The 132,600-nt window shown below is 38.0% G+C and overlaps 1 protein-coding gene across 8 annotated transcripts; it reads left to right on the top strand.

Annotated features, from left to right (window-relative positions):
• Positions 1–30,042: 30,042 nt before the first annotated feature.
• fat1a (FAT atypical cadherin 1a) lies at positions 30,043–122,792 on the top strand. Of its 8 annotated transcripts, none has more exons than XR_013818746.1 (30): positions 31,737–31,859; positions 33,544–36,827; positions 54,902–55,216; positions 72,064–72,125; positions 79,142–79,471; positions 80,031–80,241; positions 80,646–80,714; positions 81,822–81,961; positions 92,115–92,390; positions 92,625–92,835; positions 93,509–97,579; positions 98,287–98,483; positions 98,929–99,082; positions 102,601–102,834; positions 105,262–105,651; positions 105,874–106,088; positions 106,511–106,648; positions 106,739–106,882; positions 109,586–109,783; positions 111,036–111,858; positions 111,951–112,082; positions 112,587–112,744; positions 113,507–113,963; positions 114,049–114,202; positions 115,089–115,199; positions 115,425–116,068; positions 116,177–116,314; positions 117,322–117,382; positions 120,235–120,294; positions 121,895–121,913. XR_013818746.1 is itself a non-coding variant. In XM_079846838.1 (29 exons), the coding sequence occupies exons 2-29, from the start codon at positions 33,569–33,571 to the stop codon at positions 122,578–122,580; spliced, it is 13,953 nt and encodes a 4,650-aa protein (XP_079702964.1). In that variant the 5' UTR covers positions 30,043–30,305; positions 33,544–33,568; the 3' UTR covers positions 122,581–122,792. The 8 variants fall into 8 exon arrangements, 6 of the variants coding, with proteins under 6 accessions (XP_079702964.1, XP_079702963.1, XP_079702968.1 ...); XR_013818747.1 differs by lacking the exon at positions 121,895–121,913 and adding an exon at positions 120,733–120,753; XM_079846838.1 differs by lacking the exons at positions 31,737–31,859; positions 117,322–117,382; positions 120,235–120,294 and adding exons at positions 30,043–30,305; positions 120,733–120,768 and having other exon boundaries at positions 121,895–122,792.
• Positions 122,793–132,600: the final 9,808 nt, after the last annotated feature.

The raw sequence follows: 132,600 nt of genomic DNA, 5'->3' as shown, positions 1-132,600 counted from the left end.
CATGCGAGATTAAATCCTACTGTTTTTATACTGGTGGAGTTTTTGTTTTATTAGAAAGACACTTGCTGACTGTAATTAGCTAACCTACACCTTTAGTTCAACCATCTGTTTGTTGATAGGGCTGACAATAAAAAAAATTGATATTTTTGAGTGATGTAACCTAATGTTAGAAAGGATTTATAGATTGATCTCAGTGAAAGCAAGTGAAACTAGCCTAATTTCCCATTGTTATTTGGCATGTCACATGTTAATCAGTTTTTAACTGTCTTAAAAGATGCTATTTAATGTCTCTAGTAATTCTGTGACTGATGCATCGTTAAATCAAGCATTAACTTTTTCATTAGTGGGTGATTAATAGCGAGCTCTATTAATTGTCCTTTAAAGGTCTATATCCCATGGCATGAAATTTCCCCTAGCCTGCCAATGGTCCCCCAGTGGCTAGAAATGGAGATAGGTGTAAACCAAGCCCTGGGTATCCTGCTCCGCCTTTGAGAAAATAAAAGCTCAGATGGGCCAATCTGGAATCTTCCCTATATGCCGTCTTACGGGGAAAGGTTACCCCCCCTTTCTCTGCTTTACCCACCCAGAGAATTTGGCCCGCCCATGAGAAAATGAGCTACGACCGTGCAAGCGCGAAATTGTTTTTTCCTCGAGAGACATATACGTGGACATGGAGAACTTTGTCATTAAAAAATTAGCCAGAGTAGTCTTCTCTAAACTACAAAGATTACTGATATAGATGCTAATACAGCTTTAGAACGATAGCAAATCAGAGCAACATGAAAAGCCAACAACGTAGGCTAGCGTTAGCTACATGATAATAACTGTCACAGCATACATAAACCAACTAAAGTACCGTATCCAGACACAAAATTTTAAACTAACCATTCGGAGACGTCCTGCTGTAGCCGCTGAGTTGCAACTTTTTCAGGAGCTTCTCCATCCGGATCAGATTCTGGGTCAACCTGGAAAGCTTTAATAAACATTAGCGCATGGTACCATGTCCGCAAGCTGGTCAAGGCCACACCCCCACCCTCCACCTTGCCCCGCCTCTCTCCTCCTCATTAGCATTTAAAGCTACAGACACAGAAATGGCACATCCTAAGGAAAGCTCATTGTGGGACTGGCTCGTAGTGGCTGTAATTCTGCACCCAGGCTGAATTTCAGGAAAGAGACTTCAGATACAGTATTAGGGGACCACTAAGCCCTATATAAAAGCATCCAAAAAGCAGCATGTCATAGGACCTTTAAATTAGAGGCAATTAGAATGGGCTTTAGAGTTTTAACATTAAAGAAAATCCATCAGCAGGAAGAGCACAATCATGTAATGTGAAAATATGTACTATTAGTGACAGTAATACATTTGATTTAATAATCAGTGAATTCATCAAATTTATTTAATATTCACTCAAAATGTAGGCCTATATAAGCATCTAAATTGCACATAAGGAAGTAATCAACTTTTTAATGATATAATTATGTTTCTACTCTAATTTGTTGCTGAAATATAAACATTTTAACAGTGGCTGTAATAAAACTTGTTCTCATGACAGCTTTATTTAAACATATTAAATAATAAAGACATGTTTTTCTTTCAAAATACCTTCTGATGCTCATTCATGTTTACTTTGTGCTCCGCACTGCCACTTGAACTGAGGAGGCTACAGCAAAAAAAGATTTAGAATTTTGTTATATAATTGACAAAATGTGATATATCAGACATTGTTTTATAATATAGATATGATGTAAGATGAACCCAGGCCTAGAATCCACACAGCTGACATGTTAACCTGTTGTAACATATCCACATTATGTGCAGGAAATGGGTTTGGGTTATGGACACTGACACAGTCGAAATGCACTATGGGAGAAGCACTAATTAAATGTCACAATTAAGGGCAGTACAACGAAAAGGCTACGTTCAAACTGTCAGTCCAAATCCGATTTTTGTGCATATCCGATTGAAATCCGATAGAATTTAGCTACATTCATAAGTGGTTTGAAATCCTATTCAAATTGTAATTCTGTAAATCCGTTTCAGTCTGACTGCTCTGATCGGATTTCGAGTGGTTTATGTGACTTTCTCACGCCACGTAAAAGTCAGATGTTGTTGTTATAGGAAATATGCTGAAAGTCGCTGCAGAAATAACGTTGTGTTGTTGCAAAGTGTCGGACAAGCAGAAAATGACAATATAACGGAGACATGTTTTGAAACCTGTGGAGACAACACCACGGAATAAAGCCACGCATACCAGCCTCCTACGTTTCTGCTGCTGCCTCAGAAGACGCTGTAGTTCTGCGAGGCGGCTACATTGTAATGTTGTAAATAAAATAACATCTGTATTGCAAACCCTTCCATGTTGCGGTTGTTGTTGTAGTTGTTTTTGGCGAATAACTGCGCAAAGTCATTGCCATAGAATCCAATGCAGATATTCCAGAAAACAGAAGAGCTGCATGTACACTCAAATCAGATCTGAACAGTTGGGATACACAGTGTGGACATCAATCATTTTAGATCAGATTCCAATCGGATACACAAATAATAGGATTTGGACTGACAGTCTGAACGTAGCCTTAATTCGATTTTTTTGTTTGGCTGTTCACATTATTTTTAAAAAGTGGCCAATATCAGATTCAAGAGTTAACAGACAAGGATCCTGAACTGACCCACATGAGCAAAAGAACAAAGGCTACGTTCAGACTGCAGGCAAATGTGGCCCAAATCCAATATGTGACTCAGATCTGTTTTTCTCATGACAATGTGAACAGCACAAACCACATGGAATCTGATCTTTTCAACTCCAATTTGGGCCACTTCCATATGTGGTCCTAAATCAGATACAGGTCAGATGTTTTGCAATGTGACCTCAGTCTGAACAGTCAAGTCGAAATTCATGTGAACTTTTCGTCACTCAAGATTAATATTCATCAAGATTCTGCGCTCATGGGAGTCAGATTTTACATACCCGAAATGATCAAGACATTTGCAAAAGGTAGTCAGTGGAAGGACAGTGATGTGTCAGAACTCATAAGTAGGCTATTACAGTGACAGCTCTACAAGCAAAACACAAGGCCTCGTACATACATTTTTAAAAACTCTGCTTTCTTTTTTGACATTCTTGACTTTGTTTTTTACATTGCCTGTGCGACCGGTCTTCGTTTAACTCTGCGTTGTGTTGGTAGATGAACAAGACCGGGCAACATTAATTACTCAGGCCAGATTTTATTCTGCATGAATGAAAAGAAAGATCAGAACAAGCTCAAGTCTGTGGCCTTCTCTCACAATTCAGCCTCTCTTCTTCAGTCGCATTTACCGCGAACTGCAACACATTTTACACTTTTGACATCTTTATAAACATGTAATTCAGTTTCTCATATAATCAAATTGTGTTTGTTCAACAGATTTCATAAAAAAATAAAGCATTTTACATAAACTCAAAACAATATTAACAGAAGCATGAAAGAGAACATACCTGCATTAATAAAAAGAAAGATCAGAACAAGCTCGAGTCTGTGGCCTTCTCTTACAATTCAGCCTGTCAGTGAAAGGCATTATTTTAGCCAACAGAGCTTGCACACTCATGCTTAATGAATTCTCTCCGAAATGTTATATCATTCACACAAACTTCATACATGTTTCTTATAAGATTAAAGTGCATTTTAGAACAAAATGACATGTTGTATTACAATAAACAAAACTCATATCAAACAGAGCATCAGTACAACTCACCTCTGGTTCAGTCGCATTGCGAGCTGAAGGAGAGCAACCGGAACCGGAACATGAGTCTTAAAGGAGCCAGGCACCGTATTTAACAATACTGCAAAATGACCATGTAACCATTTAATTATGACATCTCAATTAATAGAAATCAATATTAGAAGAATAAATTAAATGAAATGTTAAAAGAATAATTCCAGAATACAAAATAATGAAATAAATATAACAAATGATAATAACAAAGGGAGAAATTTTGAGTGAAATTAATAAGCACTCAAGGCTTTGCAGCAAAAGAAAAACAAAATCATTGGAGTGACTTCCATCAGTGCATAATTGTGAAGAATGTTGATTGAGTGACATTTAAGTCGCATGAATTCTGTTATGACTGTTTAGACTGAGTTCGCATTTCAAAATATCATATCTGTATCTGATTCAGAACCACTGTATCTGGAAGTGGACCAAATCAGAATAGAAAAGATCAGATTCCATGTGGTTTGTGCTGTTCACAAAACAACAGAACCAAATTATGAGCAAAAAAATAATAATAATTCGAATTTGGGCCACTTGCAGTCTGAACGTAACCTAAGACACTGGAAGTAAATAAGCATTTGTACAACCACACACTCAAGTTAATTAATTTAAATGTTTATTTACAGTAGCCGGGTGAGAATAAACAGAAAGATCCCCCAGTCTTGTTTGTTCATCATCACAGATGACACATCAGTGCTTTAGAGTCCAAATGAGGTCAGTGCACTGAAGTCCAGTGACCCTCCTTTACATTCACATGCTGTGAACCACAACAGGCTGCTGAGGAAAGTGAATGTTGAATAGTTTTTCAAACATCATCCATTCTTTCAAAATTACAAAAAGAACTGTTGATGGAATCCTTAAGGGATCGTTATGTGGAACGAGAAACAGAATGGATACATTCCGATTCCTATTGCTACTGACAGAGTGCTAATTAAGGGGTATTTGGTATGGTCTGTCCCCCTACTCATGGCTTAAACACCCCCTGCGGGGAGGTTCTTAAAAAGTATATTTTCAATTTACATTTACATGTACAAATTCATACTTCAACAGTGTTTTCTTATTTTTCCAATTATAAAATTACAGGGTGTGTGCTAACTTCTAATCGATGAATTTACTGATCTACTTTTATATGATCTACTTTAATATGTTCAGTAGAGGAAACTCGTAGAAAAACAGAAACGGACCCAAATGTATTCAAGGGTCTCTTTATGAACTCTTGACCTTCTCACCCCTGTGTGCTGTTTGTCATCCTGTGGTCAGCTGTGTGAGAGTAAGGTCACTCCAGCGGTCATTGACTGTTTGTTCTAGAGCAGGAAGTGAGGTCAGATTGCACCTGTTTGCATAAACTCAATAATGTCAATATATTCTAAAGAGTTAAAGTCTGGTGTGCAGAGCTAGAGCATATTTCCCTCTGTAGCTGAATTACATTATTGACTGAAATATGTGCACAGGTTTTGAGTACAAACGCTGATTGATTGTCACATTGTGCATCTTTCCTGTGAGTCTATTAAATCAAATGCTGCATGCCCAAATCGTCCAGATACACATTACTAAAGTAAAGCCTGATGTGAACCTAGAAGCAGATCACGTCAATTTAAAAACAGCATCATTCATGCCAAAAAAAAAAAAAAAATAGACCACTTGTCATTACTCAATACAAGAAACTAACCCCCGGTTTCACAAACAAGGTTTAAGCCTAGTCTCAGACTAAAATGCATGTTTGAGTAGTTTCAACCGAAAGCAACTCGCACTGATATATCTTAAAATATGTCAATGCCATTGCTTTGTCTCAAGATGCACACCAGTAATGTTTTTTTCAAAGGCAAGTTTATAAAAGCTACTTAAATGCCCTAATTGAACTAAGGCCTAATCCTGGCTTAATCTAAACCCTGTCTGTGAAACCGGGCCTTAGTGTCTGAATCATGTAGCTTTAGCTATTGGTCAAGTTATTTAAAAAATGCATAATTATTTATATTTATTTTTTACTATTTTTAATCTGAGAACCACTGTTCATTTTATGTATGGAAGCCATCCTCCTTATCGTAAAATGGTCTTAATAACAATAACAATTTTAAAAATAAATACAATTAAAAATATATATATATATATATAGTTAATAAAAATGTATACTTCTATTGTTTGCGTTATTTTGTGGACATCAATTCTTATTAATATTTTTAATCATTTGTCTATGAAGTTGGCTACAAATCTGTTGTATTAATATATTTGATCTTTATAGTGCAGCTCCTGAGCCATTTTCTCAATGTTGATTCAATCCAACAGCACTTTATCTTAGCAACACTTATTGGATGATTAGCCTAACCTTTCTCGTCTACATGTTTACAGTAAAGGAACCTTCTCTCTCACGTTTGTTCTGCAGTTCAACCTCTGTATTGGTAACATGAAGATTCTGTGTAATAAACACAAGACGAGAAAGACAATAGTGAGATTTATTTTTCAGTCCACTGCTATGTTTTTTTCATGTTTATCTTATCAGCCGAGGGAGGATTTGTGAGCACTTGTGAGACAGGTTGTAGCTATGTGTGATGAGGAGGAGTCTCTATCCCCTGGACATGTTGAATTGTCTTCAACCCAGCATGCAGTGGCAAAGTCAAACGCTTTATCTCCTGGCAAAACCACCCCCTACCTACTGGTTGACCCCCTACCCTCCTTCTGCCCGGGGCATTAGCAGATGACCTTCTGGCCCAGCACTTTAGCCAGTCAGAACTCAGATGGCAGACAAAACTCTCATAAAGGGTGCTCCTAATTTTTCAATTATAAATAGATTAAAATAAAACAAATTTTTTAATCATAATTAAATTAAAAGAACTTCAATTAAATTACATTTTAAAATAGGTAATAACATCCTGTTCTTTCAGTCATTTTGGCATATTCTTGCTAAAAGTTTGCTGAGAGATTAGCAGTGATTTCAAAATGGGAAAATAAAATTGCATTTTCCGAAGTTGTAATTCAGTGCACCTGCTCCCCTGTTTAATATAAAAATACCCAGAAATGATAACTGCTTACCAAATGTGGTCGAATAATAAGCATGCTAATCAGTTATACCTAAATTCAGCTGTTGGTATAAATAAATGTTTGTAACCATAGTAACACGGTTGCGTATTAAATGATGTCCCAGTGATGTTTGCTCTGCACTGCAGAGCCATAAAGTCTTTTCTACAGGGGTCTGACACATCTGTAATGCCCTGTTCTCCTCTCCTGTCCTCATTCCCTGTCTTCTAACCTGTGTCAGCTGGCGTTATCATTCTACTTAATGGCTCTACTAAAATTCACCCAAAAATAGAAATTCATATTTTGCTCACCCTCATGTCGTTCCACACCCGACTTACTTTCTTCCATGAAACAAAAAAGATATTTTGCAGAATGTTGCTCAATTGCATATATGATTGAAATTTTATAATTTTGACATATACACATATTGTAATGGTTCTGTTCTGTATAGTTCTGTTTTATTGTTATTGTGTTCTGTTTTGCCAGTTCTTGTTTGCCTGTTATTGTTAATTGACATAGTTTCCTGGTATGTGCCAGTTTGTTTGTATAGTAACTGATTACTTTCACCTGCGTTTCATTTAGCTCCCATTGTTTACCTGTGTATAGTCCTCAGTTTACTTTGTTCAGTTGTCCGTGTTGTCAGTGTTATTGTGGTTGTTATGCTGATACTAATGTTTATGATCTCCTGCGTTTTCCTAGTATTGATTTATGATTAAAGACTGTCTTTTGAATTCTACTAATTCGTCATGCGATATAATACACACACAAACACACAAATATTAAAATATTAGTTAATGCCTATGTCATTTTAGAGGGGAAAAATCAGCAGATGTTGGCTTAAAATTTTATTTAAAAAAAATGTTTAGACTTGTGAGCTTTGTGAAGTAAAACTATTTACTTTGTATGGATAAGAGCAGCTAAGACATCATGCAAAATAACTCCTTTGCACTCCTTGGAAAAAAGAAAACCACGCAGGTTTGGAATGGCATAAGTCTAAATGATGACAGAATATTTTATTTTTTGGTGTGTGATCTTTGCCCATAATACGAATCCTATGTAAATCGTAAAAAAAAAAAAAAAAAAAAACCTTAATATGTTTCTGTATGGATTAAAGTGTTCTCTATTGGTAAATTACCACTGCATTTTCTTTAAGGACCATTGAGTCATCATCGAAGTGGTGGATTGTGGGTAAATGTGAGTGAGTTTGATTGATCACTGTCCTGGTGGTATTTTAAAGCTGTTCCTCAGAGACCAGCTATGGGATTACTGCCCTGCAGCTGTGGGACTATCAAATCACCTACATGCGCACACACACACACACATACACACAGAATTTATGATAGTTACTTCTGACCTCTGCGCTGTCTTCTCTCAGCCTGAGGTGGCGGAAGTGCCATGCTTATTTACCCTGAGACAGATCACTCACGCTAACTGATGATGCATCACGTGTGTGTGTGTGTGTGTGTGTGTGTGTGTGTTTGTGTATGTTCACCAGAGATACTTTTAAAGTAAGAGCAAGAGGAAGGCCAACTGGGTGGTCTACCACATCAATCTGACTGCAGCGCATTTGAACCTTTTCTACATTTAAACACAGACTAACAAATGAAGGCCATGACAGTTGCATCTCTCTTTATCTCTGTCCCCTGAATGTAATAAAATGGTCTGGTGTCTCTTGACTTCTCATGCTGATTCAGTTGTGTAGGACATAGTGACTTTTAGATTACAAAATATTTACGGAGGAGGAAGGTCGGGTCAAGTGCGGATCATCGAAGCTCAGGTATGTCTTAGACTAGTGAGCACAGCTGCAGGCCTGCGAGTATTCAATGTGTATTTGGAAATAATAGCGACTTGCTAACAGTGATTCAATGAATCATCATAAGCTAAGGAGATGATATGGTTTATGATACCATTCCAACTTCTCTGTGATCAGCTACACCCATTATAGGTACATAAAATCAAGCAATGCAATCTCTTTAGGCAAACATTTTTACTAGAATGGAGTGTGCCAAAAGAGCTCAGTGATTTTTAGTGTGGCAATAGAGGACTTCAAAATGATGTACTGAGTCTGGGGTGGAAGAACAGCCTAAACTCATTAGTATGTGTACGTTAATCTTACAGTACACAAATACATTTGGATATAAGCTGAAACATACACCTAAAACATAAAAGCATTTGCAAAAATATAGGCTAATAGGAAGATAAATGTACAGCAAGAATACATTTTTTACAGTATAAATAACTCCATGTTTGCAAGTTATTTAAAATCGTGGCTATTTTTATGCAGATTCCACAGTTTCCATATTGTCACAATTATATTCAGTTTAGTTTGGTTTTCTGTCATTGTGTTCATCTCCTGCATATTTTATGTTTTGCTATGGTTTATGATTTAATTGGATTATCCTGTTCACTTCGTTAACTTGTGTATTTAAGTTCCTGTGTTTGAATCTTCATTTGTCCAGTATCGTCAGAGTTACATGGTCGTACTACTTTGCCTTCCTGCGTTTATCTGAGTTTGTTCTTTGAATCTTTAAAGACTAATTAGTATGTTGATATTTATCATCGTGCTTTGGACTTCCATGAGTGTGACACATATACTATTTAATTGAAATATTACAAAATTAATATTAATGGGAACCATGGTCTGAATCTTGTTAAATAATTAGAAAGTAGTATGCCCTTTAATCTGAGTTAATTGAAAGATTAAAATTTTGATGCCATTAATTTAATATGCTTTGCCCTTTCTTATCAATATTTAGGTTCAATAAAACAAGGGAGAAAATTCCTTAATCAAACAATAATCCTCATGTGAGGGTGAAGTGCTTTGCCCCCGGACCCTCTTTGTACGCAAATGTTTGTGGAATTACTGTAGGAAATAAAATACAAAAAAGACTTAAGCTTTCCCTGTCACCCATGTCAATAAACTCTTATAAGATTCAGTTTTTGACCCGCATGGTATAAATAATAATTTTGTACATATGATTATAATACATATGATTTTATGTTTTTGAAAGAAATGTCTTATGCTTGCCAAGGCTGCATATATGTGATAAAGAATACGCAGTAACATTCTGAAATATTATTACAATTTAAAATAACGTTTATATTTTAATACTTTAATTTCAAAATGTAATTTATTTATTTATGTAATTTATTGCATGAGAACTGTGACTTGCTTAATAATGTGGAACAACATCTTTAGGTTTTCCATTTTCCTAAGAAGACCTGGCAAACTATTTAACAAACCTGTCTGAGATTGATACTAAATCAATATTAGATTACAAAATATTATCTAAAAAGGATATGAGAAATAAAACAAACAAACACTTTCTTTGAAAGTGAAAAACTAAGATCTGAATGTGTATTAGATTAAAATCCTAGTGAAATGCACCTTGCATAATTCTTTGGAACACAGTGTACAGTATATGCAGTCTAAAAAATGCTGGGTTTGAAACAATTGGGCAAAAAATCTAACCGTTGTTGAAAAGATGTGAAAAGTTGAATTTTCAGCAGCCATTACAGTTTTCTGTCATCACATTTTCTTCAGGATTCTTTGATAAAAAGAAAGTTCAAAAGAAATATTTTGTAACAATGTAAAAGTATTTAGTTTTAATCATTTAAATTGCTGAATAAAAGTATTAATTTCTTTCTTTCTTTCAAAAAAAAAAAAATCTTACTGAAACCAAACTTTCAACCTGTCAAAACTTAAGTTACACAATACTAACTTCTTGTTTATTAAACTGTTGAATAAAAGCAGTATCACACTCACAGGAGTGATGTTCTATTGAATATCTGTGATTATGCAGTACAATCTTGTTTGTGTGTTATGATACTACTTAATTACCCCAAAAATTGCTCAGTAATAGATAAATCTTTGAATAAAAAAAAAAAAAACCTATATGTGCTAGGCAGAGAGGATGAGACCAGACAAGGCTGCATCAGAATTATACTGGTATTTCTCAATTATTGTTCAATACCAGGCAAAGTTAGCGCATACGTCTCTCTGATGGTGCAATTGTTTAGAGGTGCTGGCAGCCAATTCCAATTGTAATCTCTGGGAGTAGACTGTGGAGGAAAGACCAGTTCTGAGAAGGCGGTAGTTTTAATTCCAGATTGTTATCAGTTCTGCTGGAACTGGATCATAATAGCCTGCTTTCTCTCGCACACAGAAGACAAAGTGGCCTGAACGTTTAAGGGACGTAATCTAGATTGACCTTGCCCTGTAAATGGATGACCGGCAACAGCGGCAAATGAAGCTGTTTGTAGATGATGGGCCCAGAATGACTGGTCCATTTAGTATAGCAGTACAAAGCTTCATATCTATGTTTGATTTATTAGCTTCTTCATTTGTCTTCATGGGGTCAATGGTAATTATTGAAGACAAGACTACAGCAACCTTAATCATTTCCTGCCCCTGATATGCTGCACACACTGTATGTCAATGATAGAATATTCTGATCCTCAGATGGCACATATCATTACAATCCATATTGTACACAAAACTGGAAGGCATTTTCACAATCTGGCAAACTGTGATCTGATTGGCTGGCACTTGTTTATTACATTATATATTGTGGTGTTTATATATATATATATATATATATATATATATATATATATATATATATATATGCTGTGGGTAACACTTTATTTTACAGTGTCCTTGTTACATATGTTACATGCACTTACCATAGTAATAACAGTAAATTATGCATAATTACATGCAACAAACCCTCAACCAAACCCTGATCCTACCCTTACCCTATAGTAAGTACATGTAGTTAATTAATATTACTCAGTACTTAAATATATAATTACACTGTAACAATGACACCTTAAAATAAAGTGTAACCATGCTGTGTTATATGTCCAAATTATTATGCAAGTGACATTTCAGTTGAATTTAGTTCAATAAACAATCAGTTATTAGTTTTTCAAAGAAAGTGTTTGTTTGTTTGTTTTATTTCTCATATCTTTTTAGAAAACCGGTGTCAATCTCAGACAGGTTTGTTAAATAGTATGCCAGGTCTTCTTTGGGAAATGGAAAACCTACTTAAAGAGGTTGTTCCGCATTATTTAAGCAAGTCACAGTTCTCATGCAATATGTGGAGGAAGAAAGATCTTTCTGAAGATAAAAAAGCATGAAATGGTGCAATATCTTGCAAACGACATGAAAACAACTAATATTTAGCAAAAACTGAATAAAGAATATTGAACAGATTTGTGAGTGATTTAAAACACAGAAGAACCCAGTCAGATAAAGGCTTATTAAGGAAAGTTTCGGTAACACTTTATTTTGATGGTCCCTTGAAATGTTCTGTTGACTATAAGTTACTTTGCAACTACATCAACTAACTCTCATTAAAGGATTAGACTGTCTGCTTAATATCTGCAAACTCTTTATTGTGATGCCCCCCAACAGACACTCTACTGACACAGCCAATTTCTCACACAGCGCGATGATCCCGGCAAATTGCCGGGAAATTGCCAGAACGCCTTCTGTGTGAACGCAAACACGACCCGGGATTGATGCCGAGATCGATGCCGGTTTGGGGACCTAGTAACATTGCCGTGTTCAGTCCCGGTGTTGTGCCGAATTTCGACCCCCGCCAAATTATTAGCCCCTTAGCATAGGTTTAGGATTGGGGGAGGGGTTAGGATTAGGGGTGGAGTTAGGATTAGGCAATCAGCTACTGACTTCAACGAGGGGGGTAATAATTTGGCAGGGGGTCGAAATTCAGCACAACACCGGAACACGCGTTGTGTGAACAAAATCCGTAATAATACCGTGTCGTAGTGATGACGCTGAAGCCGGGATCGTTCGCCAGCTAGTGAAACGGTAAGTAATGCGCAAGTTTATGATCGAATCAGAGAAAAAAATGTACAAGCGTGGTTTCTCGAGAGAGAAATCGCAGCTCATAAGCAAACTTAAGACGCTGCTGAGACATTACAAGTCACATCGATGTCACGTGTCTTTACGGGATTTTTACAGGTTGTGTGTGAACGCACTCTCTGATTCCGGAAAATCATTGGCAGTGTGAATGAATCAAAATCAAACGAACCCGGGTCAAATCCCGGGTCACTTTATCCGTGTATTTTCCGGAATCTCTGTGTGAAAGGGGCACTTTCACAAGTAACTTTGGAAGTACATTATTCTAACCTGACCCAACCAGTCTACTAATAGGCTACATGAGGCACAAGACATGTAGGTGCAAGGTATAGTTAACAGAATGTTTGAAAGGAACTATCAGAATAAAGTGATACCAAAGCTTCAGTCAAGCAAATTAATTACATTAAAGGGGCAGCTAGAAAAAAAAGCCACAGTTGAGCAGCAATCAGGTATTTAAAGCCGTTGGTGTCTCTGGAGTCCCATGATGCAGGCTGGCAGTTGAGCATAAAGTTGCATATCAGCCACACCTAACCAAAGCTCAAACAGAGAAACGTTTAGAGTGGGTTCAATGATCTTTATTCAGATTTTGCAAAATATGAGTTGTTTTTATGCCTCTTGCAAGACATTGCACCATTTCATGCTTTTCATCTTCAGAAGGATCTTTCTTCCTCTCCATGTTGCATGAGAACTGTGACTGCTTAATAATGTGGAACAACCTCTTTAGGTTTTACATTTCCCTAAGAAGACCTGGCAAACTACAAACCTGTCTGAGATTGATGCCAGTTATCTAAAAAAGATATGAGAAATAAAACAAACAAACACTTTCTTTGAAAGTGAAAAACTAAGATCCGAATGTTTATTGGATTAAAATCCTAGTGAAATGTACCTGGCATAATACTTTGGAACACACTGTACAGTATATATGCAGTCTAAAAAATGCTGGGTTGTTTCAATTGGGTCAAAAAATCTAACCGTTGGGTTTAAATTTGAATTTAATAATTTAAACCAATGGTTGGGTTTGTCTATATGTGACACAAACATGGGTTGAAACAACCCAGCATTTTTTAGAGTGAGTGATACGTGATGTGTGGCTGTAATTTGATTGGCTGGCTCTGGTTTATTACATTATAAAACAACCTTCTAACTGACACTTATAATTTGTACATTGTTGTTGTAACTTTTTGAATATAGTACAGTCTATTCACAGTGTAGCCAAGAATCCTTCTCTAAATCTTACATTGTGGCATGGCATCCTGGGAAAAAATGCTTTTTACCCAATACTGATCTCTGACACACATCAGCAGTCAGAGTGACAGGTACAAGGAAGAGAGGAGAGCAGCAGGTCCACTGACCTGCAGTCTGGGGTCATGGAATCCTATTACTATCACATAGAGCTAAAGTGAGTATCAGAGCAATGCTGTAGAGGCACATCTTGCCAGTCAAAGTATTGTGATGTCACCTACAACACAACATAAGAGCTATGTTTGGTATCTAACTGCTCTTTTTAATAGTTCAGCCAAAAATAGAAATTAATTCATTCACAGTCATGTCATTCCAAACCAAGATCATTTAATTTCCTCTGTGGAACACAAAAGATGATACTGGTCTTTTCCGTATAACTCAAGCATACATCACCAGGGCCTGTCAAGAACAAATCACCATAAAAGTAGTCCTCCATACGGCTTGTGTGCTATATTCCAAGTCCTCTAGAGAAACAAAAGTTCTAGTAATCTCATTTACACATGCAAATATTCTAACTTGGCCTGTGAAGACAGCCAGGTTTGACATGCCTGTGAAGACATGTCAAGCCAGGTTTGACATCAGTCAAACCATGCAATCCTGTGTGCATGTTCAAAGGACAATGGAGAAATATGAATTTAAAATATTAATTTGTGGTTTCGGTAACATTTTCATCACTGGAATCAAGTTAACTCCTTGTTAGAACAAACATGTTTTTTTATTCATTAGATCAAGAAATTACATGAAACACTAACAAAAATGTACTAAACATATTATAATGGTTTTGTAACATGGTATTACCATGGTATTTTTTAAGTACCCTGGAGTAAGATGTTAATACATTATACAGCAATAGGGGAATCATTTCACACTTATTAAATTAAATATATTTATGTATGTTTTTATTTACATTTACATTTGTTTAAATTTTTGTCTGCCATCATTATTTTGTGGTATCTTAGGAGGCAGCATAACTGTGCAGTATCATGGTACAGTGAGGGCATCAAATGGAATTACTGTACTTTGATATAGAAACAGCTCAATATAATTAAAAAATATATATTTTGTCCAATATTTTACTTATTTTAAAATATTATGGCTACTTACCCTGTATTTGTGTATGTGCCCAGCAAGCAATAGCCGTCATTTCATCGTCTAGGTTAACTATAACCCTAAATAGTCTGGCTATGAGTAACCCACTTGAATTTGTTCAATAATTCAATAACCTTGAATTTGGTTACATGTCGTTTTTGCCAAAATAACTTGCGAGATGTATGATATACCATTATGTAAGCAAAGTGTTTACAAGTTATTTGGTTTAATTTTCTTCACTCATATCCTACATCTGGTCAACTGACAGTAACAGTGACAGTTCTGATGATTTCAGAGTAAGAATCTACATGTTTTGCTACAGCGCATCTCCAGAAAACAGTAACATCAGCAGAGATTCTGCTGAGACACAGTGACTTTCTCCTCTGCTTCTACAAGGATATTTACAACTGCACTGTCATTTACTACTTTCTCGCTCTGACTTTCTGAGAGACTCCTGTAAATACACCGTTCCGTGCTGCTTTGGTCTGGGTTTTATGCCCCTCTTTTTGGCATTTCGTTTCTTTTAGGAAGCGCTCAAAGTTACACCTGAGAGAAAAGGACACAGACACTAGATTCATCGCTGTTATCTGCTGCTGCCTGGAAGAGAAAAACATAGAGGCGTTTTGTCACAGGAACAGAAAAGACTGCATACACATCTCTTTATGTCTGTGTGTATGTCTCACAGCATCTTATTGTGTACAGCGTGCAGTGCAGAACGGATTTATTCTCAAAAATACAGGGATGAGATGCAAAGCTGAGAGATATGAAAGTAAAAGAACTGCACTTGCTAATCTGTTTAGAAAAAAAATACAGGGCTTGACAATAAGGACTGCTTGATGGCCTGGGGTCAGCGTGAAAGACGCACAGGACAGTTGATGGAATTGCACTTGACACTTTATCGATCGGAAGATAACTGTTTTTGTTCACTGTTGTTTTGTTTTTTTAATGTTACAAATTTTAATGTTTCCAAACTTTTGACAGGTGCTGTGTGGTTTCAGGAAATGTCAAATCTTTAAACGGTTGGTAACAACGTAACTTGCAACCATATTTGGTTAACGATGCTTTTGGGAAAAAGGCCAGTGCTGCATTGTCATGAAAGTTTACCATTTGCATGTGTTTTTAATTCTTGCCAATCTAAACATTCAAGTGATTTTATTTATCCAAGTGCAAGAAGATGTGAAAAAACTCAATTTGGTGCTTGCACACTGTCTGATAGACTGTGCACACACACTTAAAGTACACACACAGAACGGTTTCTTTCTTGTCTTATCCCAGTTGAATGAACAGATACACATACAATTCCTTGGTGAGAATTGACCTAAACAATGAACATGGATGGAACAGCATTCCAATAAGATTTGAGGGACAAGTTACAGTTTATGTCAAGTTTAGGCTTACAACCAGAGTTAGATGCTTCTACGTCTACATAGGACTATTGTAACTCCTTGTTTAGTGGCCTTCCAGCTAAAGTCCTGGTACAAACCTCTGCTGCTTATACCCTTTCATTTTACAAAAAATCTGCTCACATCACTCCAATCCTTCACCCTATTGCCTATTGCCCATTCAGTTCAAACTACTTGTCTTAGTTTATAGGGCCTGTCATGGTTTAGCACCTTTATATCTAGCAGAGTTAATTCAGCTTTACCTTCCTGCCCACACTCTTAGATCTTGCTCAGACAACCTGCTTGTTTTACTCAAATTCAAACTGTCTACTGCTGGTAGGATGTTCAGTATTATGGGCCCTAAGCTCTGGAATTAGTTTCCCCAGAAACTCTGTACTGTCTCATCACTACATACCTTTAAGACAGAACTTAAAACTAATTTATTCACATTATTTTGAAACTGATTGGTTCCCCTTTCTGCTATGTCAATACTTGTTCAGTTATTATCTCCCATGCTATATGTTTCCTTGAAAGGCGCTATATAACTTATTATTATTAGTATTATTAGTATTATTATTACTAAATAGCCGGTGATGATGTAAGAGCATGAGAGGGCAGATATAGGCCTGGAAGGAGAAGATGGATAACTGGAAACCATGGTGAGAAGTCCATCGTGAGACATTGTACTCATTCATGCATGTCTAATAATACTGATTTGATCACTCATATATTAAGTAATGGACATCACATAGTTCTTTATATTTTGAAAGAGCGTGAAGTTGCGAAAATGAGCATATTCAGACACTTCTACTCGCAGACAATATTGCACACTTTGCATGACAATATATGCGTGCCATGTGCAGAGTAAGAAACAAAGCTAAGCAAAGCCTTTCCAAACTGTCCTGGTATGATTACAAAAGGTTTAAATCATCTTTATTGCACTTTCCCACATATCTGTGCCAAGTGATAAATACTTCACGTTCATTACTTTCATCTCTCCATCTCTTCAATGGCTGTTGCTGTTTTCCTTCTCTGTTTTGGACACATTCTCAGTAAAACTACAGCTAAGAGGAATTTTGCTTTGTAGAGACATGTTTGAACTCACTCCTGTCCTCTACAGGTCTTTGAATTCATGCAAGCAAGGGACTTTGAACTCCCATTGGTTTAACACAGCAAAGGCAAAGCAGGCTTATGGCCATTTGAGCTCCGGTATTAGAATGATGTATACAAACAGGTCTTTGTGGATTTAAAGGTTTATCTAATGGCATTAGAAGAACGGGTGTAGTCTACTATTTTCACAACCTAGTACTGAGAACCAGCCTGCAAGATGAGAACTGTAGCAACCATTTATATTAGTGAACTGGGCACTAAAACAATGGTGAGAGTGTGCAAATAAATGCTGCTATTACAATGGTGCTGTTTAAAGAAATGAATACTATTATTCAGCAAGGATGCATTATAACAAAATGTAACATAAACGTTATTAAAATTTTAATATTTCATAGATAAGGGATGCAAGAGGTTCATCTCAGCTTACATGGGAGACAATCCTTTTGAAATCACTTATGGTCAAGTGTTAAGTGTTTGAGGATACAATAGTGACTCTATGATCACATTATGCAGGGTTTAAACCACTGACCATTTGCTTACACTGGATTTTTAACAAATATGCTCCTAGTTCTTCTTAAGAGAATGTTCCTAAAGTCAATTTCCATCAGTGCTCAATGCATTATTTCTAACTGCGTAACAGTAGGCTTGTTCGACTTCATGCAGCTCTGCGCAGACCGATCGGCGGCTGACTTGAAGCAGTGCATGCCGGTTAGAAATTTTGTCCGACTTGATAAAGCACCGACTCCACGTGACTGTGACGTATGCCATCAAAGTACCGCGAGAGCGATTCGAGAGTAGCCGGAGAACTCAGTCAGCGCAGCTTCTGCACGAGCTCCGATGACGACACAGCTGTTCCACGATTGGCCGGATTCACCGCATGACAACGATCACGTGTGTTTCGTGTTTATTCAAACACCTTTAGTTCCTCTAAAGCTCACAAATCAGTTTTTTATAACAATAAACACTCTTTTCATGTATTGCGATGTTATATTGTGTCATGTTTATCAAATTAAAACTGATTAAAAAACGTAGACTCCACTTCATTGATGGTAGCTTATGTTGAACTTTATTCTTGTTCAAACAGACGCTGTATGAAGCAGTACAAGTATTGAATGAAAATGTCTCTGAAACATCTGTGTATTATTTGGCAAACATTGCATTTATTTCACTTCAGCTGTGGTAAAGTATGCGAACACCACGTGAGCGGTCACTACGGGAACCAGAAAGTGTCCGACTTCATGTTTCCGTTTGCAGCTCCTCCTCCATCGGCTACTCTCGCCGATCGGTTACATCCAGCCGCAGCTGAAATTGCCCCAATCCCCTCAATTGGGCGTTAATTGAAGGGACAGTCATTTCTAGTGGGGTTTGAAACCATAGTGGACTTTACTGAGTGCACTTATTCAATCCTACATTGCATTGCAATAACGAGTGTACAACCGATGTATGCTCAACGGCTGTCCGAATTCACTCACTCGTTTTCATTCACTCCTTCAGGTGAGCTGTATTAGTAGACTAACATAGGGAATAGTGAATGAGGGTTTAGGGGGGTGATTTCGGATTCAGCCTTTGTCTAGTCTTGTCTAGAGCTCAGACCACCTCCTGTTGGTTTACCTCTTACCTGAAGATATACTAACCTCATTCTTTCCTCTCCTCATTCCTGTTCCTGGTTCCAGTTCCTTGTCTCCCTCCCTCCAGGAGCAACTCACCTTTCATCAGTCGTCGTCTGCTTCTCTCATCTGTTTTATTGCCTTATCAGTTTGTTCAAATAAAGCATTTTGAAACTTACTCTGTTTAGTGTGTGGCTCCCTGACAGATAGCTGTGCATGAAGATTTCAAATGGCAGAATTCCTTATGACAGTTATATTGATTCTCATTTTTAATATCAATGTGTACTTTTGAACCTGTCCTTTTGTGACTTGTGCAGTCTGAGTGACCTTATAAACGTGTAAGTGATGGTCCATCATAAAGCAGACAGCAGTTTGTTACGTTGTTGTGATGGAGCGATATTGATTGAGCTCATATGAAAAGGGCACAGCACCAGGAGACTGGAAACATTATAAAACCACTGAAGAGGATAGGTAGGATATTTTAATTTCACTCAGTCCATCTCTCTCTTTCTCCCCACTCACTCGTTCTCAATCACTCTTTTCTTATTGGTACCTTGATCGCTATCCTTGTGTCTTGGAGGCAGCTCAATGTCAGAAATAACAGACCTCCTAACGCTCTTTGTGTGTTTGTTCTTTATTCAAGCGAATAGCTTTTCTGTTCAGCTGTCAGTCAAACTGTCATGAAGATCCTGAGTGGACACACCATTTAAGTGTATCAAAACAGAGACATATATAGAAATACAGAGCGAAAGAAAGAGTGCTGCTTGGGCGTTTTTCTTGTTTGCAGTCCTAAAGATTGCAATCTATCTCCTGAAATACAGAGTCAGAAACAAACACTGCAGTTCCTCGAAAATATAAAATGAGCAAAGCCTATTTTTTTTTTTTCATCTTTGTTAGGTTTATATAGAGCACAAAATTCATTTTGAACTATGACTGTATGTGATTTAGGTTAAAAAACAAAACATGTCTTTAATTAATGTTAACCACACACCTTATGTACTCATAAATCGAAAACCACTATTTTAAAAACATATTCCAGAGGGAGAACATATGGTAAATTACTCTTCTAGGTTGGCCTACAATTTGACATCATGACTGAACTGCTCTATTGCTCCAATGGTAGGAAAATGCCTTCCTACAGAAATAACACACGGTTAAAGAGGCATGATTAACTGTTTGTTTGTTTTTTCCTTTCTAAAATTTTGATTCAAATATTTAAAAAAATTTGATTAATTAATTAATCACTGACAAGTGGAATTAGTGGAAATCCCTTAATATATCAAACCTATACAGTTTTGTAACTAGCGATTTTTTTTATCAGCCACAAAAAAATGATTGCCTATCACAAGCTTCGAAGTAGAAAAATGAACTACATAGTGAAGTATTGTAAGCATTTTATCCATACACTTATTTTAAAGTGCCGCTATTATGCCATTTCAAAGGTTCCTTCCTAACTTGTTTTGGAGGTCTCTAACAAAAGGATTTACATGCATCCAAGATTTAAAAAACCATGGATACATGTTAATATTCTCATAATATACATTGCACATCACCTCATTTCTCAAAGATTCTGAAAACAGTTTGTTCAAAGATTTAGTCTCTCTAAACACCTCCTTTCGGCAAGCCTACTCTGCTCTGATTGGCCAGATGGCCCAATCTGTTGTGATTGGTCGAACGCTTACACCGCGTGTTGGAAACCAAACACCTATTACCATATCTGCATTTCAGCTCCAGAGGCTTCCTCAGCGCTTGATACACATTGATAAAAACGATGGCGTCAATTTTTTCCATCTCAATTCAAGCACCAATTCTCATCCTTTTAAAATGCATGTAAAGTGGATTCACAGCGCTGAAAACACATCTTCACGATGTGTCGACAACACAAACCAAATACTGGGCCTGAGCTACAACTACAGTGTTTGAGGGCGGGTCAAAGTAGACGTTGTTGGAGGCAGCCAATGAAGACCACAAGCTGGCATTATGCAAATTTGTTACATCGTTACGTAGGTATGTAGCAGGAAGTGAGACTGGAATTGTTGACGACTCATTTCAGCAGTTCAGAATCGGTTCTTTCTTTTATATAATAATGTCATGCACTTTGATCTGGAAAACTTTGCAGACCTTTTACATACACAAACAGCTAATACATGCTGCATGAAAGGTAATATTGGGAAAAGCATAAATGGGGCACTTTAATATGCAGAAATGCTGAAAAACAGTCACAGACAGTACTCACCTCAATCGCAGCTTGTTTAAACTAGATAGAAAAATGACAGACTAACAAGAACAACAAAAGTAAATGTGACATTTAACAGGTTTGTGTAAAGTTTATTATAAACATTTGCCTGCAAGTTTGCTTTTTAATTGTTAATAAATTACAAATTAATAAAAACAGAAGTCTGACCATTCGCACTTATAAATGTTAAAAAATGTTGTGACTTTTAAATGATTTTATGGCTATAATTCTACCTCTTATGCTTTGAAGTCACAAAAAATTCCATTCAGGTGGTATTGGCCATGGTATCAGATTGAAAGGAAAATAAGTGGCATTACTCATTCCAACATACTCAATGGGTAAAGTGATATATAATACTGAAATGGAGAATCTCGGGACATTGAGGAACAGGCATTTTATGAAAGAAAAAGAGTGTGCTGCATTTAATGTTGAGCATATAGTCTTTTGATTAGCCATAGCAACTGACTGGCTCTAATTGGCTCTGTGCTCTGACATGCTAATGGCTGTTCATTCAAGCTCATCTTCGCTGCTCCCTGAAACGTCCACAGCAGGAATACTCACATTATGCTGCTCCAGGGCACTTTTAGAAAACGCGGGGTGACCGGGGGCTAGTGAATGAAATGACCTGGTCATACTGGTAATTATTTTAATTCTGCTTTTAATCTGCAGTGGCCACACTGTGGCTTAAAACAGTTATGAGTTCCTATCAGTTTTTAAAAGACCCTTTTCATTTTCCAGAGCAATGCAGTGAAACAAATGCATTCTTGAAATTCTTTATACTTCTATATGAACACTTCAGATGCAAAAGCCTCTAAGTGCCATCTAAAATTTCCTTCTAAAATTAGCATTTTTATCAAGCTCGTATATTTAAGTTCAGTAATTTCACTATAATGACAATTAATAGGTAATTTTCATTGCCTTTAAAGTGAAATAACTGAACATAAACATGCAAGCTTGATACAAATGATCATTCTAGAAGAACATTTCAGATGGAACTTAGAGGCTTCTGCATCTGAAGTCTTCATATGTTACCTTTTCAACTATTTTCCCCATGCATACGGCACCACGGTGTGACATTTTAGTGGTGCAGAGTAAAAGTCACTATAGAGTGACGTTTGCTTGAGAGTGTGTGTGTATGCGTCAGAAGGACAGAAGCCGTGCTGTGTTGTGTTGAAAGATTTGAGGCCCAGTGGACACTGCTAGAATAGCTGAGAACCATTTTGTCTAAACAGATAAAAACTTTGGTCTCTTAAGTGTCCCTGTGTTTTTGTCCCTGAAGGTTAGCAAACAAGATTGTAAGAGGCAGAGTCAGAGGAAGGGGTCAAAAGTGAGACACATTAAGAAAATTTGACATTAAAAAAGTAAAAGTGGTGGACATTGAGGATTGTTTCTATTCTTTGTCACAAAAATACAACTAGTTGAGAGGAATGCAAATGAGAGTGGTGTCGATGTGCATTTTCTTCTGAATGTTAACAGGAACCTCAATGTCAAACACTTAAAAGCGTTTTCTTGGTCCTCCACTGGGAAGCTGAGTCATCCTACTCTTACTTTTGATCTGTATGATCACACATACATTAGCTGAATAGCTAACAAGATTTTATGCTTTATGATTTTGTCCTCAAACAGTGTTTGTTCTATTTGCTGGTTTTGTTTTAATAGTTTGTACTGATGGCAGATAATGACGCATTCAAGAATAATACCAACCTACAGTGATGCCATATTTAAAGATGTTTAAATGCGTGCAAAGCTAAAACATTAATTTAGTTTTATATTAATGTAGTTTAGTAACGGTATAATTAATAATAACTGTACAGACAAATGAGAATTGTCATTGAATTAAAGTCAGTGTATAAGCATAGCAGTTTTCACAATACATTTTGTTTCAAATTAGCTTTACAGAAAATAGCCTTTTTAATCCAATAATCAAACCAAATATTAAATTATAATGTTGATTAATTTATAATGTTGATTACTCTTTTTTTATATTAATTTGATTTGTTCTATCATTTTAAATTGTTATTTCAATATTGTGTCCTTATTTTATGACTGATATTACTTATTATGAATATTACTATTACTATTACTCAGCCATTGTGCCCCTTTACCTCTTCCATTTCAAGGGAAACCCCCAACACCCACTCCCAGACTGGAATATCAACTGAGGGGGACCCGAATCCCGATTTCACCCATACACACCCCTTTCAGACCGCGATTACATTACAGACAAATAATTAAATAACACACAAAGTTATACGACTTTGGCAGACATGGAATATAGTGCGCTCCATGGACTATGATATATTTGTAAGCTTTTTGGAGCATCATCAAGCCACTGGTCACCATCTGGTTTTGACAGAGTCAATAGCAGAGACATAAGGATAGTATAAATGTACTATTTCCATATATCTGAAATGTAGCATCTACCAGTTCTTTAAACATGTCTTAGCAAGCTTTCATTTGCATTCTAAATGATGGCAAGTTGTTCTACAGAGATCTGGGTAAGATATCGTTGAGCCTTTATTACCATAAATTGGATAGAAAAGTTTCAGACTGTGTTTTAAGTTCTATCTAAATTAGCATGAAGAGAATAACTCAGCTCACTTGAGTGTAGATGTGCTCAGTGTAGCTCTGGAGAGTGGAGCTTATTTCAGTCAAAAGGCGGTATCAATGCTCAGAGATGGGGGATTAGAAACATGCAACCCCAGGGCATTCTGTAAGCCTGATAAATCTCATAGAATATATGATCTTCTTACACAGGCCAAGGGTGCACACATGTGAGTATTTTTGTGTGCGTGATTTTTGGCTCTGTATATTTGTACAGATACTTTTTGTTAGTGGCCCCGGTCCAAACTAAAATATATAATATATATATAAATGTTGTTGCATTATATGACAAAATACCAAGTGACATTTACTTTGTGGGTGAAAGGGATAGTTCCCAGAACTAATAATTATCCCTTTCATTTTTTGTTTTTCTTTCTTTAAAGTAGCCTATTTGGACACTTTCTGATTGTCAAATGTTAGTAGTGAACCTGTGAGGGCACTCGTGTTAAGGAGTTCAGTCGTCCATGGTTAAAAGAAAAGGTGGGATACACATGGGATCCATAATACAACTAATTAAATACCAAATTAAATAACCAAACAGAGAAGTGTGGTATTGTAGTGTGTAGCAGACAGTGGACGTCCATGCATCAAAGGCTATGCCACACTTTCCGCTTTGTTCAGTGATTCAAAGTCTTGAAGTATGTTGTCATTGTAGAGTGGATAATTGCTGTCTTGAGCTGAATTAAGCTATTATCAGCATCTTTAACATCAAATGAGCGTTCAAGTTTTCCACGATAGTGTAGGGGCGCAAAATGTCCCACGCAGTTAAAATTAAACTCTGAATGGATTCTTCTGATTGACTCAGAATCGTTCAAAAAGACTCTTGATACATCTGCAGATTTCCCCCAGCTCTTACTGATTTTATGAAAAGGTAGATTTAGGCTTTAATGCACATATCAACCATATCTTCTGATTGGTGAAAAGAAACACATTTTATCTTAAGGGAAATTTAAAATTTCAACTCACATTTAATTCAATTTTAAATAGCAAATTCTGGTCAACAGAACATTTATAAAGAATGTGTAATTTGATGGTAATAAATGTATGGGCCTATTACATTCCAGCTACTTAAGTAAAATGAATGAATATATAGGCCTACATACTGTTCTTAGTTATCTTATAACCTTAGGTGGCCATACTGGCAACATTGTGAGTCGATAAAATAATTGTTTTGAAATTACAGGCACATGGGGTTGCAGTTAAATTGCAAAACAATTCTTGAAATTACCAAAATATTACGAATAACTATAGTATGTAACTGGAATGTTCTTGGTTATCTTATCTGGTTATCTTATTTGATGCTAATGAAATTATGAGCATGCAACATCGTAGTTACATTGTATACCACATTTCTATTTTATAACAGTGACCTTGGCTCAAATTTACAACAATGACTCTGAGACTTTGACAACACCTTGAATGATTACCATATGTTTGTAGGTCATACATGTGGTCTTCATACAACAATGCTTTGGTGAAACTCAACTCAGATGGGTATGTAAAAAAATCCAGAGAGGTCACATGGACGATGAGATCAATCATGACTTCAATCTCTAAAATTCAGACTGGGTATGTTCCCCTCTGATGCTGATCCATTTCCTGTTTGCTATAAAAGCTTTGAGATCATTCCTTGACAGAAACACGTGGGGAAATCAGCTGTTTGAGAATGCATCAGAGAAAACAACAGCTACACACTTAAGGATAATTCAGAGCATAAATTCAGAGTGTCAGACAGAAAGACAGGATTGGTTTACAAAAGATCTACATATGGTTCTAATGTGCGTGTGCGGAATATGCCTCAAGTACATGACTGTACTAATCCAAGCATGCAAATCCATGTAGGAAATGCTTATTTTTTCTGTAATCTAACACTATTTCCATGAGATTATGACTGAAGGGCAATGTGACTGATGGGGAATAGACAACATAAGAGTTAAAACCAGCATGACAAGGCCTTTCAAAATAAGACTCTGACTCAGACACCCTTCAGAGGACTTAACCCATAAAAAAAAGTGCACCAGTTCAGATGCACACACATATTTAATACTGTAGAGGGATTTGGTGCAGGGTTTTTCAAACTGGGGACCCACAATGTGTGATTGGGGATACAGTATGTGCATAATTTAAGACTTCACAATTTTTCTCACTTACAACATGAGGGTGAATGATGACATTACACAATTTAAAATTTGTTGTGAACTATCCCAAACTAACTTTATAACTATATTTTGTATTTGATGACAGTGTTTCAGAACATCTTTGGAATTTTATACCCATATACCTAGTTTGCACAGTCTTCTTTTCTTTGCATAATTGTTACTTATTGTATTGTATCCCGACCATATGTTTTTCCCTGACTATGTTCCTGACTATGTTCCTCCTGGGTGAACGTGATTTCACCAAGTACCGCATGTTCCTGGATAAACATCTTTGAAATTATGTTGTCATTTTTCATCAGAAATGCTTTCATGCTTATAAATAATTGTAAGGTTTTTATTTTTTACTTAATTTTTCTTTAAAATTCAACTAATAGATGACTGTTTACACCCAGCTGTGTGTATAATACATGACATTGATTTTAAAGATCATAGTTATTGTTCCTGTCTTAAACAGCAAGACGGAAATTACAATTCTGAGACATTCAACCAGGAAAACATGTCATTTTTGAATATGACATAATTACAATCATAATTACAGCCTGTCAGATGTGGAGACAGACTTGTGGGGCAGTGAAAACCACTGAGATCTAATGATAAATAAAAAAAATCCCCACTCTCATGTTAAAGGCTTGATAGAGTTGATGTTACAAGGTATTACATCAGTCTCGGACAGGGCGTTCACTCACAAAAAAAAACAGAGAATAGATTAACAATCCCTTTTGTCTGTTTTATACCACCTAAAATGATCCTTGTTTTCGTAATCCCATACCTTGAAAATTTATTCTAGATAGTCTGAACAACGTCTAATGTAGTGTTCAATTAGACATTCAGAATGACAGTGCGTTCTGTGTTGTCTTGAAGTTTGTATCTTCCCTCTGCAACATTTATATGTTTTGACATGGTCTATTGTCTCACTTTTCTTGCAGTACTTCCTAAAAGCCTCTCGCACCATTACCCCTTCTCCACCAACAGGGTGCCAATGCTCTCAAACCGGGAACTGCGACCATGAGTGGCTGGAAGAATGGGATAATGCAAGTAAATTTTTCAGAACAACAACAGCTCAAAACAAAACTAGATTGTTTCAGTTTATCAACTACACTGCAAGTGCCTGATGTGGCACATTTAGTTGGACTACCCTTTTTGTTTTGTCACGCTACAAAGCTCCAAAGCTGTCTGTCATAGAATCATTTACAAATGTTTATTTACATATTTCACCTCAGTCAATAGATTTACTCTTCTCAACCCATGCTACTAATATTACAGTGATATACTTTGACATATTCACGAGTGGCATTTATTTCATAGGAAAAATGCAAAATCAGAATGGAATATAACTGTGATGCGCCATGTTTGAGGGTAGGTAGTAACCAAGGACAAATGCCTCAAATGAGCTCATGGACGAACTAGCTCTGTAAGCTCTCGAAAGTAAGATGATAGTATTTCATGCTGTATACCACTGAGAATACTAGCACCCTGCAGCAATATATTAGAGATATATTGTACTGCCATCCATTGCTAAAAAGTGCTTCTAACACTTGAATGAGGAAAAAGCTCACTATTTCTGTAGAATACCATCTTGTGCCATGCTTAGTTGGATGGGAATGCAGCAAATAAAACCAAGTGTTTTAGAGATCACCCATATTCAATTTTTAATTTTCAATGATGTACTAGTGAAACAGATATTAAGTATGGGGTGTGATACTGGTAAGTGGCAATTATTCTGAGACTTTTAGCTTGAAGGATTTATAGAGATAATCTGCAGTTCTCCAGAGAAATGAAAAAGAGAGTGCTGTGACATCCATGTTCCACATTCTCTAAATATGGTAATATTGGTGATGCCTCTTATTTTCTTTTGAAGATATTTGTGGGCACAGAGCTTGTTCTTTACCACATGACATTGCATAATGGCGCTTTTGATTAAAAAAATGTCTGGCAGTCACTTTTATCTAAAACAACTTTGCTTTCACATAAACACTTGGGAAGTGTTACTGCATGTGTCCACTTGTCTTTCAAGAGGAACTTCAATTAGACTGAGTTTTTTTAATGATCATATATGGCTGTGATCATATTTTCTTCAACCTTACGGAAACAAGACACTGAAATAAAGAAACCGGTGCAAGTCAGTGTCATGCTCAACATCTTTAAAGGAGAACTCCGGTCAATTTTAACATTGAGCTCATTTTTTTGTACATTTGGAGTGCTGTCAATACAGAGAACAACGACAAAAATCGGTGTTGCCTACACCGTGTTATCCTCTTTTTAAAATTTGCACCCTGTTGACTTCAATGGGGCAATATTTAAACCTGCTTTTAGCCTCTTAACATCCTTGATGTGTCATTACAAGTGCACAGGTCATGTGAGTGATTCCTTTGGAGTGAACGCGGGTCAATCTGACTGCAGTAGATGTGAAAGATATGAATAAAAATTATATTTATTTAGCCAGCGCTCATACCTGTATTTACATCCTGTTTTCGGTCAAAGTCCATAGTAATCGATTGTCGAGTTCACGCGCATTGGTTTAGTACCTATGATCATGCGCGTGAACTCGCCTTGCCCCATTGAAGTCAACAGGGTGCAAATTTTAAAAAGAGGATAACACGGTGTAGGCAACACCGATTTTTGTCGTTGTTCTCTGTATTGACAGCACTCCAAATGTACAAAAAAATGAGCTCAATGTTAAAATTGACCGGAGTTCTCCTTTAAAGGGATAGTTCACCTAAAATTTTAATTCTGTCAAAATGTACTCTTGTCATTCCAAGCATGTATGACTTTCTTTTTTTCTGCTGAACACAATAGTATTTTGAACAATGGAAACCAAACAGTTTCAGTTTGTATTGACTTCTATTGTATTTTTAGTCCATATATACAGTGGAAGTTGTTGTGAAATAAAACTGTTTAGTTACCAATATCTTTTATATTCAACAAAGAAAGTCAAACAGGTGTGGAATGAAATTAGGATGAGTAAATAATGACAAAATTAAAAAAAATGTTGGATGGCCTATTTATGCCCTTTAAATCATTGTCATTTTTATTGAGAAAACTACTCCAGAAACCTATTATATCTGTCCCAAAAACTGAACATAAACAACCTTTATGGCCACTATGTTAAGGTAAAAAGCCCATGCTGAGACATCCAGCAATTCTGAAGCTCTCATTCCTGCACACACACACACACACACACACACACACTTGAATGCACCTCCTCCATGCCGGCTGTTCCGTTTTAGGGCCGGCACTCCACAAACTCCAGACCAGCAACGGAATGTCTCAGCACTGGCAGGATCAAAAGCACCGGCCGGCTCCCTCACGTCACCTGACCGGAATCCAATTAAACCTTTATGGAGGGGGGGTGGTGGATCAGAGTGAAACTGTGTGTCTGTGTGAGTGCGTAAGGACCTGCCATGGTGGGGTGACCGAATGATCTTGCTTTTCGATAAATGGTCAGAGGGGGAGTGTGGGGCACACAAATACACTCACACACAGACACACACACAGACACACAGGGACCTGATGCCTCTCATTCACATGCAGAGCCCCCAGGGCAAATGCTGTGTAAACTTAATGAACATCAGGTGCTCTTATTTAAGCAACATGCCACAGTCCAGCTATTATAAAAATTCAAACCCAAAGGTCAGTAAACTCACTTTATACAATCAAGATGTTTCACAGTCTCAAATTAGCCAAATAACTTAACTATTAAACTGAATAACCAGTCTATTTGAGAGGCAGAACGCTCTGTTTTATTGATCCAAATGTAATGGATCACCACAGACAGCTGAAGTCTTACAAAGTTCAGTTAGGCTGATAATTCAATAAACAGCCTTCAATGTCAGTGCGAAACGTCAAAGCGTTAGCCTACGGTAGAGGTGAGATCACTGAATCAAATGATCGACTCCCCCGGGAGAGCAGTGACGTCACAGCGGCGGAAAGCCAGCCAGGCATCCCGGAGGATCCGCGCGCCTCCTCCACTGCCTGAGCGCACGAGCTCTGAGTGAGTATTGTAGCTATAGTCTGTGCATAGTCTCTGCACGCGTGGTTGCGTGGAATCCTGCTCACGAGGATTTCGGATGCGTGAGGAAATGTAGGGGCTACAACACCACGACCCGGATTTATTACGAGTTTTGACTGAATCTCCATGCGAAGAAATGCTCACATACTCTTTTTGGCAAAACGTCCTGGAGATCATTTAGACGCAACTTTGGAGCGGCGGCTTTTGCCCGCTGAATCTGGTGAGCCTCTTTCACAATAGCTTTTCAACTTTGCCAAATGCAACTTCTTGTTTTAAAAAAAAAAAAAAAATACATTAGGCTACAGAAAAAAGGCAAATCAGTAGCTATTACTACTGTTACTACAACCATTAGGCTACTCGTTTATGTGTGCTACTTAACCCGCAATAAATATAATAGTTATTAACATTATGTCTTACGCTTAGTAATAAATGGTCATGCAGAGGCAGTGGACACACGCAACTCGATGTAAGCATTATAAAGTGAGTTGCACAGATTGAGTAGCCTATAGAGCGCACAGCCTCGTGGATCGCTCGCGCTCTGGCACAGCAGTGAGACAGCGCCATCATTCGCGAGCAACAGAGTGCATATGCCGTGCTAGAGCCATGCCGCTTTAGAAAGATTTTCCGTCTGTCACTGCAACTTTTCCCCAGTTTCCATATGGCATGGAACGTTGCTTTTCATTTTGAGAGTTTCTGTTTATTAAATTCACCTAAACATGTAAAGAATGTCCGTATTCGTCACGATTTCAGTCGATATAGCAATACCATGGAAATTCGAATTCGATTCGAGACACCACAGCAAAGATAAACAATAACTTCTTAATTAAGCAAGCTTTTGCTTCAAGATTGCATAAGTCTATTAAAGACAAGTAATCAGTAAAAAAAAGAAAGAAAGAAAAATGACAAACAGTAGGCTAGCTCAAATAAAGACAATAGAACAAAGATTAATTGTTTTAAATTGTTCAGATGATCAATTATCTGTTGGCCTAGTTGAAAAAAAATCAAATGTTAAAAGAAAATAGCTGTATAGTCCTCCTCACTATACGAAGTATAGTTAATATAGTTAATATATGATTATTAAATCATAATACATAGGCTAATAGCCGTTGCGCGTGGTTAATTTGAACGACTATAGATATTCCATATCTGATATTTTGACACATTCGATCCTCTTTCCCCGCAATTCTGTGTACATTAATAATTATCAAAACGAGCTTATGGTGTGCTGATAGGTCAAAAACGTTCTATTGAGAATGTTTTTCATGGAGCACGCGCGCAAAGCAGTCGCATATGTGAGTTAGAAAACGTAACTGTTGAAACATTGGCATCATATATTTTTAATTTGACTATCAACTTAGTAGGCTACAGGTAATGTAGGTACCTTGTGCGTGGGGCTTTTATTATAACCAATATCTCAAATGCTGACATCCATGGAGATAATTCCATTGCTTTGTTCCAAAAAGCGTATGACGCGGCATATTTCTTCATTAGAGACTAGGTTTAGCACATAAAATGAAACATCAAAGACTTCTCCCGTCCCACTGTGAGGGGAAAGCAACGGCCGTTTCATCTTCATGCCAATAGGAAGTAGATCCGTGCGCTGAGCAAGGAGCGCGGAGAAATACTAAGAGCACTTTGTGTGTGTGTGTGTGTGGATCGGATAATTCAGTGAGCAGAGAGAGTCGCTGAGAGTGAGCGTCGGTACAATGCAGATACTTGAAACTTACAAACTTCATGAAAAGCCACCAAACAAAGGACGTTAGTACTGGAATAGGTATGTACGACTTGGGAAGTTTTAACTTTGAGGGAGGACTTCATGGACTTATTCAGGCTTTGTGCTATTTTCAGAAATGCTTAAAAGTTTCAGTCAGCTCGCGGTGTAAAGTTGCCGTTGGGAGTCCCCCACTGCTCTCCGTTGTGGAAATAGGGCAGCTTTGAAGTTGACCGTTGCTTGGCAAAGCTGTTTGAATACTCAATGTGTTCAAATGGAGTTTAATTATTAAAGATAAGCAGTCCAGGATGATCAGATAATTGTTTTTTAATGGAAACAGTTCATACATCTGGCCAGCGCATGAAGGCACCAGTGTGGCGACGTGAAATGAATAGGAACTGTCGGACTGGGGGGGATGGTGATATTCTTTAACAACGGAGCAGAAGCCTGTCTTTTGTTACTTTGGTATTTTGTTTCCATTCCAAAGGCTAACTGCCTTACGTATTTTGAGGAGAGTTAGCCTACCACTATTTTCCTGTGAAAACATTCAAATGTTGTTTAGTGTGCTAACAGCAAAGGAATATGGTTATTTAATGTCGCTGATAAAGTTCGGTCAGATACATTTCATTTCTGAATCAAACGTCACGTTAACGGCTGTGAGTCTCTTGCTGTTGTATGCGCTCGAGGGCACCAATAGTCGCAAGGACACCTGAAAATCTCGAACAAACGCAAGAAGTCCTCTGTTGTTTGCTTTACACACACACACACACACACACACACACACACACACACACACACACAGAGAGAGAGAGAGAAAAAAAACACTTATTTAAGGTTAAATGTTGTAGTTATGTCCGACATTTCTACATTGCTCGGTATTTCGGCGGATCTAATGTGCTTGGCAAGGTAATCTGAATAGCCTACTTATTAGCAGCAAATTTAATGCGAGCAGAAACGAACGCTGCAACTTTATTTATTTATTAGAAATTTGTTAAATTGTTAGAGCATACTTTGCTGATGTGCAGCATATCAGAAAAATACATTAAACAATATTACGAATAGCCTACCTCTAACCACCATAATAATGATGCTTATTCTTACCACTTAATAGGCTACATGTTATGATTAGATAAATAGCAAGCACTTCTTTATAGTGTATCATGAGGTTATGCAGATCACGGTGATGATTTTGAATCTATGCAGTTTTTCATATTCATCCACATAATTGTTTGTTTTTCTTCCTATTAACATCATTGAATGCATCTCTCTTTAAACACATTGTGGTGTTCTTAGCTGAAGAAGATATATGGTAGGAGGCAGTGAGAATAATGTGTAATTTATTCAGAAAGTAGTGGAATGTGACGTTGTATATATACACAAAAGACACTTCCATGCTCACAACAATTCATCATTTGGCCTATCTGCTGTCATGGTGTCTATGGTGAAGTTAGAAATATAGACAAATAGTCAGTGCCTGTCTCTAAGGATGCTGATGCACTAATCATATTTGTTTTAAGTGATGTGCCATAAACAGCTAAAAGTTGTCTGTCAGTTTCTTATGTGCTGTGTGTAAACTATATCTGCTGCAACCCATGAATGAATAACTTCTTAATGATAATTTAAGAGGTCTTTAGATTTGAAATCTTCAGATGAAAGACCAAACCATGTGAATGTGCCCGAAATGTACTAAATCGATTAAAAGTGAAACTGTATTATCTCTTAACTTTTTCTCTTTTATTCTCCACAGTTTCAGTGAGGAGTGCGCTGCAAACATGCAGAATCACGTGACTTTACTGCTGGTGGTTCTGCTGCTCCTGTGCGGCTGCACTGGGAACCAAAGCCTCGACACTGCGCCCGTTCCTCTGTTTACCCAGTCTGTTTACAATGCTACCATTTATGAGAACTCTGCTGCTAAGACCTATGTGGAAAATCCTGTCAAAATGGGAATCTACATCACAGACCCTACCTGGGAAATACGGTACAAAATCGTGTCAGGAGACAACGAGAACCTGTTCAAAGCTGAGGACTATCAATTGGGAGACTTTAGTTTTTTGCGAATAAGGACCAAAGGAGGTAGCAGTTCCATTCTTAACCGGGAGGTTAGAGACCACTATATTCTCACAGTCAAAGCCATGGAAAAGAATTCAAATGCTGAGGCTCGAACCCGAGTCAGTATTCAGGTACTAGACACAAATGACCTTCGGCCACTGTTCTCCCCGACTGCTTATAGCATATCTTTACCCGAAAACACCGCTGTTCGCTCAAGCGTAGCCAAGGTGATGGCGACGGATGCAGATATCGGTACAAACGGAGAGTACTACTACAGTTTCAGAGAATGGACAGACATGTTTTCAGTCCATCCCACGAGCGGCGTAGTTACGCTAACAGGAAAGCTGGACTACTCTGAGACAAAGCAGTATGAATTAGAGATTTTAGCAGTGGACAGAGGCATGAAGCTGTATGGTAGCAGTGGATTTAGCAGCATGGCTAAGTTAATGGTACAAGTGGAGCAGGCCAACGAGCATGCACCGGTCATCACTGCTGTAACCCTAGCACCCTCAGACACCGACAAGGATCCTACTTATGCTGTTGTGACTGTTGAAGACAATGACCAAGGTGCTAACGGTGAGATTGCATCTCTCAGTGTGGTTGCAGGCGACCCTCTTCAGCAGTTTAAAGCCATGAGGACAAGTCCAGGCAGTAAGGAATATAAAATCAAAGCAGTTAAGCAGGTTGACTGGGATAGTCAGCCCTATGGATACAACCTAACACTGCAAGCCAAAGACAAAGGAAGTCCACCCCAATTTTCATCTGCAAAGGTCATCCATGTCATGTCTCCCCACTTTAAAGTAGGGCCTCCTAAATTCAATCAAGCTATTTACAGAGTCAATGTGAGTGAATTTGCACCACTGCACACACCTGTTGTAATGGTAACAGCTGTGCCAAAGTATCCTCAACTTAAGTATGCATTTAGACACAAATTGGATAAAAATCATTTTACCATTAATGCAGATTCTGGCTTGATCACAACAGCTGGGCCCCTTCATGCAGACTCCTTGAAAAAGTATGAATTAGAAGTTGTGACCAGCGAGAAAAAGGCAGTCACAAAAGTCATTATTGATGTGATCGACGTGAACAACAATGCCCCAGAATTCAAACAGACGTCTTACAAAGCAAGTGTTGATGAAAATATGCCCATAGGTACTAGTGTGCTAACAGTGAAAGCCACTGATTTAGACACTGGGGAGAATGGATATGTCACTTACAGCATTGCCAATGTGAATCCCCAGCCATTTGTCATTGACTACTTCTCTGGTGTCATCAGTAGTTCAGAGATTTTGGATTATGAACTGATGCCGAGGATTTATACTTTGAAAGTGCGGGCGTCAGACTGGGGTTCCCCTTTTCGACGTGAGGTGGAAACCCAGGTAACAGTCACGCTTAACAACTTAAATGACAACAAGCCACTTTTTGAGAGTGTGGATTGTGACATAACTGTGCCGAGAGACCATGGTGTTGGTGAGCAGATCACAACGGTGTCCGCTATTGATGCTGATGAGTTGCAGTTGGTGAGGTACAGAATAAAAGCTGGGAATGACTTGAATTATTTTGATATTAATCCAAACTCTGGCGTACTGTCTTTGAAGCAACCTTTGAATGAGGGTGAGGCAGCAAAAGTGTCCTATCACAGCTTGCAGATCATAGCCAGTGATGGAGAACATGAAACTCAGCCCATGTTTTTGAACATTACGGTTGTTACGGCACGTAAACCGGTCCAAGTGAAATGTGTTGATACTGGAGTTGCCAGCATGCTGGCAGAAAAGCTCCTGCAAGGAAGCAAGATCCACAGCCAAATTGAACCCGAAGACAACTTCCAGGACTTTCACTCTGTGAACCGCCTTGTGCCCCAGTTTGCTGAGACTTTTCCCAGTGTGATTGAGGTCAAAGAAGACTTGCCTGTTGGGGCCAGAATTGTCCATCTTAGTGCCTCGGATTCTGACAGTGGTTTTAATGGGAAGCTGGTTTACGTTATCTCTGGGGGTGACGCTGAGAGTCGTTTCATCATTGACATGGACAGTGGATGGCTCAAAGTATATGCTTCTCTTGATAGAGAAACAACTGATCACTATACATTGAATATTACCGTGTATGACCTTGGGATTCCCCAGAAGTCATCTTCACGTCTGCTGGATGTAAAGATCCTGGATGCTAATGACAACAGCCCACAGTTTTTACAGGACACCTACTCCGTGGATATCAGTGAGAGCACTGCGGTCGGCACAGAGATCATTCAAGTTGAAGCAAAAGATAAAGATCTTGGGGATAATGGCGTGGTCAGATACTCTATATTGGCAGACACAGATCAATTTGCTATTGATACGGAAACCGGGATCATTACGGTGAAAAAGCCTCTAGACCGTGAGGTGCAACCCAGTTTTGTACTCAAGATAGCAGCTCGTGACCAGGCCGCTGATGAACCTCAACTTGTCTCAACTGTATTGCTTAAAATCACACTGGAGGATGTAAATGACAACCCTCCAAAATTTATTCCCCCAAACTATCAGGTGAGAGTACGTGAGGATCTACCCATCGGTACTGTTATAATGTGGCTGGAGGCTCACGACCCTGATGTTGGGCCGTCTAGCCAGGTTCGATACAGCCTCATTGACAATGGGGACGGAAAGTTTGAAGTAGACAAATTGAGTGGTGCCGTACGAATCGTACAGAATCTGGATTACGAGAAAAAGCAAGTGTACAGTCTCACAGCAAGGGCGAAGGACAAAGGCAAGCCGATATCTTTGTCCTCGAGTTGTCACATTGAGGTAGAGGTTGTGGATGTGAACGAGAATCTGTACAGGCCATTGTTCCCATCATTTGTGGATAAGGGATTTATCAAAGAGGATGTGCCCATTGGAACATCGGTGATGAAAATCACAGCTCAGGACGAGGATAAAGAAAGAGATGGAGAAATCCGTTACTCCATTCGGGATGGGTCGGGTCTGGGGATCTTTACCATTGACGAAGAAACTGGTAAGTTATCTTCCTTTCCCTTTTATCCATTCATGACTGGGGTGGGGTAACGGGGGATGTTTTGTCAGGTCATGAATTATTCAAGAAACAAATCTCCTATGCATTAAATTAGCCGGTGATATGAACGGTGCAAATGTGAAAGGACTTGCTGTATTAAGTTTTTTTTTAGGGGTGTATAGAAGGAGGGATTCATATTATTTTGAGTGGCATCAGTTGGATACTTGCACAGGTTGGTGGTAGCAGTTGGATGACTTTGAGAGAGCTGATGAAGAGCATCCTGACTCTTTTCATTTTTCCACCGGAGGAGAGAGAATTGATGGCAGGAACAGATGGAGCAGCTGTCTCTTGGACCTGCTGTAGACATTCCACACTAGTTGCCGTGGTATTAAGAGGATTGCTCTCCCTCCCCGCCCCCTACTTCCGTGCACACATTTTTTTTTTTTTTTTTTTACTTGATTCTTTCTCTCTGTCTATTTTTCTTTTTAAATAAGCAAATCAAGCACCGGCTATTTCTCATTTATAGATTATTTTGTTATGTAGGCCATAGGATACTTAACGTGTATTAATGTGAGCCGATGAGTGTTAGAGAATGGTGCTTTCTGAAGCAAGCACATTTCCCTGGGCAAAAGTCAACATCTGGCCTCATTATCTTTATACAAAGAATGTATTAATACCTCTCTCAGCTGTCCTGACCACTCAAAGCACCTGTGCCAAAAGCTTAAAATAAGCAGTCTGGAATTCCAACGGTCTTTGACACTGAGCAACTAATGGCCACCCAGTAAAAATGAAGGCCTAAAATACACAAAACTTACAGGACTCAAGACGAGTGTTTTTTTCTTTGATTAATGGATTTGTATGCTGAGCTAAATGATTAATGTACTAAATAGACCAGTGAAACATCATGATGTTTTGTGTATGCATCCAATCGAAATGTGGAATTAGAAATAAATGTATTTAGTCAAGGTGAAAACATATTAATAGTTGTAATTTATATCAAGGTATTTCTGTCAAGCATATCTGCCTAAAGGGCCTTTCACGCTGAGTGCGAATAAGCGACGCAAATGTATTATGCAATGACTCTCTTGAATGGAAACAATAGATACCTATGGAGCTATTCACACTGGACGCGATCAATCGCGGCGCTACAAAGCGAAAAAAACTTTCTTCCAGTGTGTCTTCCAGTTTTTTTTCTTCATTGCCCTGCATTAAAACAGGCCTTCCAATTATATTTGAGCTTCAGATCATGTCCCTGGAGCCACTGATCTTGCACAAAATGGTGAGATTGGTGGAAAAGAAAAGTATTCTGGAAGAGAGAAAAGAATGGATGTTGATTTCTTGTTATTATTGGTGTCTGCAAACAGAGAAATGCATACATTCAATTGCGTCTGCTCCTGTTTATTTGAGTTCACATGGCATCACTTTTAAGCTTCCATTAGTGATATTAGTTGAAAAGTGTGCACATTTGGAGAAATATTAATATATTTTCACATGTTTACTAAATATTTCTTTTTACAGAATATCATTTTAATTCATTTCCATTTCCATTACATTTCATTTTATGATATCTGAAGAACTTGTGTGTTAGCGGTGTTTTTTTGGGGGGGGTGCATGTGTCAGAGAGTCGGAGAGCGCTTATTCGGTCTAGATCGAAAACGAAATTGTGATATGTTGCTTGATGTTAATTATAGCTCTAATGCACCTGTTACTTAGCTGCGATTATATTGTATGGTGTATTTGGTCAATTCTCGTAAGGTCTCGTAAACATAATTTGTGTTTATGGTGTAGTGCTAAATTAATAAATAAATAATAATGACTATGAGCACAATAATAAGACATGCATAAGGAAAAATGCATTCTCAGTCAGCGCCATCTATCGTGCAGGCGTGAATTAGCAGAAGCTGATCAATCGTTTCGCATTTGTTGTGAAAGCATCGTTCGGTGATTCGCTTTAACGCGTTGTGCTCTGTGTGAAAGGGCCTTAAGAAAGTAAATTACCAGTATCTCTTTTAAATGCCTTTTGATAAATCTTGCTTTCTTGGGTGGTAAATTTAGCATGACAGGATGTGCTGGCATAGGTTCCCCCCCTCCCCCCACAACAAGACCATCTGTTGCCCATTGTGCCTGCCCAGTCTTATGGAGATTGGGTTTTGCTGCAGTTCCAATGGATGGAAGCTTATTTGAAGGTTTTTCCAAATTGATTTGGGTAGAGAACATAAATGGTGTCTTGAGGGGTGAATCAGAAAAAAAAGTCTAGGAAGAACCTGTAATGAGTTTGTCACCATCACAGTCAACACACAAAAAAAAATTCATTCTTGTTTCTTGGGTGCAGAATAATCTCCATATCAAAGTTCTAATCTAATAATCACCATAATGTTTCGTGCTAGTGAATATTGTCAATTGAGAGTCCACTTAGCACCACACCTAACTAGAGATGCGGGTCAGCAGGAGTCTCTGACCTTCTCCCCCACTCTCTGACCCTCAAATTGATGCTATGGCAGCCATGCAATTGTCTTTTTCAGAGTACCATTGTTAAGGATCATAGTCAGGATTGGTAGCAAAGCAAGTATGCCTGAGGTAATAGCAGCTCTCATGGGAATGGAAAGATTAGAAGAGGGATGGGTAGGAGGTGTTCAGATTTGAGGTCACTACATGTGGGATGAATATCATGTTTCAAGCAAGGAATCAATCTTTAAACTTAGGCCGGAGAGTAGTAATAAAGAGTCTTTTGTTGTTTTGCACTAAATGGATATTTTGAGAACATGGGGTCACCGTCGCTGGAGGCTATGGGTGCACCTTTAGTCATGTTTTATGAGAATGAACACCAAAAGAAAGACTGAGTCACATCTGGGCCAGATTTGGAGCTCTGGACTATATTTTCCATGTGTTTGTGTTGTTTACCCATTTTAATCTCTACTTCTGTAGACCCCACAGGGGGCGAGGAATGTGCAAATGAAATGTTTTGTCGTTCATTTCTACCCCCAATTTTGTTCGCCTCAGCCCTGCATGTTTGACTCCAGTAGTTTCGCCTCGTAGGAATTTGAGGCTTCCATCATTTATATCCTGTCTTCCCATAAATGTATTTTTGTTTTGTCTGAGTAGAGCGAAAGCTCCTCTTAAAAAACCTCAGTTCTGAGAAACATAGTTTAAATTAAACTAGTACTGACACAATGAAACTGATTTACAACCCGATTAGTTTGCTTTAAAACAGAATGGTTACTAGAGATTGTCTTTTTTAACCAATAATAAAGCTAGATCTGTAGCTGCAGGAGGTTCTACTGTCTGCAGAACCTCCTGCAGTGTTTACATATGTGATTCTCACAAACATGTCAAGAGCAGAGGGCTACATTGGGTCCTGGTGAGACCTCAGTTAACCAGGCTATTTCTGCGGCCAAGATGACACACACACACAAGCGCCGATGCACGAGTCATTGAGGTATGCTGCTAAATTGATTGAAGTCACCAGAGCTTCACAAAGAATCCAGTGCCTTTATTTAATAAACCCCCCGTGGTAAATGGGAATGAATAAAATTGGAGAGCAAACTCATGGGTCAAGGATATTTGACTTCGATATAAAATGAAATGCTAAGAACAAAGTCTTAGAAATAGAAGGTTGTTGATGCAGAGCTTTCTCTAGGGACACACCTATTGTCCTTGATAGACAGCATGTAGTCAACTGTCAATAATGGTTGGATAAGCAGTAGGGCTGGGTATTGACACAAATTTCACAATTCGATTTGATTTCGATTCACAAGCTTGCAATTCGATTCAATTTTGATTCCGATTCGATTCAGTAATGATTATTTTGGATATCAGGTAGGCCTACAACATGGCAAATTGTCTCAAAGAAAACAAATCTCTTAACTAATGCTGTAAACTATGGGAGTCAGTTGTAGCCTACTAGGCTTCATTAGCCTACTATAATTTTGAAGGTAAAAATGAACTGATTTGTATACAAACACTTAAATTACACTTATTTATTTTTATAATAATAAAGTTATATGAAATATAAACATTTAAATGGTGGCTGTCATAAACACTTGCCAGATTTATTCAAACATGCATTAAATATTGAAGAACATTAAACATTATAATGAATATGTAATATGCTGCATATATTTAGCAAAATGCTCCTCTCTAGAGTTAATTTTTCTAGATGACTAACGAGTTTATGGTCACTGGATATGGTTTTTCTGAGGTAAATGTGACGTTACATGACATTGTTTACAAGCTGTTTTACTGACGTCTTTCCACGGTTGAAACACTGATTGAGCGATTCCATGTGACATGATACGGATTTTGATAATTTGTACTCTATCTTTTAACACACTTGCAGATGCCCATTCATGTTTATTTCGCACTGTAACTGGTATTATTAATGCGGAAGAGAAGATCATGTGCGCTCCTCGCTGCTGCTGCTGTAGAGTTGAGCTGCGCCAGAGCGATCTCACGCCACAGCGCCAAAACGGTATTTATGCTTTTGAATTTCATAAGAAAATGGACGTAATTTGAAATCTGAGACTTTGTTTCATATCAATAGTAACAAAGCACAAAGATTATTGTGATTTATTGGATGGGATGCACGCTACAATGTTACATTCATTCATCAACTGAAAACAGGATGACTAATCGATTCTTGGGATTTAAGAATCAATATCGGTTCGTAAAAATGAGAATCGATTCAAATCGAGAAATCGATATTTTTTACCCAGCCCTAATAAGCAGTGTGTCCATATTTTCATATCATTTGTCAGATGAGTATATATTTTTAATTTATTTAATGAACTTATCAATTAGGGCTGGTCCGAATACCATTTTTTGAGCTTCGTGTCTGTCTGTCTGTTTGCATTTTGATTATTTCGAGAACCGTTCATCCAATCGACTTCACAAGGGAGTGCAGTGTCGCATTTGGTGCAATATAGATGGACACGCAAGACGCGACACATTCAGAATTAATAAACTTTTAGTAAACTACAGAACAGCGCGAGCGGGAAGCGGCGCGCCTCACGCAGACAAGGCTTATATGCTCCGAGAACAGACACTGCACTAGTGATATAAAACATACACTGCATGAAAAGAGGTGTATCCGGACCAGTATACTCCTGTATACACTGCTGAAATTCGGAAGAATCCAGGAGTATACTGGCCGGATAGCTCAAATTCCATGGGTCTGTATATATCCGTATACATCCGAAATGATACCAAATCGGATGTATGTTGTGGACGTATACTTCCGTGCTACAGCCATTTGTTGCCATGGCAAGTAATCCCTCAAAGGTTTTTTCAAGAGAACATTTTCACACCTTTGTGCACCTTTTGGCCTTCCCCCCTATTGGTCCTTTTCTTTTAAAACCACTCCCATTACCCAGACCACTATTGGAGGACAGGACACATTGAAAACCCAGGAAAGTGATTTGATTGGTTACTTTTAGAACATAGACCACCCTAGGCCTTATCGCACAGTGATTTGATTGGTTATAGGCCAGCTATGCAGATATTGCTCAGTATACACTAAACCCCCCTTACCCCAATTTTAATACATTCAAATATAATTTTAAAAACACACAAAGAACAATGAGAAAGTCTGACACGGATTTGAGTCTTTTCATGCAGTGATACACACACAGGTCTGTTAACTTAAGCAATACTTTTAAGGTAGTCTAATATTTTTCTTACTAACAAATTACTGACACAGTAAAGGGTAGATTTAAATAAAGAAAAATGAAATTTAAATAAAGAAAAACAAAATTTAAATAAAGAAAAAATGAAATTTAAATAAAGAAAAATTAAATTTAAATAAAGAAAAAATGAAATTTAAATAAAGAAAAATGAAATTTAAATAAAGAAAAACGAAATTAAGTTAAATTAAAAACAAGATAAATTTAGATTGATAATAATGGGTAAAAAGGCTAATAGATTTTGTTTCTATTATTCTATTTTCCACAATGTCAAAGCAACGCAGCTTAACCCAAAATACAAGCTCAGGCATGCACTTCTGTCCATACAAACTCCGCTGTTCTGCGCTCTAGCCAGAGAATACTCCCGTTGCAGGAACACTTTAGTAGGCCAAGAAGAAGCAAATATATTTATTAAGTATAACAAGGTTGGGTTCCTTCAACTGTCCATCCTATTAAAATGGCTAGGCTATATAAGATAATTGTAAAAAAAGAGTATTGTATTTCACCAGATTTTATAGTGTAGGCTATATTTTTATAGTGTATATTTTTATAGTATTCAAGCGGGAATGAGAACCGTTTTGTGGGGGATGCCAGGTGTGCAAAAAAAAGAAAAAAAAGAAGAATATTCAAATGTCAAATTTTCAAATCGAATACCAACCCACCAAATGAATATTCGGGCCCAGCCCTATTATCAATGTGATGGATATGCAGATGTACTTGCAGTTGTATTGGCATTCTTTCACTTTGGTGTAGAACACTTGATTATCCAATAAAAATAGTTAAAAAAAATGCATTAAAATTAGGATTAAAAACGAATTAACTGGTAAAAACAACCTATAATAGATTTGCATTGAAGGGGGTGAGAATAATATCATCGGGACCTGGCCAGTAGGCTACCTACCAAAACATCCTAGCTCAGAACATAAAAATCTAGTTTAAAAATGTGTTGTATCTTGAAGTGAGAAGTCTTGCTTTACTATCTTTAATGGGATCAATTGAAAAAAATCTTTTAAGAAGCAACTCATTAAAGCTGGTGCAAAGGAGCTTGGATTTTAAGGAGCTGTAACCCTAATTCTGAGGCCAATGACATTGTATGCTCAGTTAGGTTTAACTTTTCATTTTAATCCCCTATATCATTTTATTGAACCATGTGTACCAGGCAGTTTTCTCACTTATGTCCTGCGAATAGTACATTTCTGCTTTATTTTCAGCTCTGATTCAGCTCTGATGGTGTGATAAAGCAGTTTACACCTCTTGTGAAATGTAGGGGGTCGCCAACATTTTGAGATACTGAGTAGTCGCACATTTCAGATCATTAAATTTAAGAAAAATGAAATGACACTGTACTTAATTTGATACCAATACTTCCCTCTAAGTGTATGTAATTTGTTTCAGTGTTACAAATTTTAATTTTCAGAAGTACCCCAATGATGTAGCCTACTTTTAACCATTAAAACAATTTGATAGCCTATACTTTTTGCTAAAGCCAACAAAGATCACAATTTGTCAACTATGTGAAAAAAAGTTGTATGTTTGATGAAAAGCTCACTACACACTGATGCCATGGTCACTAATTAGTTGTGTTCTAAATTACATACTGTACTTGTTTGTTTGTTTGTTTCGGTTATAAAAGTGTATCATTCAGGTATTTGAAGTGAACTTCTTGTTGAAATTTTCACTGTGAACAGACTACTCACACTGTTTCTATAAAATGGCATAGAATAGTGCATACGTTTGTGAATTGGGACGCAGCTACTCAGTCATCGAGATACAGACATACCTGCTTGAGCCAGACACCATTAGGTCAGAGAGTGGCCCATAATGCTGAGCATGCATCCATGTCTAATCCCCCTGACTCGCTGCTCAAAAATATCTGTTTTTTTCCCCCATTGCTGTTGCTCATGTGATTGATGATCAGAAAATGTAGACTGACTAATGATATAACAATACTTTCATAAGAAACAACATTTACAACTTCTGGTTAAGATATTTCAGAGATTGATTACTCACTAGGCAAGGCCAAAAGCTTCAAACTCTGGCTCTAAATGTGTTTTAATTTATGTACTTGGTCCTTGATTTTATTAACATATCTGTTAACATCTTTCACTTATTTTAGTCCAAATGCTGTGGCAAGAATTCTATTTGAAGACTCCCAACCCTTGCCATCTTTTTAGTTTGTTTCAAAATTAATTTTTGTAGTAGCCAATGCAGCATTTTTAAAATGCTCAATCCACTATACTGGCCGACACAAAAAAGGACTCCCTATTCCCTGTTCAATTAATGTTTCTTTTAGCACTTTTGAAAAAGAAATATTTGGAGAAAAGTAATGCACTTCTACTAGCTCATAAGTGTTGTGTCATCATTGGTCGGGAATCGTACTGCAGTGGCTAAGCCATATGTTTTTGATTTTCTAAAAAAGTAATGGTAACATTCATTGATTCTTAATCAGACTACACCGGTCATGCTGTCTGTTTTTGATTATTTCAAAGGAACTGGATCATAAATCATTGTTCTGTGACTTGTACCTTACTGGCACGTATAATAGATTCAGTAGCGGTTTCGTGGCACCACTGAAAAGTAGTACATAAAAGACTATCAGTATAGTTTGGTTCTAGAATTTTCAAAATAGTTCTTGGTTCCCAACCTCTATTAAAAGGTCTTTCCTCTTGCTTTGCAACAGGTATTGGCTGTTGTTTCTCCGACTAGTGAAATGGCACTTGTGAATCAGTTTGATGTACAAAGCACTAGTATGAGAATGTGCATGTGTTACTCTTTGTGCCGTATCCCCTATATGCCCTTCCTGTGGGGAGAAAGGTTGGCTGATTCTTTCTGATGCCAGATAACAGAGGAATGTGCTGGTGGCTTTGTGTTCTCATGTTTGGCTACCTATGAGTTGGCCCAGGCAGGGAGAAGGGGAAGGGGGTCATCTAAAAGAAAGGGGTCATGAGCAAGTTTTCTCTCCTATCATGATTCTCTTTGCATACCTGGCACATTTTACTCTGGCTTTCTCTTTCACTCTTGTACATTTCCCACTAAGTGTCAAAATATTGAGCCTGTTGTGTGACTACTGTTTTTTTCCTATGTCCATCTTGCCATATCATTGTCTTTTCTCATCTCTCAGGAGTGTGACTACTACTTTTCCACTTTTTTACTGAGGGTATATGACTGACTGACTCCGTGTAGTCTCTGCTTGAGCCGTGTTGCTGGGGCAACCAGTTTCTGGAATGCAGGATCAGGAGTTGATTGTAGGGTGCTAAATGAAAAGCACACTTTCCCTTGTTAAAGTCGACTGCTGTCTCCAACTATCAGGTCCCATTTTTGGGAACCCGTTCTGATGTTAACTCTTGTTATTTCAATGTTCCCTAAATAAAAGTCAGTTGAGCGAAAGAAGATCGTCTATGCCAAGAACAAACCAGCAATTGAATGGTTTTAGACTTCTGTGCTACAGGATTGATGGTTTGACGATAAGCCCAATATTTCATACTCAAATTCCATATGCCCACGGTCCAGCTCTCAGCTATACCAATTCCCAATACGGTGGGTGATGTTGTTGCACTCACTGTTTCCCTGTGATGTCACAGATTTTTATAATGAGAATCGAAGGCGAGTGACAGCAGATGTAAACACGGCGCTGGTGGATGCAGAGTGTGAAACCAGAGACGCTAACCACCGACGCGAGACAAACTGTGTGATGCATCTGCTACCAAACTGTATCTGACTGTGCGTCAAAGTTAACTGGCATTTTAGAATTGCACATCCTGGGACTATGAATGTCACACCCACGGCTTTTCCACTCAGAGGTCAGAGATGAGAAATGAAGATGAATGCTTTTTATTTCACTGTTGGGCTTCTGCGCTCAACAGATAATCATAACAGCTTGCTACAAAAGCTCAACAAATCATTGCATCATGGAGTGTTTAGCGACACTACATTGTTTTTGCTCAAAACCTGTTTTTGAAAACCGCTACCTCCATTTTAGATAAATTTGTTTTGTTTGCATTTTGAACAAATGGACAATAAATCATTGCATTGTCAAATTATATGCAAAGCATTACTCTGGCTTGATGGAATTCATTTGCTTGATATTTAAGGCAAATATAATAATAATAATAATAATAATAGTAATAATAACTTGTTTTACAATACAATTATTTTTTAAACGTTAAACAATCAAGCTTTTGTTTTGGTGGAAACCACAGGCAGGGAGCCCTTAATGCTTTTATATTGCTGACAACAACCGTTTTTTAAGCGCATCTCATTGCATGTTGTGTTTCCAAATGCATATTATAATCAACCAAAACTCAGAGCACATATGAGTTTGTGGGCAGCAGCATTTACTGAGAACCGAGTCGCTCTGAAACACCAGAACATAAGCTGTTTGTATTTAAAAGAACACAGTGCCATGCTTCGCTCTGAAACACAGTGCTCATTTTTTATTTTTTATTAAACAACAGTTTTTGCAATATGATAATTGCAGTAAGCACTATCACTGTTGCGATTTTATATCGATTAGCTAATCATGCAACCCTACTTGTGGTGTTAAACTTTAAAAACATCAGTAATGGTGATGTACATTGTCTTTTTTCATGTTGGCTTTGCACATTTTCAGATTTATACTGTCCTAGTAAACTCACTGCGAAACAACTAAAGTAACACATATCTTCATTTAGACTGGTTCATTTGATTTGAACACTCTTATGCATGCAAACCGATATTACAGTGTCTGTGTTTGTTTTAGAATGTCAGTTGCGCAGCTTTGCCCCTACATAATAGTTATGTATAAATTCACGTTCGTAATGATATGTAAAGGTGTAATTAGGAGCCTAGTTAAGAGTCAAACATCTGGGGTTTGAACCAAATGACTTTTCTATTCCCTGTTTTACTGCCTCACCAGACTCCTCCCTTCAATATTTTAAACGCCTTTGATCCTCACCACACAGAAACACTCCAAGGAGCACAAGTATATAAATAGAAAAGTGAGAGGAAAAAAAGAAGTGAGGCTTTCAAAATGTCAAGACAGCACCCTGTATGAAACACACTCTCACTTCATAGTCTTATCAGCCTCCCCAAAAGAGGAGAGAAAAGCTCTCCGGCATGAACTAATGTGCCGGCCTAGTGATAATGCCAGTGCCGACTATGTCACTGGGCAGCTATTTCATGCTTCAAAAAAATGTTGTTATAACGGAGGACAGACGCTCGTTATCAGGAAGGGCTCAGAGATTGGAGTCAATTCAGGGGGGAAAGAGCATGCTTAAAGTACAAACATGATATTTAAACAAACAGGCCGCGTTCACTACCAGGCCTCTGCAAAAACACAAGGTCTTCTGGACAATAGGATCTGTCTGGGCAAGTGTCAAAAGAAGCTCTCAGCTAGAATTAATAGGCTAAAGCAGGCAGAAAAAAAGAAACTCTCATTCGTTCATTCATTGACAAACTTCCCTTTTATGCTCCCTTTTCATGTTCCGGTTTTGAATCTTTCTATTTCTGGAGCTTGCAGTATACATGTTTATAACTTACCTGTTGTTGTTTTGCAAATGTTGTGATTTCCACACGCTCTCTGGTTTTAAGATGAGATTAGTGTGATATGTAGAGCGAGACAGGGCACTATATTAAGCTGGTCAAATCATTCTGCTCCTCCTAAGTATGATTTTTCCCTCCAGCCAGATGTTACAAGCTGTTTTTTAGTGCGAGTTAGGTTGGTAGTTGCTTTGTTAGCCGGGGAGATATAGTGAAAACGCAATGATGCGTAACGTGGAAATAGTGGGTTGACTCAAGAGGCTTCACAAGCCCGTAATCACTTGTCCAGGATGCCCTGTAGATAAGATGGCTATTGTGTGCCACAGTGTTTGTTAAAGTCATCAAGCACTCGTTCTTTAATTGCTTCCTCAATCCGCTATTAGAGGCTGATAACCTTGGCAGTGGCAGTCCCTTTTTCTAAACTAGAATTGTGTTTGTCTCCAAGAGAATTTTGTTCTGGAATGCATCTTTTCCCACACTTGCATTTATAGATTTTTTTTTCAAAGTGATAAAGTTCATATAACATTAAGGCTGGCCTAAATGCATTTTAATGCCTTGTAAACTTAAATATTTGGTTTTCTTTATTTGGTTATGAATTTGTCTGCTAGGTAAAACAAAACATATCATTTCAAAAAAGAAACTATAATTAATTTGTTGGAGCCAGTGAACATTTTGGGAGGACAACTATGTGAATTCTATGATTCCACAAAAGTCAGCTAAAAATTATTTTCTTTTTATGAGTTATCATATTTGTTACACTTTTTATTATTATTATTATATGTAGTCTAAAAAAATAAGTGCAAAAATGAAAATAAATGTTGTCAAGGTCAAGGCAAATATTGGCAGGACAAGTAGAAATCTATAATAGTGGCCTAGTCGGGTAAACAGCAAGACATACAGCTGTTGAGCCCTGATAATATTCATGGTTAATGAAGTAATATTGAGTTCATTTGTAGTACACAAGTATTCCTCAAGGCTTGTGCCGCCCTTGCATCCCTAAAGTGAAGTGGGGTAGAGCCCTTTTAAAGCCCCTGAAGAAACTCTGGGAACCGAGAGCATTGATATGATTAAAGTCGGGAAAGGGGGGTGGTGATGGGAGCTTAGCTGAGGGTTCCCTTATAATACTCTTGGTTCTGACACTGGAATCTCAAATATTTCTCTGGAGTCTCGGGAAAGAAAAAGAGTGAAACGGGAGGTGGAGAGAAAAATCGCTGAGAAAGTTTATGTAAGCATGTGAGCAGGAGGCCTAAGAAGGTTGAGGAATGCAGGAGCCCGGCAAACAGAATTAACCAAGCCAGTTCAAAGAGAAACGGATGGCTTTTTAAAGTGCAGACCAGGGGAATACAAGTCCTAAGCTGCCCTAACCTATCCCTCTGCTTCCACCACCTCCACTACATATGTGAAAGCCTTGTAGAGTCACTCTCTGAAGGTCAGAGAATTGCTCAGAGTTAGGCTTCGCTTTGATGATATTCACAGCAGTTCTGTGAACGTCAAGTGCGCTTACAGGAGCTGATGGCTGAGGCTTATTACGCATCCTTAAAAAAAATTATGATATTGACAGTTTTTTGAAGGCAACTTGTCTCTTTCTGAAAATAAGGACTAGGGATAAACAGGGTTTAACATTTCATAATCCTTTATTTGACAACCTCGGTAATCTTTTTCTGGCTTTCCTATTTGGTGCAATTGCCAGCTCTTCATATGCTTGCAATTTGCAATTTCTCAAATAAGGGATGTGATGGTGAGGAAATTTTCCCACTGGTTAATCGACACGTGACAACACCGGCAATACTGGTATCACCGAGGGGGTGGGTGGGGGTGGGAAGGACGTTGTAGTTTTTCCCTGTTTTCCACCTCGCTTTTAAATCGCTTATGAATGCAAGTGCATCCGTGCGCATTTTAGTGGCATCAGCATTAATTAGTGGCAATTTGGGGATGGCATTTGCTTGAATGGTGGGTTCATTATTATTCTTAAAGAAAAACACAACAACAAAACAGTACAATCACAAACTCGCTTATATTAAACAGAACTTTTATTAACAAAATTAATAAGCGCTGCATATACTATTCTTATTAATGAAATTTGACTCCTGCTGCTGATCTGTGCTGCGACTCTCGTTGGGCTCATGCTGAATTTGAGCAGATGTGTTCAGTTTTTAATTGTAGTCTGTTTTCTAACTGAAATAAATTATTTTTATTACTATAAAAAATTCTAAACAATGGTGGGTGGTGGTGCCGTCGCAGTGGTCAGGTGATGTAATCAGTGTGCGGCTGAACACCGTGTAGCACCTCACCTGTAACACTGACTATCGCAGCAGGCCTATCTCAAACTGAAGATTTGCCATGTGTTTTTTACGTGTGTAGATCAAAGAAAAGAGGGGTTTTGTTGATGCATAGGACTGTTTCGTCAGCTATCATGGGCACTTTTAGCCCTGTAGACTTTTAGAAAGTAAACTTTTAAAACACACTTTTCACATTATCTCTTTTTTAGTTTGTCCACCAATAGTTACATCGCATTTTAAAATAAATCAAAATTGAGTTGTTTTAAATTGTAGTAACATTTCACAATATTACTGCTTTTACTGTATTTTTTCTTCAAATTCAGCTTTGTTGAGCATAACCTCTTTCAAAAACAATAAAAATTGTATTCAAAATAATGAATATTTTTATGATGGATGTTCATATGTTATGATTTCAAGTGACAGACTGTAGAAAATATGGAAAAGATCTGGAATGGACCCAAGCTGGATTCGGTCGCATGGCCACCAGCACACAGCATGCCAGAGAACTCAATCTACCTCTGACGAGACCTTCTCACTGACCCACATTTTGGGAAAGTTGAGAAACATTAGAAAAGGGAAGGGAGCATGGAGGCTTTGCTATTCCCCAATCCACTTAACATTCCCATCTTTATGGCTCTTAATACTCTCAACCAGGTCTGAACTTTAACATGTCAAGTCAAGATCAAAAACTGTCCATGTTTGTTAACTCAGAAAGTGTAGTCATAGCCGAATCATGATCTAATCAGTCACTGGGGATTTCGACCCAGTCTGAGAATGAAATTTGCTTCCTCTCTGTCTCTCTTTGTACACACAAATATCCACACACACCTATGTGCAAGGTCAGCCATGTTGAGTCAGTGCGAGCGGTTCTCATTGTTCATTGAGGCGCTCAGGTAGCTGTGAAATGCCTCGCTTGAGGGTGAAGAAATGAACAAAGAAGCCAGAAAGAAAGACCTGCTTTAATTCTGTCATCATATTATATCGCTTCAGGGCTTGTTTCACAACTTCCTCAACCACAGTTGATTCAAAGGTGTGGCAGAATACCTATGAAACAACTTTAATGCACCGAATGAATCATTACAATAAAAGACAGTACAGAGTGTGTTTTAAAACTTCTTGTTGCTCTCATGTGCTGAGGATTATACCATTACTTAAGTGTGAGCTCTAACACTGAAGAATGCCTGAAGCTTCTTTACAACAATAGCTTCTTCTCAGTCAGGGTTGGTTAGTATTGTAAAGGGCTCGTGTTTATGAATCAGAGTCCTGATTATTGTTAGGTAAATGTTCTTCCATGTCAATTTGGTCCGGATCAACTTAGCCAGGCTTCTAGAAGACAATTGATTGTGGGCAGTTCAGCTTTTAAATCCATGCTGTTGGATTTAAAGCTTATTCAGACCAAGTCAAAGTTTCAGTATTTTATGAATTTTATAATAAACTTTGAAAGTTTTTAAAACCTAAAAAAAGATGAGGTGAAAAGTTTTGTGTGCAATAATGTTTGTCAACTGTAATTTTGCTGTGCATCATTTAGTGGCATCAGACAACCAAGACTAAAAGTCCTGAGCATTAAAATGGATCTGTTGGACATATCTAGTAAATTGGTATGCATTCGAATCTGGCTTGCAAACTTAGTTGCCTCTCTAAATTAGTCTCAGAAATGTCAAAAGTATAGAGGCTTTAGTGGGGAGTGTGCTTGTTGGTGGAGTCATCATCCTAGTGACTGCTTTTACAGCAGCGGCCTTTTGAGCTTGAAGGAGCAGCTTTCTTTTGTGTGTATCCTCTGGTCATCCAAATGAGCACTCAAGCATGGGCAGTTGTTTGGCAGAGACAAAGCTCATTCTCTGTCTCGCCCTTTCTCTCTTCTCCTACCATCTCTTTCTCATCCACATCTATCGTTCAGCTCCTCTGACTCTGTTTGACATGTTCTTATACCCTGCTAGCCGCTTACACACACTCATTTGTCTTTGTCACTCTTCATTCTCAGCCAACCATCTACAAATAAAAGTAATTGTTTTTTATAAATGTCTTGCACAAACAATATCCCCCCTCACCCTCAGTTCAATATACGTAAACCTCTACACATGTATGAGTTAACTTAATCTTAGGCCTAATCTTCAGTGCTAAACGAATCCTTTGCACAGTTTAGTTTAACAACCTTGCTGTTAAAGATGACTTATTAGGTTGCCAAGGCAAGAAACGCAATTACTATTGCTCGTACTTGTGGTTAGGGATTTGGACACATCCCTGCCCTAAGAATTCAAATTAAGGATGTAACTCATCCAACATTATTTGTGCTACGACATGAACGCTGCCTAATCAATTTTTTTTTTTTTAAATGCTCATAAAGGCTGCTTTTATTTGATCAAAAATACAAAAAAGTTAAAAAATTATATTTTAAAATGTAATTATTTCCATTGCAAAACTGAATTTACCATCTTCAGTGTCGCATGATCCTTCTGAAATCTAAACATTTGTTATTGCCAATTAAAAACAGTAGTTCAATTAAATTCTGAATTGAAGTTCAAAAACAGCATTTATTTAAACATTTACAAACTTATCCACTGTCACTTTTGATCAATTTAATTTGTCCTTGCTGAATAAAAGTATAAATTTATTTTAAAAAAATAAATAAATACTGACTCCAAACTTTTGAACAGTTTCATTTGCTTCATTAATTATGTATGTTCCTTCTTTAAGAATCAACTCTGCAGAATTTTTACAGTGCTGATCTATGGGCCACCTTACACTGATAGCCAATGGCAAAATGAAGTGAGCTATCCATTTCCTTTCCCTCACCTCCTATATTAGAGCCTTAAGCTATTCATAACGTCAGGTGTTACAGATCAATGATGAATGAAAAATAAGGCCAAAAAGGTCAAATAAAACAGCCGAGCTGCGAAAAGCAGCCATTTTTCCTGGTCTGTTTTATAAGCAGTAAGTGTATTCTTTCACACTTATCCCCCTTGAGGCTCCAGCTAGTCCTGAGTTTGCTAAAGCCCAGCAGAGCAAGTTAAGAAGACAAAGAACAAGAACTGGCGCAATGCACTGTGCAAAAGACTGCTCTGGAACAAACAGGATAACGTTGTCAATTCCTTGTTTCATATGTCCCTGTGCGAAATAATTGTACTTTGTAACTAAACAAAAAATTGCTGAGCTGGCTTAAATAAAGTTTGAGAGTTAGTGAATGAGACTTTATTCTTGAAATGTTTGCAACATTAACAACACTGGATCTAAAGATTTCTTAACCAACAAAGTATAATCTTTAAGTTCATGGGCTCAAGTTTAATCGGATCGAGTTTTCAACAACAGGAACCTGCCTGTTCTGGCAGCGGTAAACTTTGACCAGGGAGTGTCTATCTAGCTCTCTTTTTCATTCACGCACACCCCACCTGCCTGCCCTGAGTAACGATGAGATCACTCGGCTACTGATAACATTACAGGTCCTTTCAGGCAAACCACATCTTTACTGCCCTTAAACAAGCCTATGATTTATTCAGTATGATACAATAAAATATAAGTCATATACAGTAATATACGCAATAAAACAATCATTCTGCAACATAAATTATGCCACACCTTTTTACACTAGTGTGCATGGACTGGAAAAATGTAGAGATCACAGTCCAAGGCTCTTTTTGCTTTCTCACTCTCTCGCCATCATATGTGATGGATTCGACTGCGCTTTGTATGCAGACCTGCTGTTTGCTCTCTGACGGCCTCCTCTTTCTCCCCCTTCTCATTCCTTTATGGCAGTGAATAGGCAGACTGTTGACACAGCTGAGTGCAATGCGGCACACATGTGAAACATCTCTAATGTTTTGAGATTGCAAGGTAGAGAGCCGAACAGGTGACTCTGGCTCAAAGAAAGCAAGTTTAATAAAGGCATTGTTCACTTACAGGACCATAAGACGATCTATAGGAGGTATTAGGTTCCCACTTAAACCTATCAGAGCCACTTATCTGCTTCTAAGGATACCATTATCGTGGCAAAGCATGATGGGTATAGGATATTGTGGCTGTGAACGTTCAAAATGCTATTTAAAGGTCCACTTTAGGTTTTAGAGAGTTCGAGAAAGAAACACAATATGTGTGAAGTGATTTATACTCATTTGTGATGAAGGTCAGCCAAAAATCACTTTATCTTTAGCACCTGTTGCAGAACAAATGAATCATTGGTGACAGATATGCTTGATTAAGGTGTTTCTACAATGGCTTCGCTTCACGGAAATGTTTGCTTGATTAGGAGTGCCACTTTTAAAATAAAATGAATTTATTATTTAAAAAAATATATATGAAATAATCAGTTTTGAAATTGACATAAATGGGAATATGTATAATGGTTTAGTTAATTCATGTTTAAAAGCGTAGTTAAATGTAACAAAATAATAAATGTTTACTTTTTTTTTTCATTTAAAATGTTAAACACGTTAACTATTTTTTTTAAAGCGTTGCCTATTTTATTTTAATAGTATTTTTTTATTTTAATCAATACATTAATTAGTGTCCTCCTAGTCCTCCATAGCACACATGCTAATAGGTGTAACTTCAAATTGCCCGTTGATTTGTCTTATGAGACGACACTAAGATTTCTCCATGTTCTCCTCAGGTGTGATCCGGACACAAGAACTGCTGGACCATGAGACCGTGTCTCACTACTGGCTGACGGTCTACGCCACTGACCGTGGTGTGGTACCACTGTCTTCCTTTGTGGAGGTCTACATCGATGTTCAGGATGTCAACGATAATACCCCACAGACCTCCGAACCTGTCTATTATCCATCCGTCATGGAGAACTCACCCAAAGATGTCTCCATCATCCAGATCGAGGCGTTTGACCCGGACACGAAGTCCAGTGAAAAGCTCTCCTACAAGATCACTAGCGGGAACCCCCAGGGCTTCTTCAGCATCAACCCTAAGACTGGTGAGTGTATCAAAGAGCTTTGTTTTTATCTTACAGTCCTTCTAGTAGTCAATTTGAAGATGGTGCTGAGGTTGACAGGAATAGACTGTAAGATGTTTGAGGTAATCGAATTTTTCAAATGCAGGCTCAGAGTAGATATAAGGCAGATTTATCCCTAAATGACTCTTCACCCATATTGGTTAACCATTCAAATAATATCTCAGAGTTCATTTTGCTTTAATTCAAGAATAAAATGAATGCTGAAATTTCAGGATCATATACAGTGTGTGGGGGTGTGTGTGTGTGTGTGTGGGGGGGGGGGTTACGCGGATAAGTAATAAAAACATTCCATTTCCAATTAATCGAGGGTGGATGACAGATAAATAATTTTGTGTTGAGTTTAATAAAGACACGGAACTTTCGTTTTCAACAACGTAATTCTCTTCATGGAAAACCAATCAATGAAAACATATCAGGACTCGACAATAACGCTTGTCTGGGACCATATACTTTGTCCGGGACACGTGTGTTTTTTTTTTCTTTCTTTCTTTCTTTTTTGAAGGGAAAAATGAGAGAGAATTGTAGCCCTTCCGGACAAATGCCCTGATTAAAAAAAAAAAAATTATATAAAAATATACCGAATCACCGAAAACGTGAGGGTGATTCTGTTTTATTTAATTTAATGTAAGTGGCGATTGATAGCCTATAGTTGATAATAATATAGTCCTACCTAATGTACTGACGGTAACAAAGTTGCGCTGTTCAGGCTCGTCCTGTTATTTATAACATATTATAGTTAATAAACACCATAGCCTAGGCTACACACGATCAGGGGTGCGTTTCCCGAAAGCATCGTTGGCCAACCATGGTCGCAAGTTCCGTCGTTACCAATAGAGTTCAATGGACATTGCGATGAACTTGCGACCATAGTTGGCCAACGATGCTTTCGGGAAACGCACCCCAGAGTGATGTTTTCCTGAATGCCATCAAGATTGAAACCGAGACTGATTTCATAACAGTTCAATAAACAAATAGTTAAAATTAAGTCACTTACATTTGAGACGCAATGACTGTTTTTGTTCTGTTTCAGCAGCGAAAATAGTTCCAAACAAAGATCACAGCAGAACCATTGCGGATCTCACAGCAACACTCAGCCGTGTTTCATTGCTGAATGATTCAGCGTTTTGAACGAATCGGTTGAGTCAAAGATTCAATTACCTATTCATAAACTGCCTCATTCTGAATGAATCAGCCTTTTGAACGAATCGTTTGAATGAATGACTCAATGACTCGCTCATAAGACGGTCGCCTGCCGCCTCCTACTGGCGGTTTAGTTTCATAAAGTATCATTCTTTTCAACATTCCTTATTTGTATATTCAAAAATATTTAAAATAATCTAATTTAATAGTTATAATTTTTCAATGTAAATTATTTAATTTGATTGGAAACAGCCGAATGTCTTATTATTTTAATTGAATATATTGATCAAATTTAAGAATTTGAAATGAAAGATGGAGCAAACATTTAATAAAATAAAACCTTATAAAAGGTACAAAAAATTATTCTGTTTTCAAACAGTGATGTAATGAAACATTGACAATTTAAGTTTGAATGGAGTAAAGCCTCTGTTAAGGCTATTAAGGAAATGTAATTTTGCCAAAAGAAGAACTTTTATTTTAAATAAATGTTCATTTTTAATTAGCCAACTTCAGTGTGATATGTTACCATATTATCATGCTTAACACTGAAAATTTGAATAATTGTAATGTGATCAGATGCAGATATCTAAATCAAAGAATATGGGTGGTTTGCGGGTGGATTATCTATTTTTAACAGTGGATTTGGGTGACTCAAAGTGCACCAGATTAATGAATTTATCTTTAAAACGTACAAAAATTTCTTACGGGGGGGCATGCCCCCGGACCCCCCTAGAGGTACCAACCTCCACCCACAAAAATAATAACATTTAATTACCTTATTATTAAAATACATTATTAGGATTTTACCACCTCCGCCTCATTTTGAGCCAGGAAAAACCCTGGTATAGCACACAAAAGTATTTTACTTTTGTATACAAATTTTACTTTTGTATAGCACACACACTTTAATTGCATCTGAGTGAACAGGCTTTAGTTTTTGTGCTATGATGCTAAAAGGAAACCATGCACTTTTGTTTTTACACTTAATTGTTAAGATATTGATACTTCTATTCTGAAAGGACACATGGTCAAAAATCACAGTGAGCATAAGAGACTTTCTTTCAAAAACATTTTAAAAATCTTACCGAGCTCAAACACTGTGTATGGTAACAAACAGCAATTCTGTTAATTATTTGTTCAGGTCACACTCAAATCAGTAATTCATTTCCCAGTCAAGCATGGTTTGCAGAGCTGATTTTGTTCGTTTTGATGCTACATCAGTACAGTGAAAATGGTCCATTAGAGTAGACATTCATCTACAGGACACATACAAACAGACAGGAAGAGATAGGTTAGCTACGTCCTAATGGTCTTCTGAGATTCTTTGAGTGCCATCAGTTCCAAAACGTGTTTTTTTATGTAAATCTACTGAAGCATAAGGCTCAGTGAATAAGCTTATGAAGGCACACTCGCCTGCTGTCAGATCTTTTGCGTGTTCTTGTTTTTTCACCACCTCCCTCTCTCTCTCTCTCTCTCACTGTCGCTCTCCTCTCTTTCTCACTCTCTTCATGGATCACTGTGTACGCATATGGGGTTTACTAAATGGACCCACACTGAATATTTTATACAGCTATGGTTTCCCTCCCTCATCCTCTTCTCCCCCATAGAGTAGGGGATGATTTTACCAGCATACCAAGGAGAATGGGTGTAAAAATGTGCAAACAGCAAACTCAAAGGCCTGCAGCTGTAGGAAACCTTGAAATGATTCACACTTCAAGTTCAGGACATTTCAGGAACATGTTAGGTCAGATTACCTAGCGCCTGCTGCAATATCTCCACCATTGTTGTCTGAGCTTGTTTTAGTGCTAAGAACAAATAACCTGTAAAGCTTAACTGAGGAACACTGTGCTAGCTAGTGGCTACAATCCTATTGCTCCCACAAGGAGAAGAGAAAACAGACAAAAATGAGCCAACTATTGATTTACACTATCGTTAAATCGTTCAGGGGCGGTATGATTTGTTTAATGTTTTTGAAAGGAAAACATAATTCATTTTAATATGCTGATTTGGTGCTTAAGAAACATTCTCATTATCAATGTTAAATAAAGTGTTGCTTAGTATTTTTTTCAAACATTTTCAGGATTCTTTAATGAGTAGAAAGTTCAATAAAGCAGCACATTTATTTGAAATACTAAATCTGTAATATTATAAATGTTTTCACTTTTGATCAATTTAATGCATCCTTGCTGGATGAAAGTATCAATTTCTTTAAAAAAATAAGTGACCCCCCAAACCTTTGAACGGTTGTGTAAAGTAAGAGTATTGAGCTATAAATTAAGAATTTCATGAGAAATTTTCAAAGCAAAGTTTTAGACATTTTTGGAGATCTTTTCTCAAACTTCAGTGTGTGATATTACTAGGGTCTTCTTATGAAATATTATGCAAACTTAAGCAAAAGTCTCATTTGCTCTAAATTCATTCCCATTGCTGTCTAGGAGGAACAACTGAGATATTAAAGAGATCTTGTTTGTGAATTTTTCTTTCCTATGGGTACGGGTCTCTGAAATCCACAATATTTCAAATCCACTAAGTGAGAATGTGAAATGAAAAAGCCCACTGAAGCATTGTTCGACTTTGTGAACCTGAAAGCAATCAGTCTGAGAAACTGGCCCTGAAGTTTAATTTGAGTTGAAGGTTTTGGCCAGTCTGTGAAAGTTGGTGGCCAGCCTCTCTCACAGTGTTTTACTGACTTGTGTGGTCTTTTTTCCCCATGCAGTTACATATACAAATGTGAAGGTTATTTTTGCTAGCATTGGCCAATGAGTTTTCAGACCAAATAAGGGTTTGTCCTCCAGCAGACAGTGTTCTCTCAGTAACTGTTCCACACTTGGATTTGCTCCAGGGAAAGAAAGAAAGGGAAGGGAGGAAAAAAGAGAGGCAGTCTGATTTTTTTAGTCGAATATTAACTATTCCAGGAGCGGCAGATGTGTGGATTATAAGTGCATTTTTGTGTGTGTTACAATACGAAAGAGATAAGACTTAGGAAAGGAAATGTCTTTTTGGAAAGTTTCTAGTTTCGTGTTCTGAAGTCCTTCGTTCATAGTCAACAAAGATGGTTCAAAGAAGTTCCTGAAATATTTTGTCATCAAGTGCATATCAGATCTCTAGAGGAAAGGCTCTGCAAAGCATAACTGATCTCGTACAACCATATCGGTATGTGATGTAGACAGTACATAGTTTGTTAAAAGCACAGTGTTCTTCTCACCCACCCAAATACTTACAGACTCGGAGACATAATATAACATAACTAACAGTAATAAGGGATGGGTCCGTCTCTTCCTAGATAACAAACAGCTGCACAGTATGTACATGTCTGTAAATGAATGAAGTTCAGTGGAGGACATCTGTGACACAGACCTGGTTACATCATAAATTGAAAAAAAAAAGAAAAAAAAAAAGGGGGATGTTATTTTCTGTCAATGAATAAACTAAAATTCAGCCTTAAACCAATGGTTAACTACAACTAAAACTATTAAAAATTGTTTTCATTAATTGTAATAAAGCTGAAATAAAACATGTAAATATTAGATAAAAACTTCACTGAAAATTAAAACTGAAATAAAAAAAATAAAGGTACATAGGAATATTTTAAAAGGCTAATAAAATGTCAAAAAACACATGAAATGACTACAAATTAAACTAAAATTAAAACGAATACTATAGAAATAATACTGCCTCAAGGTTGATTGGTTTGTCTGGTTGAATTTCCTTTAGCCCATATTTACTTATCATGGGTGATGAATGAACAAGATAATGCTTTCCCTGCTTTAATAAGCATTTCACAATAACCAGGAGTATAACCCATTTAATCATGACTTGCACTACAGTTTTGAGCTCAGAGGGAAAATGAAAGACTCCACTTACTAACACAGAATGAAAATGGAAGGAAAAAAAAAACATTCACTACCTCCTTACTCCTTAGAATAAAAATGAAAGCTCAGAGGGAAAATGAAAGACTCTACTTACTAACACAGAATGAAAATGGAAGAAAAAAAAACCATTCACTACCTTCTTACTCCTTAGAATAAAAATGAAAGGTTCCAGGCACCACCTTAAAAGTAAATGAAAATCTTCAGTTGTGGTTGCCTTTAAAAAAAAACAAAAAAAAAAACATAAATTTAACATGTAACAAAATAATACATCCAAAATCTAAAAACTTTAATGCAACGCTGCAAACCTGCAGCATTAAAGTTTGTTATTTTTATTCATCTAAGACAGGGGTGGGCAACTATGTTCATTGAGATCTACTTTCCTGCAGAGTTTAGCTTCAACCCTACTCAAACACAAATGAACAAGCTAATCAAGGCCTTCAGGATTACTAGAAAGCTACAGGCATGTGAGTTTCATCAGAGTTGGAGCTAAACTCTTCTTGACGGCCAGAGTTGCCCAGCCCTAAGTGAAGAGGTCACACTGTGAGGTTTCAGTGTTCTATTGGTCACACGTCTTCACGTGATGCAAATCACTGGTGAGAGTTCACCAAGCTTGAACTTTGGAATGTAGAGAACTTTGCACAAGCTTGTTTCCGATTTCGTGCATTTGTATGAATGGAAGTCAATAGAAAGAAAAGTGTAGTGTGACAGACCCTTTTTTCCCAGGTAAGGCAGCAGACAAGCATGGTGTGTTCCAGCATATCAAAACCTGTTAAACTTTGATCAGCTCCAAACTAAGAGATCCATACAAAATTTTTCTACACGAGTACCAGTGTGAAAAAGAAAGAGTGTGCAGTGTTGTTGTCTACAATATTGTTAGTCATTTCAAAAATTCATAACTTCCTTGCAACGCTTAAAAGTGCTTCATGCGATATGGCTCAAAGCAATCAAGCAATTAACTCGTAACCCTTATCACAGGCTGCAATAACACCATAGCTACCTGCGTTGTATATATTTGAACAAGGTTTCCATGAACGCTTCATTGACTATAGAGTTTAATTATCACTGCTGACCTCTATTATTAGTATTTAATTTTTCTGCACAAAACGTCATGCCTGACAATAAAACCGTTAAATATACAGCAGGCCAAAAGCTCAGTAATTACATGCTCAGAAACAGCAGAGCCCTGCGCTGGCTCATCTACAAAGCTGCCCTGCAAAAAATAGGACCTGTGGGAAGAAACAGAATAAACATGTTTGTTGGTTTGCTGGTAAATCAGTGAAGAGCACATCTGCAGCCTTGGTGTTTGATTGTTTATTTCTCAGCTAATGCTGTCGTGGTGAAAGAATTTCCCTTGCAGTGATTTTGAGTGGCTCAATATCGCGATATGCAATATTATCGCCGTTTTCAAATTTTTGCTATATAGGGCTATTGTATTAGTAGCCTATAATAGTAAGTTCTGGTCCTCAAATCTAACTGGATGAGAGAGGCTCTCTAAGACTGCTGATATTTCACCGGTATCAGCACTTCTCGTCTCTGCGCATTCTAGACAGGCTTGTCAGTCATTGAAAATTACATTATAACACCATCATTCATTGTCGCCAAGTACATACACAGGTACATGGAGTCTTAATTTAGTAGAAAGGGGCCAGTTGGTGAAAAAAATACATTAACTCTTGTTGTCATTATAAGCTTTTTTACACTTAATGCATGTGCATTGAATGTTAAATAAGAAGTGCATAGCCTTATGAAAAATAAAAAAATGCGAGCATTGCGTTTGCGGTGTTTGCTTGCGTTCCTCTGCGGTTGGCTTGTCAGTATCCCAATATTACAATATTGCAGTTATCGCTACAGCCCTATTCTCAGATGGCATATTTGGTCACAAAAGCACCTTGGACAATATTGACTGGTTGATTTAGTTTTGTGTGAGGTAACTAAGGGCTTGGATGAGAGTGATTTTTTTTTTTTTTTTTCTTCCTTTGGCAACAGTAAACAGGTCTTAGTGCTGCTTTTGTGTTTCATTGAAGGGAACATGTCATGGAAAACAGGATTTTCCTTGATCTTTTGTTTCCTTGAGTTTATTGTGCTATGTAGACATAATCGAATGTGCACAACACAAAGCTCCCACACAGTCCATTTATAGAAAGCTGTAAAATGACTTGTTCAAAAACACACATCTATATGAGCACATTTAATCCATCCATCCATCCAGATGGGTAAATATAGAGGTAAATAAATAAATAAATGAAATAGTGATAAATAAAAAGATAGGTAAATAAATATAGATATTATATTTATTTATTTACCTCTATATTTACCATCTACCTCTCTTTTTAGTTCTCTCTATTTATCTCCTTTATTTATTTATTTATTTATTTGTAGATAGATAAATATGGATATATAAACAAATACAGAGAGAGAGAGAGATAATGTATTAAATATTTTTTGAAATCAGACAAAAATAAAGGACTTCAGGTAAAAGACAGTCAGGCAATAAAGAAAATGCAAAATACAGCCGCCTTAAAATTCCAGCTCATAACATCTGAAGACTGTAATTTTCTCTGACACCTGTGCACCACAGCCACACACAACAAAAAGCACTAGAATTTTCCATGGAGATAGCTGTCAGAGAAACATGGATCCCTGTTGAATTTGTGTTTTGTCCTAGAGCTTCTTTCACAGCCGCAGATTTGTTCAGCGAGTGTAGCTAAGGATAATGACACGCACTGCAGGTGAACAGATTGTTCCAGACTTTGAGTCAGGTCATGCAAAAGTACCCGAGTCTGGTTAACCTGCTCACACTGACCTCAATCCTTTCCTCACAGGACATTTAAAGTGATAGAGTGAGTGTTTGGGTGTGCATAAATATGGTATGGATCAAAGGTGGGCAGTAACGAATTACATTTACTTCGTTACATTTACTTGAGTATTTTTTTTGGTACAATTGTACTTTTAAGAGTAGATTTAAATGTGGGTACTTTTACTTTTACTCGAGTACATTTCTAATGAAAAAACTGTACTTTTACTTCGTTACATTGGGCGACATTCCTCTTGTTACTTTATTTTAATGCAATACATGTTGTTAAATGCGAAGTTTATACCAAGTGCGCTGTATCTTTTTTCTGGGCATGAGCGATGCTCAATTCACAAATGAATCGCTCTTTTGAGACGATTCTGTTCAAACACTTCATCAAACAAGTTGGCAGATCTGTCTAAATCGGTTCGCGAATCAGTTTGAATGATTGTTCAGTTTCCTGCACGCACTGAATCGTCTGAAGCGCTTTCAAATCACACTCGACTCAAGAGTTGTAACAGGAAGATTTAAGAACATCAAGAACGTTAGATGAAGTGGCCGTGGACCTACAGTGCAGTCAAGTGAAAGCAAATCTGCAAATGCATCATATTTTTGCCAGCGATGAAGATCTTTATTAGTTGAACATCTTCGTAAGCTGTCTGTGAATGAATGATTCCACAGGATGATGCATTCGCTTTCATTTCATTCAGGTAATATATTTTACAACCAAACAGATTATTACGCCACGATAGCACTATTACAAAGTATGACATTACCCGTTTTTTGGACATATACATTAATTTATACATTAATAAGATACCATTGTCCACAGTTTATGAAATGAACACCCGCCATCCCGCGGTAATGTGTGTGCAGTAATGTGAATGCAAAACACTGCAGAGTCACTTTATTTCGACATTGTCTGATAATCCAAATGTAGTTGTATAAGTCACTATTATAGAAACCAAAGGACAGGCAATAATTTTCGGGCTACAGATGGCAGAAATAATGCTTGTCTCTTCTGTTTTTGTTGCAAAGATAGCCTATCTAATTATGATAATAATAGTCATTTAAATAAAAAATATCTAAATAATATCATGTTTTATATATGTATGCATGTGATCCGAAGTAACTAGCAACGTGAGTAGTTTTTTCATTGGATACTTTTTACTCTTACTCAAGTAACTATTAAGATTATTACTTTTACTTTGAGTAAATATTTCTATAAGTACTTGTACTTTTGCTTGAGTACAGTTTTTGGATACTCTACCCTCCTCTGATATGGATGTACTGTACACACACACACGTTCCAGCATTAAGTGCTCATGCATTAGCTAACACACTCCCTTTGCCCCTTCATTCTGTTCATGAAATTCTCTCACTTTCTCTGTTTCTTTAAGGTCTTTCCTAGAGGCCTTTGCTCTGTGTAAGGTGTGTGGGCAGTTTGCTAGCATCGCAATATTTTCCTTTGCCCTGTTGAAATGCTTTCTCTCAATGACTGCACTACACATTTTTTTGCTCGACTGTATGTGTAGTGTAAGAGATATTGTTTCTACGCTCTACCTGTCAGTGAAGAGAAATCAACCTATCTGCTTGAAAGCTCCTTTCAGCCTGATTTTCGAATGCACCCCACTGAGTTGGACTTCGAACGATGTGATAAAAGAAAAGTCTTTATGTGAGGGAGTGTATTTACACAAGTGAACGTAACTACTCATTTCTCAGAGTGGAAGCGCATGTGTAGAGAGAGAGAGAGGGGTGGGGATCAAATATCAGTATATCCTTCATGTCAAAAGCCTTTTCAGCTTAAAGGGATAGTTCACCCAGAAAAGAAAATTGTCATCATTTACTCATCCTCACTCCAACCTATATGAATTTCTTTATACTGTGGAACATAAAAAAATATTTTGAGGCTTGTTTATACTTTTCAATGGGCTCCAATATTGTTTGGTTCCCAACATTGTTCACAGACAGCAGTAAGTCATACAGGTTTAGAACATGAAGATGAGTAAATGTTCATGTATGAGAGGCCTAAAGGGATAGTTCGATCTAAAAATTAAAATTCTATGAAGTATTTTAAACCATGCATGTTTCAATTAATATTTCATGTATTCAAATTATTACAAAAGACATTCAGACATTGTCTTGTGAAATTTTTTAATTTAAATTCAGTGTCATGTCATCTGTATTTATCGTTGTCCATTTTATTGTAAAATAGCATATCATTTTAGACAGCAAAAACATTTTATTCGACAATGTGTAAGAAAAAAAAAATGTTGTCAACAAAATTACTTACACAAATGTTTGTCGAACACTGATTATACTCAGTTTGACTTATTTGCCACAAACTATTTTTACATTTTTGGTAACTGAAATAAAAGTGAAATAAAATTAAAATGTAAACATGGGATGGAAAAACGTAACTTAAATTAATGTTGCCTTGGCAGTGAACTGAAATAAGTCGAAGTATTAAAATCAATAAAACTAAAGTAAAAAATAAAGCTATATAGAAAAAACTAATAAACATAACATTTTGAAAAACTAAAATTAAATGAAACAAAACTGAAAAAAAAAAGCTAATTCAAAATATTATTACTATAATGGTATATAAATAATAAATATAAAAATGACACTACACATTGGGTGTGCAGGTAGTGTGAGAATGGGAATTATTTCTCTAGCTGGCAGGCACAAGCAGAAAGAATTGTGCTCAGTACAATGCTGACAGGTCTTGTTCTGGTACAATCCACACACACAGACACACACATATTCCTGGAAATATCAGATCTCTGGTGTAATACCCGATATCTGCATTAGCTCTCTATTTGTCCTCTTACCACAGTAGTTTTAGCTCTCTGTACTGACTATATCAAGAGCACTGGCTGCGGGGCTAGAAATCGGCTCAGGTAATTAGAAGTCTATGAGGCACCTCTGTGCCTTTGAGCTCTGCTCTGCTTGTTTAATAGGAGTGAAAGGAGGATATAGCTGCAATGATTCACAAGGCCTGCTTTCCTCTCCTCTTTTCTCCTTTCCATCTTCCTATTAACTTTTAGTAAGGGCCTGCTTTTTTTTGTTATACAACAATGCCATGTGCTATTTTCAAAGGGTTCAACCCAAAGCAGGGGAAGCTTGAAAAGAAATGGATACTATGTCCAACGACTTCCTCTTGTTTCCTGCCTTTTAGGCTCCCACAGTTGGCACGAGGCACAAAAGGTTATTAAGAATGCAAAACTAAAGAGAGGTGCAGAGGGGGAAAAAACACATCACTCCCCCTCCCTCACACTCATTCCTGTGGATAAAGTTGCAGGGTTTTAGAGGCTTGTGAACATATCCACCGGCACACCTGTCCTGTTTGTTTACTGCTAACCTACGGATTTCACACACCAGATATCTCTCTGATATTCAACCCAGCCGAGTGAGCGAAAGTCCATTAAAATGTTTGACCTCTGACAGAATCTTTGCATATGTTATTCAGAAAATTAACAATGTGATTTGCCATTGTTAAAGAAGCTTGTGATTATTAGTATCCCCTCAATGCTAAAATAATTTCTCCTTTTCCAATTTAATATTCAGAGACCAATGTAAGAAAGCCATTTATAGGCTGACTTCCACTATGGCGCTTGAGTGACCTGACATGTCAACTTCTGAATCAACCAATTATGTGTTTGGGGTGGGACTAACTGCATGAACACTGGAGTGCTGCGTATTTTTGTTGGCCAAGTTAGCACCCCTTGTGGTTCCCTTGACAATAAGGCAAAAGGGCTTTTCCATTATTATTGCAGAAAATAAGCTTTGTGATCAACAAAAGTTTATGTTTCTTACACATTTCGTTCATCAAGATAATCTTCACAAATCAACCTAACTTCTAGGAATTTTGAAGGCTAAATATAATCGGCAGAAGTATAAAGCTAATTTTAGGCTATAAACAAAGATCATTGTAGTTATATGACTTTAACGTCACCTCCACTAAGCTTCTAACAACTCATTCAATTTTTATTTAAGATTTAGTTAAAATAGTCTGCTAGAGAGTAAGTATAATAACTAGTGAGTAGTTGCGTTTTTCTGTTTGGCATAATAATGTTTAATAATGTCCACAACATCTCCTTAGTCCCATTTAGCCACTTTTTAGCAAGGGTCTTTTGCAAGGCACGTAAAAGCTTTTAAAAAATCACGAGTGGGGTATTATTGCTTAGGGATGCACCGAAATTTCGCCTAGTGAAAATTTTCAGCCGAAACAGCTATTTTCGGGTTTGGGCCGAAATCAGAGACTGAAACAGATGTTTAATTAGCGCTTCTCCAATTGCACATTTTGACTGTTCAGCATCTGTTTTGTGCACACAACGTGGATAATCTACAACAGTTAAACATGTCAGTTCTGTGGACACTATAGCTCTGCATTGACAATATTAATTTCTCGATTTTAATAGGCAATTATATGATTTCTCTCTAAAATCTTTGTTTATGCTGTTTTCTGTTGATGCTTGAACAAAGCTTCACCAAATATTTGTAGCACGCCTGCCATCCATAATCTCAAAAAGCTTTGTGCTTTGTTACTTTTAATATGAAGCAAAGTTTCAACTTTATAATTGTCAATTACATTACAAAATTCAAACAATAAGTTACATTTTGGCGCTCTTTAATACGGCATGACAGATCACTGTAGCGGCAGCACGGATGAATCGAACGATCATCTAATCTCCTCTTTACTAGTTACAGCACGAAATAAACATGGGTGAATACCAGAAGAATCTGGAGTAGTAACAATTCTGTTTTTAAAAAGTTGATGTAAGAACTGCCTTATGTGCAATTTAAATGTTTGTACAACTCAGTTTTAGCTATTTGATTATTAAATAAGTTTGTTTAATTAATTTTTTGGGGTTTTTTTCGGTTTTTGGCCAAGTGAATTCTGAATTTATGGTTTCTGCCCAGAATTTATTTAGGTGGATACCTGTTATTGATGTATTTTATGTTGTAGAAGAAATTGTGAAAATATCTTGAGTTTGTGTTAACCATAGACCTTAATTGAGGTATTTAACCAAAAACCCAATAAAAAAAATAAAATATTGACTTTGAGACAATGGAACTGCAAATTCAAAAATGGTGACTCTTTTCCGGATTTTAGGACTCCTGCTGCACTCAATTCATTTTTGCGATTCCTTTTGGTACCACTAGTGGTGCAGAAGCACCTTATCCTTAAAGGACGGGGCAGATACTTTTCGTGGTAGTGTGAAATACCTTGTGATGTAGAAAAAAATCAATGCAGCAGTCTTAATGCGAACATGACCTTGCGCACACATGCTTGCACAGAGGCAGGAATGCAGTGATTTAGTGTAGTAAATCCAGGTCGTCCCCATGCATGAGTGAGCCTTGAGCTCTGGAATACTCAAATCAGAAAGAATGTTTTGAAAGAGAAATTATCTGCCAGGGATTTGTCTCTTTATTCTTGTTCATTCTCTCTCTCTTCCTGACCCACACTCTAAATGGAGTTAGTACACCGAATATAGCGGAGGTCTGAAAGCTCAGTGTTGTTAATCTCAGTCACTCTCAGATAGGAATTTCCTACCATCAGCTGCCCCATTTCCAGGGGCCTTTGGTTGCTAAATGCGGAGACTGAGCTGAAGCCACCGGACGAGACTGATGGGATTTATTCTGATCGTGTCTGGTTTATCCACCAATGATTTTGAGAGGACCTATTTTGAGATACATATCAATATAAATATATTTCCCAGGTCAGCAAAATTGCTCCTTCTGAATTGTTTCTACAAGATATGCACAATATTTCTGTAATATAATAGTTGATATTTTTACCATTTATTTGAGATTTTACATTTACTTATGTTTCATGCCAACTTTAATGGTGGCGTATCCCTAATAGTTGCCGCTGTTGCTTATGTCATCTTTATTTGCAAGCTCTGATTGAAAATGAATTACTACTTACTAGGTTTCTTTGCCACTACAAATCACTGTTACTGTAAATGCCTTTTACAGGTCCTTTATATGCTATTTAATGTAAACATATAGTACATATAGTTGTGGGAAACACATTTATTAGTAGAATAATCTAAAAAAAATTCAGCATTTGCTTTTTATGACTTGTCTGAGCACATATTTGTGTGTGTAGAGTGTCTTTTATATGCTCTATTGAGTATTCTGAGGTTAATGGTGTAAGGCTAATGTGGGGCTTTTTCTGAGAGACACAAACCCAGCAAAGACTCCTTTCTCAACTTCAAGTGTTGGCCTTCTTTCTCTCTCTCTCAGCTCTGAAATGGCTGCCATTCACACACACAGTATGTGTTAGAATGGGGAGGAGGGTTAAGGTCCATTTGGGAACGTTGCCCGGGTCTGCCCACTGTAGAGCACATCTTTGTGTGTGTACTCATTTATCTATGTAGCTGTGGCACGGACTGTTTTGTGCTTGTTAGTAGGCCTTGAGAGCATTTTTTATGTACATTCATCTGTGTTTAATAGCGCTGCATGTGCGCTTCTTTAAGTGTGTGCTTTAACATGTGTTCGAGACCCTTAATGAGGAATGTGGCACCTCAGTCTAAGATACGGAGTGTTGCATTCCTGCCTGCTAAATGATACCTCTTCTAAAGTCCATCAATGGCCTACCGACTGAGTAAGGGAGAGTTCAAGTGAGCCAGAAAGAGAAAAAAACCCAAGCAAAAGTGTTTTAGAGGAAAGAGTGTCATTTACTGAGGCACTTCGATGCTCTTTTTTTGCTGTTTTCCTTCTGATTTGTCCTTTTCTTTTGTCCTGGGGCAGTATGTCGGCACTATCATTATATGTGAGATTTCTCTATGGGTTTATTGTAGGAATACATTGGTTAGCAGAGAGGATTTTAGGCGAGGGTCACGCGCTTGCACTCAGCGAGACAAGCATTAACTGTAAGTACCTCAGACTATGCAGACATAACAAATAATGAAATATTTGGGCAAAATTAATTTTTCTCAGAGGGTAAAATTAGGGCTAATGAAATAAGCTGCCTGCAAAGAGGACGATTCAACCCTGTTTGCTGGTGTCCCCACCAGGCTTCTTAACTAGCCAGAGTTCCTTGGTCAACCAAAGTAGCATTAACATCACAAACAAGTCTTTCTTTCTTTCTTTCTTTCTTTCTTTCTTTCTTTCTTTCTTTCTTTCTTTCTTTCTTTCTTTCTTTCTTTCTTTCTTTTTCTTTTTCTTTCTTTCTTTCTTTCTTTCTTTCTTTCTTTCTTTCTTTTTCTTTCTTTCTTTCTTTCTTTATCTCTCTCTTTCTCTCTCTCTCTCTCTTTCTTTTTCTTTCTTTCTTTCTTCTCTCTCTCTCTCTCTCTCTCTCTCTTTCTTTCTTTCTTTCTTTCTTTCTTTCTTTCTTTCTTTCTTTCTTTCTTTCTTTCTTTCTTTCTCTCTCTCTCTCTCTCTCTCTCTCTCTCTTTCTTTCTTTCTATTTGCTCCCGCATCTCCCAGCTTCATTCTTGTTTTTCTTTTTCCAAAAATGGCTGAACTGTAATTTTCTTTGGCTAGCTTAGCCTGCGACGTTTTTTTTTTTTTTTTTGGCCCGGGAAGAAATGGATTGTGGGTACGAACATGGGCGTCTGTTTAGCAGCATGTTCTTAAGGTCCATCCAGCAGACGTACACCTCAGCAGTACACGCATACGCTCACGTGGAACGATATCTAGGGGAAGGGGGTTAATTTCAGCCGAAAGATTTGTTTTAGCTTAATATGCATATGGCAATATATATTCATGTTAACTCATGAAATAGTATTTAATAGTGGAAAAGAGTCATCTGCATATTCTGAACACCCAACTCCTGGGAGACATGTAAAAGCTAATATACTCAGAATATCAGCCACATATTGTTTCTATACAAATCCTAATAGTGAAAAATAAAATTTGCTTGTAAATTCTTATAAAACCTTGTTAAATGTGCCTATTTAATGTCCTTTTCCATTTTGGTCAAGTTCTTGGTCTATAAACGTAGCATTGCCTTTAATATAACGTTTTAAAGTGTAGAGATTTTGATGACTGCCCGCATTCAGAGTTTATTTTCATTCCCATGTATGACTTCGAGAGCAAAGGAGAGAGAGATGGTTAGCAGCCTAACACAGTTTTGACCAGGAGCAAGAGGCGTGTTGTGGCCAGGCTATTTCTGCTGCCTGCATGTGCACCATTGATGGCTTCTGGTTTCGGAAATCCTTTTTCTGCACTAATCAGACGTGGTGCGGTCGGCAGGCGTCTCTCGTGTGGCCGGGGCTGGCAACGTCAGCCGCGTGCTCTGCCCCATCTAATGTACAATTATACTGACGGAGAAACACAAGTCTGCTTATTATCTGCAATCGAGATGCTCTTTACAGAAATGTGTGCTCATTTGCATTGTTGTTCGATCTGCCTGTCTGCCTGTTTATAAACTCTTCTCCAGGTTCTGCACTTGATTTCACTTCCAGTTGAATTTCCTTTTAGCTCTGATTCTATTTTGCTGTATTATAAAGCAAAGCTCTTGAGAGAAATCTTCAAAAACCCACCACAGAAAAACATACACCTACTAACAGGTTCACACACAGAGTAAACGCAGTGATGGTTACATTGACATTTCACTCATCTTTTCAGCGTTTGAAGCTCTTTATAATGAGTGTTGTGTGTTTGGTTGAAGGTAGTGTGTGAGGTTTGCATTGGCAGTGTGAGTGTGTGTTTGAAGCATGGCTATTTGTTCAGCTTTAAAACAGTCCTGACACAGACACAATGCCATTTTCTGCAGTTCTGTGCAGCTGAATTTAACGTGTGTGTGTGGAAGGGGGGCTTTACTCAACAAGATTGCACCCAGAAGTTAAATAATTTTGACAAAAACTCCCTTTAAGAATGTCTAGATACATCCTCAAAGATGAAATTGTATTATTACACTAACAAAAATTTAGTAAAAAAAAACTTTGTTACTCCATGTCTAAATGTTGCACTAATTGAACTTGTTTTTATTTGGATCAAGTTATGATGAGTTTTAATGGGATTATTAAATTGTGCTCATGTGCTTGCAGGTCTAGTTGCCACCACGTCTCGGAAGCTGGACAGAGAACAGCAGGATGAACATATTCTGGAGGTAAAAACACCTATAGATACATCCACTGATCACATGTTTACAACACTCTTCCTAAGAGCATACAATCACAATACTAGAAACGCATATTTAGAGAGGTCCTAAAAGGCTCCTTTTATCTTTTAGTTTTTTTTTTTTTTTTCTTCTGGAATGTTCTGGGTTAAAGTTAAGCTATATGAACATCATCTGTGCTATGCTGTTGATTACCATAAGAAACAATTTCTTTAAAACAACATGTACAGAAATGCTCTTGCAATTGAATTCTAAGGGGCATGCATTGTACATTTCACAAGATGTTGTACATTTGTTACCATTCAAATACCATTCAGTTTTTTTATGATCAACAAGGCTGCATTTATTTGATCAAGAATACTGTAAAACAGTAATATTTTGAACTATTAGAATTTAAAATGCCTCTTTTCTGTTTAAATATATTTTTTTAAAAAAGCATTTTATTCCTGTGATGGCAAAGCTGAATTTTCAGCATCATTATTTCAGTATTCAGTATGACATGATCCTTCATAAATTGCCCTAAAATGGGTTGCTAAATAAACATTTCTTATTGTTATCATTGTTGGAAACTGTTGTGCTGCTTAATATTTTTGTCTAAATTATACTTTTTTCAAGATTTTTTGATGAATAGAAAGTTCAAAAGAACAGCATTTATTTGAAATATACAGAATATATTTTTTGTAACATTGTAACAAATCTTTACTGTCACTTTTAGTCAATTTAATGCATCCTTGCCAAATAAAATTATTAATTTAAAAATAAAAAATCTTACTGATCCCAAACTTTTGAACATTGGTGTATAATAAAATATATTATTATGTAATGTAATTTCTTGCCAATTTAAAAAATTTTTTTAGCTGGCCTACTTTTTTGCTGAACCCGGTTTTGTAGTTAAACCTTCAAAACTTTAACCTAGAATATTATTTTAAAGGGAACTCCTTGGGAGCAAAGGAAACATCCAAATAAGGGGGAAATGAGTAAAAAACTTCAGCATCTAAAAAACTTCAAGCCACAGGCCACCAAACTAAACTGTGCACGTGAGTGGATTGCATTTCCCCCCTCCATTCCTTCCAACGTGCTTCTGTGGGGATTTATATATCCGGTGTGTGTGGAGGGTAGGTGTGTGTGTGTATATGCGTGTGGGGGTTTGCCTTTGTTCTCTCTCAGTGTACCGTCTCGGGATTAGGCAGGCCAGAACAGGAAGCGTCACCCTGCCCAGCCAAAGTTTATACTTGTGGATTTTAATTGAGCTGCAAGCTTCTCTCACTCTCTCTCTCTCTCACTTTTTTCTCAATAACTCTTTACCACCCTCTCACTTCCTTCCCCAAAAAACAACCACAGTTTGCTGATACTTCAAGTCGTGCACAAAAGACTTAAGAGATTGATGCTCCTTTAATTATCGTTATAGATTGTGCAATTCAAGGCCTGTGGCATTTCGTTTAATTTGCCAAATTTGCACCATCCCTTGCCAGTTCTTTCATGCCCATTTCTGCAACTCTAATTGTTTTGTAAATGACAGGAGGGTTGCGGACAGGAAATGAAACCAGGGAGGATGGTACACCCTGCAGCATATGCTCATCCAGTGTCTGTCCTCCCTTCTTTTCTCCATGCCTCAGTGATGTGAAGAGCTCCTCTTGACTTCAAAGCAAAGCCTGCTGACCGATAGACAGTAGGCTTGTAATTAGCTAATGCCAACAATTCAGCTAAATATTAGAAGTGCCAAGATCCCCTCAAGGTTAAATCTGTTTCACTGGTTTTTAATTAACTACGTTTTTTTTTTTTTTTTTTTTTTTTTTTTTAAACTGTCGAGATTGGAGTTTGGTGGTGCGTGTAGTTTTATTCGATTTGGATGCTATATATCAGCTGTCTTAACCTTAAGGAGCTGTAAAGAATGCTTTTCACCTAACATTGTCTTTTACCCTTTTAATTGCACTTTTAAATAGAAAAGCAAGGCTGCATAAATTGGGGGCCAGCCCGATCACATTTAAAGTCTGGGTGTATCGAGTAGATACAAACACATATATCCACACTGGAAGAAACTGGAGCTATCTGCTTTTTGTAGCATCAAAGATATAACTGAAGCATACTTTCAGCTTTAGTATGAACCATCTTCCATGAATTTGTGGTGTAATGAACAATTTAGTCCACCAGTCCATTCAGTCTCCTAGCTTGTTTATAATGCCTGATCAAACAAAAACATATAATACATATAAAAAATATGAAACTTTTTTTTTTTTTTTTATAAAGCTATTTCCTGTTAATGTGCGAGGCTTCCGACATTTATTAACCACTATAGATAATTAAAAGAATAGCTTATTTCCGTAAATGGTAAAACTATTTTCACATCAAACCAGTGTTTATGATTACAATAATAAATGAAAATAATATAATAAAAAGCAGTTTTTAATATCAAGCAGCATAACGGACTGTTTTTGTACAGCTACCTGTACAATAAGCTACAATACTGGAAGTGACTAACACCAGAAGCTAGGGGTGGGCGATATACCGGCAGTAAAATTAACTGGTAGAAATTTGTCAGCCGGTAGAGATTTTGGCCTATCGTGACGTTGCCGTACTGCGCCATCATGAAAGCTTATCATTTGAAAGGATTTTTAAGCCTTGATTTTGAACCGTTCAAGTGCAATAAGCAGCGAAAGAGGACTCATTTCGCCACATGCGCTCGCTTTCTGAGAGACTGTTTTGGAATGCACCCACCTGAAACAAGCGCACATACAGCCGCTGCTTATAGAGCATGCGAGTACTCAGTTTTGCTTATATGCTATTATGTGTTAACTTATAAAATATTAATGGTCGTAATAACATAGTTCAGACGACATGTATCATGAAGCGATTTTGTAGGATTGCCCATTAAAAATTATTTCAGCCAAAATAATTACTTTGAGGTCCTATGCAAGCTCAACAGGCAGACTCAATTGGTCATTACAGCCGCACTTTCACAGACAAGGTTTAAACCTAGACCCAGACTAAAATGCATGTTTGAGCTGTTTTAACCTAAAGCAGCTTGCACTGACATATCTTAAAATATTGTTTTGTCTCAAGATGCACACCGATAATGTTTTTGCTAAGGCATGTTTATAAAAGCCATTTAAATGTCCTAATTTAAGTAAGGCCTAATTCTGGCTAAATTTAAGCCCTGTCTGTGAAACCAGGCCTATATTTATCCTCTCTACAGCACTGCCGCTTAAAATAATACTAAAATAAAATAAAACTAGACAGACTGACTAGTCAGTTGAATCATTATGTGATTTTTGCATACATGCATACATATTGTTCAGACACCTTCTTAGACTGTTATGATCTCATGTTAAATTTGATTACCACGCTGCTTTAGACCAGCTGAGGGAAAGGCTAATAAACAAATGACCATCAGTCCAGTCACTGTTCACACACATTCTTCTGGATCCTGTTTCTCCTTTTTTTCTCGCACTGCTCCGGTGGCCCACTGCAGTAGTCATGACAACCCTGACAATTTGGGTTTTTGGCCGGTGTTTAGTCAGGGGTCCAGCAACAGGAAGTTGTTTATTGACATCTTCCCTCCAGGGGTCTTGTCTCACCCAGCCTTTCACCCAGGAGTCTGGCTGTCTCTCTCCCAGGGGCAGTGCAATCCTGCTGGGCACAGCACTGCAGGGGACTGGGGAATGAGCTGGTGCTTAGGGTTTCGCTAAGGTTAGTTGGAGGCAGAAAAGGCTTGTGGGGGAGGGAGGGGCAGTTATACGAGGCCAGGGTGAGGGCATTTGAGTGTGTGTGTGTGAGAGAGATAAATGGGAGAGAGCCCTGAAAACTTTCACACACACTTAAGAGCTGGGAAGGAAGGTGTAAGGTGAAAATGCTCCTAGAGGGGGAAGGGAATGAAATTTGAGAAAATAAAAAACAGAGAGAGCTACTCTGGAACATGTTGAGGCATGCACAGTACTTCGGAGAGCCTGCCCTGTTGCTCTTTGAACTTCTAAAACCAAACAGGAAAATATGCCCACGATACACTTAAGTTGATTTGCAAAGAAATTGAATTTATTTCTGGGAATACACCCTGAGTGACTGAGGATGTAGGGCGTTGCTTTGCCTGTTTTCCAGGCATGTGAAACGTGTTACTGCCTTGCCTGTGCTGGAAGCTCTGAACAAATTTATATTGTTCAAGATGCATGCACCTATTAGTGGTGATTCATTTCAATGGCTTCTGAATCTGTTCACCTAAAAAAAAAATCTATTCAGATTTGTTCACTGATTCATCCAGTCTCTTTTTGCATGTTACATCAGTATGTAGAGACAATCCTTTTGTTTGTTATAAGTCATTGAATCATTCAATCAACAGATTCACCTTTCATAGCTCTTAACAGCAAACAACATGCACAGTTTTGTTCATTTGCTGAGTCAGTTAGTTGAATATCTTTCACAAAAAAGATGCCTGATTTATCTTGTTTCTTTTTAATGAACAACATGGCCCATTTAGCTATGTTCAGAGTCTCAATGCATGGAACTGAAAGAGAATAATTCACCTAAGAGATTAGTTGAAAAGCACAAATTTGTCCACAAATGAAACACCACTATTGCTCGTAATTATGGGAATTCATCCCGGAATGAACTTGATTGATAGCATGATGGTAGTTCAAACAGTGCATGGTGCTAGCAACACCAAGGTCATGGGTTCGATTCCCAGGAAATGCATGAACTGATTAAAATGTAAACCTTTAGTGAAATGTTAGTCGCTTTGGATAAATGCGTCTGCCAAATGCATAAATGTCATGTAAGACAGCAAATCTTACGTCTTGTGGAGAGGTGTGCTATAACTTTAAAGCCCGGGACACACCAAGCCGACGGGCAGTTTTTGTGCATCGGCCGACTAAGTTTTCTCAGTGTGTTCCGCACGGTTCCACACAGTCGGCTGAAATTGGTCCTCGTCTGCTTTTTTTTCGGCTGATTCAACATGTTGAATCAGCGTCGGACCGTCGGTGAGAGAGAGAACTCTGATTGGCTGTTTAGCTTAGTGAACGAGTCAGTGCACAAGAATAATAGCAAAACAGTGAGCAAAGAGGTCAAAACTAGGTTTCAATATTAACATGAGCGGAGTGGAATAAAGAAAGTGTTTAGCAGGATTGATATTCAAAACGGTAAGCACACACTGCTTTGTTTATGGTTTGTGTATCTGCAGACTGCAGCGTCGGTTTCCCTTTTTGAATGATGAATATAGACAAATATATCTTCAGAAATAGACAGTTGTCTCATTTACACGCAGGCGCAGAACGCACATTCTAGCTGACAGTCAGCTGTAGTTCTCTCGGTGTGTTTAAGTGCAGCTTTTTTCCCCCAACGCAGGTGACGCAAGGCGACAACACAGTCGGCTTTTATCAGCGCTAGTTCTTTGGCGTCGGTTTGGTGTGTCCTGGCTTAAGTGATCACACTCTGGATGATTTTACTCGGGCAAGAAAATGTAAAAATCTAGTTATATAATTGATGTTCAAAGCAGACATGGGAGATTTATTCATTATTGAACTGGAAATTTAATTTCAACTGTTTGAATTCTTTCCAATTGCTGGAAAAGGTTTAAAAAAAGCAGTGCATTGCAGGCATAAAAACACGCTCAGCTCGGGAGAGAGGAATGCTGGAGCTGACCGAGTCCCTTGTCTTCCTATTCAATTAAATTTGTTTGGCCAAAACACTTGGACAGCACTGGACAGCTTTGAAAACAAATATACATTATAGGTCTACTCGTTCACACAAAAAGCTGGATCAGTGTTGAACAGATGCTTTAAATGTCTGTGCTGGCCTGTTATCTGCTTCAGCCTTAGAAAGCAAGTCAGCTGAGTTCATTAGCAGGAAATAGTGTGTATGTCTGCATCTGTGTGTGTGTTTGCATTCATCAGCTTATGCACCAGTGTGCCATTAAGCCGCCTCAAATGGGCATTTTCCAAGATTAACTGAAGATATCCAGAGGAAATTAATGAGCTGGTTAACGGATACCAGCTGAGATTGGACACGGCTCTCTGAGCATGAGTATATGCTCAACAAACCAGCGTTTGCTTAATGCCACCGTCTCTGCTTGTTTGGAACAATTCCTGCACCTATTACTGTTCATATTGCTGACAAAAGTGCTTTGCTGTTAGAACTGATGTGCATATGAACTTTTTATCTTTTCGTTTGTTGTCACTATAGTGTGCTTGCAATACAATTGAACTAAACCAAAATCTAATTTTGAATAATGTGTGAAGAACTAATTTCTAGGTCTTTAAACAACACAATTGGATTAGATGATCAGACTAGCTTTGAGAAAAATATAAAGCACACTCATTTTGAGGCCATGAAGCTTGTCTGGCTATCCCATTCATGATGGTATTTTTCATCAGATGTCATAAAAGAGAAATTATGTAGGAAAAACTTCATACCGCAATCACACAGAGTAATGCATTACAGTCTGTTCTAACCCCCGGAAACCCTTCCCTCCTTTCTGCACATCTCTGAAAAGATTGTTTGACAGCTAAGCGCACAGGGAATTACTTCAATTTTGTCAGCCAATTGACTTAGATAGGAACACTTGCCCCTGTGTTCCGAACAGGAGATTTTTCTTTACTTCTGAACGACGATTGATTGAAGCGCTCGCTATAATGAAGGTTTTCAATCACTTGTGTCAGATATTCTTGTGTGTGTTCTATTATTGTCCTGTGCACCTCTTTTAGTACCGCTCGTTTTGTCACTCTAATTGAAAATGTTCATTATGACACGCGGCTCTCTTGGGTTTTGGAGTTATTCGACATGAAAGGAAAGAAGAAAACTAGAACTGAGTGAATGAATTTTTCCTCCCCCTTCAATTACAGTATTTTCTATCAGCCCCCTGAAGCTTTCTATTTAAAAAAAATCTAACTTTTAAAGGGATGTGCAAAAGTACATATTTTCAAAACCAACTAGTCAGTGAATTGTCTGAACTAGTCAACTGAGTGATGAAAATTAGTTTGAGGGTGTATTATAACTTCACATTCCACAATCTTGTGTTACAGATCACAGTGTCTGATCAGGGCGTTCCTGTGAAGTCCACCACTGTTCGAGTCATTGTTAAAGTTCTGGATGAGAACGACAACAAACCACAGTTTATGGAGAAAGTCTACAAAATCAAACTCCCAGAGCGAGAAAAGCCAGAGAAAGAGCGTGCGCTCAAGAGAGATCCTGTTTACCGCGTCGTCGCCTCAGATCGAGACGAAGGGCCAAATGCTGAGATCTCCTACAGCATCGAGGACGGAGACGAACAGGGAAAGTTCTTCATTGAGCCCAAAACTGGCATGGTTTCCTTTAAGAAGCTTTCTTCTGCTGGAGATTATGATATATTAACGGTGAGGATGTACACATTTCTGTAGCACACATTCTGTTCTGTTCAAAACTGAATCTTTTTTATTGCAAATATATTTGCTTTCTAGCTTGAGTTACAGCGCTTGAGGAGGCCGTTATTATGTCCTAGAATGTAGAAACCTGAGATCTCAGATTTGACACACACTACATTTTTCCTAAATGTCCCTCTGATTGAAGTTTTACGAGCGCAGAGTGAACTTCCTGCCCGGCCCATGTGGCCAGTGACAATTTTTGCCAGACCTCCCATTGTTTTATTACCTAACATCTGTCGCTTTCCAAACGTCACAGTGACAGGTGTTCTGGTAATGTTCTGTCCTTCCCGCATTTAGTAGTATTCAGATAGTTGTATTTCTCCCTGATTGAGCTTAAAGTGTGGAATACCATTAACAGCACCAAACAGAATTGCAAAACTTATTATTGTTCCCAAACATATGAATCCCAAAAACAATTTTTAACATTTACTGTTAGATTATTTACGGTAATAAATAACGCTGTTATTTCCGTAGTATTTTTATTTTTTGATTTGACACATTTATCCTTCAGATTAAAGCAGTGGATAATGGCCGACCCCAGAAATCGTCCACCTGCCGTCTACACATTGAATGGATCCCCAAGCCGGAGCCGAGCACAGTCCCTCTGGCATTTGACGAGCCGTTTTACTCCTTTTCTGTCATGGAGAGCGACCCCGTGGCACACATGGTTGGGGTCATCACCATGGAGTCTGTGGACACACCAGTCTGGTTTGAAATAACAGGTATGGTGGAGATAAATCTTCAGAGAGTTTGTTGTGTGTGTTGGTTTGACTGTATTTACAATTCTAAAGCTTGGATCCTAATAAGTGTCTTTTTTAGTACACAAATTTGTTACAAACTGAAATTATTAAATCTTCTAATGAGACTCTTTAGATGAAGTTTCTTTGCATGAATGAACTTCTATCTTTGTGTTTATCTTCTCAATAGAACTGTCATAATATGACATAATAGTTTGCATCCTGTCCCTTTATCTTTTAACAAATCTATCACTGACAACCTTTACTTTCTCTCTCTTTTCTACTTGTTCTCCTTCTTAATTTTGGAATGGTTTGGTTTCTTCTGCTTCTCTCCTCTTGCTTTCCTCCTCTTGATTGTCTCCTTGCTCCTCTCCATTGGCATTTGGAAGAGGACATAGCGGCTAAAGAACTGTTTTACATCGTTCAGATGGCTTGCGACCTGAACTGCACTGCAGAAGGTATCTGCCGCAGATCTCCTAATACTACTGTGCGTGGCCGTTATGAGATCTGTCATGTGCTTTTGTACTTGTGCTGTTGTGATTGTTTCACATTGGTTGCACCAGGTCCCAAGTTTTGATCCTTTCTCACTAAGGGCTTACGAGCTGGCAATGAAAGAGTTACATTTCGATCATTAAATCAAAAATTAGTTGCCTCTGTCCACCCTATGAGATTGTCTTACTATTGCATACATAAAGCATAGCTTATTTTCCTTGCCAGCCTATGCACTTAGTGTTGTTCACTTTGAAGGCCCAGTGCTCTCATTTTCTTTCATGTATGCTGTTTTTATTATTGTTGAATTTATGTTTGGTCATATAATCTGAAAATAATATATACTGCTGTTTATTAAGTGGCTGCTGGCAAGATCAAAAGAGCAGAATGACTGATACATTTGTATAATACAACTTAATGATAGCAAATTAATCAAATAAATGTTTACTCAAAATTCAAAATTCAAAAAAAAACAAAACAGAATGTTATCCATCGGTAAAGCTGTTGGTGTTTTTAAAATGGCAAATAAAGAATTTTAAAATACTGATTAAGTCTTAGCTTTTCCTTGGACAGTTCCAAAAACTATCAATAGACAATTAATCAACTAAGCACTGGGCAATTCCGCGCAAAACTGTCACATCCATAACACCAACACAATGCAATGGTATTTAGTTGGCGTTATGGATGTGACATTTTTGCGTGGAATTGCCCCACTATGGTTATTGACCGATATACCTGTATATATCTCTGTACCACCACATTCTTGTATGGGTGAAATGGATCATTTATTTATATCTATTACTAAATTTGATATATTCTTTTATTTCAAAATGCTTAATTTTAAATTGTAATGCTTAATTGTGCAGGGATATAGTAGTATAAATGTCAGACAGCCATTATTGTGGTTTACACAAAAAGGGTGAAACAGTTGCTGCAAAACCACAAACGTGACACCCTGACTTTTGCCACCTGTGCAGTTCTCTTTTTCTCTCTCCTGTCTTCAACTGCCTAACTTGTGATGATGGCCGTCTAATTTCCTGTCCATTTTGGTTGTGGTGAAAACCTCCTCTCAACAGGTGGTAATTCTGACAGTCGATTTGAAGTGGGGAAGGCGAGTGGGACAGTGATTGTGGCCCAAGTGCTGGACGCAGAGCAGAAATCCCATTACAACCTGACGGTGGACGCAACAGATGGCACCAGATCTGTCAGCACACAGGTAATTGAATTGCTAATGAAGTGTTTATGGAAGCAGAGCATTGTGCGCTCACCAAAGAGGCTTGGGCGTCTTTTTTGAGATCACTATGAGGGGCAAAAAATGGCTCAGACTTTTTTGTGCATGTACATTTGACTGGTGGCAAGGAAGAGAAAAGCAACCCAAGCATTTCCAGCTTTCCAAATTGAGTTTCCTCTTTTGACTGCACTGGCACTGTAGGTCCCAAAGGTCTTTTCTGTATGAGCTCACATCAGCCTTCAGTATTAAAAAAAGGAGCACAGCATCTTGCTGTTGATGTGGATGTAGATAGGTCTAGTGAAAGCACGAAAATTAAACCTGACCTTCAAATATATGTTTTGCAGTGATTTTGTACAGGCTCAGTGCGGGCCAGGTCATAAGTTTATCTTAGAAAATGTTTTGAAATACCAGGCATTGGACAATTTCTCTAGTTAGAATCAGGTCAGATAATGTAGACATTTTTGATGTCTAAAGGTTCCCTGAATGTTCTTTAAATACCTCACGTCACAACATGCTGGCAGACATTCCTTGGCCTGGCGGACGGAGAGTTTTTGGCCGGGGTTCCTGGAATCTTCCATTGTCTCATTCCTGGAGCGTGTGAGGAGGATGAAGCCGTCTGGCTCCCTGCTCTTTCATTTTGCTTCCTCTGACAGTCTCGCTCTTTTTCTTTAATTCAGTTTTATATCTTAGGAGAACATTAACCATAACTTTCAATAATGTGTATTGCAAAGTTTTTCAGACTTATCAGTTTACTTTGACCTTTGCATTTGTTACAAATAAGATGAATGATGACACTTACTCTGCTTATTCCAAGGACTTTGCCAAAAAAAAAAAATTGTTTTGGGGAAACTAACACACTCTTGTAAGGTTGGGAGCAATTTTAATACTACTGAAATGAAATGTGTTAAATGTGTTAAAAGTATCTACTTTAATCAAAGAACACCAACTGAGTCAGCTGATCAGTATTTTATTAAACAGTTTAAACCTGTTCTAAGTACACATTCCTAAAAGCTAAACTAAGTGAGACTATGATTTAAGTAACATTACTACTTTGAGGCACACTTTTTTGTGAGTTAAATGGTTAATATAATGTAATTGGAGGAGAATGTAAAACTCTGACCTTTTATATTTACCTTTTATTTGATAGTATGATCTCATCATTCTCAAAAGTCCATTATCGGTACAGTTGCTTTTTTACTGGAATATTACCAGGAAGATTTGTAGTAGTCTGTGAGTTATGGCAGAAAGTGTAAAACACATTGCTCCTGGTCTTCCCTGCATCATTTATATCACCTCTAAACTGGCCACATAGTTTATGTACTGATTTCCTGTTGGAGCGCGAGTAAATCTTTGCATATGGTCCTAAAGAGGTCACTGAAGAGCGGGGCTCTCTGGTTGAGGGCCATGTTTTTGCCCTCACTCTCGTGAACAGAGCCTGTTTTGTGAGCAGCTCCCCAACCCCCCTCCCGGGATATGTTTAGGCAACACTGTCGGAACTCTCTTGTGATCAAGCAGACCACTGTGGCCAATGATACCACCAAACACATACATTCCTGCACGCAAAATTAACTGCCACGAATATCCTGAACTGAAGCCCCCCCACCCCTTCCAAATCTCTCTCCCTCTTCTTGACAAAAATTTCCAAACACAAAGGCAGTGGCATGACACTGAGTCCTTGCGCTGCAGCTCTTCAAAGTGTCTCTCGATCGACCCTGCTTAATCTGAAACTATTGTTGGGCCCTCAAACCTTTCAAGTCAAATCAGTTACAGTTGTCACATTCACAGGGCACAGAGTGCAGACTTCAGTGCCCTGCATCTGGCTTTGCCTCTTTTTTGGGTTTATCATGTTTATGTAAGGAATAATTGACGACAAGCCGTTGAATTATTAGAAAAATAATGCACACCCGAGGTGGTAATGCGGTCACGACGCGAAGCAGAGTGGCTGTTACACCTCGGGTGTGCATTATTTTTCTAATAATTCAACGGCCTGAAGTCAATTATTCCGCTTATACTACATTTACCACACCTCGAAACATTGTTCAGATTATGTATTTCAAGACGTTTGTAAAGTTTTTGTCATTAAAACGCTCTTATATGTAGGTCTAATTTCTTACGCATCTAATCCAATGCCTCCGTTGCTAATTCCAAAACGTAATTTTAGAGTTAGTAACGGAGGTTTGAGCCACTGATAGCAGACTCATGCTGGGGACACACGACTAGCTGACACATTCTCTGACTGTTTTCATCGCAGCATATTTTAAACACCGACTTTGAACACAGACTGAACCGATGAACACGCGTTTGGGCATGATCAGTCATCAAATTACATTCATAACCGGCCTTAAAGTGTGTCCTCGGCTCGGCTTTATGCAGTTATTAGATAGAGATGTTGCAATAATGAGACAGAAAAGCATGTGCGTCAATATTATTTATTTATTTATTTATTAATTCAATTCGTTTTAATTCATTCGTTCATTTTTTTTTTTTTCTATTATTGACAGATGACAGTAGACTAGCCAAATAAATGAAAAAAAAAAGCCTTTTAACAAGTAAGGCCTATCAATAATTATTTATTTGTTATATTATCTGCAATAAAAATCTGTGCTGCAGGACTATCCATTTATTTAGCCTATATTCAGTTTAATTTTCTATTGATTATAGATAGGATTATACTTTATTTATTAAAATTAAACTTGTTTCCATTGATTGTGAAGCTAGACATTGAAAATTGCAGATCAAGCGCATGGGGCTAAATGTTTTTTCTTGTTATGAATTGTATCCTATTTTCCGTTATTACAGTTAACTACGCGAAGTGATATGGAACTGTAATGCGGTCAAGACCTGCCTGGAACTACTTTAGCTGTGCGTTTCCCTGAAAATAATGCACACCTTAGAACGTTCGTCAACCAATCAGATTCAAGCATTCAACGGCCCTGTAGTATAAGTGTTGATAATCACTTCTTGAGGTTCATTTATGTATCCGTTGACCTATAATGATTGAGGCTTTGATGGGAAATATTAATCTGGCTCTAAATCAGTGATTGTGTGTCTAATGTGAGTTTTGTTGGCTGATCTACTCTGTTTAGTCCCTTGTAATAAAAACTGGTATTAAAATCTTTTGTAAGTCTGAAAATCAACAACAGAAAAAAGCTTTTGGGTGATTCTCACAGCTTGTGTGGATCATATTTCACCCCAAAATCAAAAAGCAAAGAACATTAGCAAAATGAAGACCTGACCTGACTCGTTTATCACATTGATTTGAGTAGGATAATCTGTTACCATATTGATTAAAAAAAAAATACAAAGATAAAGAAAATGTATTACAATTTTTTTTTATAAACAACATGAAGTGCATTAAATATTACACTACGTCAGGGTTTCCCAGACTGGGGTTCGTGAAGGAACTTTAGGGGTTTGTGAGTTTAATGAAAATGTAATCTAATTTCATGTGTTTATTATTACAATACGTAATCCAGATTACATGTAAGCAGTTACTACCCATTATAGGCTATGTATTTTTTTTTATTGATTTTTTTGTTTATAGTATTCATTCAGGGGGGTGGGAGGGGGGTGGGAGGGGTTATTAGCCTAAATATACCTGAGTATGACCTTGTTAACATGTAACTGCAAACATATTTTGGCCTTTATATTTGCAAAAAAATGTTAATTTACATTTTCATTTTAAATTCCAGTTTCATCAATGTTTCAAAAATAACCCAACAGTACAAACTTGAATTGTTTAGAATATTTTTTTATTGGCAATGTCAATCTATTTTATAAAATGTGTTTTCAACATGAACAATATGAAAATTAAATTAAATTAGCATAATATAAATTCTCAACATAATGTAACAATAGTCATGTTTCCATCAAGCTGTTTTTATGCATAAATTTAAAATCTGCATAAAAACATCAGGATGGAAACCCTGCAAATTCATAGGTGGAGGTGGAAAAGCTATAAGTTATGGCTAAAACCTAAATGTGATTAGGGTAAATGGAAACAGATTGAGGGGAAAAAAATGGTGACAGAAATCAGCTGATTTTAATGTGAACGCCCTCTCATAAACATCTGGCTGAATTAGATCTATCTGTCTTACTGACCCTCACTCTTGCCATATTCTGTTGGTATAATATGACATAAACATGTTTTAATAAATGCTGCAACACAAAGAAAGTCACCACATTAGCAGCGCAACAAAAGAAACACTTGTTTTCACTATAGCGGGACAGAAGTAACAAGTGTTACTTTCGTCCCGACAGGAACTCCAGACATTTAAACCTGATTTACTTTTATACTGAAAAACTCTGACAAGGCAAACTTCAGGATGTGTTAAAGCACTTAATAACCTGTAGATTGATCATTACTGTGTGACATGAAACGAAAAACACAACTTGTAATTAGAAAAAAAGTACCGCTTCAGTAATTTACTTATCGACCTCGAAAACTGCTTTCCGGAATTAACCGCGGGAAACGATGACGAAATCACGTGATATTTGGCAGCTCTGTCAAGGGTTGTGTACTGAACGTGCTGTCATAGCTTGAAATGCTAATATAGTCAGGGCTCTGAGAAAATCGCTTTGTTACTTTCGTCCCGCGTTACTTTCGCCCCGGTTCTCCCCTACTGGTTTAATTCCAACTAGAGTTTTGCAGACATCCTTGGAACATTAGATCACCCTGACAGGAGTTTTCAGCTTGCTGGCTAATTAGTAATGACAAAAGTCTGTTGTACTCAACACTTCCTAATATCTCTGTAAATGCTCAGGCAGGTGCTGGAAAGCAAACTAGGCCAAACGAACAAATCAAGCAAATATTTGCCCTTAAAACATTAAAGAGGCGATATTAAGTGCACGCCTGCAAGCTTTCATCTTGCATTACAAAGCAAGAGAAAGATGGATGAGTAATATAACCCATTTGAAACTTGTTTTATCTTTGATTTCTTCATTGACCAACTAATGAGTTTGGCTACGAGAAGCACTTGTTTTGGAACAGCTGCATCTAAATACGAGCAGGTTCCAAAGTCAATTTCAGCATGTAACCCAGGGAGTATATCTACAACTATATCATGTGCCAGTTGTGTTTGAAAGAAAACACAATCTTGAACTGATTACAGCTGATTGATTTGTGTGAATGATTTTTGTTGCCCCTGCAACCCACCAAATGCACGTTTTTAATCATAAATCTGCATTCAGGCTCCACTTTTGCCTTTGTATGTCTAGTGACCCTCTCCTGAAGCGATTAGCTCTCTCCTCCTCGTGGAGCCGCATATCTTTGTTTAAATCAAAGTCATGTGTATTCCACATGGGCTTGCCAGACCTTCTCCATGCTCTATTTTCATTGTTTTTGCCATTTATCTCTACACTTCTTTTTTTTATCTCTCTTTCACCCCAAACTCAACAAAAGCACCACATTTCAGACAGGCAATGAGGGATTATGATTATTTTGGAAGGGAAGAAAAGAATGCAGAGGGGGAGGAAAGTGTATGCTGGGTGTAATCCTATTTTAGGCCTTCTGAGAGAATGTGTAGCAACCCTGTGTGTTTTCGACTGTGCCAAAGTCATTTTCCCTAAGACATGTCACATACAAAGAAATATGGGGATCTGGGTGAACAGTGTCCATTTCTGCCTGTGATTTCTTACCTTTCTTTGAGGGAATGCCCTTCATAAAAAAGTACCCATCAGATATTTTTTTCTTTTGATGAGCCCCACTGAGTGACACCCGATCAAAACTCAAGAATTAAGTTTTGGGTCCATAAGATATATATTTTTTAAGAAGTCTCTTATGCTCACAAGTCTGCATTTATTTGTTGTGAATTACAATTTAAAATAATGGTTTACTAATTTAATATTTTAAAAAGTAAATATGTTTTCCTGCTGCCATTACTCCAGTCTTAAGTGTCACATTTTGTCTTCATAAATCATTTTAAGATGATTCATTGTTGAAAGTTGTGCTACTTTTAATCAATTTAATGCATCCTTTCTACATAAAAGTATACATTTCATATACAAAAAAACATCTTACTGACCCCAAACTTTTGAACTGTAGTGTAATATAATAATTACACATGCCACAATACCTGTGCCTGGCACAATAAGGATGTTAAATCTAATAAATAGCTTGCCTATAATTGTGTGAGAGAGTTTTCAAGGTATGTGCATGCCTATGATTCAATAACACCCTGATCGAGACAAACAAGGCATTGAGGCAACCACGGAGGTCAAGCATCAGAGATTAGCTGAACAAATTGGATTATGACTGGAAAACGGAACAATTTTCAAGAGACTAAAATGTGACCAATTTTAAAATGCAATTTAGTCTGAAGTCTAAAATTACATCTGTTGCTAAAAGTATCGGTGGTATGTTCCATGTTATAATTGTCCTGTGTGTGTGTGTGTGTGTGTGTGTGTGTGTGTGTGTGTGTGTGTGTGTGTGTGTGTGTGTGTGTGTGTGTGTGTGTGTGTGTGTGTGTGTGTGTGTGTGTGTGTGTGTGTGTGTGTGTGTGTGTCTGTCTGTCTGTCTGTATTTTTTTTTTTTAACCCAGCCTGAGAGATGTCCATGTGTGGGAGATAATGCCCGTTTAAGTGGTAGAACTTTGTAACTAGAATTTCACTTCAATAGTAGGCTGTACCTTATGGATCATCTGATGTGTGTATATATATCATGTTCACATATATAGATCTTAATTTTCATGTATAGTGTTACATTCCTCTCTGCTTTTCTCTCTCTCTCTCTTGCTCTTATTCTTATTGTGCCTCCCTTCTGTTCCTCATCTTTCTCCTTTTCTGTCTTTCACATGCGCATCCTTCTTCATCTGTCATTCACACTCTCTGATATTTTCCTTTAATCACTCCCTCACTCACCACTTCCTCTCAAATCCCTCCATCTGTCCTTCTTTCTCTATGTGTGTTAGACATTAGTGGAGCTCCTTTGAGCTTTTTCCCTGTACATTTGCATCACAGTCGCAAAGCCTGTCGTGCTGCTTAGAAAGCATCATGGAAAGCAGGCAGAATATAAACAAATACAAGCTACAAGCTTCATCTATTTACACCGGTGCTTTCAGTTGACTGTCTGTGCTGGCATTATTTACGAAAGAAAAAGAAAACCAGGCTGCCAGGGCCAGGCTGCATGCCTCCAGGGAAAGGTGTGAGAAAGAAGGCAAGAGAAGAGAGAAAATGACCAAGATTTCTCTTCCCTGACCTTTGACATTCGATAAAACCAAACATGTTCTTCGGGGACAGGGGACGTGCTGATGCTGTCAGGACAAGTGTGAACATTGTCCACACTCACACCCACATGGGGTAATCTTGAGCTGAGAGTAAGTGGCAGCTAACAGCTAAATTTATATATGTAAAATTGTATTTATTTATTGGCTGAAATCTGAAATCTAGTAGTAATTGTCTAGAAATATATAGTTGAATATTTGTTACAAAAGCTGTGCTTTGATGGCTGCAGGGGCGATGCTTTAAAGAGGAATAATTTAGACACCCAGCTTCCCTGAGAGGGTTTACCTGAGTTGACAGGCACAGAGATGTGAGGTTGTGTCTTTTAATTAATCCTTTCAAAAGCATCCGTAGTCCTTACTAAAAAATGGATAAATGTAGATAAACTCACTAGTCAACAGCATTGAACAGTTAGTTGGCTGTTATACTGGCCTATCCTTACTGTCTCGCTGATCTTCCTTATTATCACAATTAAAAACTGTTTTCAATTGTGATAATAAGAAATGTTTCTGTATTTTTGATCGAATAAATGCAGCCTTGTTGAGCATAAAATACTTAAAAAAAATCTTACTGACGACTCAAACTTTTGAACAGTAGTAGTAGTATATGTTAGATGTTTAATTTAAGGCAAATGATGAGTTAGAGTACAGCTGGCAAGTACCTCGCTATTAGATATACATTAGATTCGATACATGGTGATGCATTGCTATATCGTATTTCGATTATAACTGAAACTGCTGCAAATGCGCAGCAGAGACCAATCTTCATTACCAGTTTTACATTTGACTCGCTTCGCTTTTGTCAAGTGTGATGCCTTATAAAAGAGGCTCTGACCTCAGTGAGAATGCATGAAGAGATGCTTATTTATATGACCTGCTTCTTCAGTAACTGAGCTCTCGGAAATGTAATGAATATATGAATTAGAATTATATGCACATATATAAAAATGTTAATAAAAGGACCTAATGTATGTAATTTAATAGATTGATATGTCACTGAATTAACTCAGCCCAAGTTTAGAGTATATGAGAATCTGCTCATTAAAATATTTATGAAATGTTTGTACGCAAATTTGATGCTTAGAATAGAGCTTTCATGCTTTCCAGACGATGCACTCTTTTACGGTTGCTGATCGGTAAATTCATTCAGTCGTAACTCTGTGACATACTAAAACTGTCCCTCATATTCCTACTTTCACTCCTGTTCAGTCACTTGAAAACATATGTCAGTAGAGGGACACATATGTGGCCAATTTATTTCTGAGGATTCTGGTTTGAATCAGTGGATCCGATGAGCTATAACCTTTTTTATGCAAAACGGCGCCACCTGATGGCTGGCATGTTGAACTTTAATAATTCATTGCATTTCACCCCTTTGTTTTCCATCCTGGTTTTATAAAAGTTTGTCTGATTGTATAAACACAGCTCCTAGTATAGACTTAAAATGTGTCTGTGCTTAAATGAGCTATCTATACTAGCATAAGCTGATGCACAAGAAGTGTGTGCATTGAGCATTGCTAAAAAGTCAAAATGCTCATAAGTATGCAGTGGAATAACCTTGGCATTTCACTCGCTGTAGGACTTTTAACTGTTAATGAAACACATCCAAGTGCATTCACAATACAATCATTCCTAACCATAGAAAATGTCAACATGCAATGTTATCACAACCAGCCACAACTCATTTGGATTCATGTCGGTTTGCTTACATTCATTGCTGAATGTAAGTCATAAGTAACCAGGAATTTAAATTATTGCCGGAGTTATTAAAGGTATTAATCCAGTCAATATTAAAGCAGCCATAGGAGTTCTGATTCCCTGAGTTAATGGACAGCAAACATAAATGAAGTTCAATGTCATGATGTGCAATCTACAACTTAAAAAAAAGAAAAGAAATCAATAGTCTGTGTGTAGTCTAAACAACTAGTAGCTGACTAATCTGTCTTAAAATTGCTCTATATAATTAGGCTGGTTATTCATGTCAACTAAACATTGATCAGATAAGGTACTTGACAGATATTCTACAAATGTCACGTGTAATTATTTCAGTCTTCAAACACTCTATCAAATCCCAAATCCCAATATGCATAGTGCTAATATACACTCATAGTGTGCTGTAGTACTCCAGAAAAATAATTAACCTAAACTTTATCTCCATACAGAAATTCATTATGTCATGACTTAACAAGTGGATAAATATAACTTTTATTCAAATTTGCATGTAGCCATCATAGTCCTCACAAACAATCAGAGACAGATTATTCACAACCTTGCTCACAGCAGGTGATCTGAAATCTAGTAGTAATTGTCTAGAAATATATTGTTGAATATTTGTTACAAAAGCTGTGCTTTGATGGCTGCAGGGGCGATGCTTTAAAGAGGAATAATTTAGACACCCAGCTTCCCTGAGAGGGTTTACCTGAGTTGACAGGCACGGAGATGTGAGGTTGTGTCTTTTAATTAATCCTTTCAAAAGCATCCGTAGTCCTTACTAAAAAATGGATAAATGTAGATAAACTCACTAGTCAACAGCATTGAACAATTAGTTGGCTGTTATACAGGCCTATCCTTACTGTCTCGCTGATCTTCATCTATTTCACAAATTATCAGTTTTGTTCTACAGTTTTGAAATACTGAATGAATTTCAGCCTTGGTGAATTTGCATATTAGTTTACATTTAGGATTCAGTCAGTCTCTCACTCTCTTCCTGTTGCCCTTCTTACAGTGGTCTCTGTTAGCCAGATATTTTACTTGTTTAGTTTATGGTTTTAACTATTCCTCATAGAATGTCAGTGATGTGATCAATGATCATGTTATCATATCATTATTAATGAAAATAAATTGTTACACTGTACATACTTTTAACAAGGCTTTATAGTTCCTAAATTATTTACTTGACTTTTTATTGTATGTTTTTACAGGTTCTTATTAAAGTGATTGACACCAACAACCATCGTCCTCAGTTCTCTAAGTCTAAGTATGAAGTGGATGTCCCTGAAGATACCCCACCTGAGACAGAAGTGTTACAGATTACAGCTACAGACCAGGATGAAAAGAACAAGCTTACCTTCACCCTCCTCAGCAGCACTGACCCATTCAGTCTACGCAAGTTCAGACTAGATCCTGGAACAGGAGTGTTGTACACTGCAGAGAGACTAGACCATGAAACCATGCACCAACATACACTAACTGTCATGGTAAGATCATGTGGTCTGCTATCTACATCATCTATCCAATTGATTTTTCTGTCTGATTTAGAAATGTTCAGCCAATCAGCCATCCATCAGCTTAAACTATCCTGGCATTTTGTAGTTGCTTTAATTCATTAGACATTGCAAGTGTTTGATGTGTTTCGCATAAGCTGGTAATTAAAGTGTTGAAATTACTGGAGAATTGCTTTTTTATCCTTTCATCTGCCCTCCACACTGCAGGTACGAGATCAGGACATTCCTGTAAAGCGGAACCTGGTGCGTGTGATTGTAAATGTGCAGGACACCAATGACAATGCACCTTGGTTCTCTGGTTCACCATATGTGGGCCGTGTGTTTGAATCTGCTGCCATCGGCTCTGTGGTGCTTCAGATCTCTGCTCTTGACAAAGACAAAGGCCAGAATGCTGAGATCATCTATAGCATTGAGTCAGGTAATAAATCTGATTGATTTGATTGCTCTTGACGTTAATCCAATTTGTCCTGGAAACTACATATGTGTACATATGATGTATGAAATGTCTGAACATGGAAAAGGCAAGGAAGTAGAAAAAGACTGTAAGTTTGAAAACCTATCATGCTGTCTTAGTTTTAACATGGAATATTGTTGAGAGAGCCACAGGAGCGGTCCATGCTGGCCACTTAGAGTTGAAAATGTGGGAGATATTGAATGTGGCAGCCAATGATCCTGCAGTCCATCAAACTGTAAGAGTTTTGAAAGCAGAGCATAGCACAGAAATGATGCCAAGTGGCCTTTTGAGAATGCACATATTTGAAATGTCTGAGATTACAGAAGCTAGTTGAAATGTACTGTATATGTGTGTGTGAGACAGCAAACATTGTTCAGATAACATACTGAATGACTGACGCTTAGGCAGTACAGCCGCTTCCTTTCATCGACTAACTGCAAATTCAAATATTCAGTATAAATAAAGCAAAACAAAGAGATTTATGCTTACAGAAGGACTTTGAATAAATGCATCCATGATTTTTTTTTACTTTCCTCTTTAAAGTTTAAAGTTTTACACCAAAGGTTTAAACGAATGAGTTCTAAAAAGTCCTGAAAATGAAATCTGAGTGATGCATCTTTTTAATTTTTCTTCCTAGGAAATGTTGCCAATTCCTTTGCCATTGATCCTATCCTGGGCACCATCAGTGTGGGAAAGGAGCTGGACCGTAGCAACAAGAACCATTTTGAGCTAACTGTGAAAGCCTCTGATAAAGGCATACCACCTCTTAGTGCTACTGCTGCTGTTGACATAACTGTCACTATTTCTGACAATGCCATCCCTAAATTTTCAGAGAACGAGTTTTCTGCTGAGGTCAGTGAAACTGCTTTGCCTGGAACCTTTGTATGTTTGGCTACCGCCAACAGCCAATCATCAGTATTCTATCAGATCAAAGATGGAAACATGAATGGAGCATTTGACATCAACCCCAACTCTGGAGTTGTTGTGACCCATTCGGTTGTGGATTATGAGACTATTCCTTCATATAAACTAACCATTCAGGGAACCAACATGGCCGGTCTGGCAAGTAACACTACTCTACTGATTCACTTGAAGGATGAGAATGACAATGCACCTGTATTCATTCAAGATGAGTTTACTGGAATGGTCAGCGAGTCTTCTCCAGTCAACAGTGTAGTCCTCACCAAAGACAACATACCACTTGTCATCCGTGCGTTAGACACTGACTGTGATGCTAACTCGAGGCTGGTCTATCAGATTGTGGAGCCATTTGCCCATAATTACTTTGCAATCGACTCTAGCACTGGTGCAGTCAGAACCATCAGCGAATTGGACTATGAACAAAGATCTGTGTTTCGCTTTTCGGTTCAAGTCCACGATATGGGAATCCCTCGTCATTTTGCAGAGAAGGCTGCTAACGTGACGATTGAGATCCTGGACATCAATGATTGTCCGCCTCAGTTCAGCCAAGATCTATATGAAACCACAGTCTTAGTGCCAACTTTCAAAGGAGTGGAAGTGATCACAGTAAATGCATCAGATGCAGACTCTGGTCCAAATTCAAGGCTGTTTTACTCTATTGTTGAAGGCAATATTGGAGAGAAGTTTAAAATGGACCCGGTCACAGGGGTTATCACTATTCAAAATGTCACTCAGCTTAGAAGCAGGTATGAGCTCAGAGTGAGGGTGTCTGATGGCAGGTTTTCTAAAACAGCTTTAGTAAAAATAAATGTCAGAGAGAATAAGGAGAGTACTCTGAGGTTCACCCAAGAATCTTATAAGGCCTCTGTGCCAGAAAATTCCTTAGAGAAGAAGACTTTAGCCGTAATAGCTGCAGTGGGAAACCAAGTCAATGAGCCTTTGTTTTATACCATTCTGAACCCTGATAAGAGATTCACAATAAGCCGTACCTCGGGAGTACTCTCATCTACAGGCACACCCTTTAATCGAGAAGAGCAAGGAATATTTGATATTGTGGTCGAGGTGACCAGAGAAGACAAGTCATTTGATGTAACCCATGTCCTCGTCACTGTGATAATTGAGGATGTAAATGACAACCCACCTGTGTTTGTCAATTTACCCTATAAGGCACTAGTGCAGGTTGACACAGAGGTGGGTCATGTCATCACAAAAGTGACTGCGGTTGATGCAGATATTGACAGAAATTCTGAAATCAACTACCATCTCCAGGAGCTAAATGAGTTTATTCAGATCAGCATTGATGGTGAAATCTCACTTACAAAGAAGCTTGAGAAAGACTCACTTAACACTGAATTTGTAATCACCATTATAGCCAGAGATGGAGGTGAACCAGCACTTTCCTCATCCATTGAAGTGCCAATAATGGTTGTAAACAAAGCAATGCCTGTGTTTGAGAAAGCCTTCTACAGTCTGGAGATCCCAGAGAGTATACAGTTACTAACACCTATTGCACACATTCAGGCTAATGACTCAGAAGGCCCTAGAATTGTGTACACAATCACAGAAGGGGACCCTCTCAACCAGTTTTCCATCAATTTCAATACTGGCGTCATTCAGGTTTTAAAGCCTTTGGATTTTGAGACCCACCCAGCCTATAAACTTAGTGTAAGAGCTACCGACTCGCTAACTGGTGCCAAAGCTGAAGTGTTTGTTGACATAATCTTGGAAGATGTTAATGACAACCCACCGGTTTTCTCTACCAAATTGTACAATGCAAGTCTTTCTGAAGCATCAGTGATTGGGACGTCTGTATTGCAAGTCTCAGCTACAGATGCTGACACTGGTAACAACAAAGTGCTCTTTTACCAGATTGTTGAAGATAAAGACAAGAGCTCTTATTACTTTAGCATCGACCGTGACACAGGCACAATCTGGACAACTCAGATGCTTGACCACGAAGAAAAAACTTCACATAAACTGATAATTAGAGCAGTGGATGGAGGAGTGCCTGCCCTTTCCAGTGAGGTCATAGTATTAATTGATGTAACAGACCTTAACGACAACGCTCCAGTGTTCTCACAGAATGTCTATGAAGCTACGGTCAGTGAACTGGCCCCCCGTGGCCACTTTGTCACCCAGGTTCAGGCTTCTGATGCTGACAACTCGGATAGTGGTAAACTTGAATTCTCAATTATATCAGGAAATGAAGGGCAAAACTTTGCTATAGATCCAAAGACTGGGGCTATACTCATATCAAACCACCGGAAACCCCACATGGAGTCTCTCTATAACATAAATGTGTCTGTATCAGATGGTGTATTCAGAAGCTCAGCTTTTGTGAAGGTCAATGTTATTAGTGCTAACTTCCACAATCCTACCTTCAACCAGGTAGATTACGTGGTTGAGCTTCTTGAGAACTCACCGGTTGGAACAATGGTGGCTGAGGCTCAAGCCACAGATGAAGACTCAGGCACATATGGAAGACTCACCTACCATATAGTCAATGAAATTGCTAAAGACAAGTTCTCAATCTCTGAAAATGGAGAGATTTTTACTTTGGAGAGTCTTGACCGAGAGAATGCATTGGAGAAAGTGATTCCGATCTCCTTAATTGCTAAAGATGGTGGTGGCAAAGTTGGCTTCTGCACTGTAAATGTGATCTTAACGGATATTAATGATAATGCCCCGCAGTTCAGAGCTGCTGATTACAGAGTTAATGTTGCTTCCGATGTGCCAAGAGGAACAACCATACTTAAGATTGCAGCATCCGACATGGATGAAGGTAGTAATGCCGACATCACCTATTCTATTGAAGCGGACACAGACAATGTTGAGGAGAATTTTGAAATCCACCAGTTCAGTGGTGTCATTGTAACAAAGGAAAGCCTCATTGGATTGGAGAACCAACTATACACGTTTCTTGTACGAGCAAAAGATGGCGGAAATCCTACCAAGGCCTCTGTTGTTCCCGTCTATGTCAGGATTCTTGCACCCGAGGTCCCAGTGCCAAAGTTCATAGAGTCCCACTACAGATTTGCCATAGATGAAGATCTTCCTCTTGGTTCAGAAATAGATGTCATTCAGGCCGAAAGTGATCAGCCAATCTTTTACAGCCTGGTGAAAGGGAATACTCCTGAGAGCAACCAGGATGAGGTATTTGTGGTTGACCCCAACTCAGGATCTTTGAAGCTGGAGAAGAAGCTTGACCACGAGAGCACCAAATGGTACCAGCTATCCCTACAAGTACAAAGCGAATATGATGGTAGTAAAGTGGTCTCCGCTGTGGACATTAGTATCCAGGTCAAAGATGTCAATGACAATCGACCGCTCTTTGAGTCAAACCCTTATGAAGCTTTCGTTGTGGAGAATCTCCCAGATGGCACTTCTGTTATACAGGTAAAGGCCACAGACCTGGACTCAGGCACTAATGGCCATGTGGTTTACAATCTCGATCCCAACCAAGAGACAAAGGACATTGCAGAATTGTTTGCGATCAACAGTGAAACTGGATGGATTACCACATTAAAGGAACTTGACCGTGAGAAGAGAAATAAATACACTGTTTCAGTCTTAGCCACTGACCGTGGAGACAAAGAACAGCTGATGACCAGTACCAAGGTGGATGTCACAGTGGTAGATGTGAATGACAACCCCCCAAGGTTCACAGCAGAGATATATAAGGGCACAGTAAGCGAAGATGACCCACCTGGTGGAGTCATTGCCATTCTTAGCACTACAGACCTGGACACAGAGGACAATAATAAGCAAATCAGCTACTTTATCACAGGTTGGTCTGATGTTGATTTTGTACTTCTAGTTTAATTTTAGCAGTTGCATGCCGCCATTATTATTTGAGTTGAATTTGAAAGGATAGTATAAGTTTACTACTTTATAATGGAATAATTTATTGTACCAGCAATTAACAATTTGTGGGAAGCCACTCAATGCTAATGCAAAATATCCTATGAAGTGATCAAATTGTCATGTTTTAAGGGATTTCTGTGTAAAGAATACTTAGATCACAATGAGATTCTAAATTGAAAACTGGATAGTTTTCCTATAATGACGCTTTTAAAACAAAGTGGGAATGTTTCAGCTCTGGTGATAATTAATTAGCGCAAACATCGATGCCAAGCTGGAGATGAGATGAACCCTTTCTGGCACAGAAAACAGTCTCATTACATCCACTCGTCTTCGCCTGATCGTAGAGTGATGACAGAAATTGGCACAACAAGTCACACTGCCACTTATTTATATAGACGCTTTGTGTTACTGTTGTGAAGTCCAAGAAAACTAGAAGTGAAGCTTCATGAACGCTGTAGATTATTCATTGCACTGATATCTCACAGTGACCTGTTAAATAAAACAGATATAAATTGAGTCACTACTATAGCTACTACACATACTGCAGAAAACCACACAAATACATAGTCAATTTATCTGCCATTCATGTTCATTAGTTTGACTGACATTTCTCATGTTTGCTCTCTGAAGGTGGAGACCCCTTGGGGCAGTTTGGCATTGAGCATACTCAAGGCGAGTGGAAGGTCTCAGTGCGGAAACCTCTCGACAGGGAGGAGAGGGACAATTACTTGCTGAACATTACGGCCACTGACGGGACCTTCACAGCCAAGGCTATAGTTGACGTCAAGGTCTTGGATGCCAATGACAACAGCCCAATTTGTGAGAAGGTATGATAGTTAGTTTTGTGTGTATGTGTGTGTGGGAAGCAAAATGTCATGTAGTCTGATTCTGTCAGTTCAGGGGAGGGTGCTGCCTACCCGCTGTGCATGCTAAATGGGACGAGACTTAGAGAGAAAGAGAGAATGTCAGGAGGGATTTGAAAGGGTCCTTATGTGAAATGCAGCATTTAAGAAACAAAGAGAGCGATTTTGCACTAAGAGAGGGTTTTGTGAGGGCTAATGTGCTTCCTTTACTTATTGTGATCCTTTTTGAATAATGTTAATTTAATAGAACTCCTGCGGTGCAAATCTTTTAGCCCTCTTTTCAATTTGGCTTTACAATTATCACCAAGCTCTTCCTCTGTCCTATCATTTCTCTCTTCTTTTTGGCCCCATCATCCCGTTTTTGAAGTCACTTCTGCTTGTCACATGTCTCCCTTTCTGTTGTTTGCAGTCATTCTATATGGAAAGTGTCCCGGAGGACTCCCCTGCTGGTAGGCTGATCCTGCAGGTCTCCGCCACCGATGCCGACATCCGTTCCAATGCACAGATCTCATACGAGTTGCTAGGGTCTGGATCAGAGCACTTTAGCATTGACTCTGAGACAGGTATGCTTTGGTATTTGCATGTGCACGTCGAATAGGCCAAATGTACCTTTGGTAAAATGTTGTGTTTGATTTGTGTGTGCCCATGACCCTACTTCTTTCACTCACAGGGTCCTCAGCAGGGTCAATATGTATTATGAACTTTGTCAAAGCTTTAGTATTATTGTGCATGTTTGTGCATTGTAAAGCCTTAGAAAGAAAAAAAAAATATAAAAATATATATTTTAAATTGTGGATATTTATATACACAACTGTTCAAAAGTTTGGGGTCAGTAAGATTATAAGTTTTCCAGTAAGGAAGCATTAAATTGAGCAAAATTGACAGTAACGATTTGTACAACATATTTCTATTTCAAATAAATGCTGTTCTTTTAAACTTTCTATTCATTAAAAATCCTGAAAGAGAATGTCTCATGGTTTACCATCACAGGAATAAAATGATATTTTAAATATATTAAAATAGAAAACAGTTATTTTAAATTTGAAAAATATTTAACAGTATTGCTGTTTTCACTGTATTTCTGATAAAATGTCAGGGATTCTGCTTTCCGGATGAAGGTGGGAAGATCATTCCACCAGCAAGGAACAGTGAACAAAAATTTTATGGAGAGTGATTTTTTGCCTCTCTGTGATGGTACCACGAGCCGTCGTTTATTTACCAATTGTAGGCTTCTGGTAGGGATGTAGACTCGTAAGAGTGAGTGGAAGTAGGAGAGTGCTATGGTAGATCTGAAAGTAAGCGTCAATGCCTTGAACTTGATGCGAGCAGCAAGTGGTAGCCAGTGCAGATATATAAAGAGAGGTGTGATGTGGGCCCTTTTGGGCTCATTGAAGACAATATGTAGCCTGACTACGTCAGACTTCTTACTTCCGCTCAATTTCATTTCGCTTCTGTAGTCAGTCTGAGACAGCGTAATAGCTTTCCGTTTTCCTCCGCCTGAAAACAGCCGGGCCAATCAACGAACAGAGGGCGGGCTGAGAGCCGTGACGTAGACGCTGATTGTACCGTGGATGCGTAGATTTTTACTTCACATAATCTGCAAAAGTCGCACACAGCCATGTTCACTCCGGTATTTCGCTCGATGGTTTTGTTTTCGCATCATACATGTGTTTACAGTGGAAGTTAGATGCAGCTGAGCATGCGCATAACACACGCCATAACCAAACGTTATGTGATTGGCTTACGGGTAACCAATGATTTTAAACTTCAGACAAGCGCCCCCCCCCCCCCCCCCCCCTCCGCGAGAGAGAAAACACTTCTCTATTATGCCATTCCAGACTCTGTCTACGAAGCAAAGCGAAGTAGCAGAGTTTGGTATTACCAGGCTAGACAATATGTGCTGCAGCGTTCTGAATCATTTGTAGAGGTTTGATTGCACACGATGGAAGTCCAGCCAGAAGAGCATTGCAGTAATCCAGCCTAGAAATGACGAGGGCCTGGACGAGAAGTTGTGTTGCATGCTCTGTTAGGAAAGGCCTGATCTTCCTGATGTTGTGTAGTGCAAACCTGCATGACCGAGCTGTCTTTGCGATGTGGTCTTTGAACGTCTGTTGGTCCTCAAAGATTACTCAGAGATTTCTAGCAAATACTGTATATGCCACATACCCACAGAACATTTTCAGCACCATTTGCTTATGCCTGCAGTCAAACACATTCTATTTAAAACCATAATGATTTCTAATTTAATTACTTGTATAATTCCAGGGAAGAATGTACACCCTTGGGCTTTTATTGCTGTTTTCCAGTGAATACCACAGAATTCTGTTCCTGATATTATTCTTTTACATTTTTTACTTGCCTGTTTTAACATACTCGCTCAAAATATTTTAATAAACATTTCAGCAAGTGTTGCCCCACTTCAGCTATTAACTCTAGTCAACTGTCTCTCAACTATGTGAATTAAACATTGCTTCCAGCCGGAAAGAGAGCAGAAATCAACAGTGGGTCTGTGACAGCGTCACACTGCTAATACACAAAAGCTTTTGTAAAGGCGCTACTCACTGGCTCTTTGATAACACTGAGTGTGAAGGCAGGGAATGCTGGCTCACAAACTGAAGGAGCGCTACTGTTCTTCTGTGTGGGTTTAGTGTGCATGGAGGATTTTCTTCACTTTTTTCCCCCTTCGTTCCATCGTGGAAAAGAAGGGGAGCATTATAGTAAGTTAGCAATGCAAAGAGTGCTCTCGTTCGAGCCAACCAGACTCCTGAAAGCTGGCGGCTGCTTTTCCAAGGGTGACTTTCCCTTTTCTTCTTTTCTCGCTCAGCTCACTCTCAGAGCAGCCCACATGCCGACTGCACTTTATCCTCCCTTACAATTTCTCACCATCCCTCTCCTCTTTAATATTTTCTGTTTCATAAAGCCGCTCAGCACAAGGATGATTTTAGCTCCCCTCGAGGGGAAACTTTTGGACACCCTGCATTCATTCTTTCTTGAGATGTGCCCCAGCTAAAAGGTCGACACCAAACAGCTGTCACACAAAAGTGCAGTTTTAAATTAGTGACCACTTCAAAGGAATGTAGCTCACGCTTGCTGAAATTATTAGGTCAGATCATTTTCTCATCACAGAGATGACTGTCTCCCTCGCTCACTGCTTTTCTTTTAAGGGCATTCGTAGAGTGTCCTCTTGACTTGACAGATGAGAAAGTTTGAAGTGGAATTGGATTGTATCTTGTTCATTAGTGCAGTGCCAGCTAATGTTCAAAATTCCCTCCATCAATCTTTTTTTTTTTTTTTAAGCAAGCGACAACTATGATAAATATACATAAAGCAACTTTGCAGACATGAAGAATGAGAGAGCAGTAAACTATTTTTGTGGGGAAGCAGCATCAGGGTGCCTACAAGCTAGAGTTTATGCTAATTCACAGAATGTGTTTGTTCTCCCAAAAATGAAAAATGATGTCATCATTTGCTCATACTTGTGTTGTTCCAATTTCATAAGACTTTCATTCATCTTAAATACAAATGAAGAAAATGTACATTTTTGCCTCCACTGAAAGTACATGCAACCAAAACTTTGACACTTCAAAAAGTTGTTAAAAACATTGTAAACGTAATCCAACAGATCACTTTATATGATGAATGAATATAATTTAGGCTTTTATTCACATATAACCAATGATCAATGGCACATTCATAGATCACATTAAATATGGTCAATTAAATGAGAAATCTTTCAGGTTTCATCTTTATTTGCGTTTCGAATATGAACAAAGTCTATTTGGTTTGAAGGTGAGTAAATGATGACAGAATTTCAATTAAAAGGGTTGCAAAAATGCAGAGGTTCATGAAAGTGAAACTCTGTTGTGCAACCAAAAGTTTTTACCTTTTGATGCAACACAGAGTTCTGACCAATTTTGGACCAATGAGATTTCATAATGGGAAGGGCTACTCAGCACGACTCTGTGGTCACAGCTGGGTAGAAAAAAAATCACATAATTTACATGGAAGAGCTTTTATCTATTGTGACATTCTTATCACATCTGGTTAGGACACAGTGTAAAGTGTGTTTTTGTATTATCAGGTGAATTGAAAACACTTCTTCCTCTGGATCATGAGGAAGAAGAAGTGCACAGGATGAAGGTGCGTGCTCTGGATGGAGGTGGACGCTTTTGTGAAGCAGAAGTTGAAATCACAGTCGAAGATGTTAATGACAATGCTCCGCAGTTCACCTCTGACCCCTACACCTTCACTGTGTTTGAGAACACAGAGATAAACACACCTGTGGCTCGCCTGTATGCCTCGGACCTGGACACAGGTAAGATTCCCAGTTCCAGTACAATGATCAGTGATGTAACTTTGTTGGGGGTTCAGTCAAACAACTATCAGTGGGGGTTACTAATACAATATGTACAATAACAGAATAAAAAGAATAAAAAATAACATCCAGAAATCAATTTCAATAGTACATTGACTTAAATTTATCACACAGAAGTCATGTTTAACGTGATAATAGTTTCATCCTTACATCTACTATAATACAATATATTGTTAATCACGAGATTCTTCACGTCAGTGAATAAATACATAGATTCGCATGGAATTCTTGTGTGTCTTAATGGTCTGGTGGTAGAACTTTTGTTAAGCGTGTCAGAGAGGTTTTTGGATTCTAATACAGCCTCGTATATGTATGTATGTATGTATGTATGTATATGTATGTGTGTATGTATATATATATATATATATATATATATAGGTTCAACGCAAAGATGTGATTGTATGTAAAGAGCATGGACACATTTGTGTGCATTTTGTTTTGTGAATTCACCGGAACGAATAGAGCGCTGTTAAGCGATAGATTAAAGCGTTCGTCTTTGTGAAGACTGTGCATGAGTGCCAAGAGAACACTATTGCCTTCCGCCTCTGATAACGGCGGCAACGAGTACTCAGCACGATTTCAAAAACAACACATTCCAGCGGCAGATTGCCTCTTATTTAACACAAACGAACGAATGGCTAATCAAATGGAGATGTTTATTTTGTATTGGTACATCCGTGCCGCAAGATGTTTCAAAAAGTGGTGGGGACATGTCCCATCCGTCCCACCTACAAATTAAGCCTATGACAATGTTATATTTATGTCACTATTGTGTGTGCTTGTAAGTGTGTTTCCCAAGATATTCTCCTATTTTGCAACAATATGGTTGGTTGGAGGCCATCTGTTGTGTTAGTACATTAGAGAGGAAACCAACACTCAGTCAAACAGGGCACCACCTTTATATCTGAGAGGACACAAATTTCCATTTGCATGGATTCCTCTCTTATCTTTCTTTTGTTCTGTACTCTCTATCCTCAAAGAGACACATTGTGTGCTCAGTGTATATTCCAGACTCTATTTCACTTAAGCCCAGCCTAAACTGCCTAAAAATATTATTCCTTCATTTTTCAGCATCAGTGCCACATCCTTCATATCACTGGTTACTTTTTGAAAGCCCCATATGTGGTAAAATAGTTAAACTCTATAGACCGCATCCGTGAGATGTTTTATCTGCGCTTACAATGGAGGTCTATGGGACTAACCTATAATAGCTGTACCGTAAACTTGAAATGATCATAAGAGGGAGTTTATTCAATGATCTATAGACTTGCATCATACTGAACTGTCATGAAGTAGCTGCATTACAGTAATTTAGTCTGACTGAAACTTTGTAAAACACAAGAGATTGTGTTATCTGGCTATAATGAGAGAGTGTGTCTTGATAGATAGAATTGTACTAGCAAGCCACAAATGAGGCTTACTCAAAAATGCATTAGAGGGATTAGTGTACTATATCTTCATCTTGTTTGTTTGTGTGTGTGCTTTTCTCAATACAATAAGTGGCACTCACTCACACTTCTTAATATGCTGCACAGGATCAGAGGTTTCACCACTGAATCCTTTGTAGGACGAATTTATAAGTCATTATAGTTGAGCAAATGAGACGGAGACACGTTCGAACTATAGGTTCTTGCAAATCATTATGACTGCTGGAGGCTTTGCTATTGATTTGAAAGCAGTTTAATTTGTGAAATGTATTGATCTTTTGGTTATCTTTATGAATTAGTTTCCTTTCTTAGTAGGAAATATGATCATTTCAGTTGTGCTTTAAATGAATGAATAATTGACAAATGTCATTTGTAGAGCCAGTGTTGCTGTATAATTACACTACCATTCAAAAGTTTGGGGTCAGTAAGATTTTAAAAAAGAAAAAAAAGAAAAATAAATTAATATTTTTATTTTGCAGTGATGTGTTTAATTAATCTAAATTGACAGTAAGGATTTTATAATGTTACAAAAAAAAATAATAAATTCTGTTCTTTTGAACTTTCTATTCATCAAAGAATCCTGAAAAAAATGTGTGATGGTTTCCACAGAATATTAAGCTGCACAATTGTTTTCAAATTTAATAAGAAATATGTCTGGAGCACCAATTCAGCATATTAGAATGATTTCAGAAGGAACGTGTGACTGAAGACTGGATTAATGGCTGCATACAATTTTCTGTTATAAGTTACAATATAATATTATCATATTTCTTTGTATTGCAGTTTTGGTATATGTGTCAGACAATCAGAATCAAGATTTTAAAAATGCAGCGGTGTAATTTGTATTAAACTAGATTCCTTTTTCTGAGAGATTGATAAAACAAACAGACATATTACATGTCTATATTAATCTCATTGTTCTTTGTGTATGTGTGTTTAGGTTCTAACGCAGAGATCCTCTATTCACTGCTGGACTCTGCTGATGGTGTCTTCTCCATTGAGGAGGAGACGGGCGTCGTACATCTGGATCGTCCTCTGGACCGTGAGCTCCAGTCGCTCTACACCCTTCGCGCCCGCGCCACCGACCGTGGTTCTCCACGCCATCTTTCCTCTCTCACCACCCTCAGTGTTTCCATCTTGGATATTAACGACAACCCTCCAGTCTTTGAGCGGCGCGAGTACACTGCCACCATTGCTGAAGACATCCCAATGGGAACCCAGGTGTTGCGGGTGCACGCAGCCAGCCGAGACACAGAAGCAGGCGCAGAGATTACGTACGCCATTATCAATGGAAATGAGAGAGGAGTGTTCCGCGTCGACCCCAATACAGGTAAACACAGCAGCTGATCTATCTATCATTCAATTATTCATTGATTTATACTCTTTATTTACTTAAAAAAAATATTATTTAGAGGGTTCATTAATGTATTTATAATTTTTTTCATTTATTTATTTATTATTTAATTTATGTATATATTTTATTTAATTATTTATAAGATATGTTGTTATTTAGAGACTTTATTATTTACACTCAATGTCCTTTTCTTCCCAGGTGGTGTCTTTGTTATCGAACCTTTGGACTACGAAACATCACATGAGTTTTATCTAACAGTGGAGGCTACAGATGGAGGCACACCATCACTCAGCGACATGGCCACGGTGAACATCAACTTGACTGATGTAAACGACAACAGCCCCATCTTCAACCAAGACATCTACTCAGCCGTGATCAGTGAAGACGCAGAACTGGGAAAGACTGTGCTCACTGTGAGTCATTGGCTTCTCTTTCTAAAGCACTTCTGATTTTATTGTGCCCTGCACAGGTCTCTGTGTTATATCATCTCCTAAAAGTCAACACAGAGCAAAGAACACACACACTATACAAACACAGTCCAATTTCAAACCAGAGCTTGGCGACTCACCCCAATCTTTAATCTGTAGTCTTCTCTCTCACTCTGGTCATTTATTAGAGATGTTCATGTCTTATCATGTTGAATATAAATTGTGAATGTGAAAGTGAGGCTTTGATACCCAGCTCTGTTTCACTTGCGTGCCCTCTGATTTCCCTTGGGCGTCTCAGCCAATAGTTACTGACTAGCGAAGCAAGGACAAAATGCGGGGGTGCTGCATACCTGAGTCCGTGGCAATCTTTGTCTTAACCAGGTTTGTGTTTCTGTGTGTGCGTGAAGGTCATGGCCGACGATGCAGATGGTCCATCCAGTAATCAGGTGCGCTTCTCCATCATTGATGGCAATCAAGGCAGTCCTTTCACCATCGACCCCGTCAGAGGAGAGGTCAAGGTGGCTCGGCAGCTCGACAGAGAGAAGGTACAAAACACTCAGGTGTCTCAGCAGCAGGTGCATTGACAGTCTGTTGCTGAAACCTAATGATGACATTGTGTTTTGTTTGTTTTGTAGACCTCAGGTTACACGCTGACTGTGTTGGCCTCTGACAACGGAAGCCCGGCTCGATCCAGCAGCGCTACGGTCAATGTAGACGTCTCTGACATAAACGATAACCCACCTCTCTTCTCTCAGGCCAACTACAGCATCAATATACAGGTCTGTATCTTCAAATGAGACGATATAGTGATTTTACTGTCAATAATTTCACTCCAATGCTTGTTAATCTTAAGGTTACACTGGTCAGAGTCAGGTTTAGAGTCAAAGTAAACTTAAGTTAAAAGGGTTAAACTAAAATAACTAAACAAACAGAAATCAAGCTAATTTAATATATATATATATATACTGTATATATATGTTTAAACAATAATACAAAACATAACACAAAACTGAATAAGACAACAAATTGCTACATTTCTACAGTAATACAATATTGAAATGTATATTAAAACAATTACTGTAGATGTACCTGTAGCTGAACACCTACAGTAGCATGTTGTCATGATCCCAGCCTGTGTATATGTGTGTCTAAATGTCTAAAAATGTAAAGGTAAGGTTAAAGGTAATCAACTATCTTGACCCATTCCTAGACAAAACCAAAAAAATTAAACTAACCAATAATATTATAGTCTACTTTTTCTGGTGCAATCAAATATCAATGGATAAATGGATATTTCTCAAGGGTTGTTGCATTTCATGCTGATATTCAGCATTGTGGAAGTTAAATCCATTGCGAATACCATTTCCATTTGTCTTTGAAACAATGCTCTAAGGAAAAATTATAATTAGTCACCAGAAATGTCTGTGCTTGCTTGCACATAGCGCTTGGCGATAAAACAGAATGGGTATTTATCGACGGTACACCATTGTCGGTAACGATATTAAAAATGTTGGATATAGCTCGATATTTTCATTAAAATGCTCGCGCATCGCCCATAGATCTTAGGGGCCGTTCACATATCGCGTCAAAAAACGTGTGGAAGGCGCGGCTGTGCCGCTGTCTCCTTCTTTCCAAAGCGCTTGCGCTCCCGTGGCGTTTGTCGTTGCTATGCAACCATGAACTGCACTCTCCACATCATGTTGACTGTAGGTGCTTTCATTCCACCTTGATTAAGTGGGCTGCAAAGTTAAAGATGGCCCGACCACCACAACGTTGCCCAACATCAAATGGCAAATGTAATGAAAGCGGAACGAAACTGCGCTACTCATTATTTTGTGCTTCACGGACCGTTTATCAGTTTGGACCAATGCAGCACGAGCTGATCTTATTCAAGTGACACTGTTACTACACAGCGCTAAGAGATCCAGTAAGGAAGCATTTGAATTCGCTACAGAAGTAATAACATCGCTGCGAGATCTAGTGAGAAGCATTCAAATTTCTCCGTTATTAACGGATCAAACAGTGCTGACGTGGAAACCAGGAGAAACATTGTGCCATGAATGAACTAGTTATAGGCTTTAAGTCCACAGATCAGCAACATTCAGCATGGATTTAATGTAGTAACACTAACTGTAGCCATGCAAGTTTGGCATGAATAGTAAAATTCTTTCAAGTATGTCACACATATTTTTCCAGCACTTCAAAACTTAAATATTATCATATTTAAATGTTGTTTTTAATCTGATGACCAAAACATTATTTGTTCATCCTTCAAATATTATCCCAATTCATAAAACTAAAAGTTTCAAGATGTAGGAAAACTCACACTTATTTAAAAATGATTTTAATAAATTTTAAGTTTATTAACATTTAAATAATAATAAAAAAAAAATCAAGGAAATTTCTCTGCCATTTCTTTCTTTTTGTTGTATTGAAAACGTACCTAACCGTGACACCACTGTTGTATCGAACCGAACCGTGAATTTTGTGAACCGTTACACCCCTATTTATTACAAATGTTGATCTACCACAAAGTTTGCCTTGATTGTTCTACGTTTACACTTTTACATTGCACACATTTTGTAACATTTTATTTAATTTGTTGTTTGCCTTAACAATGTGGATGGATAAAATAAAAAACAGTGGTTTAAATTCAAACTTTTCTACTTGTCTTAAAAAATGTAAAATGTCAATAATTATCGATACCAAACGATATGAATTATTATATTGTGATACATTTTTTTAGCTATATCGCACAGCCCTTTGCACATATCAAATATAATCATAGCTTCTCAATTTAGGTTGTAAGAAATGTTTAACATGCCAAATTTTCCTTTAAGCTGCAGTCGGCAAGACTGTTTTGATCATATTCACTGAAACCGACACTATGCTCCGACAGAACAACATAAATCAGCCGGTTTTAGAAAAAAACCTGTGCTTCTACCTCCACCTGGAGCCTGTTATTTGTTTTGAAAAAATCCACCGCTCCCGGTTCTTCTGGTCCAATCAGCGCAGGGCTGTGTGAGATCTGACTGTCAATCACAGTTCGTGCACACGCCACAGATACCCCCTCCCCCGTGCACGTTACAATATCACATGCACACGCCTGAAGTTCGCAGGTGTGTTGGATTGTACGAAGCGTGATGGCGGAGAGAAAATCTACTAACAAGCTTCCAATTCCTCGGTTATTGCTATCTATGGGTAGATTAGCCAGGGCAGCCTGCCTCCAAGCCCATGGTGTTGGTCGATGCTGAAGAGACGGACGCGTTCACATAAAATCTGGTGCACATGCACTGACGAGCACAAACTCGATGGGAGGGTGCTCGCTGGTAGTGGTGGAGGGGCATGAGAGTTGTAAACATTCAAAATTTTGGCTAAGCCACCTCAATCTGCCAGACTTGCCGACTGCATCTTTAAGTGTAAAAAAAACTGTGAATGTTGTAGGTCTATGTTATAAAATACTTTCTGCATATGTTGTATAGGAGAACCAGCCAGGAGGTACCAGTGTTCTCCAGCTAACTGTGTCTGACCGTGATGCCTCCCACAATGGACCTCCTTTCATGTTTGCTATCATCGGTGGGAACGAGGGCAACGCCTTCCACATCACTCCTCAGGGCGTGTTGGTCTCCGTGGAAATGCTGAGCCGCCAGACCCAAGAGTTCTACCTCCTACAGGCCCAGGTGAGACCTCAGTCTCTCTCTCTGATTCTCCAACTATAACTGAAGCTGTAGGGGTCTTGTTCAGTTTTCATTGGACGTCTGAAGGGATAGATGAGCAATAGAGCAGAGGTCAAGCTTATTCAGTATTCCCCGCACAGGCCAGGCATTGGCAATAGAGTAAGATGTAGGAGCAGGCATGAAAAGCTGAGCAGAGGAGTGGACCTGAATGGAAATAATTACAGCAGTCTCTGTCTCAGTCACCTCCTCTTCTGGGTGTTCTGTTTCAAATCTTATTCTGACCAAGGCTGCAATTATTAGATACAAAATACAGTAAAAACAGTAATATTGTGAATTGTTTTCTATTAAAACATGATTTATTTATTTGATGGCAAAGCTGAGTTTTCAACATTATTACTCTTGTCTTCAGTGTCAAGAAAAATGTCTTATTATTATTAATGTTGAAAATAGAACATAAAAATTAGAAAGAATAGAAGTTTAAAAGAACAGCATTTATTTGAAATAGAAATCTTTTGTAATAATGTAAGAAATCTTTTGTAATAAAAGTTTTACTGTCACTTTTGATCAATTTAATACAGCAATGCTGAATAAAAGTAATAATCATTAAAAAAAATATGTAATTGACCCCAAACTTTTGAATTGTTGTGTGTGTTATTTAGGGGTACAAATGACATCTATTTTGTAGAATGACCCAGTGATATCAATGGGGATAGTGAAAGGAGAAGCAGGGTAATAGGGTGAAGAGGGGGACATAAAGAGTCAGAGTAAATTACATGAGCCAGAATCAAACTTGCAATTGCCGTACCCATTAGTCCACAGTTGTTTCCAACTGAGTGTATGCGTGTGTGTGTGTGCGTGTGCTTGTGTGTGTGCATGCGTGTGTGTGTGTGCGTGTGTGTGTGTGTGTGAGAACTGAGAAATTTGCTGAGACTCAAATAGTCTATTGTGCCAAAAGTAAATCCAGGCTCAAGTGCTCCCTCTACTGACCGTGACTGGCACTTATTATCAGCCTCTCCATGCAGAAGGTTCAAAGCCGTTTTTCTCTTAATACTCAATTACACTTCAAACAGCTGACTTGATAATTTGGCACCATATGTTGAAAGACTAATAATCAAGTTTTTTAGATAACGTTTATGATGCATGCTGTTTTGTGCTGTAAAGTGAGATACATCATTAGGTGGCTGTGAAAACAATCAATTGTCTTGAAATAATCTGAATATTCTGAATCCTTAGTCTCTTGACTCTTTTGCCCTAGGTAACGGACAGTGGTCGACCTCCATTGGTCTCCACGGCGTTTGTGAGTGTTCGTTTAATTGAGGAGAGCATCTACCCTCCTGTCATTCTCCCCCTGGACATCTTTATCACCACTGCAACAGATGAATATTCAGGTGGAGTCCTGGGTAAAATCCACGCCACAGATCAAGATGTTTACGACACTCTAACTTACAGCCTTGCGCCCGATAGTTCCTCCATCTCCGAAAACTCCGGCCTCTTCTCCGTCTCCGATGCTGATGGGAAACTCGTGGCCCGTGGGAATCTGGACGCTGGTCAATACGTCCTTAACGTTACAGTGACAGATGGTCGCTTTACTGCAGCTGCCCGAGTCAATATTCATGTACGGCAGGCAACAGCACAAGCGCTCGATAACTCCTTCGCTGTGCGTTTCTCTGCAATAGCACCAGAGGAGTTTATTGGAGATTATTGGCGCAACTTTTTGCGGGCTTTGCGGAATATCGCCGGTGTTAGACGCGGAGATGTACAGTTAGTCAGCTTGCAACCTGCTGCTGATGCATCCGGTGACCTGGAAGTACTTCTAGCTTTAGAGAGGTCAGGAAGTCCATTCCAGCCCCAGGAAGTGGTGTACAGGAAGCTCAACGCCTCAGTTGGGGTAATCGAAGAAATGACTGGAGTCCGTATTGTACGAGTTGTAAAGAAACTCTGTGCCGGTTTGGACTGTCCGCTTAGTTACTGCCAAGAGACGGTTTCTTTGGAGACGGGAGCAGTGTCGGCCTACAGCACTGCCAGGATTAGTTTTGTTACTCCACGTCACATGCGCACATCCAAATGTCTCTGTGAAGGTAAATATGCAGACACAAACTATTCCAAAAATGTATTTCACTTCCAGGCAAGAGTTAATGTTAGCATGTTAACCCTTTATGTGTGATTATAGGAGCTGAGTGTCCTGTCTTGAGTAAACTGTGTGAGGGAAGCCCCTGTCCTGATGGCATGGAGTGTGTAGAAGACCCTATGCATACTAAATTCAGATGCATCTGTCCTGAGGGAAAACAGGAAGAGTGCTCAGGTATGAACACACATTTCTTTGCCTTCATGCACCTTAGTGCAACTCACACTCTTTATTAAAGCACTGTATTGAAATCCCATCCTTTTATTGGTAGTACTTGCTAAGTCAAGTATCAGTATTGCTCAAATTAAACTTCTGTACATAACTCATCCTGCTCATAACTCATCAACAGACCAAAAAAATTCAGACTGATAGAATGTTAAGGCCAATTCACACTGCACCGACAGACTGTCACAGTCACCAGATTACAGCACGTCACTTCTCAGGCATTCTAAATCCGATTCAGCATGTTCAATTGGCAAAAACAAGCTCCGACAGACCCCAACAGGGGTAAGACACTGATCCGACAAAACCCGACGAAGTGTCTGTCGCCGTCTGTCGGCGCGGTGTGAATTTGCCTTTAACTGTATCAAATGGAACAGATGATGTCATTGCAATGGAAATTGCATTAAATATGTATTTTTGGGTTACATCACTTGTTTTGGTTTGCTCTCTGTGTTGTAGAGCCTCAGTCCTTAACATTCAGTGGAAATGGATATGCACGGTACAGGCTGATGGAGAACGAGAATAAAGAAGAAATGAAGCTGTCCCTTAGACTGAGAACGTACTCCACCCACGCTACTGTCATGTATGCCAAAGGCACAGACTACAGCATACTGGAGGTGAGTGTGTGCTCCAAAAAGAGAAGAGGAAAAAGAAAGGGGAGCTATTTTGGAGCTGGGAGAAGAGAGGGGAGCTCTTTCTCACGCATTCCCCCTTTGGTGAGGGAAAACCACACAACTGACAGATGCAAAAGAGTCTGGGACTGAAATGCAAGCAGTCTCATCTCCCTGCTGTTACATTATAATAATGTGTAGCTGTTTCTGCATCTCCCTGAAGCATCATTCCTCATTTCATCTGTTTAATCTATTTAACTGTCTGTTTTGGCTGATTAAAAATAACTAATAAAGTGTCTACATAGACATACATTTTCATAGGCACACATTTGTGTGCATCAGGAGGAGTTAGTTGTGTCAAAAACTGTGCTGAAACAGAATATACCTGTAATGCCCTAAAATGTGCAAAATAAATAATAGTACAAATTTAGAAACATGTTGCATGTGCTTAGATGGCCTTAGGTTGCGTACTAGGTTTTGAGACACCCATTTAAATTCATACATAGAACTTAATGGGGAATACAATTATTTTATGATTTTAAATTGTTTTTGTAAATATTATAATTAGATTTTTTAAAGAGTTATTTATTGTTTTATTATAATTAATAATAAATAATAATTTAAAATATTTTTTTTTACAAATTTATTAATAAAAGGCTTGTAGTAGATTTGAGATACTTTTTTTTTTTTTACTTTACCCCAGATGTATGCGATTGCTGATTAGCATAAGGTCAGCATGAAAGTCAAAACTATGTGTGTTTGTTTCAGATTGTGAACGGCCGCCTACAGTACAAGTTTGACTGTGGCAGTGGACCTGGTGTGGTGTCCGTGCACAGTACCCAGGTCAGTGACGGAGAGTGGCACACAGTCTCACTTGAGGTAGACGGCAACTACGCCCGACTGGTCCTGGATCAGGTCCACGCTGCATCTGGCACAGCCCCAGGCACTCTCCGCACCCTTAACCTAGACACCAGCATGTTCTTTGGGGGTCATGCACGGCCGGCGTCCGGCTCAGGAAGACTTGTGGTAAATGGGCTGCGGGGTTGTCTGGAGGGGATTGTGTTTAATGGGAGGGAGCTGCCACTGTCTCAGATTCGAGGGGTACACTCAGTGCTCGAGGAGTTGGTCGAAGCGGCTCCCGGGTGCAACTTGGCTCCTCCAGTCCAGGGCTGCTCCAGTAACCCCTGCACCAATGGAGGCACATGTTCATCACTGCCTAATGGAGGTATGCATGGTGTTTCTTTGGATTTGAATCATTGTGTTTATATATAGGACTGACTAATATGCTGTGCTCTTATGTGCTGTTGTAGGATATTTCTGTAAGTGCACTGCTGCGTTCATGGGTACTCACTGTGAAGTTACTATCAGCCCCTGTGCTTCTAATCCCTGCCTCTATGGAGGCACATGTATCCCACGAGGAGGAGACTTTTACTGCCAGTGCAGAGGACAATATTCTGGCCAACGGTAAGAGTACAAGCACATGTGACCCCAGAAATTATTCAGACACTAAGCCACGATTATAAATTCATTTATTTAATTGTGTTAGATAACATTATCAAATCATATGGCATCTGCAAACAAATTATCCCAGGTCTTGGTGGTTTTTAGGTGATTTAGGTGTAAATTCATGGCATTGTCTGTAGACATGTTCAGAAAACTTTTCTGTATTTTCTAATAGTGCTCAGATACCTTTTGTTTTAAATCTGAACATTAATATTTTATTTTGTTTGATAACTTAAACTTTTTTTATATAAATAGGCTTTAATATAAAGCCATAGAGTGGCTTCAGTGTCCAGATATTTTGGGGCAGCTGTACACTTTCAGAATACACACATATTCATCATTCTCTATTATGTGACTGATGTTTACTTGTCATGCTTTTTCTTTTTAAATGATAAAATAATTAAACTGACAAAGAAGAACAGGATGTAGTGCAAAGTAAAATTGTTTGATAAGTTTGATATTTCATTAAATTAGTTCTTTTTTCATTTTAATGACATTGTGTATACTCCAGATATGTAGCCAAGTAAAAGTAAGCTCTGTCAATATTTTCATTAATTAAACTTCATTAATATGCATAGTCTGACTCAAACATAAGAAAAATACTTCAGAGATCCATGCGGCATTCTCAGTAATTCCTGTTAAATTGGAAATTTAATCAGAAGCTTTGGGACACAATGTGATTGGTATTCAGATTTAATTCAGCAAGACAGAATCAATTTTCTCTTTGAGAAATTTCTACTGCAATTAAAAACTATCCTAACTGTTCTTTCGTATTTAAAGTTTATCTAAAAGTGTGCGTGTATGAAGTAAGTGACTGACAATTTGGCTCATATTAATTTTCTGTTAGGTGTCAGCTGGGTCCGTACTGCACAGATAACCCGTGCAAGAACAGCGGCAAGTGCATTGATAGCCTGGATGGCGCTGTTTGTGAGTGTGAAACAGGTTTTCAAGGAGACAGGTAAATCTTTTGATCCATCTTAAGAATCAATGAGACTGCTAAAAATTCAGCTTTACCATCACATGAATAAATTACATTTTAAAATATATTAAAAAAGAAAAGTTATTTTAAATTGTAATAATTTTTCATAATATTACAGTTTTTGCTCTATATTTATCAAAATAGCATTGGTGAGCATAAGAGATTTCTTACCGATGCCATGTTTGTGTGTGTTTATGTGTTTAGGTGCCTCAGTGATGTAGATGAGTGTCTGAAGAACCCTTGTGGCAATGGTCACTGCCAGAACACATACGGCTCCTTCAACTGTAACTGCTCCACGGGCTACAGTGGGCAGCATTGTGAACTCCGTTCCGAAATCCGCAACGAATTTGTCTCCACCTCTTGGAACATCGGCCTGGAGGAAGTAATTGGAATCGTTGTTTTCGTCGCCAGCATATTTCTTCTTGTCCTTCTCTTTGTCATGATTCGCAAGCGCATTTGTCGGCGCTCAAAATCCAAATCTGACGACGATGACAATCTCAGGTTAGGCACAGGGGCCCCCCACGCTTTCCTCCATCGACCGTACTTCGACTCCAAACTCAACAAGAACATCTACTCCGACATCCCGCCGCAGGTCCCCGTAAGGCCCATCTCCTACACACCCAGCATTCCAAGCGACTCCCGCAACAATCTAGACCGCAACTCCTTTGAGGGCTCAGCCATACCGGAACACCCAGAATTCAGCACATTCAACCCCGACTCGGTGCACGGACACAGGAAGACGGTGGCTGTCTGTAGTGTAGCGCCTAACCTGCCTCCTCCCCCACCCTCCAACTCGGTGTCTGACAGCGACTCCATACAGAAGCCCAGCTGGGATTACGACTACGATGGTACGTATGGAGAATCTGTAATCCAAATATTGTGCTTGTGACTTGTGATTTAATCTATTGCATGGGCTCTGTAAGTAAGCTTGAATGACTGTTTTCTTCTCCTCACAGCTAAAGTAGTGGACTTGGACCCGTGTCTAAGTAAGAAAATGGTGGAGGACAGTGCCTGTCACCCTTACAACACCAGAGGCAGCATGTCTGAGGTCCACTCTCTCAGCTCCTTCCAGTCCGAGTCCTGTGACGACAATGGTATGTTTGCTTTTACACAGATGACTGATAGGTCGTAATCAGCCAGTTAAACTGCAAATTATAAGTGAAATACTTGACACGTTTTTATGCTTTTTTTTTTCGTATATCAAAATGATTTATATAGAATAATTCTCTGTAACAAGATAAAAATAATAAAAAGGCTATGTTTTGAATGGAGCACTAGTGTACTGCATACTTCATACTGCGATACATACAGACAGTATACACTGAATGCAGTCTACTAATTTAAAATAAGTGCAAAAAAAAGCGTTTCAAAGAGTAGGACGCTACATTATTGTGAACAGTAGTAGCCATAACTGCAAACTCATCTTACTGCGAAATGTATATATATCATTTATCATTTCGACTCATCTTTTCTTTCAACATTCAACATTTCAAAAAAATGGTTTAAAGGTTGAAATGTGAAGTTTATCATTTCATAATTATTTAGTTTTTGTCAAAACTTTTATTATTATTAGAACTAAAGTTTTTTTTTTTTTTAAATTGATGCTTTTATGGTTCTTTTTACGGTTTAGGATGTTACCATATTCATTGTGTTACCGAGTCCTCTTTCACCAGTCCAGCGTTTGCAAGTATGAGTAGTATGTGCGTTGAGCAGTGTTTAGTTATCACCTCATATATAAAACTGTCATATTGCCTGTTAAATCCATTTTTTGTGTAAAAATTTTGATAAAAGTATCTGATATTATTTCTGATAATTCAGTATACTAGAGAGGTCAACAGGAAATTTGCATACTGTGCACAGTACTATACATAGTGTTTGTGTGCTATTCTGAACATAGCCTAAATTTCTTGCATGCTCTTCTTTGTAGACAGATCAAATACATTTAATTATATGGTTACTGTTTTTATTTTTTTTTCTGTACATCTGCTAACCCTGTCTGTCTTTATTTTACTGATGTAACTGAGTGTAAAGGGTGATATGTTTTGGGTCATGTGTTATGTCGTTTCTCTCTCTCTTCCTTATCGCTGCACTGGGGCTTCAGCTCCCATTTGGATCAAATCTCACCACAGACACAGAGCAAGGTTTTAAATAGAGGCCTGCTCGTAAGTGAACATTCGCCGACGGTGAAAGGAAGTGATCACTAAAAGCCCTGTGAAATTCTCAATGCATAAAAAGAAGAAAGTGTGTCTTCCCTCCAAACCCCCTCGCCTTTTTGTTTCGCAGTTGCTCTCGGAAGCTTCTCATCCGTTTTTCATCAGTTCAAGGCAACATCTGAGAATGACCTATATAGCATCTCTATTAGTTATCTGTGTGAAATTCATGTTTTGGATCTCTTCTCTTTTTTACCCCTTCCCTTTGTTTCTCTTAATGAAGCCAATGGATGGTTGAAGACATCAGCTCAGAGTGTAAAAACAGGGTATGAAAAGTACACATGATGGGTCTCTGACACACGTTATTTCTGTTGATCCTGATAACTGTATCTGAAGGCCCTTTCACATGACTCGTGGCAGCGTTCCCCAGTGCGGTGAACTGCAGGGCACTAACTGTCAAGCTATAGTGTGCAGTCAAGTCGAATGTTGTAACACAGTGCTTAAAGTACAAACAGTTTCAGCTTTGAACCATTTGCTGCTGACCTTTCAAACAAAGCTAATTGTTAGTGGACAAATCATTAAGATATCATTATGAGACCAGTGTCAGTGCAAAAAGGAAAACAAGATAAAAGAGAGACTGATTCAGTGCATATCTAGTTCAAAGGTGTGTATATCATCAGACTAATAATCGTCATATTATGTACGTTAGATTGGTCGATCAAATCAGCGAATGATGCTTGTGTTGAGAAGTTTGTTGAAGTTAGGGTTGTGTCAGCATGGCAGTGTCATTTTAGTATTATTTATATACTATTATAGTATTTATTCATATTTTGAATTGGCTTTTATTAGGGATGCACGATATATCGGCCACCATATCGGTATCGGCCAATATATGTTAATTTTTAATGTTAACGTTATCGGCCTGATAAGAAAATTTGTCCGATATATTAAAGCCGATAAATAATTTCTTCAGCTTAGACACTTCAGATGTGCACTGATCACCATGATGGTTTTGAATTACTTGAAATATGATTGGAATCACTTCTAAAAAGGAAAATACGGTTCAGTGCAACATGAGCAGTACAAGTCTGTCATATCAGCTACATAAAATTATAATGAAAATAATATAATTGTGTGTTTGAGGCATGGCTTTTAATGATGAGACTTTTGTTTCTGTAATCAGGCTCTCAAAAATTATATAAAAATTTGGATTTAGATTTATCGGCCAATATATCGTTATCGGCTTTCAAATATAAAGAATTATCGGTTATCGGTATCGGCCAAAATTTTCATATCGGTGCATCCCTAGCTTTTATTTTCAATTTTAAGTTTTGGTAATTTTATGTGCTTTTGTCTGTTTTATTCTGGGGTTTTTATTTAAATATTACTCTGTAGCTTTATTTTTATTTAAATTTTAGTAATTTTATTACTTATTTTGGTTAGTTCGTAAGGCAATGTTTCTAATTGTTTTGTTTATATTTAAGCTTTTCATCTAATATTTATATTTTATTTTAATAGTTGTACGTTTTAGGTAACAATTTTTTTTGTTTTGTTTTAGTATTTTCTTTTTTAGCAGAAAGAACTAGCATGGAAGAATTTAGAAATACCATTCGTAGTAGGTAACTGTTCATGTGAAAACTTGCAAGGAAGTCACATCTCTCAGTGAGTAGTCACTATAACCATCAAAAGACAAACTGTCTTAACTAAAAAAAAAAGTCAACTTTTAAATCTCGGTCCTATTCACTCCATTCAGTTGTTCTTGAATTCATGAGCACATGTACCCTGGAAATCCAGAGTTCTCGCGAGAGCACAATTTGAATTTGCTCAGCGAGTTACTCTGGCATTGAGTAATGATGCTCATTAACTATGCCTTTGTAGCCGAGCTGCACCAATCACATCAGTGTATCTGATATAGGCGGGCCAGAGGCGAGCTAAACAGATGATGACAGCGCTAGTGACAGCGCAGTCACGACAGTGATTGGTCGTAGTGTTATCCAATTGCGTGCAGTGAGATTTTCAAATGCATGCTTGGTACCCCTCGAGTTGGGCGATTTTCATTACTCAATGCCAAGACCCTTAATGTTTCAGATTTGGGTCTGGATTTCCAGGCTAGAACACGTGTGACTGTGTGCTAAAGCAACGTGTCTCATCTGTTAGTGGATTTTGATTTGTAGTTTTGAACACGCCTAGTTGAAGCCCTGACGGAAGTCATGTGAGAGGGACGAATTCATCTAACCTTTGAAGCTTGACCCTCATTTGACCTTTTCAACCCCTGATCTTGACCTAACAACCGCCCCACTAAATCTCTGATATATACTAATGCATTATATTGAACAGATTATCCATATCTCCTTATGGTCATGTACCCGCATATTCCTATAAAACGTCAACCTTGCTTATTTCATTTTCCTCCATCTGTTGGTTTTGGCATGGGGCCAGAGAGTATCTTTGTTCTCTTTTATCTTTGAGAATTTTCCTGATCCTTCCTTCCATCTCTCTGTTAATGTGTGTAACCATGAGCACAACGTCAGCCGTCACTCCCACTCTCCTCCACCTGAGCTCAACCCAGACGTGTTCCTTACGGACACAACCAAATCCCTCTGCCATTAACCCATCCCTCAGATCACACCCTTGTCAGAAACCAGAATCCCATAAAAGTTAGTATCTGTTGTTCAAACGTGCTGGTAAATGAAATCAAATCCATCAGTTTTGTCAGATGTCAGAATGCAACGTCTCATCGTAAGAAACGTTTTTGTCTCTGTTTCCTCTCTCCCTCGCAGTCTTGACTTCTAGTGTTTCTTTCCTGTCATGTTTACTTCTGAAAAATTAATGTTAAGATTTCTTTTATCTGCCCTTCTTACAAGCCTCCCTAGTGACAGTAATCCACCTTGTCAGCTCTGTTGTTGACTCGGTGGAGAAAGAAGGTATTTTTTGCTGCTTCTTTGCTGATTATTGAGTGTCTGTTTTAGTGTTTGGTGGGTGATTATTAGCTGTCCAAAATGCCATTTTCTTCATACCACATCTACAGAGACAGAGAGATTAAAAAAGACTAATCACATCTGGAAAATTTCTATCAAATGCCTCATTAGCCAATCAGGTGCTTCATTTGATGAGTGTTCAGCTAATTTGAAATGGAAAATTACGATCTTGCCAAGACTGATTTCACTTTCCCTCGAATCTGTGATATGAAACAATGTTTCTGTGCAAGCAAATGGCATGAAGATCATCTCTTACCTTCATGGTTCTTTCATTTGTATCCACATCCTCTTGCATTCTTTTTTCCACAGTGTTCTTTGATCTCCTTGTATTTGACATTTTCTCTTTCTCTTTTCTTTGCAATTCTGTCTGCTTTTCCTCTAAAGAGTCATTCTCGGCTCATGAACACAAGAACCCAAGAGGTGATTTATTTTTTTGTACAATTTGCCTGAAGCCTTTTAAATTTGATATTTTGGATTTTTGTTTACTTTTTTGGCTTGGTTACCCTTTCTATATAAAACTGCATGTCCACAAATCTGTGACAAAAATAGTGTCAAATCAACTCACCTTTTCAAATCAACTTTCTTTTGGTAGTTTTGTGCGCTTTTTGTCACAGCATTATAAACGTTTTTTTTTTTTTTTTTGCTTTTGTTCCCAGTTTAACTTAGTGATGTCTTCCTCAAATTCCCCCAAACCACATAATAACAACCATAAAAGACTTTTCCTAATAATATATTGTGTAAAAATGAATCTTTGAAAGTACTGACTAATTGTCATATTCTGTCAAGGTTGTGTATAGAATATGTAGACATATTCTGAGTTATTGTGTGTGCACATGTGTGGTGTATATTTGTGTGCACTCCAGTAATAATAGTGTTAAGCTGAATGCATCTGCATTGTGTTGGTGTGATACTGACGTTGCATGCTGTTGGTTTTAAATGACCTGGCTTGTATTAACTTGAGTGATTTATGAAAAGGGTTGAAGTCAATTCAATTTTTTTACACATAATAAATTGTCATTTGACCAAAAAAAAAAAAAAAAAAAAAGCATGAAAAGATTGTTTTTGATAATCCATTATTTTCATATGTGTGTCCGTTTCATCGCGTCTTTAAAGTCAACATGAGTCTATTTCATTATTATTATTATTTAACAAATAGGATTTTTTTTTACAATTTAATTTATTATTTATTCATTTTGAATAGTTAGTGAACATTATGCCACTTAATACTAGTATAATAAAGGTTATGGCAATAATAGCATATAATGACAGAAGCTTAAAAAAAAGTGTTGGTTATCATTTCAATAATTTCCTGATGATTAAAATCCTCCTTTTTTACACTTCAGTACTTCACATGACAGACGTAAAACAGGTTCTGAATGCCATTTCATGTTGACTTCAAAACTAAAATCAACCCCTATGAAGTTGAATTGACCCCAGCCTTTCTTCAGTGTGTGACCCCAATCTAATCACAAGATTTTTTTTTTTTTTTTTTTTTTTTTAATTATGACCTGCCACTGTGATGTTTACTATTGTTTTTATCCGACAGGCTATCATTGGGACACATCTGACTGGATGCCGAGCGTTCAACTTCCTGGAATTCAGGAGTTCCCTCAGTATGAGGTAGTGGAGGCCCCACCCACCCTTTACAGTGACCCCACCCTGCTGGACACGGACTACTATCCCGGCGGATACGACATCGAAAGCGACTTCCCTCCTCCACCCGACGACTTTCCTTCTCACGATGACCTGCCCCCTCCTCCACCCGTGCCGGAGTACGGGGAGCGCTACGACACATTGCAGTCCACCACGCGGGCACTAAACAGCGCCCCCTCTAGTCCCGGAGGGTCTGTAGTACACCAGCGCCCGCCCTTACCCCAACTCTACAGCCTCACCCAATTCCTACCCCACCACCATTACTCTTCAGACCCCGAACCCCAGACCAACCCCACCAGCACCATCACATCATCCTCCACCGGAGGATACCGGCGCGGAGGATACCCACTGGGCTACGGCCGCGACTTCGACCCCCCTGCTGCCGATAACATGTCACTGTCCCTGTACACGTCCACGGCGTCCTGTTCGGACATGTCCGCCTGCTGCGAGGAGTCCGAAGTCATGATGAGCGATTACGAGAGCGGCGGAGAGGAGGAGGAAGCACAGTTTCAGAGGCTCATCATACCGCCACTGGACTCTAAGCATCAGCAGCAGCAGCAGCAGCATACTGAAGTCTGACACTGGATCCAACACAAAAGTATCAAAAGTGCCTAAATGAAACCCTGCTACAGGATACTGACTGTGTTTAAACCATAACCACACGACATACGCGGTACACAAACGTAGTCTTACACTTAATATAAATGCCAAACATCCAAACGCACACTCCGTATACATCCGTATCTCACTGAAGAGGGGTTTTTGGAAAGACTTGCTTGAACATGAGTTCTCTTCAGTAGCTCTTGTGGGCTGTTATTAATATTATTATTATTATTATTTAACAATATTGGAGAGAGCATTAGACCTGGCCGTGCCGTTAAATAATACATTGATCATCATGCACAACATCATGCTGAGATGTAGGCTACAAGTTACCCAGAAAATTATAACTGATATACTTGTCATGGATAATGAGAGACAAATCATAATTTCAAAGGTGATATCTGTGTTTGCATAGAAAAAACCATGCAAACTGTTTTTTTATACAAATCCTCAGTCATTTGTAATGTAAATTTGAATGTACAGTTTTGATTTCAAGGTTTTACTAGGTTTCTGTAGATATTTTTTGCTTTTCTTTTCCAAAAAAAAAGAAAGACAGGAAAAAGTAGTATACCTACTCAAATGGTGTGTCATTATCAGCCTTACTGTATGTTCCTTCACAAGCAAAGAGTCTAAAAAATAAAAATAAATAATAATGTAAAGGATATGAATGTGTGATCGTCACAACACGCGTTCATTTCTGAAAGGATCATCTGATTGACGTCTGCATATTCTTGTGATGTGTTATGTTTTCTTTTTCTTTTTTTTAAATTTGTTGTTTGTAAATTGTGAATTTGGAACATCTTTATTTTTTGACCATGAAAATGGGACACAATATATTTATAGTGCGAGATTATTCACAGACATGTGACTTTTTCAGGGTCTGCGTGTGTGTGAGCAATGCTATGGTCTTGTTTTATGATTTTTATTAAATACTGCCACTAGCTTAACTGCTTTACTACTGGCAATAAATTATTCTCTAAAATGGGCGTTTGTCTTGCATGCATTTTACTTTTTATACACAGATTTAGGCAGAACAATTCAGATATTGAACTTGACATACTGCACTTGTATAAAGGGAGATCAATGCTTGAATGTGTTGATCTGTGATTAGAGCAGCCGTACATGTTGTGTTGATAGCAATTCAGATGCATCATTTGTGTCAGACAGTGACATTATATTAGCTATAGGCAGAATTTAGAAACTAGAAGGGAAACTGAATGATCTTTTGATGTTTATTTTAGTTTCCAATGGATTGTAACAGCGCCATTATGACATGAAAATAATTGGATTGCAGTTGTTTACTGATAGCTACAGTATATAACATCTGAGATGAAAAGTTCCTGTTAAAGGTTTGATTTGAAAGATTCTAAAGCACTTGTATGGATGAATCTCACAAAACACTATATGAAAACCCTTCATACAATAGGCTACAAAAATTGAACATAAATCAGTTTCTGACAGATATAGGATTTTCGTGAATTGTTACTCGCTAATATGCTAGCTTTGTGAAATTCTGCCTCACTTTTTTTATGGCAGCTTATCAAATAAATGAACTTAAGTTAAAATTATAATGCGACAACAAAAAGACCAGAAACACTGAATTCAACCTCCAGTTTATGTTGAGTTCTTATTGTTCGAAAATATGATATTGAGTTAATATCCTCATATAACAATTCCCAGATGACTGGTAAAAATTTCATTTTGTGCCCAGGTGTGTGTGCTATTATAAAAGCAATATTGCTTTCATACAGTAGTTCAACCAATAAGCATGTAACCATTGTGTTGTTAGGCTATAATTCTTTATGTGACAGTTCAATAAACAAGTAACTTTAATTTTAGACGAAATATTGCAAGTAATAACAGGAACATTTGCTCAGAACAGCTGAGGGAGATAACACTAAACAAGCAATCTCACTGCTTACATCATCAGTTGATACTTCATCTTGTAGATAAATTCCTTTATACGGTATTGAAAGTATCTAAGCTCCTTATTGATCAGTATTCTGATATATCTGATCCAAGATTAATCAAAACTTTATTCTACTCTTTAGTCTTTAATGCTTAAATATCCTCCACTACACTCAATCCCTAAAGTACAGCCTTTTCGACCAATCCAATATTTGAAGAAATATCTTGATTTTTAGTTGCTTAGCCCATTTTCATGATAGTTTTTGTCTATAGGTTTAAATCATTTTAAGTCATCTGGCCCCCTTGGTAGTTTGATAAGGCCCATGTGTGGAACTGCTTTGGGTGCCTGCAGGAACCAATTTTGTTTTTTATTTTATGATTATTATTATTATTAATATTTCTAAATTTCTTGTTGGTACTATGGTTACCATTACTTTCAATTATAATAAACAAATACAAAATAAGAATTATTTATTGCATATTATATACACTTGAATCCATACTCTTGTAAAATGCTAGTAGCTAAATAACAATGAATACAGAGGAAAAATAGCCCATTTCCAAAAAGTTAGGATATCTTGTAAAATGCGATAGAGTCCACAATCTGTGATGTGTTAATTCTCAAAAGTACAAAGAAAAGTTTTCCAATGTTTTCACCGATCCACAGGGCTTCTCAGCTGCTGCTAGCAAATCACTCCGCCCAAGTAGCAGTGCTTCACCTTCTGAGAATATAGTTCCCCCAGTATGTATATGTTAGAAGATGGCTGTCTCATGTGACCTTGTTATTTGTACACGCTGTGACTATACAAATCACAACATGTAAATAGGAAAATGTTGGCGTTAATTTTGTCACTTATTGGGAGCAGTATGCTAGCTGGAGCCGTTTACCTACAGTCTTTGTGCTAAGCTAGGCTAATGCGTCAGACAGAGTTACGGCACGCACGAAGATGAAAAGGGTATGTATGGACTTATCTAACTCTGGGGGATACGGTGAATAAGCTAAAGTCCCCAAAAGTCGGCGTGTTCCTTTAACTCATTGATTGAGTTGATTAACAGAGTGTGCTCCACTCGTGTCTAATTAGGTTTGATTATCCGAATGTGGTCCACATGTGTTTAATTAGGTTTATCTGAACGTGCTCCTCCCGAACTTTGTTAATAAAACATAATTTGTGGTACATGATCCTGGCACTTCAATGATTTTTAGGTCTACAAGAGGTTTTCATTCCTGCTTCTTACCCTCAGACAGAGAGAAAAAGCCTCGTAAAAGGCATCATTGACTCCAAACATATTTATCTAAGTAAAGTGAATGAGATTTGAAAGCTGCAGCATGTGGGAAGATTTTCAAAGAATAACTGATTACATTTTTGTCTGTTCATCACACATGGCTATTGTACGGGCTCTAAAAACTAGGAATGTATTGTGGTTTTATTGTGGGTGGGGTGGTTTAAAGTGAAACTTCAAAGTTTAGCTTCAGTCTACATTCACTTTTGATGAATGAACATGAGCAGCTAAGGCCCTATAGCTTATAGATCCTTAACCTTTTACTTCTGACAATTCACAAGGCTGTACATCTTATTGTGATTTCATGGTAATGAACTCCAGAATCTCAGAAATGAATACAATGTGCTTAATGGATCCCTGCAGTTCCTGCAAAAACTACAGGCTTCACCATTGAAATTCCTTGAGTACTTGACAGGATATTCAAGGCACCTTGTTTAGTTTTTACAGTGTGGTTGAGAACTGTCCTAGAAGGAAAATGCTTGACGTTTTTGCACGTAAATTGTACTTAATCAAAAAATCATAATATACCAAAAATGTCCACAAATTATATTTACCAAAATAATCATATACCACCCATTACGTGCAACATAAACAGATCTCCACAGAGACAACAGGACAGTTAAAACATTCAATATTAATTAATTAATTAATTAATTAATTAATTTTTAATCAATTAATTGTTATTGTTGTAAAGCAATTGTATATCCAAGAATAAAGAAGTGTTGGTAAAAACACACTCCACAGTCTGCACTATTAAGTCAAAACTCACCATTCTTGTTTTGTTATGTTTTTTGAAATATTGCAGCATTCATTATATATTATTTATCTTGCTGCAACATTGATAAACATCTGGATCAAAGTAGACAACTAAACCCTCTAGCTATGAGAAGTTAAGACAAGATCGACAGTTATATCACCTTGGCTCTCTGATTAACTATTCAAAGTGTACTATTTCATTATATATAACAAAGATGCTCTTGTCCGCTTCTACACTTTCACTCAACACAACTGTCAAAAGATAGATGTTGGCAAAACAAAACCATAAAAGACCTGAGAGCAAAACTACCTGACCTGAGGACCATGTTTGTAATAAAAGGATGCTGTTCTGATGTCAAGGAGTTTACTGATCTCATTTGTTGTTTTTACCCAGGAGAAAAACCTTTACACTAAAGCATCAATCCATGATACATTTTCCTCTTAAAATCATTGAGAACATCATGAAGCTTTATTTTAGAAGTTTAAACATTTTATTAATAATATTAAATGTTATTGTATTGTGGGATTATTCTGGCAACTAGAAACATAATGCATTTTGATGTGCACTTTTTACCTGCTAAAATAATTATTTAACCTGTATTAGAAATGCGCTTTTATTGTAATAGGCCTATCGGTTAAGTTTGCTTAAGTGATCTGTTGTGCTTAATGATAACAAGCTGTCATGCCATTCTACGCAATGATCTTTCTGGATATTCTGGGATCGTGGCAAATTTAATTCCTCCTGCCATGATTGATAGAGGCCAAAGGGAAAATTTGGCCAGGATGCCGGGGTTACCCTACTCTTTTTCGAAGGACATCCTGGGATTTTTAATGATCACAGAGAGTCAGGTCTCATCCGAAGGATGGTGCTTTTTGATAGCATAGTGTCCCCATCACTATACTGGGTCGTTAGGACCCACACAGGCCACAGGGTGAGCGCCCCCTGCTGGTCTCACTAACACCTCTTCAAACAGCAACCTGGTTTTCTCAGGAGGTCTCCCATTCAGGTACTAACCAGGCTCAACGCTGCTTAGCTTCAGTGGGCTACCAGTCTTGGGCTACAGGGTGATATGGCTGCTGGCAAGGCCCCCCAAGGGACCCCCACCTATGCTTGCAAGGACACCAAAATGAGCACTAGTGCCCACTGTGTCCCCTGAGGAAGCATCTGTGTTCGCCAGGTCCCCTGTGGAAGCACTCCTGCCTCAGTCAAGTCCCCTGAGAAAGCACCTGACCCTGAAACCAAAGAAAAACACTATAGAGCTGGTAAGTCCCGCCCATCCGTAAAACCCCAAGTGGACCTCTAGGTTGAAAAATCGTCCATGCAAGTGAATGGTTGAAAATAATTATTTTCTGGTCCCATTTGAATTGTGCCATGAATGTGAACATATGTTGTCTGTGAATTTTTTTTTATAATTTTTCATGTTACGAGATTGACAGTATATGGTATGATTCTTCGGCTAGCAGTTGTGGAAAAGACATAACGAGAAAGACTACATGTCGCCTATGTGACGTCACCCCATAAAGTTGACTTACCCGTGGTTTTCGCCAACCTCAACGATTTTGTCCTCTCCCTGAAAGAAGGCGGTGAAGTGCACCAAAGACACAGCCATGTTTAGCGGGATCCGTGAGCTAGTGTCCGTGTGCGAGTGGTGGTGACGTTTCAAACACGTCGAAAGCAGCGAAGAGTTGTAGTCCACAAAGTGCTCTCACACAAAGTCTAACCGTATCAAACTTCTACCCGCTAAATTGTAGCATTCTTTACACAAAAAAATATATTAAAAATTCACAGACAACATATGTTCACATACATGGCACAATTCAAACGGGACCAGAAAATAATTATTTTCTCCCATTCACTTGCATTGACGATTTTTCAACCTAGAGGTCCAGTGGGGTTAGCGGAAGGGGCGGGACTTACCAGCTCTATATAATCAGATTACAAAATTAACACAAGTTATTCCACATAGATGACTGTTACACATCACATTATGATCAGTATGTTTCACATTATGATTCAGCAAGATCACAGCCGTTCAGTATCAAATCTTAACATTCACTTAAGCCTCAAATATCTCAAAATACACAAACAAACATATTTAGAACACTCGCTTTGTAACAGAACCCAAAATGTGAGTATAATCATGAGTAAATGAGTAAAACCTATTAGAAGAAAATAAACATAATCCTAGGTATTTATTTGAAACGGTGGCTAAACTAACGAAAAAGAAAGCTTCAAGCACCGAAGTTTCCAAGCAGCACAGCAGTAATGACTTTATGAACTTCTTCACTTATAAGATTGATAATATCAGGGAGAAAATTATAACTATGCAACCGTCTACTACAGTATCGCATCAGGCAGTGCATTGTAGTCTCCTGGAGGAAAAATTTGATTCGTTCGTTGCTATAGAAGAGGAAGAATTTACTAAACTCGTTAAATCATCTAAATCTACAACATGTATGTTAGACCCTATACCGACTAAGCTACTGAAAGAAATACTTCCAGAGGTCATAGATCCTCTTCTTAATATCATTAATTCATCTTTGTCTCTAGGATACGGCTCTCGTTAGAGTCACAAATGATTTGCTCTTATCATCCGATCGTGGTTGTGTCTCTCTATTAGTGTTACTCGATCTTAGTGCTGCATTTGATACTATCGACCACAACATTCTTTTAAATAGACTCAAAAATTATGTTGGCATTAGTGGAATTGCACTAGCATGGTTTAAATCATACTTTTCTGACCGTTATCAGTTTGTAGCAGTAAATGAAGAGATGTCTCATCGATCACAAGTTCAGTATGGCGTACCACAAGGCTCAGTACTAGGACCGCTGCTTTTCACTCTGTACATGCTACCATTAGGAGATATCATTAGGAAACATGGAATTAGCTTTCACTGTTATGCCGACGATACTCAGCTCTATATTTCTTCAAAACCTAACGAAACTTACCAATTCACAAAATTAACGGAATGCATAGCGGATATAAAAAATTGGATGACTCGTAATTTCCTACTTCTAAATTCTGAAAAAACAGAGTTTCTAATTATTGGACAAAAAACTTCCTCACGTAATAACCTAGAATACTGTCTAACACTTGATGGCTGCTCTGTTAAGTCTTCGTCGTCGGTTAGGAACCTGGGTGTGCTCTTTGATACCAATCTTTCATTTGAAAGTCACGTGTCTAGTATCTGTAAAACTGCATTTTTCCATCTTAAAAATATATCTAAATTACGTCATATGCTCTCATTGACAAATGCGGAACAATTAGTTCATGCGTTCATGACCTCAAGACTAGATTATTGTAATGCTCTACTGGGTGGTTGCCCTGCACGCTTAATAAACAAACTACAGCTAGTTCAAAACGCAACAGCTCGAGTTCTTACCAGAACCAGGAAGTATGACCATATTAGCCCGGTTCTGTCAAAACTGCATTGGCTCCCTATTAAACATCGCATCAATTTTAAAATATTGCTGATCACGTACAAAGCACTAAATGGTTTAGCTCCGCAGTACTTGAGCGAGCTCTTAACGCATTATAGTCCTTCACGTCTATTGCGATCTCAAAATTCCGGCCAGTTGATAATACCTAGAATATCAAAATCGACTGCTGGCGGTAGATCCTTCTCCTATTTAGCACCAAAACTTTGGAACAGCCTTCTTACCATTGTCCGGGAAGCAGACACACTCTGTCAGTTCAAAGCTAGACTAAAAACACATCTCTTTGACCTAGCTTTCACATAATACATTATAGACTTTAGATTCAATATTAGGCTGCATAGATTAGGTCAGCTGGAACCGGGAACACTTCCCATAAATCCTGATGTACTCGTTACATCATAAGAAGAATGGCATCTACGCTAATTTTAGTGTCTTTGTTTATCCCGAGGTTTTCCCGCAGCCTGCCGGATCCAGGCCGTATCCAGATCTGATGAAGGACCTGCGCCTGGACCCGATGTCAACGCAGTGCTGAAGTGCCAACTAGTCTCTCCCTATGGAGGATCCCTTTACCACTCTACAGATAAAGCGTTGTCGGGAAACTCAATTCGCGTATCTACCCCAAATTGATAAAATAAAATAAAATTCTGTATCAAAAATTATAAGGAAACACCAGTACTTTGTTTAGGCTTGGTTTGTAGGGAATTACAAACCTGCGTACAATATATTCAAACGCACATAACTATAGAACCAATTCTTAATGCGCATGTGAACGCCATCAGCGTTTCTCACAGGTTCGCGTTTAAAGTCTAGCCTATGTAGAGAGAATTGGGTCGTCTTAGCGGCCCCTAATTTAATAACAAATGATTGTTGCGACGGAAGCGAATCAATCATAACTAACCTTAGCTGGAAAATAACTACTAAAGAACCGCTATAAAGCCAAAACAATCTCTGTTACCATAAATTATACATTTATCTCTGTAAAGCTGCTTTGAAACAATCTACATTGTTAAAAGCGCTATATAAATTAAGATAACTTGACTTGACTTAACAACGGTGTCACATTTGGCGTTTAGATGCAAAAAGTAATCTCAATCAACTTTAACATGAACTACAAATCAATCAATCAACATTTATTTGTTAAGCACATTTAAAAACAACACAAGTTGGCCAAAGTGCTGTAGGCTACATGTCTAAAAATGACTCAATAAAAAAAATGACTCAAATGATTCTGGAACAACAGTAAAATATGCTCACCACGCGGGGATCAGGCAAGGATAAAAATATAAAGCAATTTTGATGTTACTAGACCGTCTTGAGTCTTAACAAGCATGGATCTCGTCAGGGCCGGATTAAGAATTCAGAGGCCCCCGGGCACAATGTCTTGTAGGCCCCCCCTTAGGCAGGCCAAATGTATAGTTTGTCCAAGGATATTTTAATTTTGCATTAACAGTTTTAGTTTACTGACTTAAAAGGAACTTTGTTGTACTATGCTGGAGTAAAGTTCATAAATGATTGTTCTTTCCCATAGGATTTTGTAAAACTATGATGGGTGGACCTCTGTCCCTCTAGGGGGGTTCGGGGGCATGCTCCCCCGTAAGAAAATTTTGTACATTTTAAGGTTAAATGCATCAATCTGGTGCTCTTTGAGAGCTCAAAATTAAGAGCTTCAACGGGCTTCAACCCATGAACTGTGCAAAAAGAAAAAACATTGCCTTGTACCTGGACATTAAAGGGGGCTCAAACTTATTTTTTAGTTATGATATAGAGTTTCAGTCTACATTAAATTATCACTGGTGTTTTAGTATGCCAAACAATTAGTGATATATATATAAATATATATATATATATATATATATATATATATATATATATATATATATATAGATATATATATAGATATATATATATATATATATACTGTATATATATACTGTATATAAGAATATGACACATAGGCCTACTGAAGATGAATAAAGTATAAGGCTATTAAATAGCAGTTCCAAAATAGTTTTTGTAAATACAAATAAGTTAGAGTAGACCACAGTCATTTAGAAATATAGTGCAAAAACACAGTGAAAATAAAGTGGCATTTTTGGGTTAAGGAAACAACAGTAACCATGGTAAATACACAATACTAACATGAGCTGTTAATGAACATGACCACTGATCCTGATGAATAGAATGAAAATTGAATGAACATAAACCTGCATGTAAATAATTCCAAACATGAAGTAAGTTGCGGAATTTATTGCCACTTTTTGGTAATTTCATGACTTACAAATTGACATCAACTACGATGTTGTTGCATCATGCTTGTAGTTTCTTTTGCGCTTTATTTATAATAAAGTGACATAAAGCGCTCTGCCGCGCTGCGCGTGTAATTGAAGAGGACACGCAACGAGACTGACGGGACAGGAAAGTACGTTTTTTTTAGGTGAGAGACTTTTTATTTCGTAACAAGTTACAAATAACGTTAGAATAATGATACAGATCTGTATTATGCTATTGTTTTTGATAGTGTTGTACATTTCTTACAGATAATCATGATCACTGCGTTTGTCTTACCGAATTTGGTATCTTCCTGTCAGCAATTACAGTTTGTCTAAGCTTCT

Source organism: Squalius cephalus, assembly GCF_949319135.1.
Source record: "Squalius cephalus genome assembly, chromosome: 2".
NCBI lineage: Eukaryota > Metazoa > Chordata > Actinopteri > Cypriniformes > Leuciscidae > Squalius > Squalius cephalus.
This window is presented reverse-complemented; position numbering and strand designations above follow the sequence as displayed.

Bases quoted from the DNA above. Each gene is read 5' to 3' on its own strand.
- fat1a (XM_079846838.1), top strand. From the start codon at position 33,569: ATGCAGAATCACGTGACTTTACTGCTGGTGGTTCTGCTGCTCCTGTGC. The intron at 79,472-80,030 runs GTGAGGATGTAC...TTTATCCTTCAG, and splicing joins GAGATTATGATATATTAACG to ATTAAAGCAGTGGATAATGG. The intron at 105,652-105,873 runs GTAAACACAGCA...TTTTCTTCCCAG, and splicing joins CCGCGTCGACCCCAATACAG to GTGGTGTCTTTGTTATCGAA.